At 43.4% G+C, this 144179-nt stretch overlaps 1 protein-coding gene across 4 annotated transcripts; it reads left to right on the forward strand.

Moving 5' to 3' along the window:
- Nucleotides 1–20209: 20209 nt before the first annotated feature.
- Nucleotides 20210–105099, forward strand: TLE1 (TLE family member 1, transcriptional corepressor). Of its 4 annotated transcripts, none has more exons than XM_040620211.1 (20): nucleotides 20210–20391; nucleotides 21208–21308; nucleotides 22774–22837; nucleotides 22952–22996; nucleotides 46685–46747; nucleotides 48314–48418; nucleotides 60853–61054; nucleotides 61788–61804; nucleotides 74051–74167; nucleotides 77682–77735; nucleotides 78239–78391; nucleotides 79692–79836; nucleotides 80863–81053; nucleotides 82461–82537; nucleotides 95918–96167; nucleotides 98047–98294; nucleotides 101431–101578; nucleotides 103010–103160; nucleotides 104302–104378; nucleotides 104520–105099. In XM_040620211.1, exons 1-20 carry the CDS (start codon nucleotides 20368–20370, stop codon nucleotides 104625–104627), a joined length of 2340 nt encoding a protein of 779 aa, XP_040476145.1. In that variant the 5' UTR covers nucleotides 20210–20367; the 3' UTR covers nucleotides 104628–105099. The 4 variants fall into 4 exon arrangements, with proteins under 4 accessions (XP_040476145.1, XP_040476144.1, XP_040476146.1 ...); XM_040620210.1 differs by having other exon boundaries at nucleotides 20211–20391; nucleotides 60850–61054; XM_040620212.1 differs by having other exon boundaries at nucleotides 20212–20391; nucleotides 48314–48388; nucleotides 60850–61054.
- The last annotated feature ends 39080 nt before the right edge of the window (nucleotides 105100–144179 follow it).

Here is a 144179-nt window from a genome sequence, read left to right on the forward strand (position 1 = left end):
TTGCTATATAAGTCTGTGAAGGGAATAAAAGCGTTCACAGGTTTCCAACTCTCTATTTGCATTCGCTAGATTTGTTGGCCTGACTTCCACAGTGTGAATCCGCGGCTGTTCTCAAGCTGGGGGGAGGGGGGGGCAAGAGCCAACTTCTCACTGTTTAAGATTGCCCATGTACCTGTGTGAACAGCAACTTTTCATAACCAATTTTATAAGGGCATTTGAACAACTGACGTATAGCACACGGATTTGTGCTATTTAAGCTAATAGTGCTGTAAGGTCTTGAGTAGATATTATATATTTCCAGAGCTGTCTTTATTCAGTGTACATCCAGAACTATGAAGAAATAGAACTTTTCCCAAAACTTGGAACGGGGAAATTCTCACTGGTTCATACTACCATAAACTTCTGGGCAATGGTGATGAGGTTGCCAAAAGCCAGTGAGCATTTAAAAAAACAACAGAATAAATAGTAGTAGTAATAATAACAACAACAATAATAATAATAAATAACCAAGCTATCAGACCTAGCTCAGGTCAAGAGCTGACAACACTACTGCTAGAATTAGAACTTCAGCTGAGCTTTTCAGGAATATTCCTCTTGGGTGTCAAAACTCAAGCCTCTGGGGAAAAACAAAACAGAATGAAAAACTCCAGCCGAGATATTTTCACAATACACTTTTGATGATTTGTTTGGTTGTTTTATTATTTTTATTATTTATTTTTAAGTAGGCCTCAAGCCCAACATGGGGTCTGGAACTCATGACCCTGAGATCAAGAGTTACATGTTCTGCTGACTGAGCCAGCCAGGCACCCGTTTGGCTGTTTTTAAAAGTAGTATGCATGCATCTGTTGTGGAAAATATTTTTAAAAATATTTAAAATGAAAACGAAAAAATTAAAATAGCCTTGATCATAAGACCTACATAAAGCCATATTTTGGTTTATTTCCTTCCAGGCTTTTTTGTTGGGCATATATTAAGACATGCACACACGTACCAATCCGCACAAGTAGTATCCAATACCATACTATGATATACTAATATCATACGCTACTGCATTAAGTACTTTCTTCACTTAATAATTACACATATTTCCTTGCCAATAAAAAATTTTAAGGCAAAGGTTGTAAATTGATAGCCAATGAAGAGGCTTGATTGGCTCACGCAGTGGTCAGCAAAGTGGAGCTGAGGGACAGCTAATCCCGGGAGACAGGGCCTGTGCTCTCTACTGAGGTCTCCACTACTCTGTTGTTCTCCATCTGAGACTGGCAGTTACTATTTCTAATTCCACGTGCACTCTTAAAAAAAAAAAAAAAAAAGCAATAGTATGGTTCACAGGAAAGTGAAATAATCCTTCTCTTCTTCGTGTCTCTACTTCATATCCAGACTACTTCACTCAGTTCTGTTACTGCTTGGCACCCAGGTTTGGGATCTTTTTACTAACGCGTGTTCTGTAAAAGCTTTAGAAAATACAGCAATGGGGCGCCTGGGTGGCTCAGTTGGTTAAGCGTCCGACTCTTGGTTTTGGCTCAGGTCATGATCTCAGGGTGAGACTGAGCCCCATGTCGGGCTCTGTGTTTAGTGGGGAGTCTGCTTAAGATTNNNCCGAAAATTTTTTTTTTTTTTTATAATCTTTTAAAAAAAAAAAAAAAAAAAAAAAAACCCAAAAAAGCCCCCCCCCCCCTGCCCCCCCCCCCCCCCCCCCCCCCCCCCCAAAAAAAAAAAAAAAAAAAAAAAAAAAAAAAAAAAAAAAATAAACAAAAAAAAAAAAAAAAAAAGAAAAAGAAAGAAAGAAAGAATGAAAGAAAGAAAGAAAGAAAGAAAGAAAGAAAGAAAGAAAGAAAGAAAGAAAGAAAATACAGCATTATGTGACCTCCATAATTTATTGAACCAAATCAGTGCTGTTGTATATTCAAGTTGTTTCCAGTTTGTTGATATTACCAATAATACTGGAAGGAACACCTTTTTACATAAATGTAAAAGAGAAGTTCCTAGAAGCAGAATTGATTTCGCAGGGCTGGAGTATTTTCTTTTTGATACATACTTCCAAATGCATTTCAGAAAACTTGCACCAGATGCATTCTACTAACAATGGGTGACTTTGCTTATTCCCTAGTCTCTATGCCAAAGCATTACTATACTTTTTGGTAAAAGTAGTTGCCAACTTGAGGAGTTAGAAGTGGCATTTCAGAGGGTGCCTGGGTAGCTCAGTCAGTTAAGAGTCTGCCTTCGGCTCAGGTTGTGATCTCAGGGTGCGGATCGAGCCCCGAGTTTGAGTTTGGCTCCCTGCTCAGCGGGGACTCTGCTTCTCCCTCTCCCTCTGCCCCTTCCCCTGTTCATGTGCTTGCTCTCTCTCTCAATAAAATCTTTTTAAAAAAGTGGCATTTCAGGCATTATGCTAAGTGAAATAAGTCAGAGAAAAACAAGTGCTGCATGATCTCACATGTGGAATTTTTTTAAATGGCATTTAAAAAGTAATGAAAATAAAAATGGCATTTTTAGGGGCACCTGGTTGGCTTAGTTAGAGAACATGCAACTCTTAATCTTGGGGTTGTGAGTTTGAGCCCCATGTTGGCTGTAGAGCCTACTTTATAAAAAAATATTTTTAATATATATTTCATACTCATTTTTTTCATATATAGACAACTATATTTTCTTTGGGACTCACCTATTCATGTGTTTGCTCATTTTCTACTAAATTATTCATAATTTTCTAAATGGATTACAAAAGTTCCATATATTAATGATATAATTTTACTTGGTCATATATGCTACAGGGTTTCCTCCATTCCCATTTTAATTTTGTGTGTGTGTGATTTTTTTTTTTTTTTTGGACATGCTTAAGTATTTAACATTCATGAAGTCAAACCTGGCCATGCTGTGTTTCCTTTCTTTGCTCGTATGCTTACAAAGTTTTTACCTTGTGACTGGGTAAGGTTTTATGTATATTTTCTCCTGTTGTTTTATGTTTTTTCCCTTTTACATTTATGCTTTTAGTATCCCTTTTCCCCTCTCAACAACATTGGCCAGGGCCCCATAGTGAAACTCCGCTTCTTGGCCATGGGGCCCTATATCACCCAGGGTTACCTCTTAACTTCTCATGCTTCTCTAACTCTTCTCCATCTCCCACAATAGCTCATTGCATATTCACAATCCTTTAAATATTACTTAGACTGACATATGCTTCACAAAATGATTTGGGGAATATCATAAAAACACAGTTGTTCTGCTCCCTGAGGTGGGACCTAGAAAAAATGCATTTTCACCAAGCACCTGAAAGAATTTTTTTGCAAAGTGATGAAGGAACTACTGGGCCGGCCCTTTTACCAATCTGCAATCTGTCTTTATCTATACCTCCATGTCTACACAGAACTACATCCACATCCATATCTGTGTAATACGCACTGAACACCTGTAGCTATCTCCCAGGTACCTCACACTCAATCCAAAGCACAATGCACTACCTCTCCACTCAAAACTGCTCATCCACTAACAACAAAAGGTTTCCCTGCCCCAGATCTGAATCAGTCATTTCTCCAAGGATCTCTAATATCTTTTATTGGATAATGGTATTTAGAAACTAAGATCTGGACACTGTATACCTACCATTATCTTGTCTTACTTTGAACTGTTTCCTCGGGACACAGTTCCAGCGGTGAGATTATTGGATTACAGAAGATGAAATATTTCATGGCTCTTGATTCAATATTGACAAAGGTACAACTAGTCCATTCATGGGCCCTGTTGGGACCATAGATCTTTGCCTCTCCTCCCTCAGCTGTGTCAGTTGCTAGTATTAAAGCGGTAGCATTATCTAATATTGTCCTCCTGATATTAGAAGTTCAGGGGAGAGTTCTGACATACAGCTCCTATCCCTGCCTTCTCTAGTTCCCCAGGGATCTTTGCTGATGGAGACAACAGACACACTCTGAACAAGAGCCAAATGGGGAAGAAAGAACTAGGTAGGCATGTGCACTAACCAGCTCCCACTCACGCCCCTTGTCCAAATCAGGGAGTGTCTGGTACATTTGCAGAGGAAGACGGGGCCAAGGCCAGGATGCGTAAGCAAGGCACTTGCATTTACCTCCTTAGCGTAAGCATCTTCAGAATGCACTGGGAAGACTAGCCTGAGCTTTCACGATGGCAGTGAAAAAGAGAATGATGGGCATGACTTCTGAACATTAATGAACAGTAACAACATCCACCAAAAATGTGTGGCCCAGATGAGCAAACCGAAGGGAATGGAGGATGGAGAGAAAGGTAGTCAAGAAGAGGGTAGAAAGGGGGCAGAAATGTGACTTCTCCTAGACTCCCTTTGAGTTACCATTTGCGACAAGAGGGGGATGGGATTCCCTCTCCTACAAGTGCTACCAGGCATACTCTCCAACCACGTTTACTCTTCCTTCCCTGACGTAAAGTCCACATTTGCTCACCCAAACTAAGACCAAAAGACACTTCGAGGCCCTTGGAAAGAGCAAGACTTGCTACAAGCTGTCTCGATTTCCTTAAGGGCCAGAAGTGAACAAGATGCCAGGACTATAACGCTGTATGTTAACTATACTGGAATTAAAATAAAAAGCTTAGCGGAGAAAAAAAGAAAAAGAAAAAAAAAAGAAAAGACAAAGATGCCAGGGAAGAATCAGAGGAGATATTGATCATCCTGATAAATCTTGTACTTGTCCCCAAAACATGCCACTACCATATTGCTGCTGGTGGTGAGCGCAAGAGAGATCTCCTCCTTTTATGGGTCTTCTGATGCTCCTGGGTGACAGGAACTCCTCACATCTCCAAACTGGACTGCTCTAAGTGCAGCTGCTTCAGTTAAACCCAGAGGTTAGGCCTTAGCTGAAGGGGTGGTCAGGAATCCACCCAAGAGGCAGCCAGCATCCGGACTAAGAACGCTGACTGTAAGGTGGTGAGATTTGGGGCTCAGTTTCCCATTTGTGAAACAGAGATGTGTTCCTCAGTGTTCTCTACAGTAACAGAACCAATAGGAGATATATAATGGGAGGGAGGGAGGGCGAGGATTATTACAGGAAATGGCTTGTGTGATTATGGAGGCTGAGAAGGCCACCTGCAAGCCAAAGCCAGTGGTGTCATTCGGTCGGATTCTAAAGGCCGGAGAACCAAGGGAGTTGATGGTGTAACTCTCAGTGAAAGGCCAAAGAGTGAACAGGATTGAGACCATGGTAGGGGTGGTGGGAGCGGTGATGGTGTAAATCCCAATCAGAGTCTGAGGACCAGCCGTGCTGTTAAAGGGCAGGAGAAGATGGATGTCTCAGATGAAGCGAAGAGCAAATTTGCCCTTCTACCTTTGTTGTTCTATGCAAGGCCTGAGCTGATTGGATGACATCCATTCACACTGGAGAGGGCAATCTTTTTTACTCAGTTGGCTTCAAATGCTAATCCCTTCCTGAAAGCCTGCCACAGTTACACCTAGAAATAATGCTTTACCAGCTCTCTGGGCACCCCCCTTAGCCCAGTCAAGATGACGCATAAGATTAACCCTCCAGGTGTTAACAGTGCCGACTTCTGAGTCATTGTGAGAAATAGCTGAATTCATATGTAAAGTAGTCAGAACAGTGAACTCAGGAACAAAGGTTAGAAGGTGATAATGATGATAATGGTGACTATGAAGGTGTCAAAAGGCATCTTCCCTCAACCTGCTGGTACTAAAATTGCCTCTGGCCACTGCTATAGCTTGAAAGCGGTCCCCAAACTATGCTTCAGGGGATGCTACTGTTTCAGGAGCTGGGCCAAAGTAATTTATTGCTACAACAGAGTAATGACAGTCTTCCCTGGCTCTCTCCACCAACTGCAGACCAAAGTTAAGTTAATGAATAGAATTTTTTAACTTAAATTTTCATCCCATTAGTTTTTACACCTTTAGTGCTAAGTGAGCATTCGGAAAGAATTAATGAGTAGAAAACAATTATTATTGGAAATGCTCAGAAACAGTCGCCCAGGCATAGCTTAATAGCCAGATTATTTTTCATGAAGATGTACCCAATTGTTTTTATTCTCAATTGTATAAATATGAGTTATTTTCTGCTAGTAAGAATAATTTGTATGAGAGAATGAAATACGTCAGTATTTGGTTTTGCCCTACCAAGAGGATAGTAGCGTCCAGGTTCAGGGCTAGCTGAGAGAATCTGGGTCCCCAACATGAGGTACTGAAGGCCTTCATGCCATCTCCAGGCACAGGGCTCCTCTCTCGTTCAGGGCTCACTGACCATAACACCCAGCTGACCATTAACATGTACTGTCCTACAGGGTTGGGGTTTTGTTGTTGTTGTTTTTTTTATTCATCATTTAAAGTATTAGTTTTTATTTCCCAGTTATACTTACACTCTCTGAAAGAAGAATTGACTTTTATATAGTTCCTATGTCTTCAATGTCTAGAAGAGAGCTATATTTTTAGTGTACATCTAAATAAACATATTGGTTAATAACTTGTTTCATGGAATGGACTATGCGTCAAAATTTTTAACTTCCATTACCACCCCCAAAATGAGATGTGGGGCAGCTAAGTCTTAATAGTTAAGGGACTGGAAAATGTCTGCCTACTAAAGCCCATAGTATGAGGTCTATAGCTGGAGTTTTATGAGTAGGGTATTAGCCCCTAAGAGTTGTTGCTGGGGGGGGGGGGACGACAAAAAACCCTGCTCTACCAAAGAAGTTCCATTCCCTTTAAAGGCTTGCTGGAGGCCATCACTACCAAATTGTAAATGATTTGCACTTTTCTGGGTCCTAACAAGAGGCTATTCCCCTACTGATTCCTTTTACATAGGAAAGAACTGTGGCTTTTGCTTTCTACATAGACCACTGAGCTAAACTTGGTGAAACTAAACGTAGCTTGAGATTCTTACTGGATATCTGTTGAGATTATGGAACTATACAGCAAACTATCCTATCAGGACATTTTTCAAGAAATGTGAATGACCCGGTTTACGGAAGGAAGGCTCTTTTTGCACCGGAAATAAACATTCTCAGCCTTAGCCTCTTCCACTCACAACGAACACCCCCTCCCCACCCACACCTTTCCCGACCACCATTTTGGCTGCTATACTCAACCCAAAGGGATGATGGAAATGAGAATACTTCATGCATAGAAAAGAATCTCCTACTTCCAGTCCAGTGCAGTTATGGACCTTCTAGTCCATGCTCATCTAGTCCACGCTCATACCAAAATGTATTATTTTGTCAACACACTGAGGGAAAAAGAGGGGTGTATTTCGAAGGACCTGTTTGAAGACATTGGATAACACTTGACAGACTGCAAATCCTTAACATGCCTCCCCATTTGACACTGAAGGAATTCTTATTGAGTGAAATTTAAGAAGAACTAAGTACCACCTCCTGCTTGTTAATTATTCCTTCTCCATCTCCCCTCCTCCAATCCTGGGAGCTCAGTACTGTTCACAGCATAAAGATAGGCTTTGTTCTATCTTCCCAAACAGAACTTTCCCTGAAATGGCTGCCATGGGGGAGGGAAAGCTGATAGGATTGGTGTAAATACAGATACAACAATGCTAAACATACTATGTTTTATAAATTGTAAGGTTATTTTTTTTTCAAGCCTAATTTGAGTAGCCAAGATTGTTTACCTGATGGTCTAATTTTTCCAGACTGGAAACAGCCACACCTAGAGAGAAAAATCCCTTCTTCTTTTCTTTCACTCACTCTTCTCATAAACACAGGTTTTATATTTCAATTTTTTCCATCTTTCTAAAGTAGGCCTGATTTCAAATGAAAGATTTCAAATGAAGAAAGACACATAGAAGAGGTCCTAAAGAGTCTCTTGGTAGACACAGAATTGTTGAATTTAAAGATAATTGAGTTTGACTTCTACCATATAACAGCAACCCACGGCCATTAGGATTCTTACTTAGACAGGGCTCATCAATTCTCACTAAACCTTATTCACAGATTTGAGAGACCTCGGCCATCACTAATAAAATAGATGATGTGAAAGGAAAGTCTCTGAGAGGAAAGTGGAAGTTCCCAGTTCAAAAATAATCATAGACCAGATCACACTCCTAAAAAAAAGTTCCGTCAATATCTAAATGACTTCCTAATTTCTATGTGTGTTTCTCAAGGTCTTTCCAACGCACAATTTCGTATTTGTTCAGTGAGATGGTGTAACATTCAGGAGGAGCCTAATTCCATTAAGCTCTCACTAGTTAGCTACATTTTTTTTTCCTTATTGTATTATCTAAAGGGGCAACACAGGGCATTTAGCCACCAAAAGCAACTGTTGTATGTTGTAATGAACCGTTGTTCATTATTTTTCATAGCCCTCCCGCCCCAAATTCCATTTTTACTTCCAAAAAGATATGTGTATTAGTGTTATTTCTTCTTGAGTATGAAACAGGCTGTGAGGGTATTGGGGGGGGGGTAGAGGGGGAAGGGCATTCAAGGTTAGTGGCTCCTGCCTTTCCCTGAGATCCACTTATCCTGTCCCCAGGAAATACCATGATGATGTACTTCTTGAGCCCTAGAGGACTGGGCTATGACCGGACTAGAGTTCCACAGAAAACCCCTTTGGAATCCAGGCTGCATCAGAGCAGAGGTGGTACTTTCCCAGCTAGGGTAGGGTCTTCATCAAGCTCCAGGCAAAAAAAGGGAAAGGGAACAAGGCTGTTAGGGCCAACCACTGTGTTAAAGACCTACTATTATCTCAGCTCATCTCCTTCAGTCTAGCAACCACCACGAGAAACCCAGTGCTATCATCCTGACTTTGTAAGTGAGGAGACTGGCCCAGAGAGTGGAAGTGGTATGCCCAAGCTCTTAGAGTAAGAAGCAGATAGGAATTCCATGTCAAGACCCTCTGTCTCTGACCCTGGTACTCTCTTTGTTACATGTTTGTTATGGGTTTTTTGTTTGTTTGCTTTGCTTTGTTTTGGTTTCGTTTCTTGGCGCGCGCGTGCGTGTGTGTGTGTGTGTGTGTGTGTGTGTGTGTGTGTTGGCAGGGAGGTGGATGAAGGGTACCCTAGGATGTGGGGGCTGGGATAGGGACTCGGAGAGGGAAAGGGAGGAGGCAGAAAAGGGCCAGCAGAGCAGAGAGTGACAAAAGGATATTCCCTGAAGAGCTTTGAATCCCACCGACTTGGAACTATGACTGACTTTAAGGCAGGGATTATGATTTATCGTTGTAAAAAGTGTAAAGGAAAGAAACAATCTGTCCTAATGTTATTGATTATAGTTTTGGGGTTAATGACTTCCCATAAGTCAGAGGTGTTAATCAAATTTAAAATTTCTATAGCTGTGCTGGTTCACTTTATGGCAATTTGGGCTAAGGGACAGCTCAGATAGCTGGTAAGACATTATTTCTGGGTGTGTCTGTGGGTGTGTTTCCGGAGATTAGCATTTGATTCAGTAGCCTGAGTAAAGAAGATCGTCCTCACTACTGCAAGTGGGTATCATCTAATCCATTAGGGGTCCCCCAAATAAAACAAAAAAAGGAGGAAGAACAGCAAATTCTCCTCTTTTCTTGAGCCGGGATATGAAGCTCCTAGTCCTCTTGCCTCCAGACTCCAAAACTTATACCAGTGGTCCCTCTGTTCTCAAGTCTCTATATGTGAACCGGATTATACCACTGGCTGTCTTGGTTCTCCAACTTGCCGATAGCAGATGGTGGGACTTCTCGGCCTCTGTAACTCCACAGCCCAGTTCCTAACTTCGGTTCCCTACTGGTTCTATTTCTCTAGAGAACCCTCACAGTATGACTGTGTAATTTAAAGCAGTGTTTTTAAACCAGGTGTTCCAGGTGTTGCAATGTGTGCTTGTGACCTGTATGTGTATGCGTGTGCATGTGTGAAAGACAGAGAACTAGACCGAGATTTAAAACATGTATTTCTTACTATGGTTTGTGGTCAAAGATCCTTGAAAGCCATTGATTTTAAGAGGGCTTTGGAGGCTAGAAATAAATCCATTCACATTCAACAGGCCAAATGTTTCCAGAACGTATTATCAGGGCCCTGACTACATGTCTACTGTCACCAGGACATCTCAAACCACTATTAATCACAGAACTATCTATGCCCCCCACCCAATTTTGTATTTTTATTTTTTTAAATGTTATCATTTGTAGAGCTGTACATAAGCAGTTGCCCTGCTGTCCTACTCGAGTTAAGACTCACGGTCCCCCTCATTCCTCTGCTACTGAGCCTGTCTTTATTTGCTGAACTACAATTTGGGGTATGGAATGGATGCTGCCAGAAAGCACACGTCTGAAAGTGGCTGCATTTCTCTGCTGGCGGGAACAATTCTAGAGCCCTGAGGCAGCTGTTAGCTCTGTTTGCAGGAATATAAATTCTTAAAGTATCAACCTTACCTCCAAAGTGCCAAGAGAAATCCTACCAAGCTTGTGGGCACAATACATATAAACGTCCTTCTATCCGTAGGTCAATGAGGGATGTGATTGAGTGAAAGGAGAGTGAGAAATGGTACCTAGGTACTCAGCTGTGGAAAGTGGTTCCTACTGAGCTCTTCCGAGTGCCAAGTACTGGGGTTCAAAACCAGCCCTCCCAACTGCGACTCTGGGAAAGTACTGGGCTTCAGGTTTCTTGTCAATAAAACACGGATGATAGTGGTACTTGCCTAATAGAAATGACGTGAGGGTCAAATGAGGTGATACAAACAAATAAAGCACTTAGAAGAATGTCTGACACATAGTAAGTCCTCAATAAACAAGGGTATGCACAAATTTAGGAAATGAATAGGATGAGAATCCACTGTTAAACTGATGAATGACCAAAGAAAGGAATCCTATTGACTCAAAGAGATTGGTAACATACACATAACATAAAATGTATCATCATAACCATTTTTAAATTAAACTTTTAAAAAAATTAAGTAGGCGCCACACCCAGCATGGAGCCCAACATGTGGCTCGAACTCACAAGCTGAGATCAAGACCTAAGCTAAGATCAGGAGTTGGATGCTTAACCAACTGAGCCACCCAGGCACCCCTTCACCCTTTTTAAGCACAGTTCAGTGGCATTAAGTACGTTCACATGGTTGTGGTGCCATCACCAGCATCCATCCAGAGGACGTCTTGCAAGACTGAGACATTGTACTTATTAGGCAGTAACTCCCCATTCCTTCCCCTCACCAGCCCCTGCCAACTGGACTTCCTGTTCACGAATTTGCTTACTTTGAGTGCCTCCTATAAGTGGAATCATACAGTATTTGTCTTTGTGACTGGCTTATTCCACTGAGCATAATGTCCTACAGGTTGGTCCACGTTGTAGCACGTGTCAGAATTTCCTTCCTTTTTAAGGCCCGTTGACTTTTTAACCTATCAATTGCTTTTTCCGAGTTTTCAGAACTTAAAGATGTAAATATGACGACACCCTCTCTCTCCAACAAAGGCAAATAACTTCTTGAAACACTCCCCAGAGTTACCTGGAGATACCTGTCTCCACAGAAATGCTAATTGGAAAACCAGTTTTCCTAAGAAAGGTATGATTCCTTGAGGCAGGCTGTTTACATTAATCAACATTCCTCTAATACTTGTCAGTGTTTTGTAACACTTTTTCAAGTGCCAATTGTAGCTTGCCAGTTCTTCTGAAGTGTGGAGGCTGTGAATGGGGAAACCAGAATGGTAACTCTGTCCCCTGGGGGCTTGTTCTGCTAGGGGGAAGCTGTAATTTTTATCATTTTCATTTTACACAATCATTGCTTAGGTGGACGGTGGCCAGAAATATTAGATGGACGGATTAGTCAGTGCGTGAAAAGTCTCGGTTTCCCTGTATCTTCCTATTTGCATCCCTGTGAGGTACTCAACTTTTTCGCTGAAAGTTGTGGATTTAATCTGTTCACACACCAACCAGAATCTGCTCACCACTGTCACAGAAATTTTTCCTTTCAATAAACATAATGGTGATAGGAAAAACAAAAACACGCGCAACAGCTACGATGGAAGAAAAAGAAAGGATAGATGGGACCTTCCAACTGTCAACTCTTAGATTATTCCTTGCCACTTTTCACGACTTTTGGGGAAATTATTTATTTATTAGCACATCGTAAATATGTGCCTCTGCGATTCTAGATGAACATAACATCAATGTCCGAGATTTAGTGCTGTTTTCATTTCTTTCCAGATTAATATTCCAAGCTTAGTACACAGAGGAATCATCTGATTCAGTATTGTAGTTCAAACTATTAAGGAGACTCCAAAATCAAACCAACAATTTTTAAATTTCGCTGCAAGTCTCAAGCAATGGAAAAGCCAGGGGAACCACTGTTTATAAGGGGAATTAAGGAATTAAAATACAATTTATTTGCCACTACCTCATTTTTAATATATAAAGTTTTCTTTTTTGTTTTATAGATTTTCTGGTGATTCCGAGCTTGATGGCCCACAAAATGATGCATCAGAGGATTGCTAATGTAATGTGTTAATTTATTTAAAGATTTCCATTTTATATTAATTGATAACTAAGGGTCATTCGAGACTGCAGGGAAAACAAACAAAAATAACAAATAACAAAAGAACTAAAAGATCAAGAGCAGAGTGGGTAAGCCTCTGGTTATTAGTGTGACAGCTTTTCCATGATCGGAGAAAAAAAACAAACACAACACCATTTTTTTCACACTTTTTAAAACTTGAAACATCATGAATCAATCTTTTAACTACAAAGGAAATTTCCATTTTGGCACACGAAGAAAAAAGATGTAACCCTAACCCTGAAATGGTTTTCCCACTTTTTATCATGAAAGATTTCAAACATACAGAAAAGTTGAAATACTAAAGGAGTAGTGACAGATTCTATCCCTAAATTCTGTGACCATAGACCCTTCAGCAAATTTGCTTTCTCTTTCTGCACACACACTTCTTATTTGCGGTTGCAGACATCATTTGAAGTTGCAGGCTTTACCAAGAATCTTCTCAGAACAACATCCTCCTACACAACCACGATTTTCTCACATCAAGAAAATTAACCATGATTCCATATTACCTAATATCTCGTCCACATTCAAATTGCCCAAGAAAGTCTTTCATAGTTGCTGGGGTTTTTTGTTTGTTTTTGTTTTTGTTTTAACAAGGAGCCAATAAAGATTTACATATTACATTTCCACCATGTGTCTTTGTTTTTAGGGAATAGTCCTCCCCATTCCCTTCCCCACACCCATAACTCTGGCTTTTTATTTTCATTTATTTGTTTGTTTATTTTAAAGTAGGCTCCACACTTAACTTGGGGCTTGAACTCACGACTCTGAGATTGAGAGTCCTATGCTCTAATGACAAAGTCAGCCAGTTGGAGTCACCCCTAACACTGACTTTTTAAAGAGCCCAGGCCAGTTGTTTTGTGAAATGTCCCAACATTCTGTATTTATGTCTTTTAACTTGTTCATCTAGGCCTAGAATTTCCATTCTAGAGATTGCAAAGACATCTGGAATACTGCTTAGCGTTCTAGCTCCTTATCTATTCCCAGAGCTCACCTGCCTTCAACCATGAGGAACACCAAGAGATCACAGATTAGCTGAACTCTAGCTTCAATTCTTCAAAGCAATTGCTAGTTTCAAGAAGAAAGGGTACTTAAACGATACTGCCAAAGCAAAAGCTCTTAAGGTCAAAGGAGAGGTGTCCTGGTTTAATGTTGACCTAGTAAGTCCTGGGTCATCACAGACAGCATTCAGGGGTCAAGGTCAGCTCTTGTTTTAGGTGAACATGTAGGAAGGATCAGCAAAGGTGCTTCCTTTAACTTCCTTTTGCCTACCAAATGACTCTTTGGCTTCTGTTAGGCTAAAGGTTAAACTGAAAAATTTTTTAAAAAGTGTATTATCTCAACTTTTATCTGACTTTAGAATGGGTTAGGGGTACCTGGGTGGCTCAGTTGGTTGGGCATCTGCCTTCGGCTCAGGTCATGATCTCGGGGTCCTGGGATCAAGCCCCATGTCGGGCTCCCTGCTTGGCAGACAGCCTGCTTCTCCCTCTCCCTCTGCCTGCCACTCCCCCTGCCTGTACTTTCTCTCTCCCTCTATCTGTAAAAAAAAAGAAAAAAGAAAAAAAGAAAAAAAAATCTGTAGAATAGGTTTAAAAAAGGTGGGGGCTTGCTAACTTCACTGAGACACATTGGCATGTTATGCTCTGAGCTCCAGGAAATATCTGATCTTGCCCCAAAATACTCTTTGCTTTTCAAGGGCAGCTCCCCAAGGACTTGGAGAGCTCTGACAGCAAGTCCCTCTGCTTGAACAATTTCAAGGAAAACTAATCATGACTCTATGTGAACACATAGGAGTGTGTCATCCATGTGTATGAGATGTAAACAGGCCTAGAAGGGGGCATTAATACGTGGGAGAAAATGATCCAGTGGCATTTGTGGCTGCACTTCTGTGATGGCTTATGGACACAGGCTGTTTTGGACTGGTACCTCTCTAGAAATACAGACTTAAATAAACAAAAGTTCAGCCTCCACCAAGGTGGTGTTTTTCTAGAGGCCAAGTGTTTTTAAAAAACTGTGATTGGCCAGCTAAGAAGTATCTCAGCCTGGTGCCTCAAATTCTCAAACAGTTTATTTGAATACCATGTGAATGGCTAATCTTCTACAAGTTTCGGGGCTTTAACAAGATAAACAAACGAGTGGCTGTGAAAGTAAACACTGCATTTCCTCCCAGGCTCATCCTTGGCTCCAAAATTCCACTCCCTCCATCCCTTTCACTAGCCCCAGCCTTCCCCTTCCCAAGCTTGGTCTCTTGTACCCCGTAGAAGTACTGAAATTGCAAAGGAGACATTTTTAATTATAAGTACTACAGTAATGAATTCAAGTACACTCGTTTATCATAAAGGGCTTTCCCATCTGTCTCTAAAGTATACTTAAAAAGGCTGTGTATTTGATAACATTAGCACCAAGCATCTTCCACATTACTGGTTTAGCATTTTAGACGTTCGCTTCCCGCCCCCCACCCCCCACCCCAAGACAACATACTGGTGGTTCCAAAAAAGGCACATTTATCTCTGTGTTTGGGAGTGCCTGTGTGGTCTCTTCCTAATTTATTTGCACTCTAATCCTCAGGGAGCGCATCCCAATCCCCGTAGGCAAAGGGAGATTAGGGAATGGGGCTGTCTGCTTCTCCCCACCCTGACAGAGAAGGGAAAACAACTTCCTCAAGTCCCTCAAGTTCATCTGGCCACTGTACAAATTGTTCTTGAGCATGGAGGGTTTCCAAAAGCCCTAATTAGCAACTCACAGCAAACATTTCTTTGCATTAGCTAATGATCCGGCTACACTTGTAAGCAAACAGAACCAACATATCTAATCAATGCTGAAAAACCAACCAAATGCCTATTAAACATCTGGATGTAATTTTCTAGTTAGAACAAAATGAAAACATATGCAGGTTCCTTTGATCTGCATCTTAACAAAGAAATTGTTGATAAAAAAGCATACTGGTCAGTCAATGTGTCATTTTCATAAACTCTACTCGTTTCTCTTCAAATGCTCCCAGTTTAATTTAGTTGGTTTCCTGCAATCTCTAATTTTACCATATTGTGTGAAACCGCAAGAGATTCTTTGGATGTGATTTTATTTGAGGTTTTACTGCTGCATGGATCTGCTACTGATTTTTTTTTCTTTCTTTCTTTGCTTTCTCTCCTCCATGCCCCACGCCCATCCTGCTCTTTTCTTTGGTAAAAGGCTGGGGGGAAAGGTTATAAAGCAATGCTGGGAAAATTCTTCAGGACCCTGCATTCTCGGGTTTAAGAAAACTGTTAGTTAAAAAAAAAAGTCAGATAAGAAAATGTATAAGCAATAACTCACAGCTAAAAGGAAGAGAAAATAACAAGTGATCTTCAGAAATTGACATACTCATTTCATAAAAAAGTATTAGATTTAAAAGATGCATAATTTCTATGACCAGCATCCACAGCTTTTTCTTTTCTTTCTTTTTTTTTTTTTTAAGATTTTATTTATTTATGTGACAGAGAGACAGCCAGTGAGAGAGGGAACACAGCAGGGGAGCGGGAGAGGAAGAAGCAGGCTCCCAGCGGAGGAGCCTGATGTGGGGCTCGATCCCAGAATGCCGGATCACGCCCTGAGCCGAAGGCAGATGCCCAATGACTGCGCCACTCAGGCGCCCCATCCACAGCTTTTTCTATCACGTCTAGAACCTACACAATATATAACATCTAGTTTTTCTGGTGACTTATGTCACTGGTTGAGTTGAAAATTCGATAGTCAGCAACAAACGAATGGAAATATACCCATACATGCATCAACGATAAACGATCTGGCAATCTTCTTGTTTCTTTGCAGAGGATAAAAAGGGGATTGTTTTTTTCAGAGATAATTTTCTATGGAAGCGGAGTACTTAATATAATTTCATGTAAAAACATCATCAACATATGAATATGTTAAAGGTAAAAAAGATTATGGTTAACAGACTTTAAATAGAAGATAGATTTCATGAGTAGGATTATTTTCTTTTAAACAGGCTGTAGACAATCTGCACATATATTATTTATTTAAAACATAAGATTAAAGCGACTTGATTGTTTAAACATCATCATTTGTAATGCAGTTTGATGAGAGTTTTGTAGCATAATTATTACAGGATGACAATCACAGAGAAAATATGACCTTGAAAAGGGGCCCAGCCTTCTTTCTCCCTTTGTCAAGGAGGATGGGATGCACTCGAAAACCAACCATATTTATGCACACAATTAAAGGTCTTCCAATTTAAAAATCATTACTCTTTCTTTTCTCCAGATACTACATTATAAGAAATTCAGAAGTTTCCTGTCTCAAAATATACCGTTTTAATTTCTCTGTTTAAACCCAATTACCAGTGTGTGCCAGTAAATCAAAGTAAAGCTTGGGTAAGCCAGGAAGAAGTGTCAGTTGCCTCAGCTGGCCCAGCACGCATAGGCATATTTGTGGCATTCAAGTTCCTTCTACACAGTCCTGGAGCTGATTATGGGATGAACTGACCACAGACTGACATACGGGGCCCAGTCACTAGATGAAGATTTCAAGGAACACAGGTTGCCAAAGGACAAAGCTTAGTTGCCCATGAATCATATTATTTCAAAAAGTCCCATATGTGGAACAAGCCCGCTCCAGTCATTATTCAATTTAACTTAGGAAAGAGGGACAGTGCTTGCTTCCTTTTCATTCTTCATGTTAGCAAAATGAATACTATAACCCCCCTTCCCAGCCCCACTTAATGAGAACACTGCAAAACCACATGCCGAACTTGTTTAAGAATTTACTGTGGCCTTGTACAGGCTGGCTAAAATTGCTCCTTTAATTTTTCATTTATAATTGATATTTGGGATTGATGCAATTATAGACAAATCAATATCATGCATATTTTAAAACAACTCCAACAGTGAGATGTATTACCTAAAATGATTCTTTTAATATTTCAAGAAAAAGGTCTCTGAGAAAGCAAATCTTCAAATAAAATGTATTTCTCTTTAAATAAATGCCTTTCCATAAGTCCCTTGAAAGTAAAATAATGAGACGTGGGGGTTATTAATACCCAAAACTTGTTAAGTATATTCCAATAGGATGAATGCTTGTCAAAGATGTGTCATTCTTACGTTAGAACTCACCACCATTTGGTTACAACAGCATTATTCACTCACGAATCGTGTGGAAATAGCTCAACCTAACTGCTCTTTAAACAGAAGTATAAATGCGGCAATACTGAAGGTTTGCTGCTGTGTGGTGTATTTGGAGAAATGGACAAAAACTGGAGATTTACACAGTATGCCCCATATTTGAAAACTCAAAATATCTTTTAGGACAAGCTCCACTCACAAGAATTTTAGCCAGATCATGTACCCAACGCTTCCCATTTAGCTCCTTACGCAGCTCAATCCCGAAGTATGGGGGGTAAGGGCGGGCAAGACAGGTTTTCAAGTCTCGAAGCTGTTTATCCCATTGTCTCCCTTTGTTTTTAGTAATTGGAAACAGAGTCCTAGTCATGTTGCTGAGAGGCCCCTAAAACTCTCAGCGGTCCCCTACCCCAAGACAGCGAAGTCGAAGACAAGGGCAGACCAGAGATTTCGCGCCGCCGGCAAAAGCCTCGCGACTGGGACGCGCGTGCCTTACCCTGGGCGCATCTTAGGGTATCCTTCCCGCCAAACGAAGGCAGGCCGACCTTTTGCAAAGTCCTTTGAAATACTCCAATAAAAGCCAATCCCTACCACCTTGGGTGCAAAGGGGGGCGTGAACATTAAAAGCCTAGTCTTAGACGGCGGTGTACGTACGCCAGCCAATGCGCTGCCGCATTTTCCACCAAATGCACAGTCCACTCCTTCTCACGAAAAGGCAGCTCAAGGAAAAACAATCCTCAGAGAAATTTTTGAATGTGACCTTACTTTCAAAACAGGAGCATCAAACAAGGGGCAAGCACTGAAAGACGCATTTGGCTCGAACTACCAACCCCCCGCCCCCATAAGAAACTACGCGGTTAGTCTCTGAGTTACTTTCACTGAGATCTGAGGATTTCCATTAAAGGGAAAAGTGAACAAGTGGCAGGATTTTTGCAAACTCGAGCCCCCAGCTTCCGCGGCAGCACGCTCGCCGGTCCCTCCCGCTCGCGCGCGCCCGCGCGCACCCTCTCCAGCCCCACGTTACTTTGATTGACAGCCCGGCTCCGCCGCTCTCCTTCCCACCGACCTTCCCATCCTCGGTGCCAATCTCCGCGTCTCGCCTCTTCCCATTGGCTGGTTTCGGCGTCCCGCGGCTCCTCCAGGAACAGTTCCTCACCGAGCCCGGGAGGACGCGGCTGGCGGAGGAGGGGTGGGGGGGTGGGAGGGGAGACCGGGGAGACAGCGGAGATGGAAGCTAGTAGGGTGGGAGAGGAGGGGGAAGACGGCCCGTCCAGTGCTGCGCTGCCATAGGCTTCGGGCAGGCGTCGCGTCAGCACCCCACGTTGGGCGTGGCGCACGCGATTGGCTGGCGCACGCTTCCTGTTTCCTCTCCCCCGCTACCGCCCGGACTCACGTCCCCCGCCGGCTCTGCGTTCCCGCCCCCCGCCCGCGCTGGGCTGGGCGGGGCCGGCGCTGGTTAGCTCCGGAGTGTGAAACCGCGTGTTAATGTAACCGGCGCGAGAGGCGCGGGCGGCGGCGGCGGGAGCGGCGGCTGCAGGAGCAGCAGCAGCGGCGAGTACCCTGTGCCCCGCGTCCCCGAAGCAGCCGACTGCGCCACCCCCACCCTCTCACGGCCGGGCGGGACCCGTGCCACCAGCCCGGACCTCAGCCGGCCCGCGCCGACTTAATCCTCCCGCGACTACTCCGGACGCGTCCGCGGAGTTTGCCGGCCGGAGAGGGAGGCCGAGCGGCGGAGCGCACTCCTGCTTTAGCCCCCGCCCACCATCTCGTGGATGTCGACCCCCGGGTCGTGAGAGAACTTTGCAGCGGGCTGGAGCGCCCTTTGCGGAGAGGCAGACGAAGGGAAGGAAAGAAAGAGGGCCCAGGAAGGGGCTTGGAGGAAGAGTCCGGAGCGGCCGGGCGGGCCGTGCGGGGCGAGTGCGCGCGGGGCGCGGCGCCCGGATGCGCCCCGGGCTCGAGGAGCAGCGGGCGACTGCGGGACTGCGCTCCGCGGTGTAGCCCCGCCGGGCCAGGAGGGTTTGTGCAACCGCGGAGAACACCGAGTGTTGGTCGTACGGGGCGTGCCGAGCCGCCTCCCGGCGCGCCCTCCGCACTTTCCCCGCTTCGTCGTCATCCCGCGCTCCTCCGCCCCGGCTGGGGCTGCGGAGCGCCAGGCGCGGAACCTCCGCCGCCCGGACCTCGCTCCTCACCGCCTCCGGGGAACCGACGAGCGCCCGGCTGAAGGCGCTGCCCTGACCCGCAGCGGTTGGTCCCGAACGTCGTCAGGTTTGTTCGTGTGGGGTTAGCCGGGGGCGCCGGGCCACCTGCACCTCGCCCGCGGCCGGTGCCGCGGGGAAAACCCGGAGAGGAGGCGGACCGGGAGAAGAGCGAAGAAAAGCAGCCCGCCTGGATTTGTTTGCTCGGGACGGGTGCCGCGTACGGGGATCGCCGAGGGGAGCGCGGCCGGAGTTACCGCGCCCCCACCTCCCCGCCCGGGCAGCGGAGGCCCGCGGGTTGGATCATAGCCCCCGCGCCCTCTTCTCGGGCGCCGGCGTCACCGCGCAGGTTCTTGGTACAGCCGGGCCCCCGGTGCCCCGCGATGTGGCCCTGAGCGAGGGAACCCGCACCGGCGGGAGCAGGAGCAGCTGGGCGCCGAGTGGCCGGTGCGCCCCGCCGAGCGCGCCTGCGTGCGTTGCCAGCGCGCTCCTCGCGCTCCCGGTTTCTGCCTGGCTTCTCGGCTTAATTTTCCTCGGCGGGATTAAAGTTGGAAATTGAGCGGAGAATTGAGTTGCCCGGAAACAGAGCTACGGCCGCCGCCAGAGCGATGTTCCCGCAGAGCCGGCACCCGGTGAGGCGCGGCAGGATGCTGGGTGGAGGGCCAAAGCATTGGGTTGGGGGTGGGGTGGGGATCGGCGCTCTTCCTATGTTGTAAGGAGACTGGTGTCTGCTACATTCTGGACGACCCCCCCCCCCCACCCCAGCCTCTAGGAGTGCAAGGCTGGGGCGGGTCCGGACCCTCCCCTCCTGGTGTGGGGAGTGAGCTGAAACTCTCAATTTTTTCCCTTTACTCCGGGCCCCCTCCGAGTTGACGTCTAGACAGGGCGGGCGGGGGCACCCGGCGGGGCTGGGGTTTCTTTCCCGTAGCGACAGCTCCCCTACCACCTCCCCCGAGATGGGTAGGGCGCCCCCCCCTTTGTTTCTCGTCTCGCCTATTTACATGTCAATGCAGCCCCCGTTCCAGTGCGCCTGGAGGTGGCCCCGGCGACTCTGGGAACGAGGAGCGTTAGGGAGTTGTTTTTCTCCTCTGATCCCCGGGGTCATTATCGCCCCTGTGGGGAGAGGTTGGTGGCTACGACGACAATTTGGCCTGGTCTTCCCCGGCCGCCGGGGAGCCCCTGTCCCTCCAGCCGGTGACCCGGGCGCACGTACCACGACCCGCCCTGGAGCACGGAAGAGGCTCGGAATCTGGTGGCTCCAGACCGGGCGAGGGTCCACTTTCTCCCCGCATAAAGTGCAGCGCAAACTCGAGTTCAGGGCTCCGTTTTCCGCCACTTTTAACTTTATTTTTTGTTTATGTCCCACCCACTTCTCCGTCCTCTGACTTACTGCTTTATTTATCTACCCGCATCCCTGTCCCGCGGTTCCCCTCGCCGGTCGCCCCCAGACGCCGCACCAGGCTGCAGGCCAGCCCTTCAAGTTCACTATCCCGGAGTCCCTGGACCGGATTAAAGAGGAATTCCAGTTCCTGCAGGCCCAGTATCACAGGTGCGTGTCCGGCCGCGCCGGGCGAGTGGTAGCCTGGGGGCAGCCCCAGCCCCTCCTCGCCCAGCCTGGTGGCTGTGGCAGCTGTACTTAGTACTTGCGTCCAGGCGGTGGCGTGTGGAGTCGCAGTTAAGACCTGTCATTCAAGTTACCCCCTTTCTAGGTTCTTCCCGGGCCGCCTCTTCTCTAGTCTCCTCCTCCTACCATTGTTTCCCTTTTGCCCGTTTGCTGCTGTTCCAGGGAGCCTTTTTTTTTTTTTTTTTTTTGAGTATTTAGGAGTTGCATGAGAACCGTCAATATTTGCACTTCGTTTATTTATTTTGCAACAGGCTGAGCTGAAACCTTGGTTCAATCGATGCCCCAGCCCCGGAGTGCAGGTTTGGGGAGGCAGAGCCCGTGTTGAAATCGCTCTTTGCCATACTAGAGGATTGTGTTGTCTGAGGCAAAGTCCATTGTGGAAGGCTAGATGCTGTTAGCTGTGCCCAACGTTGGTGATGAAGAGGGAGGTGGATACGTGCAGGGAAAGCTCCCCTGCTTTGTCGTCATTCTGGGTTGGTTTGGGCAGGACAGGGGACTGGAGTCTCATTTATATATATCCCAGCTTAGTCTCTTCATCTAATGAGACCTACTTCAAAAGATTTGTAAATGAAAAGTGATTGGAAAGCATCCTGTCCATAGTGGATTTTCCAGAAATGGTAGTTTCTTCCCTTGTTCCTATGAAGTCTTCGCTGATTAGAGCTAAGAAATAACTGTGTAATGACAGTTTTTATTTTTGTCATGCTTGAGAAAAAGCACACATGCTTGGGTGTGAATTTTCTTATTTTGTTAGAGGTTTTTCTGATTATTGACCTTTTGTCTGCTCGAAGATCATAATCTCTGGAACTTGAGGCATACCTGCCCACACTGTGTTTACCAAGCAGGGAGGACTTCAATCCACTTTATTGCAGTAGCTGCTTCACATATTTTGGCAGGGATTTAAAAACCGAAGATTTTAAAAGGGACCAACAATTGTGGCAGTAACTTTACAAGTACAGTTTTCAAACCTAGAGACTATTTGAGCTGGCAGAGATGGGACAGCCTATGTCTGACGCTGAACATTGTGCAAAGGCCAGATATTAGTGGAGTCCAATGGAGCAAACTGGTGCGGGGAAGTAGGAGTGAACAGATGAGTAGGAGGGGAAATCAGTCTTCTGGGGTAGATCAGAGGTTTTGACAGATTTTTCATTCTTGGCATCTGACCAGGTATGCACCAAGAAGAAAAAGAATAGTAGCTGAGTGGAGACCCTGTGCTGTTCACCTTACCCCTTTTCCCTATAAAATGCAAGGACAAAGCTTTTGCATGTTTACCTAGATAGTTTATGGCTTTTCCAAATTGGTCTGTGTTTTTACTTGAAGTGCAAATATGTGAGGCAGATGTTAAAACAAGTGACATAATGTTTACATTAAGTTCCCTGTTTTGTTTTTGTAGCCTTAAATTGGAATGTGAGAAACTGGCAAGTGAAAAGACAGAAATGCAGAGGCACTATGTGATGGTAGGTATCAGAGATTAGACTTTTCTCCTTTTCATGTAAGATTAGCAAATATGTGTTCCTAGCATTGCAAAACGTGAGTTAACGAAATGCTTGATTTGTTTTTTATTTTTGCAGTATTATGAAATGTCATATGGATTAAACATAGAAATGCATAAACAGGTAAGCTTTAGTTAAATCTCCAGTTGAAATGAGAAATCAGTCATTATGATTCTATAAAACTGGCTTTGTCCTCAGTGGTGGGGGGATTTGTATGCCATTTTCTTGCCTTGGTTTCCCTTCCTGTGAGTTGGTGGTAGTATTTTGCAGAAGGGTGGCTTCTTGACGATTATGGAATCTTTAAATGACTAGGTGAGAGGTGCTTTGGAAATGTGAACCAACCTGTTTCTAGGCTGATAGAAATTGAGTCTCTTAGTTGACTTTTCCACCTGGGTAGATTCTCCTCTTGAAAGATCTGGATATCCCGTAGAGTTCTGAAATTCAGAATAGCTTGTTTTTTTTGCCGGTTTGGACAGCAGTGTGGTCCTGCAGGGGAAAGAAGGATATTCAGGAGTTCCTTAAGCAAGTTAAACATGCTGGTATACGACTAACTGTGGGGATCTCTTCATGCTTTGGGTTGCATAAAGTGACATGATTAGTGGGTTATTAGCAGACATCTTTTTGAAAAATTTCTCAATTGATGCAGATTTGGAGGTGAAAAAGCATTCTTTTATGGCCACAGCATATGTTGGGAGTTGCTTCAGTCCTAGTGGTTTTAAAAGCATGAAAAGATTAGTGACTGGAAAGCTCTAGCTATGACTATGAGTTTGCAAGTTCCCATAAAATTCACACTTATGGCTACTATAATGGTGTATAAAAAGAGTATTGAGCTGGAACAAGGCACTAAGGACCTCATAAGAGAAGAAAAGCTAAATGATTGCTCAGCCCAAAGGACCCTCGATTGAGTAGTCATTGTCTGCCAAAGAAAGCATTAATGGCAGGGTGTAAGTATTCTGGAGATATGCTGACATTCACTTTTTCATCAAGACGCTGGTACAATAAGTCTTTTAGAAATCGATTGCCTCTTAAAAAATTATCATCAGATGAAGTTGCACAGTTGGACACATTTCAAAGTGCAACAATACAATTCTTACTTGATGTATATGTGCTATTTCATCTCAAACCCTTGTTTCATTAAATTAAAGAGCATGGCTGACCGGCTGGGGCACAGTGGAGAAATTGATTAGTTCAGCCTTCAGATCTTCCTTATATTCAAAGACTTTCATTAAGCAAGTGTGTTTCAGAGTTGAATTCTGCTTTTGTAACTCCACACTCTTTGATTTTTAATTCATCATAGATTTCATAATGTTAAGTCGTGTACATTAGATCTGTTCTCAGATATGTGTTTGGAAAGGGATAGTTAGGTTCAAGGCCTTTCATTAATAATATAATTGGGTCTTTAAAATGCTGATTTTATTCTGATTTGCAAAATTGGTAGCCTAGATTACGTTGGGCTTGTGCCTTTGTTTTTTGTGTGTTTTAATGGCTAGTGCCTGATTGAGGCAGTTGTAACTTGTTGATAGTAATTGGGCCAGAAGATCTATGGTCATTTACATGAATTATGCAAATAAACTGGGTGAAGGAGTTGTAACCTGCCACTTTTTTTTTTTAAGTTACCCCAAAGGCACATTTTTTTGCTAACAAAAATTCTAGAAGGGTAAGAGAAGACTGCGCTTTTTCTTAAACTTCTAAACTCAAAGGATTTAATAACTTCACCAACTCTTTTACAAGGAAACACCACCTCTGTGTGATGCTGTATGCTGGTACAGGATTTATTAGGGAGGTAAAGGAAGTGTGTAATTCTTCTGGGTTCCTGTAGGTTACATGGTTACATGACCTCTTCTTTATCGAGTAGGAAGAAGGAAGAAGGGGCGAAGAGGGTCAGGAGCCCCATGGTGTGAAAATAGGTTTCTAATGAGTTTCTATACACTATTGGGCATTTGTGGGTAATATTGTCCATCCAGGAGCCAGTATGCATTAATAATATGCTGTGTATAATTGGCTCGGTAATTTGAAAAATGTGAAAAGCTGAGAGATGCCATGTTCTTCATAGTAGGGTATTAAGCCCCCTGAAATTTAGTTTATATTGTAAATGCTGACAGACCCTTAACTAGAGTGGTGTGCAAAGCAGTGCTGTAATTCAGTTTAAAGTGGCCTTACATTTGAAAAACATCCTTCTGAATGTCACACATTAATAATAAGTTCTGAGGAGGCATTTGGTGCAGCTAGTAATCATAATTCTTATTAAAACTGGTGACGTCTGGCCCCCAGGGTGTAGCCAGGCTCAAATTGATGCTTTTTGCCGCCTGATCACCAGCACGGCCTAAGTGCTCATTATATTGTAGAGAGGGTCTTTGGAGCTCTCATTAGATTTGACAGGAATTCTCTCTGGGGGGAAACTGGGCATTAGCGAGACTCCTGACAGGCTGAAATTAGTCCTGCTTTATGGCTTATAACCAAATGCTAGCAAGGCATCATCAGGGGACACAAAAAATTGTCATTTCTGACAACATCTTTGTTACTGAAAAAAATGCAGCGATGGGGAAACTTTCCACGGAGAGAGCTTTAATGTTGTTAAGATTTGTCTGCAGTGTGACGACCGCTCCCTCTCCCCACCTTTCAGCGGGTTTGTCGAAGGAGTGAGTTTTAGAGATTTCAGTGTCAATCTCACCACTGACTTTTCCGTCTGGAAGTTTTAAAGTGGAAGCGGGTCCAAATCGAGAATGGTATAATTGTGGTTTCCTTACTTGGTTTGGTGCCCACAGTCCATGTTTATGTTGTGTCAACACTTCCTGATAAGCCTTCCCCTCACTTTTTCTGCTCCCATATGTGGCTAGTTACTGAAAAGTCAGTGCACTAAGGATGGTAACGGGTACTTAATTTTTTTTTACGGTAGCATTAAGACAGTTTTTTTTTTTCCTTTTTCCTTTTTTTTTTTTTCTTTTTTCTTTTTTGAGGGGTGCCTAGGTGGCTCAGTCGGTTAAGCATCCGACTCTTGATTTTGGCTCCTGTCATGATATCAGGATTCTGGGATTGAGCTCCTGTCTTGTTCCTTGCTCAGTGGGGAGTCTACTTGAGGTTCCCTCTCCCTCTCCCAGTGCCCCTCCCCCTCACACGGGTGTTTTCTCTCTCTCTCTCAAAATAAAAATCTTTTAAAAAAAGACAGTTATTTTTTGTTGTTGTTTTTGTTTGTGTCTTTTATAGATCTCTGCCTGTCTATCTCTCTCCAGGTAGATTGTAAACTCTAGGTATATCTATCCAGGAGAGGTAGACACATCTCCTGAAACCTCGAGGCAATTCTGCGGCCACCAGGGCGTTAGGGTGTGTTAGGAAACAGCAGGTGAACGTGAGTCTGGTTGTTTTGAGGGCTGTGCCTGGTGTGTTTGGCAGTGTGATCGTTCAAGTTTTGTTTTCTGTCATGTGCTGTGGTATGACCTCGTGTGATATTTTTGGAACAAGATGCACTGTAAATACATACCTAAGCCTTACTTATTCCACTAGTGTATCTCTTCAGGCTGCTGATGAAGCCATGCCCTAAGTTGTCTTTGGTGGCGTGCGTTTGTACAGCACATAACAGTCTTCAGAAGGGATTTGCCTCTTCCTGTGAGGTAGGCTGGGGAGGTGTTTTGCTCTGCCTGCGGCTTTGGGCATGTGTTCAGAGTCCAGGATTTGTCAAGGCCAGGTTTCTGCTGAAGCTGGAGTGTGGGTCACCTGGTCCCTAGAATTCAGTGCCACTCTACTTTCCCCAGCCCCCTGCCATTGGGGGACGAGGCCAGTGGTGGACCCTGCTTTGAGCCCATGTGTGGTGATCCAGTCAGCCTGGCTGCATGTCTCTCCTGTTCTTGCTCTTTGTGCTGGCAAGTTCGCGGTGCACAATCACGTCCGGGCTAGATGCATGTTCGAAGAATTCACGAAAATCAGCAGTACTAACTGGCCTATGGAGGTCACAGCCATGGGTAGGTAGAGAGTCGTAGCCAACCGAGCACTACTATCTGCAGGTTAAAAAATGTCTAAGAACAAAAGAGAATTGTAAAGTGTTGTCAGGACTCCTGGTTGAGGCCCAGGGCATAGCGAGTGTGATCAGTCACTTTGTCTCTCTGTGCCTCTATTCTTCTGAAGAGCGGGCAGAGTGAGCGCTCGGGGCTCTCCAGGGCGGCCAAGAATTTAAAAATAAATGAAAGGACTCGCTCGGGAAGAAAAGACACATTCTGCAGTGCTGGTTGTGGGGTGGGGAAGGAGAGGAGAAAGAGAAACAGAGGAGAGCTTAACATACCCAAGTGCCATGTGATGTTTCAGCCAGCACGGTATCTCAGACCACGTAAATTTCGGAGTGAAACCGCTTTCACAGTTTTGATGTGTGCTTTTTAAGTTTCTCTTAAAAAATAAATTGTTCTCTGGTAGCGTTTTTAAAGTGCCTAGGTGGAACCGTTAGGGGTTCACCTGCAGGTTAATCCCTTAGATGTGACCCTTACTATTTGTCTGCAAGTCTTACCTTTCTTCCTGCTTTTTAACCACGTGTGTTTTCCATCTACAGTTTCTCACTTTGAGATTTTTTTTTTCCCCCTAAGTCCAAGTCTCAGAATGGGAAAAAAACTATCTGGAGTACTTGCACTTAGAGTTAAGCTCCACCAGGTGTTAATTACCTTGTAATACAAAGGGACTATGCTGTCATCAGGATTGGAGTGGTCCCCAACTTCACTTCATTAGCAAGGCCTGCCCTTCACAAGCTTCAGTGGAAAGAGATAAAGCTCCCTGTGTGTTTAGAATCCAGATTTTGAGGCACGAGATTAGCCTTTGTTTTTTATCAGCAAGCAGGGGGCTTCCTCCCTACTTTCTATCACCCTACTCAACCCCTTCAACAGTTGGCTAGTTCGTGGTTACTATCCAGAGGTGAGGTGAGGGATGCATTGTCTCGGGCACAGAATTTAAGGCAGGGGTCAAAAAAGCATAGTTCTTCAGATAAAAAGTATTTTTAAAATTCAAAATTAATGCCAGAAGACACTATGAGGCACAAAATATGTGATCTTTAGGATGGGCCTTGGTATAAAATATAGCTCATTGAGGTCCCTTATTTAGGGGACTTTGATTAGTGACTAGGTGAGTCATTGACTAGTTGCCCGGGCATCAGTTTCCCTCCTTGTAAAATGAGGGGTTAGACTAGGCAGGTTCTCAGTATGGCTCCTCTTAGGTGAAGAGAGTTGTGCCTCTAACCACCCCCCCCCCCAGTGTTCAAAACCCGGTGCCTGCCTGTGTCTGTTGAGTGCAGTCTTTGGCCAGAGGGCTTAAGCTGTTCCTCCAAATAGTGTTTATTAAGAAACACAGAAAGAATCTGCTCCTTTAGCAAATATTTAAATAAATCATCTTGTGTGGTAGTGATACTAGCGATATATTCAGTTACTGGCTTATGGAACCATTTTAGGTTTCCATAGATCTGAGTGTTTGCTCTTCTATTATTAAATATTTGTGGTCTTCAGGAGTGGATTACATTGGAAGAAACTAAGAAACTGACTGGGTTTCTCATAGGCTTCGATTGGCTCAATTGTCCCTATGCCCCCCCTGCCGTCTCTGTTGCTTACTGTTACTTCAGATTTTGAAAAATTTAGATTTTCAGAACTAGTACCTTTAATGTCAAATATTTCGTATAATGGTTTTTAATTGAATTTTAGGCAGTTGTTTTTCTAGGTAGACTTATTTGACAAGAGTAGGCATTTACAGATTGAGAGCAGCTCTCACCAATGAGGTTGGTGAGTTTTGTAATATGAAACGTGCCATAGGATTGTTCTGTGGCTGTGGTTTGGTGTTTTAAGTTAGAGCGTATGTGGGTGTAGGTGTGGGCACTCAGGTGTGGGAGAGATTTTCTCATTTTTTTCTGAGGCATGGTTTGATCTGAAAAGAGAAAAAAAATTACAATGAAATTTTAACAAATTGAGATATTCATGTGTTGTTATTCACTTGGGCTCAGCAAAAAGTGGTTTCTGAAATTGTTCGCAAAACTATTATGTTTACAGAATCATTTAGAGACCACCGGTTTGCCATGCATTTTATGAAACTTCAAGAAGTGTTGGCACACGTTTTATCAAGTAACCTGTGATTTTGCACAAACCTGTATTTCATTATTTCACATTTCAGTTTTTAATAATTACTAAGTTTAATTCTGTTTGCCTGCTTTGAAGCAACATGAAAGCAATTGTGAGCCCAGTGTGTAGGCCCTTCCCCCACCTGTTCTCACAGTAGGCATAACAAACAAATCTTTTAGTTTTTCTAGAAGTTTTATTTGCTTCTTAGTCATTCTTGGACCACAAATCGTTAGCCAGAAGAGGGTAGGGTGAAGGTCGTTTGGGGTATAAGGAGAAGACTGGGAGGGAAAAACAAGCCCTGAAGATTCCATCCATTGAATTTATTTCTTCATCTGCCAGATAGAGAAAAGTGCTGTTAAGTGTGGTCTGTATATATCCCTGCACACGCCGAAGGGGTAGAGGTGTATGTACAACTATGTCCAGTGTACTGGAGGATACTCACTAGATTTTCATTATTCACTTGACAAAGTGGAATCAGTTTTTGAGAATGTAAGTGTATTTGAACTTGCACGTCCAAATCATGCCATTTGTGGAACTGTTGAAGTACATGCGGTACTCTACTGGGTTTGCTGCTCCTGGGCACCATTATTGGTGTAACTAGATTATTAGTTAGCCCGTGGGATTTTGTGAAACCTGTCAGTGAAAAGCTTGAAAATATATCACCAGACATGTTTGCTTACAAACTTATAAGTTATAAAAGCATTATATTTTCATTTGTAAGAAACGGAAATTATAAGCAGAGGGGTTAAAATAAAAGTTCTCACATCCTCCGTGCACCCTATTGACATGTCCCGTGCAGCCGCTAGGGTACACGCACTCTAGACACAAGAAACCTACACCCAAACGCTGGGAACTCCAGCCCCAGGATGGGAGCATCTTTCAAAAGGGTGAATGCAAAACCCCTTTTGGGACTTGGGTCTTTGGGTATGTTGGTCTGTCTGTTCTTTCTGATTTTGGCTTCCCACTCCAGTAGTGGCCCCTGTGCCCATCACTCACAGCCTTGCGTGTCTGCCCCTGATTACTGTCCCTGCTAGTCTTACTTGGTCACCTTTGTCCTCCTCCCACCAAGTCCTTTAATCCAGCCAGTGGGTCTCTTCTTCCTGCCTGAAATATACTGTGCATTTTTCTGTGCATTTTTCAGTTTTCTTTATAAAAAGCCCAGGTCTTTTTTGTCCAGCTTCATATGGCCTTCCTCAGTATCCTTCAAGGTCCAGTTCAAATAACAACACTCCCTGTTTACGTTAAGGCCTTCCATGACCTCTCCAAAAGGAGCCTGTCCCATCACTGTTTTTTGCGCCAATTTCTGTAATAATGTTTTTTCACGTGTGTCTTTTGTTGTTCCGACTAGGCTGCCGTCTGCTCGAAGCTTGCATTTGAGACTTACTGTATACCCTTCCCAATGGGTTGGACGGAGTGGACACTAATTGTTAGGTAGCGTTGAGCATGCTTCTTAAGAAAGTGATAGTTGTAATCATTTTGGATCCTGAACCCGTGTGAAAATCAGGTGGAAGTTGCTGGGCAAAAAAATCCCCCATGTTTTTATACACAAGATAGCTTTGCCCAACAATTTTGGCTGTTTTGGGTCGTCTTAAGATCCTTCAGTAAATCTATGGAATCCAGATTAAAAACTTGAGCCGATAGTACCCGGCCGGGTTCTGGTGCTGAAATTAAGAATGAAATCTGTTTGATTTCGTTAGATATTTTATAGGACCTCAGTTCTCGTATAACCACTTCTGCTAAGTTCTTCTTTTGAACGAGTGACTTATAGTCCGAATATCCGCGGAGGCTTCTTCATGGGGAATTTAATTACAGTGATGTATTTGGGTTTGTGCTGGAGAGAGCGAGAACAGAAGTAGCGTGTTGTTGAGGCCTGAGTTTCTGTGCACAGAATGGGCACGCATCACTGGCCCTGGGGCCGCTGCTGGTCCCCTCAAGACCACCACAGCCCTGAAACGGAGTTGAGGATAAGTAGCTCGTAGTGCGTCAAGTATAAAGACATTTAACGTGACTGAGTTGCCAGATACCTTAATAATCATGATCATACCCCTTGATTGTTTACTTTTGGTCTTTACATAGTTCCTTCACCCCACCAAGCATGTCATTGGGAAGAATTTCAAATACATGGAAAAGAAGGAGCTAAACAGCGAACACCCATGCTGTTCTCACCTGTATGATCCCAGGATGTGCCTGTCACATAAATCTTAACATAGAGCTTTTGCTCCCCTCCCCCCAGTAAATAAGGGAGAAAATAATTCTGGAAAACTTGGGCCAGGCCTTTTCTTAGCTCCCAACCCCGTTTTAGACTGACATGTGAAGGAGGGCTTTTCTGCAAGTGGGTTTTAAGAATTCCATCTCAACAGGTGTTTACATTTTATAGCACTTTCCTCCTAGACATTGCCCTTTGTGTTTTGGCATGGTTGTATTATATGGTGTTCGGGTGCTTGCTTTTTCAGCTGTCACCTAAAAGCAGAGACTTGCACTTAACAGAAAAGCCAGGCCCCCCCACCCCCCCACCAAGCCTTCCTACTTTTTGGTCCTTCATAATGTACCTTTTAGATGCCATCAGCATATTCTCTGAGGGGGGCATAGTTTTAATGTTGTTAGGTAGGAAACCAGGAAAAAATTGTGCTAAAGGACTCTGATTTGGAACTTCAGATGGATGGAAACTGTCCTATTAAGGAGTTTAAGTTGGCCTCAGAGGCTGTGGGTGGTACAAGGATGTGAAGTGCTAGAAAACAAAACCTCTTTGAGGACCCCAGCGTGAGGAGGAGGCTCTCGAATGCTGGGCCCTCCAGGAGCAACAGCCTTTGTCTCTCCTAGGCGCCCTCTTGATGCCTTGAGCAAACAGCTGGTCAGAGCCTCTTACAAGTAAGGTGACCAGCCAGTGTATTGACACGCACAGACACAATAGAAAACTGCATTAGGAGGCGAGCCGTTGGGATTTGCAGTAAATATATTACAGAACACAAGTGACTTGCCGATACTGCTTGTTTAGCAGTTTGCAAGGGCAATGGCAGTATGGATTTTTGAATTAGAAGGGAAGGCTGTTCTTTCTCTGTGCGGGAACATCTAGTTGATGGCTGGGGAGAAAATTGATTTAGAGAACAAAATGCAGCCGCCTTTATTTGTGCCATTTGAAAGGCTTCTATGGATTAGTGAGTGAAAATAAAAAGGTCACATTTGGTTTAGGAAAGGAGGTCTTAACATTGATCTGCATCTTGGTCTGGAATGGAGAGAATAAAGGATGGGCCAGTGGGGCAGAGGAAGGGTACCCGGTCTCTGAGCAGCCTGCAGCCACAGGTGCCCGCTCCGTTCCCCGGCGGCCCCGGTGTCTTTTCCAGCTTTTCGGATTTCAAAAGTCAGCTCCTTGGGCTGATTATTGTAGAGTAAGCTGATTTGGGACATCAGAGTGAGCAGTCAGCTCCCATCCATTGAGTTCCCGTGTGCCCTAGGAGCTGTCTGTAAATCCTTCCAGCCTCCTTTTGTGTGATATTAATTATTCCTCCTCACCGAAGAGAAAACAGGCTAGTAGGTTAAGGGATGGCAACAGCACCTACTCCATACAGGGTAGTTATCAGGAGTGAGTTTTTGACACAGGAGTGGTTACATTGGTGCCTGGCACTGGGGCACCCCGAGGGAAGGATACGTGTTCTTGAAATTGATAATCTAAAGCTATTATTGCTCCCTTTAAAACTGTACCCTGCTGTTGGAATTCTAGGCCAGGCTCCCATCTTGTTTTTCCAAGCCCAGAAGCTTCCTTCCTCCCTACATCTGCATTATTCACTTCTCATTATTTCCCCTCAATTACAAAGGTATTTATTTGTTTCCTTCTAAGATCTGAAGCATTTATCTTTAGGATCAAAATGAAACTTTCACTTTTTTTTTTTTTTTTTTAAATCACCTATTGGCAGCCTCTGTTGTCTAAGGAATCTAGCAGAATTAAAATGCCTTATTTAGGCCAAACAGCAAAATGTGCCCTTGGCAGGCAACAGCCTTAAGTAGTTAATACAACTACCAGTGAGGACAGAGTTACGGTGAGTTCTTTCATTTAAGAGGATGGAGAAGCAACAAAGAAGATTTGGTTCATTTTGTGGAAGTGAGTTTTGGCAGAATGAAAGGACGAGAGGAGCATTTTTATTTTTTATTTTATTATTTTTTAATATAATGTGGAAAATCCAACTCTTAATTGGAAGAGAGGCTTTGTCATCCTGAAAAAAGCGAGGTGAGAATTGCCGGGTGAAGCTGTTGCTGGCTTAGAGAAGGAAGATGTCTCCAGCCTCCGTGAGGTATACACACAGACCATTTCCTTAGCTGTGGAGATCTGCTAAATGCTATGTAGAAGTTTGAGTAGATCCTTGTGTTATGTTCCCCATGTACTGCACGGGCTTGAGATCTTTGTGGATAGTCCAGTCACAGCTGCTGCTTATGTGCTGAATCCTGGGGAAACAAGAAAAAAAATGCACAGGGGAGAAAAGCAGGGGCCACTGGGATTAGACACACTGGAAGTTTAAGCTTTTGGCTCTTACCGTCATGCATAATGCCGTAGATGCCGTGGAAACTTCTTGGATGTCATGGTAAGCATTTGGGAGGAAGGAGGGCACCGCTCAAATTGTGTTCAGACAAATTGTGCCAGTACCTGCTCTCACACTTGCTTAAAGGCTCGGCAGCCTGCTGACATCTGTGTGCTGAGAAGCCCCACGTTGCTGTCTCTTTGTGTTGAGCTTGAGAAGCGGTCCTGAAGTCCCAAGTATCTGCAGGGGAAGCACGAGGTTCTTGACAACCCATCCAGCCTGCCAGTTGGCCGGGGTTCTAGAGCCTTTTCCATTTGTGAGCCGCTGGCTCTGCTGCAGTGCCCGGGCTGTGAGATCCCGCCTGCAGAGCCAGTCTCCTTGCACAGCTACTGAGAAGATTGGAATTGGACCATGGAAATGTATCCAACTTCTGTACTTTTTAGCTGACCAAGGGCCAGAAGCATACCACTAACTCAAGAGGGAAATTGCTGACTTTTGAATCTTCTAAGAAATCTGTATTCCATAATTGACTTCCCCTAGATGCTGTGATATTCGTACATTCAATGAAGTACAAAGAGGTATCACATTTTGGCGACGTGGCTTTCTCTTAGGGAACGGAGATTTTTGAGCTAGTTGTTAAATCTTGTATTCATTCTTATTTCTTGACGAATGCATCAACTATGGCTTTCCCACCCAAAGAACCCAGACAGATCAATGTCGGTGCACTAGTATAATCTTACATAGCCATGGCTTTGGTCATTATTTTATTGCAAGGTCAAATACCCCCAAAGCTGTGATTTTTATTTTCTTTTTTCTGATTAGCACCCTTGTCGGTTTCCCTCAAAGTACTGGAATTGCTCAGGGTTTGTATGGAATGAGTACCAATTGTTGCTTCTCAAATTAAAACAGTATAAAAGGGAAGGAGCTTTTGAGTAGGCTTTGCACCGTGAGAATATTGGTATTGACACCATTTATAATTTGGAGTATAGTTTGAAGACCAGATTCTACTGTTTGTCGCATACTGGTTAATATGGCTGTAAAGAGGAGATGAATGTGGCTACTTTTCCAAGTCTATTACTCAGGAGGACTGTAAATTTGATTGGCTGTTACAATTCTAGCAGAATCATTCGATTTGAGAGCAATAGAAAGATAAGATATCCAATTACCCAAATGATTTGCAGGGTTAGCCAACGTTGTCATGGAGACACGAGTTGGAACAAATTAAATTTTAAGCAATAAAATAATCTTAAAGCCCGTCTGGGAACAAGAAAATTTGGCAGTGGCACTTACCTGAATTGAATCTTAGCTTGACACGATGTTGTTTGACATTGATATACTGTGGGGGCCTAAACTTATATATGGTGCAACATTACCTTAAAAAAAAGTAGCTCGGCCAAACCAGTGAAGGGGAGTATTAGTATAAAGTCGGGATGTTAACATTTATTCCACAGCTTAAATGATAATTAGGCTCCGGGTTCCCAGGAATATTTTGTATTTAAGGATTGAAATGCCTTAATAATGATTAAGCAGCATTAATTGGACACTTAAAAAAAAAGATTTATTTCGTAGCAGCATGCAGTTTCTGGAACTGCTGCTGTTCCCCTTTGTGTGTGTGCTAGCAGATGTAATGGAAATCGTGTGGCTGTCTTTTGGTGGGGGGTGGAGGTGTAAGTATGCATATATTTGCATGTACAAACAAGGAGATTTTGGCACATGCCCCTGCACTGCAGATGATTTCTCTGTATTCGTTAAAATTTCTACTTTGCAGCACTGCTTGCAGACTGGAAAATTGCGTTCCAAACTTTAGCCGATGGCCTAAAACCTGAGTAAGCGTCAGTCTGGGGCTTAGAAGGTTATTTCCCCTCATTAATGTATTGTTTAACTGGTTCCTGGCTTGTGCCGCGGATTTGGAAACAGCCGAGTGGCCCAGAAGGAGGGAGGGGAGGGCCTTTTATCCACATGTCTATTAGACAGATGGAGATGAAAATTGGTCTGAGGTCAGGCCATTTGCAGCGTTCTCGCAGACTTCGATTTTCCTCTCATCCTCACCACAGATCATCTCAAATGATTCAGTAATGACCAAAAGTGCAACATTGACCTTTATTCCCTGGTGGATTACTGTGTTTCACAGTCCAAATGGCAGGAAGTCTATTCTGTTCTTCCAGAAGGAGCTCAGCATTATCGAGCCAGCCCAGCCCAGTGGGAACCAGTGTAACAGAATACAGGGTTCAGTTTGGTTTCTGCTGCTCTGGGAAACGAGAATTGACATGTCCCAAACCCACATAATTAATGAAAGGGTATCTGGGATGCTTTCTAAACACACACAGGAGCACATAAATTGATTTGTCCGCTTGTAAAAGAACTGTTGAGTTATAGGAGCAGTAACTTCTGGGGGCCCGTGGCTTATAACTCGTTCTCACATTCATGAGCCTAGCTGTTCCCCCTTCTATGTAATGTTTCCCCAGTATAGCTTAGACAGCACAGTAACCTCGTAACGCTGGATCATTTTCAAATTATAAGTTGGCATGACTGGGTAGAAGAGGACTCCGGGCTTTTCTTTGACATGCTTTTAATTACATATACTTTTGGTCCATCCATGTAACCCTGAATAAATTACCTCTCCTGCAGCACACTTTTTTTTCTTTTTCCCCTGAAAGTAGCTTGATTGTTATCTTGAAGAATTGGTAATTATTTTTCTGTTGCTTCAATTTCTCTGTGGATTGTATTGTAATGCAATGATCAGAATTGTGTTTTGTTTTGTTTTTTGGATTTTTTTAGTAATTTAATTTGTATTTAAAATGAGATTCCTGTTTGCCTCTGCCTGCATAGCTGAGTAAATACTCTGTGAATCTTTAATACACCAGTGAAGTCTGTCATCGAGAATCCTTGTACTTACCGTCTTCTAAATATTTAAAAGCTTTTGCAAAAGGAGTATGCATTGAAAATTTTCCCTAGCATCCACATTTCATTTTAATCATGATCTAAGACGCTTTCAAGAAAATAATTTTTTTGGGGCGCCTGGGTGGCACTGCGATTAAGCGTCTGCCTTCGGCTCAGGGCGTGATCCCGGCGTCATGGGATCGAGCCCCACATCAGGCTCCTCCACTATGAGCCTGCTTCTTCCTCTCCCACTCCCCCTGCTTGTGTTCCCTCTCTCGCTGGCTGTCTCTGTCTCTGTCGAGTAAAACAAAAAAACAGCACAGTGCCTTTTAAAAAAAAAAAAAAAAAAAAAAAAAAAGAAAATAATTTTTTTTCCTTACTGTTGATTTTGCTGTGCAGAAGTTCTTTTCCTACCTCAGTGGCTCCCAGCCTGTGATGCCCCGTGTTTGCTGCATTCTGAGCTTGGGGGGCTTCTTGGCACAAGATGCGGACTGAAAAGAGAATCCGAGGTTCCAGCTGGGAAGGCCAGGCTTCTTATCTTCCTTCCCCAAGGAAGCTCAGCCTGGAGGGGTTAGTGCTTTGAGATTGAGCCTGAGTTTGGGGCTCTGAAGGCTTTGCCTTGGGCTCTCACCATGACAATCGTGTATCTAACCTGTGGTGGCCATTCTGCTGCCATGACATGTGGCACTGGTGGCATAGGCCTCCTGGTAGAGTAGCTGCTTTGCCGAAGAAGTTGCTTTAGAAGAAGAGTAGCAGCTGTCACGTATGTACATGGGTGATTCAGCTGCGGCATGCTTTTAAAATTAGGGAACCCTTGGGGTGCCTGGGTGGTTCAGTCGGGTGAGCGTCCAACTCTTGATTTAGGCTCAGGTCACCATCTCAGGGTTGTGAGATTGAACCCTGTGTCAGGCTGCATGCCTAGCATGGAGCCCGCTTAAGATTCTCTCTCCCTCTGCCCCTCCCCCCATCTCCTTGTGTGCACATGCATGCACTCTTGCGCTCTCAAAAATGAAGTGAAATCAAATAAAATAAGGGAACCCCTGGCTCATGGTCACCCCAGGAAGGAATTTCCTCTCCCACTGTATGGATTGGCTAAAGACTCCAACCTGTTAAGGAAATACTCATACCCAGCTGTTTATCCAGTAATCTCCAAACAAGATGCGGGGAGCAAGGCAATGGTTAATGTTAAAGCTAATGATAACTAGTGCTTTATAGGTCGTGTGCACTGGTTGTTTGCTTTGTCATGATGGAAGATGTGGAGATAGTGATTGTAGACAGAAGTCGGTACCAGCCGAAGGCCAGTTACTCAGGCCTAAAAGGTAGCTACAGTGAAAAAGACAATGTTAAAATTTTATTGAGAGGAAAATAATGTTACGAATCTTGAAAAGGAACAGTCTCGTAAACCCAGTTTTCAGGGGTAACTGGATTTTTGCATATTCCCATGCAGCCTTTGTCTTTACATGGGCATATTTTATTTTCGTGATTGTAATTTTAGCCTTCATGCCAGCATGATGTAGTCTGCTTTTCCTCCCACTAATCCTGCTATTGTATGATATTATCTAATTTCTCATGAGCTCCCTAATGACTAAGACCTGTGAAGAGGGTGAAAGGTGTAGGCTTGCTCTGGGTGTGTTCCAGGAGACGCTTGTTCTCTTTCCATTCTGAGAACAATAGGTGGTGACTTCATGGTTTTGCTCTGTGATTCACCCCACAGAGTGTGTCTTGAAAACCTGTGGCGTAGCAGTGCATTTTCCTTTAGGCCACGAAAAGCTGTCTTTTTCCATCGTGGGACAAGTCAGTAGGATTTCATGTGAACAGCACTTGCTAAACTCCATAACAAGGGTTTCTGAATAATGGAAATGTGCTATTTGGGCCCTGAAACAGCTGCGATGCTTTTGTCAAGGATGCATCTTTACCAAAATGACAAATTAAAGCCCAAATGCTCTGCTTGGCAACAGTTGGGTCAAAACATTTAAGTCATTAATTAGAAGGAACTGAAGGGGGAAAATTTTACACAAATACACAGCGTTGCAGACTCAACTTCATCTTGGAAAATGCAACTGAATTCTTAAAAAAAAAAAAAAAATGAGGGCAGCCCTCAAGTGGGGCCTGCCAAGCTTGTCATTTGCAAATAAATCAAAAGACCATCATTGCAGGACAGAGAACCAATGAATAGAGTTGCTTTGTCATTCTTTGATGGGCCCCACACTCAAGCCTGCTATTAAAAATGAATGCATTCAAGAGGCTCTGCATTAAGAACATAAACAATTAAGGGCACTTGAGTTGCTCTGCTGAGAGCTGCCGCGAAGTAAGATACGAGAGCTTTCTCCGGAGATGCAGGCCCCTGCAATCTGCCTTGTGAGGAGCCAGAGAATGGGAGCAATTAGTGTTGCTATCTCCGCCCCGGCAGCCTTCAGCAGGGTTGTTGTGTTTTTTTTTTTTTCTCTTCCCCTTCTTCCTTTTAACCCCTCCCTGTTTTCAGAGAAGCCGCGAGTGTAAAAGATGAGCAGGGAAAGGATGGAGTATGTGCCCAGTTGGAAAGGGCTCAGGTTTAGAACACGGTAGGAGCTGCCAAATGAGAGGGAGGTAGGACATAAAAGTTATTATCTGCCAGTAATTGGTGACTTCTGTTCTGATTAATTGAGCCACTAAAGGGTTTCTGTCATCTGGTACTCTTTGTTTTGTTTTAATCATAGGGTTTAAGAAGGGGCGAGGCTACATTGCCAGGGATGGAATCATTTAAATGAATATTGTTTGAGGTTTCCCACAGTAGGCAAATGTGTTCTTGCACCCCTGGGTTGTGTTCCTGCCATGGTCTTGTTTTAGAAAACCTGGGCGGAGAAGGCGCCATGGCGTGTGGCCAAAGCTCTAGAGGAGAGGCAGGTCTGACCCCCCCGGGCCGCTTGTTTCTGACCCCAGGCGGGTTTTGCTAACCTTTCAGACCCTTCCCACTGGGCACCTGTGCTGTTCACGAGGTGTAAGAGGACCTGGTATGTATGCTAAACAGTAGACGCTGCTGCTGTCTTGGCAGAACCTCTGGTTCTCAAAGTGGGGTCCCCGGTTCAAAAGCTGCAAATCACCTGGGAACTTGTTAGCAATGCAGATGCTTGGGCTGCAGACCCCTTGACTCCAAAACTCTGGGAGCAGGGCCCAGCCATCTGTGTTTTAACAAGGCTTTCATGTAATCCTGCTGCACCCTTAAGTTGGAAAACCATTGACAACCTCTTAAACCATTAAAACCTCAGGGAGACGCCAAGCCCTTTTCATTTGGATTTCCCCAAAATGTGGGTAGTCCTTTATCGACATAATTATATTTTAAACAGAAGGCTACTCTGATGCATTAGAATTTAAGATAAAATTACCTTTTTGTGAGCGTGCTGGTGAAGCAAGGCGCCATCATGGGAGACGGGCTGGTGAAAAGCCGACCTTCTGAAGAAAGTCTCCAGGCAGGGAACCTTTCCCCTCCTATAAAGGGCAGGGGAGAACATTGAGAAATTATTTACAGTGCTTTGCATGTATCATTTTAGGTAGGCAGTTTTTATTCGAACATCCTGGATTTTTCTTAGGTATATCCGACGTCATCTTTAGGATCTAGAGATGTATTTATGGATGTGTTTTTGTGGATTTTGCTTTCCTGGGGTGCTGGATGGTTTGATGTTGGGGCTGACGCACTAATTCTCTCTGCCTGTGAAGGGGACGATGAAAGTGCAGTTAGTTGGGAAGCTGCTCTTTATTTGTTTGCAATTTATAACCGAGGTCCCTTACAAAATTCCTCCTCCGCCTTACAGAGCACCTTCTGCCTGTCACCGACAGACGGGGGCCACTTCTTGGGGTACTGTTATCAGCCAAGGGATGACACGCTCTGGCCTCTGTACAGTCCTGCTTGGACTGTACCGCTCTGCAGACAAGGCTGAGAGTTCATCAGCTTTGTTTTGGGTTTTGAGCTTGTCGCCATTTTCCACTTCTACTTCCTAGAGAAAGGAAAAGGCAGAGGATGTGGTTTCTAATCTTGCTTTATGATCCTGGGCAAATCATTTCCTTTCGGCATCGGTTTCTCCACGTGTGATGAGAGGATTGTAAGAGGGCTGAGCACCCAAAGGGTTTCAGGCTTTGCCAGCATTGTTGTGACTCACTGCCACCATCAATCACAGGCATAGTGGGCCCGACTGCCCTTCTCTCCCTTCCCTGTGTCATCATACATTTAAACAGTCAATCATGGGTGCTGTTCCCAAGGTCACTGGAGGGGAAAAAAAGTTACAGATAACCCTGCCACCCCAGCATAATCACTGTTTTTATTTTGGGTGTCAAATTACAGTGCTTGGCCACGTGCATATGTTAAAAAAAAAAATAGGCACACTAACACCATATCTTTGTTCTTGCCCTCCTGCTTCATCTAGTAAATGTGTTGGCCATTTAAGCATCATTATCCATAAAAATCACCTTAATGGTTACTGGCCATGCCTTTGGGTTGATGTAGTGTATTTAACCATTCTCCTAGTATTAGACAGCTGATTTATCAGGAGGGCAAATGTTAAGTTTTTCAAAAACTCTGCAGATGGATGTGATGTGTGGAGCTGCTGTTAACGTCTTTACCTGGCTTTTTCTCTTTTGCTTTGAAACGAGTGCTGCAGTGAACAGCTTCATGCATGGAATGCTTTTCATCTGAACTATTTCCTTAGGATACATTCTTAGCTGTGGGAAGCCTTACCAAAGGGTTTGAATAATTTCATGCTCTCGAAACACATTGCCCAGTTCTTTCCAAGACGACTGTACCAATTTACTCTGTCATCGGTAATGTATGATTGTTCCAGCTTCCCAGAGGACTCATCATTGTTGGATTTTATTAATTTTTTTCTTTTTTTTTATAAACTAACTTAACTGGTGCGGAATGACCCTCCTTACATACAACAAAATTTGCATTTTATTTGGTTGTCGGTGAGGTTGAACTTTTTTTTTTTTTTCTCTATTTCAGGCTATCATTTCACAGACTCAGAAACTTCTACTCAGAAGGGATCTAGAGATTATTTCCTTTTTTTGTATGCTTTGTTTTCATGTTCTTGCTCGTTTATCTGTTGCCAGACACTCCTTACCAACACTCCACTGTGTTTTTCTCTTGGCTTCCCGCTTGGTTCAAGGAAACCAAAAGATCAGTTTGCCAGGCCTCAGCACAAGCAGCATTTTTTATGATCCATCAATTTGCAATTTAATGGTGGCGGAGTTTCCCCTCCCTAAGCTGACTTTGGGCAAGGTGCCATTGGATTGCTTTGAGACCCATGGGCAATTACTCTTGAGTAGTCTTCGCCCTGTTTTGAGCTTCAGACAACACTCATTATATATTACTCTGTGTGTAGTGGCAAAGTGGGCAGACGTCGGGGAGTGGGCTCTTCAGTCTAGTAATTAGACAAGGTGTAAGGAGTATGAAAAGGTGGAGAGCCAAGCTTTTAGGAATCATAAAGTCCTAAAACTTTAAGTTCAGATGCCCAGAAGAACGTGTGTTCCGTGTAAGAGCCCTGTAAAATACTCCAGGATTTGTGTCCTTGCTGGCCTCAGAGGTATTGGCCCATATTGAACTCAGTTAAAATATACATGTACATGAATCTCATACCTCCTAAGATTGTATTTCTTCCTGTAAACAGAGCCTTATTCAGACACTGTTTAGAAACAGTTTATCTGGTTGCATATTGGTCATTGAGTTCAGGGTGTGTGGGGATTCCGTCTTAGTTCAGTGAAGCATTCCTTTGAAAGTGTGTTGAATGTGTACCATGCGGTCAGTGTTAGTGGGGCAGGTCTGGTGAGGAGCTGTGTCCGCGTTCAGGAGTCTTGCTCTCATGCTTCCCATCTTGCGTGGAGAAGACTTTAAAAGCTGTTAGGAAACCGTACAGAAGCTTTATATAAACGTGATTTTATTTATTTATTTTTAAAGATTTTATCTATTTGTCAGAGAGAGAGCACGTATGAACACAAGCAGGCTACCCATTGAGCAAGGAGCCTGATATGGGTCTCAGTCCCAGGATGCTGGGATCATGACCTGAGCCCAAGGCAGATGCTTATCGACTGAGCCACCCAGGCGTCCCTGTGTATAAAGCGTGATTTTAAATATATAGGCTTTGTTTGCTAAATGACAGTAAAAGCTACAGAGGATCATGAAGGGCCTAGAGAAGGGGCAGTTTCTAAGTGGATGTGAGGAAGGCCTCGGAGGGTCAGGGTAAGAGTATAGCACTTTGTGATAGTGTAGATACAGTTGACATAGTTGCTCACTTGATTCTGACAAAACTCTGCAGTCGATTGGCAGAGACCTGCGGCCCAGCAGTTGAAGTGACTTCCCTGAGGACATCTGGTACCCATCTGCTGAGAGGCAAACCCAAGTTTTTGGATTATCAGGGCTAACTCTGTTATCAGAAGCAAATCAGGGTGGGGAGTTGGTGTTGACAAGGAGAATAGCAGATCGTCCTGGATGGGTCATTGGGATTCCTGCTTCCTGCTCCCTCAGTGTGTGGTGGCCTGTCCATGAAGTAAGGCTTGATGCTGGGGCCTTTCACCTGCTGGTTACGTTTCTGGGCACGTAGTTGCCTTGCAGATCCGCTTTGGGGAAAGCTCTTGAACGCCTTAATGTTGTCGCTTTATGTGGTGTCCTAAATACAGGCGCAGGGAAAATTTATTTGTAAGCGTTATGACCGTTAGCAGGTACCGAATATATCTGCAGCTTTGGGCAGGAGATTGAGTTCCAGGTGGAAAATACGGTTCACCTTGGGTTTTTTTGTTTTTTTTTTCCCACTGGAATTGTCCAGCCTTCAGGGCCAGGTAGAAGGCAGTCTTAAAAGAGTCACAGAACTTTCTTCATACCTGCTTAAGCTGGGTCAGATGTCCAGTGTAACCTGCTTGCAAACTCTGTGGTCAGGAGTAGAAGGCCAGGTAGCAAACTGCTGCTTGTTAATTTGTGCTGAATTAAAGCTCTTATCAGAATATCCTTGCACTGAGGCAAGAGATATACTAAAGAATTATTGTCAGTTTTTATGCCGCCATCCACACTATTATAAGGGCTGGGGAAAATGTTTATGAAACCCTCCCGGGGTGGCGGTGATGTTTTAGAGCTCACAAGGCACTGTCAGGGAAACAAGTCGCATTCTCATGCTGCCAGGACGGGAGGTATACACTCGTGAGGGAGAACCACAGCTTGAAGAATTTCAGGGTAAACCAGAGGTGAGATCTGAATTTAGCTTTGTGGCCCCAAATCAAGTGCACTTGTCGGAGGCTAGTTTAAGATGAGGGCTTAGAGACCTGGCAGAGCGGGGAGACAGCTGGGATAACAGCCTCCTATGTCGCTCTTATTTCCATTCTTTCTCCAGACCATTTATTGAGAATTCCCAGGACAGATGGTACGGCTTTTAATGTCTCTTCATCGGTTTGAGCTTTGATCTTTAACCTTCTTCTTCTGTTTCAGTCTTACCTACTCTCACCTAATTTATATGGCCTATGCTTTAATCTGTACTTCTTCTATTTTGTTTTTAGTAACTTTGATGGTACTAAAGGTTTATGAGTTCATTCCATTCAGTCTTAACTGTCCCCTGATAGTGAAGTTCAGTTCTACCTTGAAGCCATTCTATGTAATAACACATACAATTATTATTACTAATTAAAGAGATCATCTTTCCTTCTTAAACCAAAATAAATTCCATTAGCAACACTAGGGAGAAAATTAAGAATGGTTTCTACGATTTTGGGGTGTTCTAACCCTGAGCCGAAAGCCAGGAGCATAGGAAAATTTTTCTCTAGTAAGTGACCACATAAAAATTTAAAGTTACTTCTGGCAACAAATCCATAGTAAGCAAGTTTGAAGGACAAGTGGCAAGCTGAAAAAACTATGGAAAGGGTTGGTATTTGTCATATGGCGAGAACTCCTACAAAAAGACAGTGATGAATAAATACCAAAGGAAAAATAAAGGAAGGAAAATAGTGGACTGATAAATATGTGGAAAGATGTTTAGTTAGCTTCGGGAAGAATCTAAGTAATGCAAATAAAAATGAGGTCATTGTTTTAATCTATTAGGTGGATAGAGATTAAAAAAAGGTCAACAAAACCCAATATTGACATTGGGTAGGAGAGCAAGTCCGCTCATAGACGGGTGATACTGTAAATTGGTAACCTTCTCTGCTGGGCAGTTGATCAGCATGCATTACAGTGTAAAACATGTATACCCTTTGACCTTAGCAGTTGCACTTCTAGCGATTCCTTTTAGAGATCTGTGTAGAGGGTTATTCGACACAGAGTCTGTAACTGTGGAAAATTAGATGAAGCATAAATATTCACAGATACCGGGAGTGCTTCACCACCGATATGCTTGTATACCGGAATGATGTTCTTACTCATCTTTGTACTTACAGAGTGGTAGGGTATCCATAATACATTTTTGGGTGGAAATAACATACTATAGAAAAGCCATTTATGTAATGGGATGCCTTGCTGTAGGAAGTATATCTTTCCACTCTGGGCTTGTGCACACATAATGCATTGAGAGCTTGGAGTGATCCTTTCCAGAATCACCAAAATCTTAATCGTGGTTATCCCTGGATGGTAGACTTAAGGTTCTTTTGACTTTCTTTTATGTTTCTGTATATATAACTCATTGTGTACCTGTGTATGTTCAAAGTGAGCATATATCCTCTTTAAAAGTGGACCCTAAGTGTGAATTTTGGAGAAGGGGAAAGTACAGAATGCTGTTGGAATGTACGGTAGGTAGGGAGTAGGGAATAAGGACCTACAAGTCTGCAAAGGGCATCCCTACTCCTCCTTGTGCACCCAAATACACAGTGCAGAACCCTGTTGCAAAGGAAGGGGAAGCCTGCCCACACTTTCGAGGAGAGCTATGACCTTAAGTTAGCTTGAGTGTATGGCTATGATCAAATGAGCTGGGTGGGGCTGACACAGTTCTGTTTTTGCACCTGGTACAGCTGCACCCTTTTTGCATAGATCTGTTGCCCCGCTGGTTAAAGCAAGGTCATGGCTTTGCTCTCTATACCAGTCATTTCCCCCTTTCTTCCAAGGCGAGGTCTGTAACCCTATCTCACTGGTGGTCAGGGAGAATGAAGTTGGTTTGGCCTAAATCCCATTCTGTAAAACCAAAGGCCTTGTTGCTCAGTTAACTGGAATCATCTTGGAGGACAAAGGCAGCTCTTTTTAAAGGACTTGATTATCCAGTTTCTGAGTTTTCTACTTCATCTTATTCCGTTCTCCGTTTCTCAAGGGCATGGTCTGTATGCTTCATAATTTTCTTCTCCTCATGTTCCTTTTCATTGCCTAATTCGGTAATAGAGGTGGCATTAGTAAGCATTGACAGAAAATGATGAAATAAATAAGGTCAAGGATAGGACTCTTTTCAGATGCCTTTTTTTTTTTCTTTTTTTCTTTTTTTTTTTTTTTTTAAAGCAGAGCAGTTTCTTCAGAGGCAAAGGAAAGCAGAGCTGCTTTGCATTGCTGGAGGAGGTTGGAGGCCAGTGGGCAGGTGGATTCTACCCTAGGCTGGAAACAGAGTGCTCCTTATTGCCTCCCTTGGCCAGTTTGTCCCTTGTAGCAGAGGGCCTGCTGTGGATTTGGAACTGAGCAGGGACTTCTACTTTCTTTACAAAAGCCTGTGCCAGAGGCTGTCAGGACATATTTTGTGATGTTCAGCTGACCCATGGGGCTCTCTCAGCAAGGTGCTTGCATTCGATGCCACATTGTGGTGAAACTTGACAGATATCCAGCACATCTTGACTTGACCCTCATGCTGGATGTGGTTCTGTTTCAACAGTGTTTCTTGGCCTGTTTGAAATAGTGAGACTCAGTGAAGGCTACTAACGTTAAAGACCGTTTGAGTTGTGTAAGAGGACAGGCCGGAAGCAGTTCCGTGCGCTCCTTTCTTCTGCTCTCTCACTGTCCACCTTGAAGGCTAGACCAAGTTTGTCGGTCCCCCTGCCCCACTGGCTTCTGACACCAGTTGGAATGAACTTGCTGTAACGACATAAAAATGTGGTAGTACGCCATAATTAAATAAGCATACGAGGGGGTTTGCACTCACCAGGTTAAAGGATCATATAGCCTTAAACCATGTAGATTTCCTGACTCAATTAAACTACCCATTATCTTTTCTTTAAGTGACCAATAAAGTGTGTGATTATGTCTTACTTTGCAAGTGGGATTAATATCTCTTGTTTATCTCAAAATAAATATTAGTAACACAGCTTGGGAGAGCGATTTTATGCCCTCAAGAGTGAGGTAGTGGAGGACTAAAGTGTTGGGTATGAAGTTTTATCTTTCTGAACTGATTATGAAGTATACTAAACATTATATGGCTTTGTCTTTATAGACTGAAATCGCCAAGAGATTGAATACAATTTGTGCACAAGTCATCCCATTTCTGTCTCAGGAAGTAAGTAAAACTGTTCAGCTGTTAAAGTGCAATTATGTTGCTTCTCTGTTTGCAAATTAGCTAGTTTTAAGATGTTAATTTTATCACAAGGAACAAGTGTCAAGAGCATCTGCTGCAGCTGAAGTGTGTAAACCCCCTGCCATCCCATCGAACAGCGCTCAGGGCACACTGTAAACGTGGTGACAATAGCTCAGCCTCAAATTAATTTTTTTCCCCCCGTGGAAGACTGCAAAATGACGATCCAACGTAAAGCTTTTCTTTTCTTTGAAGACTAGTGTAAGCTTGGTAAGCTACCGATGATTCAAGTGTCCTTCTAGAGAGCTTTTCCTTTACTGCGTTTTAAAAATGATTCCATCAGGGTTGACTTGCCCATGGAAGCAGGTATTTCATTTGTCCTTGTACATGAAGTCAGGTTCACGTAATGCTGTCCATGGAGGAAGCAGATGCTAATACTCTTAAGGATAAAATGAATGTTCATGTTACCATAACTTAACAGAGTCAGGTACATATGTAAGCCATTTTATTAAGTTACAAAGTCACAGAGGTTGAACTTTTCCTATTTTAAGAGGGAAAAGCTCTTAATATGAGTAATCTATGAAATAGACTCAAAACCAATATATTTTAGTTTTGCCTTCAAGTTTACTTTTGGGTACAAGCTAATAAATGATAAACTGTGTGTTTAGTGTGCACGGGATGCATGTATCTTGAGATGGTGAAAAGCTTACTGGACCCACAGCTGGAATACTGGGTGTCTGTTCCCGTTGGCATCTCCTGCTTCAAAGTGGATAGCCTGTCTCCTCTCTGCCTTTTCCCATGTGACATCTATTCAATGATACGGTTTAGATTTGTTGGCCTTTGGAATGGTGTTATTAGACTTTAGTAATCCTGGTTTCTCCTAGAGTCTCATGCCTCCCAGAGCAAAGATGTGGCTGTGTTTTTGTTTGTGAGTGAAGTTGGGGGACATGCAGAGTGTTCCCAGCCTGTGAACTAAGAGTTAGGGGGGAACCCTTCCTTTTCCCCTCAGGAGGATGATAGATCTTAAGGCTAAAGAAGGAGAGGAATCCCCAGGGTTTCCAAAAACTGCTGGTGGGTTGAGATTCGTTGACCAGAGAAGTAATAAAGATTTAATGTTTAAATTTTAAGTGTAGAAATGGGGGTTTTAAACTGGCTGTAAACTTGACCTGCTCAAACTTAACAGCAAACCCCTTTTACAAACCTGGGTGATCTTCCGAATCCCCAATACCAATGATTTTCTAAGGTTTCCGGTTACCAGTTTTGACGTCTTCCTTGACTTTTCTATCATTCTAACCCCAAAATTCCCATCTGAAGTTAAGTGGGGACGTTGTTTAGAAATAAGGGAAGCCCCTTCCTCTGTTTTCCTTTTCCTGCTCTACGTGTGTTCTGTGAAACAGTCAACAGTCTTTGAGAAACTTTGCATTTAAATCCATATTCTGCTTGAATCTGCATTGCATATGCTCTTATATTTTTGTTGTTGTTGTTGTTGGAAGGTACAGTGAAGTTCTTTGGCTGCCTTGCTAACACTTTTTCTTCTCCTTGTTTTCAAAGCATCAACAACAGGTGGCCCAGGCTGTCGAGCGTGCCAAACAGGTGACCATGGCAGAGTTGAATGCCATCATCGGGGTACGTGGCCTACCAGGTCTACCTCCTACAGTGTGTATAACCAGCTTTCATTTCTTATTAATTTGATGGCTTAATCTATTTATATAAATAACGTCATGTAGGCTTAACGTGGGCCTGTTGGAAAGGGTGGGGGAGGTGGGCTCAGGTATGCGTGGGGAAGACAGATGAGCATAAGGAAGTTGATAGAAATATGTTTAGGAAAATTTAGAGATTTTAGAAAAATAGATCTACTGTTTAGTGGGAAAATAGATGCAGTTTATACCCTGACACTTAAACCACCCTTGCTCTCTTAGTCAAGTAAAAAGCTCCAGGTTAGAGTTTTAAGTACTTTCCTTACTTCGGGCTTGTAACTTTGGATCACAGGGAGGTCAAGACAGGTCTCAGAGTGATTCTTTCCTTTAGCCATCTTTGCTTTTGCCTTTTGCTTTCTGGGGTGTTAGACCCTAGATAACTGATCTTTCTCTTCCTTGTGCCTCTTGCATGAATTTTTAAGTGGCACCCCAGTGAAAAGAGCGCTCTCTCGCCGTTGAAGAAGTGATAATTGTCTGCCCCAGTGCTCTCTAGCCTTTCACCAGGTTTCTGCTCTCCTACATTGAGTTCAGTTAGCACTCCACGCTGGCGACTGGTTGTCAATCACAGGTCATTTGCTCTGCATTAATGAGCCTGGTGAACCGTGCGGTGTGTCCCATCTCCCCCACCCCCATCCCCAACTTCCCCTGAGTTCGTCCTTGCCTCAGCAGGCCTGGGGACCCTGGGATGGTTCTCATGTTTTCTGCCCTTCCAGACTAAGCCAAAGAAGTAGCTGAAACAAGGGACGATCCTTTCTGATTTTATTCATATGTGAGTGCCTTGAGCGGATTCAAATCACTCATTTATCAATTTATGTTAATTGCTTGTGAGAAGATGCCCTGCTGGTCTTTATAGTTCCCTCAGACACTTTGTAATGATAATTAGACATGCTGCTGTACGGATTAAGAGTGCCATAGTCCAATGATGGCCACAGACAATGGAACCAGTTAATCCATCAGGGTTTAAAATTACATCCCAACTGGAGATGGAGAAAAAACATAAGAGCCAAGGAGGATTAAAGAATGAGCCTCAGCTTGAAAACTCTCCTTTCATCAGTTTCTCAATTGCCGATCTGCAGTCGGGTTGCCTGTGGTAAGCTATTGGCAGTCAATTAGGTGAAATAAAGTGGGAGGGTGACCTTCATTTCCTTTTAATAGCTTTTTCCTCCCTGAAATGGGGAGCTTCAGTGGATTTTCAGCTTAAATTTTATTCAAGCTGCTTTATTACACTTGACAGCTTAGCTCTGCATAAACAATTCTCCCCTCCCCCTCTCCCCCCCAGACCCAGGCTCTGCCTTTCTCCCCCCCTCTTTAGATCACATTTTTGACTGTTACTTAGTGGGCTCTCTAATCACATTCAACAAAAAACACAATTACATCTGCATTTGTCGGCTGCCTCCTGTACCCTTTTCTTGTGTAATGAATTGCTTTATTTCAGAGATCAAATCAAATATTCACTGGTACTTTTGCATGTACCGTGTTTGATTAGCAAAGACTAATAGCAAATTGTACTTGTAGCTCGAGCACAGAAATTTTTTAACCCAAATGAATGAGGATGGAAAAGCCTGTTTTGATTAAAGAGAAACATATGCAAAGCAGTTCTCAAGTACCCAGTTACAGTTTGTGGAACATGTTTGTTTTCTGATAGTCTCTAAATTTTTACATATCATTTCTCGATGGGGAACCTCGTACCTGTAAATTCTCCAAGGCCCTGCCCTGTCCCACACGTGAGAAAGGAGGAAATTGTATTAACCAGATGTTGATAGGTAAGACTCCTCTTGAATTGAATCAGAAAATGAAAATGGCAGGTCGCTAGAGAAGGGCAGATGAATCACTAATTTTATGAATGGCTTTCATCCAGGAAACATGTTGTTGAGATTATAAAGGCAGATTAGCTCTGATAGCTAGTGACAATAACCCGAATCAGGGAATCGGGCCCCAAGCACGAGACTTAGCGCCAATTCCATGTCTACAGCCTACCAGCCTGTGTGGTTTTTCTAATTGTAAATTTTTGGCTCAGTCTATTAATTTATGTCAGAAGGCTCTTTGAAAGTTTGTGGTGATCAATAATTATCCTGCACCGTAAGTTTCATGCTCTGGCATATGCTTGATTTTTGCTTGAAAGGAATTGTGCGCGTCCTGGAAAATTGAAGTAGCATAAAATTGGGTTGACAATTCAGTGGACCTTTGCACTCCTTCATTGAACATGCAGTGTGTCAACCTGTCTCCCCAGAGGGGAGGAGGCTCCGGGAGGCTGTCTGTTCCTACAAGCAGCAGCTGCGCACAGGGTAAATGCAGCCCCGGTTTGATAGCAGCTGTCAGTATTGTTCAGGGACCGGCTCAGGATGAAGAACAATGGGAGAGGCCACGCTCTTCGTCTGCATCGACTTTCAGGCTAAGAAAAGAAATAGTAATTTAACGGTTTAGACATCTATTACAAGTGTGAAAGATCATGAAAGAGTAGCCTTTAAAATGCAAATGAGCCGAAACATTCTCATTCCCTTTAAGGTACAATCAAGGGGCTTACTGCTTGCTTGGCAGGGCTGAAGACATTTCTCTTTAGCAGACCTGGAAAAAGTGAAATCTTCTCAAGGACACCAGAGCTGCTCAGGTGGGCTCAGCTTGTGTCCTGGGACTGTGGATGGTCTTGGAGGAGGAAGAGAGAGTTCCCTCCGCCCCCGTCCATGTTGAGTGAATTAATGATGCCCATTTCTCACCAGCATGGAAAACTTGGTTCCCCTACCTGACAGAAAATACTGAATTTTAAACCTTTTTCACTCCAGACGACACCTGCCTTCGACTTACATAGTAGATTACTGGTATTTCAGGAAGATAAGCTTCTTAGATACTTGATATTTGGAGAAACTATTGAAATACTTACTTTTCATGTGATACTTTTTTTAAACAGTTGTGACCGATAGCAAATTTGATAATTGGCAGAATAACTGCAACCCTACTTTTTGAATTTTGTTTTTTAGTAGCTGCTTTGCTATTAAACGTGTATGTTCTTGTAGCAGTAGAAAGAGTATTTAATAATGCAGAGATCTTAATAGGTATAGGGTTTATTTGGTGTCACACACAGCTCACTTGTGCTTTAGAAAACAGGTTCACGTGGGAAGGGAATTTACTGGAGACCTTGATTTTTTTTTTAATTAATAAATTTATTCTTTACATCAGTACAGTCTCCGTGATGTAAGCAGACTTCCTCAAAGTTTTTCCCCCCCCAATTTGGAATTCTGTTAATGCTCAAAACAAAATAGATTTTTAGATGACAACCATTGTGGAATGGTTGATGTCTTCCTGAAGGCAGGGAAAATGATTGAACTTCAAGATCACTTTCCCCGGTATTATTTGGGGGAGTTTGGAACTAAGAACTTTTTAGTGGGTTTATATCACATGTAATTAATACAGATCATATAGATACAGATACATATGTATTTGTACACACAGCCTTTTTTTTAAAAATTGAGGTATTATTTATATGTTGTGAATTGCACCAATCTTAAATATAACCAATCTTAAATATGTAGTATGACCCCTTTGGCATGTGCACACACCCCGTAACCCACACTACTTTCGGGGTGCAGATTCTCTCCTTCACCCCAGAAGTTCCCTTGTACTTTTTCTCAGCCAGTGTTTCTCCACCCCCAAGGAAAGATGGTTGCTTTTTGATTGAAAAGTAAAAAATGATTGGCTGAGTGTAATTTTTTAAAAAAATTGCATAATCGTATGTCCACTTGCATCCAAGTACCGGCTGCCCAACTTTACGGTGCTTTGTGCTTACCTTTCTAAGAGCGTTTGCCTTATGTTACCATGAACAAAGCGTGGGTCTAGGATCAGATGGACTGTTGAGTAGGAACAATTGGTGCTGGTACTTTGTAGCTTTGTGACCTCGTACAGTTAACCTCCTTGAGTGTCCCCATCTACAGATGGACAATACCATCTACCCTGAGTGGCTTTTGTGAGGATAAGACCGTGGCTGGCACCGTTTCCCCAGCATGGTCCTGACTTCTTGAACCGTGGTCCTGTCTGCCTTGTTTCTCTAAGTGCCTGTAGTAGATCTTTGGGTCCAGTTGGCCAAGTCTCTGTGAGGAGTAGTGGCGCCGAGCAGCGGGTCACTTCCCCTCTAGTCTTTTCTAGTGGTTACATGGATGTCAGTGTTTGAGATTAGACCCACCCAGATGCTCTGCTCCTGCCTTCAGTTGTCATGCATGAATGACTTTTACTAAGGTTGCAGCAGTGAGGAAGTATTGGCTGTTTAACTTTTGATGAACAGACTTCAGGTTCAAAACAGAGTGGTGGGGAGTTAAGATTTGGGAGCAGATGGAGAGAAAATTGAGAAGCAGAAGGAAGATAAGACATCATTGGCTTCCTTACTTAAGAGAAAGGGGAACAAGGCCTTTGCTGGCCCTGAGGGGTTGAATAGATCATCCATCACCATTCCAGGTGATGGAATTGGAAGGAGAGAGAGAAGAGATGGCCAGGTGACCAGTGGGGACTGTCCTTCCCATCCCAGAATGCCTGATTTTTGACAGCTGTCCCAGTGCTGACTGTTGGATGTAAGAAAATTTGAGCAGTTTCTCATAGCAATGCCTGTGAGCTTCGGGAACTGAGAACATTTGGGGTTAGTGTTGGCCACCTTGTTTTTCCTTTCTCATTTAGTTGGACCTAGTCTGACTTAATTTTCTGTGAATAGAAGAACTTCTGTCAGGGCCTTTGGGGCTCCAGTTACTGGTCAGATGTTTATATCCCTGCTTCATAGGTGAACTTAAAATTCTCTATACTTTAAAACAATTTAGTGTGAAATAAAAGAAGTCTAGGGGCTTTTGTGATGTCTGTCTATGTTTATGTAGGGGATGGCGATGAATACAAACTCCTGATGTGCCTGTAGAAGGCGGCTTCCTGTCCTTAAGAGATTGAGTTGTAGACCTGAGGGCTCCCCATTGTTGCATGAGATGATTGGTTTAAGGATTAGCAGAATGTTGGATTATTTTTCTCTCCGGCTGTAGCTGTCAGCTATCTATAGGATTGTAGCGTGTGAAGTTTAAGAGGATGAGGTTAGTCTCTTATTCTTATGAGTATGCAGTTAATCCCTGGAAAGCCCATCAATAACCCAGCTGTAAGTTTCTTTATAAAACAAATTCACCCTCAGAGAATAATGCCTAGCCTGCTACCAAGTGCAGAAAATGACAGGACTACAGCTAGCATTGATATTCTGGCTCTAGTACTAACTTACATTTAGTGATCTACCCTCCACTTCAATTCCAGTAGTCCAGCCCTTCTGTTAATTTTCCAAGGAGAAGGAGCAATATTGCAAAGTCTGGTATGTAGCCTACTTCTCCTTGCGTTCAAGTTAAATTTTTTACTGAGAGTACAGGTGGGTATCTCTGACAGACGCAGGGCTTGGCTTCAATGTCTGGGTTCTTCTGAATAGTCAGTGTGCTTTTTAGTTGCTAGAAAACTTGTTGAGGCATTGTTCACTTTTTAATTTCCCTGCATATATTCATATGATTTGTGCTCGATTCCTTGGAAGGAGGCATTATCCTATTTTCTCTCTTTTCAGAGTAGAAAGTAGAGCACCCCATTTTAAGAATTAGACCTATGCATTTTTTTTAATTGATGTATAATTTACATACCATAAAATTCACCCTTTCAAAGCATTACGCATCATTGGGTTTTGGTATATTCAAAAACTTGTACAACCATCACCATGAATTTTAAAACATTTTTATCACACTCCCAAAAGAAACCCCCTAAGCATTAACAGTTACCCCTCCCTTGGCCCCCACACCCCCTTGTCCCTGCAACCACCGATCTTTCTGTCTCTGGGTTTGCCTATTCTGAACATTCTGTGTAAAAGGAATCCGCTAATGTGGCCTTCTGTGGCTGGGTTCTTTCACTTCCCATATAGTTCTCAAGGTTTAGTCATGTAGCATGTACTTCAGTCCTTCTAATTGATGAATAATGTTGCATTGTATCAGTACACCACCTTTATTAATCTAGTCCCCGGCTGATGGACATTGAGGTTGTTTCCAGACCTTTTGCTGTTTATGAATAACGCTGCAGTGAACGTTGTGTGCATGTTGTGTGGACCTATTTTCTCTCGGAACCTATGCGTGCCATCGCTGGGTCACATGATAACTCTGTTTAACTTTTTGAGCAGCTCCCAGACTGTTTTCCAAAGTAAGGGATGAGAATTCCACTTTCTCAGCATCTTCTCCAGCACATGTTATTGTCCATCTTTTTGAGTCTAGCCGTTGCAGCGGGTGTGACGTGGTATCTTGTTCGTGGTTTAGATTTGCAGATTTCCCTGCTGGCTAATGATATTGAGCATCTTTTCATCAAAACTTTCCATGGCTTTAGAAGTGGAGCTACTTAAATAAACGTGGCTTTTTAAAACTTCATCTAATTCAGGCCCTTTAGTCCACCGTTCTGATCATTGTCACAGCTGTCACCGTCATCCGGGGCAGCTAGGACGAGCAAGCCCATCAGTGATGATGCAGGATGAGTTGGCCTTTGCGAATTCGCTGCAATGCAGAAAGAATGAAGATGAGTTCAGTTCCTTTGTAGAGTTTTAGGCCTTCATCCTGGTGCCTGGTTCCATACAGGCCATCAGTTTTGTCTCTGTGTTGTCATTTTCTGTACACTCCTGCATGGAGATGGGGTCTTTCAGTGGATTGTTGTTGTTTTTTTAAACTGTGTTCAAGTGGCTTGAGAATTCTTGGCCCCGGTAAGCAGTTTCTGCCTGTTTATCACCCTTGCCCCTCTTCATGAGAGAGGCCATTCACATAATGGGAGGTTTTCAGATGACTCCTATAGTAGGGTCCTTGATGTTTCTGCTCCCATACGGCTCTTGCCCACTTTCCCGCTTGTTTACTGTAGCATGCCAATTTTCTCCTTCTGCAGTCTCCCAAGATAAGAGCAGAGTGTTTTAAAGAACAGGGAGATAGCAGAAATCGAGGAAGAGTGATTTGGAAAGAACTGTCAACAAATGCTACTTTTCACGTTTTTTTCCCCTTTTAAAAGTGTTTAAATACTGAATGCTGTAAATGCCACTCACTGGCACACTGTTAGCATGAGAGATGCTATTTTGGGTTCATGGTTTCAGTTCTGGTTGGGTTCCCTTTGTGATCTGTGTGACATGGTTTTCCCTTAGGTTATAAAGCGGGGTAGATTTCCAAAAATTCAAGTCGATTCTGTGGTCGGTGATAAAGAGCTTAGCATCTCGAGAGGTTGAGGTGGGCGTTGGCCTTCGTGCTCCTTCTGGGTGTCCTTTCCGGTTGTATAGGCAGCCCTTCGGCGATCGAGCACGTGCTCCTGCTGCTTTAGAAACAAGACTGTGGAAACCACGACACCATTACATTAAAGCTCTGAATGTAAACAGCAGAGTCAGTTTCATGATAGTAACATCATTGACCCAGGCTGCACGAGGTAAAGCGCAAATTAAAATTCTGAATGCGTGGCTGTTGTTTGACATGGATGAGGTGACTTTATTCGTTGTGGGTTTTCATTATCATTAACTCAGGGTTTGGTGTTTGTTTTCCTTGTCTCACTCCCAGCCTGTCCACATTGTTTGGGTAAGAGCAAGTGCATGTCTCTCCTTCTGTCAACAGCGAAACCTTTCTGCAGCCACCTTTGAGGCACAGAACACCGATACGCGGGCGTTTCCGGTGTCGCTTTTTCAAAGTCCTTTGACAGAATGTGAACTTTTTGTTGTTGTTTGTTTTATTTTAAAATTGTCAGTGGAGTCCGCTCTGGGAAGCAGATGCTTGTTTTTTGAGTTGTGACAAGGTACTTGATGGCGATGAAGGGACAGCGAACAATTGAGTGTTGAAAAGCATTTTTATTTTTTAAGCAACAATTTGTCAGGTCGCTTGCTGTATAAGAACATGAATTCTGATGTAATGGGACAGAATCCCAGCTTAGATCTAGGCTAAAGATGTTCAGCCTCAGGACTGTTGGCCGTTTGGGGCTTGTTAATTCTCTGTGATGGGGGCTGTCCTGTGCATTGTAGGACGTTTAACAGCACTCTCCCACACCCCCCATCCCCCCAGGTGTGACAACCGTAAATGTCTCTAGACATTGCCAGATTTCCCCAGGGTAGAGGAAGGGGGGGTGTCAAAATCCCTGTTTGAGAACCACTGGCCCTCTGAGAGGCCACCTGCATTGCCAAATAATGCATCGTTGCTCACCATTGCTCATCAAAAATGACTTTTCTGATAGCTTTACAAACTGTTCTGCTTGTGTGCCCTGTGCAATATAAATCTGCAAGCATTCACTTAAAAAAAGTTTACTAACTAATTAGTGTCAGGTAACGAGGAAGTAGAAGGTTCGGATTTTCCCGCCCTCGCTGTGCTGTTGAGAAATATCTCCGTTGCCCCATTGATCTGTGCAGGTTATGTCTGTGGCGGACCAATGCATGTAGATGCTGCAATTGGTAGAGCCCTTGGGTTTTTTATTTTGAGGGTTTGCTGGCTGTATAGGGATGTCAGTATCTCTTTTGTTCTAAAATACATTTTTAAAGTAGCGTTCATGGTTTTTTTTCCTTTTTGGGGAAGGTGCCAGGCATCGGATTGTCTCAGGTAGGCCTTGTTGGGTAGAAAATGTCCTTCCAAACACACATGGGACAGATGGGCTGCCTGTTTGGAGTTGTTTCCTCTCCCGGATGCAGGTCCTTTATTCGTTGCCGTGTGTGTATGTGTGTGTGTGTGTTTGTGTGTGTGTGTGTGTGTGTGTGTGTGTGTTATCTCAGATACGACACTTTTTATTTGTTAAGCATCTTCTTCTGAGAGTGTAGCCATGGCTGTCACTGTTTGGGCTTGATTCTTCTTCACATGCTTCCTTGGAAGAGAGCTGAAAACTAAAGAGATCCTTCTTTTTTGGATGTAGGGACTCAGGATATTGGGAAGTGGGGACTAGAGAGCTGGGACTCAGGAGGCACAAACCTAAGAACAAATTTCCATCTTAATTTCCATCATTACCGTTAAGGCTGCATGGTAAAGATGGGTTTATCTCTGGGGAGGGTGGATTGTCTCAGCATGTGTGGCATTCTGCGCCCTCAAGGCCTCCCAACGAGGTCTTCGTTGGAGAAGGAGATTGCCCTCTCCCTTTCCAGTGCTTGGGAACGCTCAGTCTAACTCCTTGTGAACGTGACTGGGCTACTGGGGTCACAGGAGGAAAGCTGTTGTAGGGAATAAAAGGTCTGCAGTCCTCGTTCTGGCTCTGAGCCCCGTGGCAAGCCATTTTCTCCTCTGTGAAATGGGATCCACGATGCCCACCCTGCCTGCCTTGGGTGTGTTCCGAGCAGAGGCCGGGAAGTGGGCAGGGGATATCTCGGAGCCCTGCATGTCAGGGTAAGAAGTAGAACACGAGGCTGCAGTCTCTGTGTTCCTGGATCTCCAGCATCTTTAGAAGTTGCAAGCCATCCTCTCACTGCTTAGTAATCTTTGTAGGATTTTGCTTTAAATAAAAAAAAAGAAAGAAAGTTTGGGGTGCCTGGGTAGCTCAGTTGGTTAAGCGTCCCACTCTTGATTTTGACTCTCAGGATTGTGAGATCGAACCCCGAGTGGGGCTCCCCACTGGGCATGGAGCCTGCTTAAGATTCTTTCTCCCTCTCCCTCTGCCCCCCTACCCCATGCTCTCTCAAAAAAAAATAAATAAATAAAATAAAACAATAAAAATAAAAAGAAGCTGTAGTAGCAGCTTTCAAAATGGCCAAGCAAGGGATGGAGAAACTTGGTTTCCTCCAATAACGACAGTGAGCTTTCTTCAAGGATCCTGGAAACCCACAGCTGGGTAGAGGTGGGAGTTGCCCGGGGCCCGTGAAGGCTGTTGCACATCCCTGCTGATGGTTCTTAGCCTAAATGTGGGGTTTAATCACGTGGGTCTACTTCACAGCTGTGGCGAAGCCCCTTTATGACAGAAGCTAGTTTTTGTCTTCAATAATATATCATAGAACGCTTTCTAGTTCATCTTTCTAAAAACCAACTTGGGTCTGGCAGAAAAGCTCTACTTTCTTCTCGTGTATCCAGACATTTGCCTGAGTATGCCTTTGCTGTGACATAAAATCACAGCTCTGGAAATGTCTTTCGGTGACTCCCTTCTGGATTTTTGGGAGAGCGGGGTGTGCAGGGAGGGGTGAAGGGGTGGTGTCCCCCACCCAGTAGTTAAATCCCTTCCCCTCTGCTTGGCTTCTCTCGTCTTGTAATCCGTGCCGTGCTTAATTACCCCGTTGCACTTGCTTGTGTATGCATCATTGCATTTCCCCCCCAGAAGCCGGACAGAGCTCTTATTCTCTAAGTAATGATAGCAATTGCTGGTAGGGCAGACCTGTTCCTCATCCTTCTCCGAGCACATTTCTTATGGCAGGTGTCTAGTTCCTAATTAAGTGCTAATGAGCATGCCTAGTGGACCATGATGCTGCTGCCAGTTCCTCCGGTTTTATGTCTTGCTATTGCCAAGTTCTTAAAAGGTGACAGAGCAAGAATTAGTGTCTCTGGGATGACAGGAAGGTGATTTTACGCGTAAAGAAATTGTTATTATGATCTCAAATGGTGAGTGAGGAGTTTATAAATACTTTCCAAGAATACTACTGATGCTGGCCTCTCCGACCTCTCTCTCCCCCTTTCCACTTCTCTGATGAGCACTGTGCTCCTCTTTGGAAAGAAGGGGAATTTCAAGACAAGGTTGGCTCCTGAAGATTTTTTAGAAGATGCTAGGAGTGGTTGAAAATTTTCCGTAAACTGACTGTAGACACCAATTTCTGGCTTTAAGATGCTGTTTTCTCTCACTCTGGAGGGCGGGAAGCATGTTTAGGATTCAATTAAAGATCAGTGGTCTGGGTAGAAATTACCAAAGATCTGGCGTGAAGATTTAATATATTCAGTACACGCAAGGGGGTAATAAATAAACGAGTAATTGAGTCCCAGGGAAGTGAGCACAAATCAGAATCTTAAGAATTTTCTAACATTACACCTTAGAAATTGAGCTTTAATCGTTTTTACTGTCTCATCAAAAACTAGTTTTATGTTGGACAGCTGAAATGTGGCCTGATTTATGGCTCAGGGGCCATTTCTTTGGATACTTTTTCATTTACTATAACACGCTCTTCAATATAATATATGAGAGCAATGGTACTTTTTAGTGTGAGCACATTTCTGACTTCTGGAATGGGTTAAGGGATAGAGGCAAAGGCATTTGGGAGTGGGGACCTGGGTGACTGTGGGGACAGTCCCACACCACCATGACAGTTCCTCGTCATGGCTTCTCTGGGTCTCATCCCTCTGTGACATTGAGGGGGGGGTGAGTTTGGGGTGTGGGGCTCCGGAGAAAGGGAGTGATAAGCAGTTTCATGCTATGGTCTTCCACCTGTGGTTTCTTCAGGCTGTCACAGCGTGGCCCCCAGGGCCTCCCTCTGTGTGTGGTGGGACGGTGACCCAAGTGTTGTCATGGGGATCGTTCCTACATGACCCCACCCCCCTCCCGCCTGGTGGGAGAACCTCGGCAGGTTCCTTACCGCCCTGCGCCTTGGTTCCTTCTGTGACACGGGAATATCAGTGCTTCTTCCTAGCTCTGTGAGGGCTCAGTGAAATAAGGACACAGGGCTACTTGGGAGGGGGAGGTGCGTGCCTACGAGAGGCTAGATATTTCTTCAGCCTTCCATTAATTTATGGTAGTATTTTGGTTACGCCTCATCATACCATTGTGGTAAATTAGCACAAGAATATTGGGGAAACAGAGTCACCTCATAACTGGTGACTAGTGGAGAGCAGAGTTTCTGGTTTGCAGGGTGCACATCTGCACCTCCCCCATCTTAACCTTCCTGAAATCAGGAAGAGTCTCGCCTTCGGTGATTTCATCCCTGGAGGCGCTTCGAGATGGATCTAACACGGGAGTGCTAGCCTGGCCTACTGCTCATGACAGCCGCACTCTGCGGGCAGGACTCAGACCAGAAGGAGGCAGTGTAGATAGATCTTGGATGATATTTTGGGAAGATGGGGAAAGATAACTGTATAGATGGAAACTTTTGATGAACTGAAAATGCTAATCACATTCCCCCCCCTCCCTTTCCTCCCTTTGTCTCTTTGGTCCCTGCATGTGTTTGTTGAACCTCCTGTTGTGTTTCCTCCATTCTCCTCTGGATGTTGCTGCCACCTTCACCTCATCCTCTGCTCCTTCCTCTCTCACCTCCTCCCCTTCCTCTCTCACCTCCTCCCCTTCCTCTCTCACCTCCTCCCCTTCTTCCTCTCCTTCCTCCTCCACCCCTTCCTCTCACCTCTTCCTCCTTCCCTTCCTCTCTCCCCTCTTCCTCTCCCTCTTCCCTGTCCTCTCATCTCTTCCTCCCCTCCCCACCTGTACCTCCTCTTCCCCTTCTTCTTTCACCACCACCAACAGCAGCAGCAGTTGCAAGCTCAGCATCTTTCTCACGGCCACGGACCCCCAGTGCCCCTAACGCCTCACCCTTCGGGACTTCAGCCTCCTGGAATGCCGCCCCTCGGGGGCAGTGCTGGCCTCCTGGCGCTGTCTAGTGCTCTGAGTGGGCAGTCTCACTTGGCAATAAAAGATGACAAGAAGCACCACGAGGCAGAACACCACAGAGGTGAGAGGCCGGGCAAGCCAGATTAGGACTTGGTCCTGATACTCAGACAGTGCTGCAAAGTTGTGTGCACCGCTCAAGAGAGCCCCACCCCATACAGAGAGCAAACAATGAGCTAAGAGGAACTGTCGCAAAGCTTGGCCACTGAAACACAGTTCTCCCTGGAGGTTTTCAGGGTTTACCGTGGGCATCTGTAGATTCCTCGATCTCTTTAGATGGCAGGCATCTTGACATCTTGGCAACTGCCTAGTTAATGCCAGTGGCCTGTACCATATTATGGAAAACTGTTAACTGCTTAATTGGGTAATTTTCAAAGAAAGTAATGTTGTTAAATGGGGCGAAATAAGAAGTTAAATTTGAAAGTGAATGTGTTCAAATGAAAGGTTTGATAATTGCATCTGTTACTACTTAGTTTCATAGGCTTTAATTCTAGTATGCATTAAATATTGGGCAAAATTGCACTTGACTAATTTTTTGAAGAAAAGTAATTTATTCTGTCAAGAAATAAAAAAATAGGCTTTGTGTATGGTTAAACTGTAAATCTTATGTTTACAAAATACTGTAATTTTCAGGAAATCACTGTATTAGGAATGTGCAATGACTTATATAAATAAAAGCCATTTTTAAAACTGTTTGGGGCTTGTGTTCTAATTATTCCCCCCTTTTTTTTATTTCTGTTCTTGCCTCTGTGTCTGAACGGGCATGTCTGTGCGTTTCTTGGTAACCTCGGGAGCAGACAGAGAACCGGGCACAGTAAGTACTCAAACGCGTGCTGTACAGAAACACATTGCCCTTCCTGCAATGTACCCCAAGCTGCCTTTGTTAAAACACAGCCACACAGACGCATATGCTCCCTGTCTCTCTCAGTGACCTGGTTCCTTTCTTTCTTTCTTTCTTTCTTTCTTTCTTTCTTTCTTTCTTTCTTTCTTTCTTTCCTTCCTTCCTTCCTTCCTTCCTTCCTTCCTTCCTTTCTTTCTCTCTCTCTCTTTCTTTCTTTCTTTCTTTCTTTCTTTCTTTCTTTCTTCTATATGACTGTCCACCCCCCTCCCCCACCTTTGTCTTTTTTTTTTTTTTTTTCATTTTTAATAAAACCTGTGAGATGAGAGGGACATGATTTGGAGGCAGAGTTGTCTGCTTTGATTACTTACTTGGAAATACACTTTGATCAGTCTGTGCCCCAGACCCACGTTAAAAAATATGTTTATCATTGCATTCCGACTCCAGGTTGCCTGTAGTTTTAAAAGAGTATTCGTTTTTATCTTAAATCAGTTTTACAGGCAAGAGGTCACAATCCATATGTGAAATTGGTTAGTAATGTGTTATTTCTACCTAAACCTTATTCATTATCCTCTACAAATGCATCTTAGTTGCTAGGTTTCCATATCTAGTTTTCTTTTCGTAATTGTCCTTGGAGGGTGAACTTGAACTTAAATTTATTTTTGACCAAAGAACAGAGCGTCTGAGTAAGCTCTTAAAAACAAGGAAACTCAGTGGACGGAGGCTCTGGGCTTATAAGGGTTCATTTTTTTCACCGGCCTAAATCTTACCCATTTTACATACTGCACGTTCAGTCTGTACGTGTATCTGCCAATAAGCTGTGGGGAGAGCGAATCTGAAATGCATCTCTCAAATGTTGTGGAGTAAATGGAGTGAGAAATTGGCCCCTTTTCAGCGAGGATAACCTACAGTTTTTGCCTCCTTTCTTCCGCCTTTCTTTTCCTTCTGAACATGGCAGTATTTTGACCAGGTTAAATCTAAATATTGTAGCAGAATTGAGATACTGAACTTTTAAATCATTCTGATCCTTTTTTTAGCAGTTTGGGGTGGGGGCGGTGGGTAAAGCATTTGTGCACAGAAAGTTTTTTCCCTCTTCTGTGTAGAATAGGGGCTACTTTAAAAATTCTCTTTGAGACCCGATCTTGGTGTTACTTTGTTTTGTTTTTTGTGTGTGTGTTTTGTTTTGTTTTGTTTTGAGAGGGAGAGAGATGGGGGGTAGGGCCAGAGGGACAGGGGGAGAGAGAATCTCAAGCAGGCTCCACGCCCAGTGCGGAGCCCTGTGCGAAGTTCGATCTCATGACCCTGAGATCATGACCTGAGCCGAAATCAAAAGTTGGTTGTGTACTTTACATATCAGGATGCGTTGGGGGCAATAGATAAGGTGAAAGGATGGGGTGGCTAGTTTTAAGGGAAAGAGGGGAGGAAAAATTCCAGCTAGGGAATAAAATATCCTACTCCCAAAGTGCAAACCTAAGTAAACTGACTTTGATGGAGGTGACCTTTATGTTTGTGGCTGTCTCAGTGTCGCTGTAGATTGTCCTCTTCTGTGCCATGTTCACTCAATAGAATGTCAAATTAAAAACCCTAATCCTGGACCGAAGAACAGAGATGGCAGAAGATGTCGAGAAAGCTGCTGTCCTGTCGTCTGCTGCAGGTTTTCATTCATTGAACTGATTCTCGGTTTGGAACTGTATTTCTAAATTAGCTTTCTGTTCTCAGTACTGTCTCATTGCCAGTCACCGTGTGTTTGCCGAGTGCTTGCGAGATGTAAGGCAACGCAGGAAATGTAGCTATAGTCAGGGGTATGTAGGCACACATATTACAAGCACTTTCTCAAAGCACTGAGGAAAGGTGACAGAAATATCGGAGGATCTCAGATTGTAGAGAGTTTCAGCAAGAGTTCTAGACAGTTGTGGAAGGGGGACCATAGTATGTATTTCTGCGAGATGCTGTGGCAGGAGTGATAGCTGAGGTGTGCGGGCTGAACCCATTTTTCCATAGCTCTGCGTGTGTGTCTGCGTATATCAAATAACCTGTTTGTGGTGCTGGCTGGCAAATGCAAGAACTTAATGCACTGGGGAGGTGACGGTGGGGCTGGAGGAAGGCTGAGAGTTGTACCCTCCAAGTGCAAAACAGCCCTTGAATTTCAGTTGTTTGTAGGTCCTCACGTTGAGTTCACCGCCAATGAACTTTGAAGTCAAAGTATGTGGAGGCATGGCATAAACCACTCTGTATAATAACATGAAGTCAGTGGTTACTTAACGTGCTATCTGCATGTCTCTTTCACATCCAGTGTTTCACAAGTCTTAATGATAATTTTAGTGGGCATTTTCAGAATAAATGTGTTTTCCGCCTAATTATTATAGACCTCTCTTGGTGATGATGATATAAAATGGGAAAACTACATTAATTTGTAACCTAAACATTTAATTCCATCTGTAGAGAGGAATGAAACTGTTCGCTGTCCACATAAGTGGGGTTTTGCTGCAGTTATAGAAAATGACGTAGCTCTTTAAACTTGTGTAGAACTGAATATGAGAAGCAGTGGGTAATGAGATGATGTGTACTGCTAGGGACCAAAATATTGTAGTGCTTCTCTGTTTAATAAAGTGATTTGAATCATGAAGTCAAATTTCACTTGGCAGAAAAAGTCAGTTGATTACTCTGTATTGCTGCCGTTTTAACCATTGAGGGGTTAAGGGCAGTTGCAACAGGGCCGTGGTTTTCAAACCTTATGGTCTCAGGATCTTTACATCTTAAAGTAAAATTACTGATGACCCCAGAGAATTTTTCTCTGTGTGGATTATATATTTTGAAGTTTTTCTGGACTACGAAATAAAACAAAACAAAACAAAACAAAATCACTTGAACTGGTAAAGAGCTACTTAATTTGTGTTAGCATAAGTAACATTATTAATGAAAATTAAATATTTTCCAAAACAAAAAAATACAGCGGGAAGAGTGGCTTTGTTCTGCTCGTTTGCACATTATCTTCGGTGCCTGAAGAGAGGATAGATGTATTCTCATCAGTTTTTGCGTCCTGTCTGTTGCAGTACATTGGTTTGGTTGAGGTGTAGAAGGAAGATCTGCCCCCGTAGAGATTTGTAATGGTCTCCGGGAACCTCAAGGGTCCTTGGACCAAACGGAGAACCTCTGTCGTAAATAAGACTAAAGAGTTCTGAAACATTCCACGCTACTATATAGTTGTATTTTTTCCTGCTGTTCTTTCTGTATTGAACAAACATGATAATTATATGTATCAAGTGCAGCAGTCAGGGACTTTTGTAGACCCAGAGGGAGCGTGAGTGTGTATGGATTTTCATCTGCGAGTCTAAACCTGGTTTGTAGATAGTTTATATTTGTTTATTTTAAGATTATTTGGTAGGAAAACAAAGAGCCTTACTGTAGCCTGTTTTAATGTAAACCCCCCCCCCACCAAATGAAGGTACTAAGGACAGTGAAAATATGGACACTATTTTTTAACTCTCTTCTTTTTGAAGGGGATGAATGACGAAGGGAATAACTTTTAAGAGGGCTATTTGGCTGTTGATTTTAAATTAAGATCTGACTATTGTTTTTACTAATTTGCAAAACTTGTTTGCTTTTTTTTTTTTAAACATAAGGCTACTTGTCAGAGTTCTACAGTTGAGCAAAGAAATAGGGCATGACCTAACAAAAAGGACTTTATTTCTTATGTAGTAATAAAAACTGCAGATATTTCAATGAATGTAAAGATGAACTGTGTTCAGTTTTGGCTGAAGGCAATCTTCCAATATATCTGCTTGAAAGACCTGGAATCAGAGAATTGGCAAAGCATTGCATGGGGGCTAAAAAACATGAGTAAGACCCTGTGTTTTGATACTATTTGTTTAAGGACTATTTAACGAGCCTGTACTGTGTGCTGAGCACTGTGTGAGACACTGTGTGTAGAGTTGACCCTTTAACAACACGGGTTTGAACTGTGCAGGTCCACTTATGTGTGGATTTTTGTTGATAAACACAGGACAGCACCATAAGTGTGTTTTCTCTTATGATTTTCTTAACATTCTCTTCTCTAGCTTACTTTTAAGAGCGCAGTATAGAGTACATATACAAAATATGTGTTAATCAACGGTGTTATCGGTAAGGCTTCCGGTCCACAGTAGACTACTAGCTCTTAAGTTTGGGGGGAGTCAAAAGCTAGGTATGGATTTTTGACTGAGATGGGGGGGCGTGCCCCTGCTCCCTAAGTTGTTCAAAGGTCAGTTGTACTTGCTGCCATTTTGCAGTGATATCTTTTAATGTCACAGCCACATATTTGTTAAATGAAAAACATTGGAATGTGATCACTATTTGGAACATTTGGAAGAGGGATGAGATGATGGGGATAGGTGTCTGGGAGAGACTCCCGAGCACAGGGTCTGTGGACTTAGGCAGAGTCCATGCGTGGGCTTCAGGAGGTCCTTGAACCCCTCTAAAACTGTGTGCTTAGTGCTCTGGGTTGGTGTTCTTTTCTGTAGTTGGGGAGAGAGATGATAACTTTCATCAAATTCTCAAAAGGGGTCCCTGGCCCCAACAAGTGTAAGCCCTGTTAATGTATTTAGAGGTCACGATGGTGCAACACCATCATCTTACCGGTAAGACACCAAGCTCAAGGAGGCTAGGTACTTCTAATCATACAGTTAATTAATGGAGGTAGAGATTTAGATTATGTCTTTCTGAGGGACTGGGTTGTCACTCCCAAACTGACTTTATAGAATTACCGAGTTCAACTTTAGAACTTAGTTAAAAAATAGTGATGACAGCCATCACTTTACTTAATATGAGGTAGTGTCTTTGTGTTTCTTCTGTAGCTGTTCTTTCTAACTAGTTAATTGGTAGGACCAAATCCTACTAGATCCTACTAAGGACCACCCTTAGTCTTTTTTCCTCAAATCATGTGAACTCAGCGCTATAGAGTGCAAGGAGAATGTAAGACATGAGTCTCTTTGGAGAATACTTTACTGTTGTCCTTTTTCTGAAATTTTACGTTTGTGAATATCACATTAGCTCCCAGTAGCCCTGGGGCATGGGGTGATAAAAAGAACACCGGTTTTGGACAGAGGCAGACGTCAGTGGTATTCTGGCATGGACCAGGTGTTTCATCCTTTGGAACTTTCCCCTGGCCTCATCTATAAATTGGTGATGGGGGCTGCCTCACGGGGGTGAGGGGTTTTAGGGACCACAAGCGGGAAGACATCAGACATAGCACAGCAAGCCTTTAGGAATGTCCTCCCCATCCTCTTTACCTACGGGGTAGCAAGACAGCCATAAATGCATTATTAGTCACACTCAGTGTAGTTACTGGTGGTTTCTTTTCCTGTTTTCAAATGTGTGAGGCAGTTGTGGAGAAGCGGACAGTGACTGATGTTTCTCGGTGTGGAGAGCAGGAGACTGCCCCAGCCCGTGTTGAACTCGGTTGGGCTCCTGATAACTTCGCCAAAGGAGGAAATGTTTCTGCCTAACTGTTTATGAATTTATCTCCTGACTTATTTCAAGGAATTGCCTGGAAGTGAAGGATAAAACTGAGATGAGTCACCTAAAATTTCAATATTTAGGCACAGTGGAAAACACTAAGTTTTCTTCAGCAGTTGTCTCGGCAGATTTCCTTTTTGGCAAAATTGAAAACTACGTGCTTAAAAAACAGATCCTCTGGGAAAACTGCTCACTGCATCACTGCTGTGAGAAGGGTAAACCCTGGAAGAAAGGAAAATGACAGTGGTTTCTAGATGGTCGGGAGTGGTCTGTGTACCAGGTGGAGGTGTGTTTTTACTGTGGATGCTGTAACTTGCCGGGTGGATATTGGGGCCCAAGTGTAACTGGAGAAATGTTTGGGTTTTATCTCACTGTGCTCGCAGTGAAAATGGGGCATCGGTCATCTTGACTCTAAAAAACCAGAAAGCCGATAGAAAATATTACGTTACTTTGCGAGTGACGCCGGGGGTATCTATCTCGTGTTCTAGTCCCTCTCTCGGCTCACGTATTTGCTGGGTCTGTATGCCTTCTACATGGCTACCTTCCTTTCTGGGAGTTCTCCTGACTGAACCACTCATCTGCATCTGACAGTGCCGAGTTCCTAGATCGAGGTGCAAGAACACGCAGGTTCCTTCCCCTATTTTGCATTCAAACTATATGAAAAGTCGATGTGTACCCTTCAGACCCACTTCACAAGCAGGGCTCCTGAGATGTGATGCGGTTGCCAAGTGGACACATTTCCACACATCTTCATTTTCTTAACCCTTCTCCCTGTTGACAAGTGGGGATCCCGTTAGTTTTAGGGGTTAAAAATGCATTTGTTGAGATGTCAGGCAGAATCTGTGAATGACCCCGTTGGACTGCCGTGAAAAGTACAGCGCAGGGTGACGGCTTAATTGGTACCAGGTGTAGATGGAGAAGGCACACAGATGTGATGGGGGTGCGTCACTACCTAATTGTTTTAATGTTCGCCGGGAAGTTAATTGTCAGTGTAGAGTGTGCTAGCAAATTAGGTTCCCACTGCCTTAGTGTAACTGAGGATAAATGAGGTGTCATGAGTTTCCAGTCTGTACCTCTGACACAAACACTTTTCCTGCGGGGAGGAGAAAGTTCCCAAGGGGAATCAGCATGGCAGCTCAAGACATCCATTTGAATAATGTGCATTATTTTCACATTAGGGAAACCTGTCTAGCTTTTGCTGTCTCCATGAGCAGCTTTTCCTTTCAGATTTGCTGCTGGTGGCTTCAAGGTTTAGACATGGTTGGCAGAAGAGTTGCTTTGAGGTCTCAGAATCCATGAAGGAAACATGAAGGCTCTGTAACGAATGTTCTGGTAACACTGACAGGGTAACATTCCATTAAACCTGTTTCTTTCATATTTCCTGGAGTTTACCTCCCAGAATATCTCCGTTTACATGAACAGCCATTACTGTTAAATTGCTAAAGAAAAGTGGAAGTCTTGGAACCAAGGGTGTAAAGACGGGCTTTTATCCGTATTGAAGCATCTGGGTCTCCCTGCCTCAATCTTGGGTGGGTATTCAGAGCATGAAATAGAAACATCATTGTCCAAAACAGTGAGAATAAAGGTAACACAGAGTCCAGATGATGATGTTTTCTTTTGATTCAACTGAATGTTCTCTCAAGTGCAACAGACTGATGCTTTACCATTGGAAGTTCTTATATGAAGGTATGGTTTAAGGATTGCATTTGGATGTTTGTTTTTGCTTTGAGAGAAGAATTGTGCACTTCTGCCCACTAGGTTCAAACACTCTGCCAACTCTCTAGTTACCTTGCACCCAGAGGACTACAGCAGAGGCTAGTCGTGGTATGTGTGTTTACGAAACATGGTTCACCCAGTTAGGATGACGTGATCTGGATTTGGCAACTCGAGGTAGCATACACCAGTTGTAACGTGAGAAGTTCTGCTACTTTTCCTTTTCTTCTCTGAGTAGCTCTTTTGGTCTTGTAGCTTATCACACCACTGTGAGCGAGAGAAATGACCCTCAGGAAGCATGTAGTAGTGGTAGCCAGCAGTTGGCCTGTGGTCAGTGAAGGCGCACACTGAGATTTTCTGTGCTCCAGATTTTTTAAGAAGGAGAGTTCCCTTGGGGTGCATGTTTTCTCTTTTTTTGCCCCTCATCTCCTCATTTCATGTGTAGTTTCCACCTATAAATGGAGGGAAAGGCATGCCCGTGGGGCTAACGGGTCTTGTGGACTCCCTTTCTGACTCCGGTACTCAGTGCTCCAGGGGGGATCTTTTTTCTCCAGAGGCCTGTCAGATATACCTCTCCCTTTATCGTTTTACTTGGCTCCATTCCCATAAGTGTGTGCAACATGTAAAGTACAGAAACTCATCATGGTTTTAGAATTTTAGTTTGTTTTGAAGTGATAGTGTGTTTTCCGGCCTTGATTTGCTCAGATTTGTAATCTCCCCTGTGGGCTGTATAAATGTCCAATTTTGAGCTCTCGTGGAAGACACACAGTAAATAAGATGATTTTGTTTAGTTAAAACAATTTTAAAACAAAGGGAAACTTTATATATACAGTCTTGAAAATCCCAGACCTTGGGACATTTGTAATAGAAATCTGCCCAGTAATTATCGTTTTTGAAAAATTCTGGCAGACACTTAAATTTTACCAGCTGCAAGGTGAATAAAACATTGAGTTTCTTGGCTAGAATGAGAGTATATCAGTCAGTGTGGTAACACTAGTTCTCATGCTGATCAAAAAAAAAAAAACAACAAAAAAACCCACTGATTCACAATTAAATATTTATTTGGCAGATTAAATGTTTGAAAATGAACTTTACTTGATGAATGCTGTTTGGTAGATTAAAGTCTTTCAAAACATGGACACTGGTAGAAGTCTGGTGGCAGCTCGGTCTTCAGAGCTGCTGGCGGCCACGAGTGACGTCGCGTGAAGCGGCACTGTGTGTCTCCGGACTGCTTTGTTGCTCTCTGCTGAGGCCTGTTTTAGCGCACATCTTGGGTTATAAATGGCAGGATTCATGAGTGGAAAGGCAGGAATTTGGGGCTGTTTTCAGGTCATTTTAATGTAGAATGTACTTTTTTGTAGTATGTTTGCGGTTTTTGTATGGTGGCATAAAACCGTGTGTGCGTGTGTGTGTGTGTGTGTGTGTGTGTGAGAGAGAGAGAGAGAGACAGACAGACAGACAGACTGTGGTTTGCGGAGGGTGGTCAGAGAAAGCATGCAGGGTGCATTAGGCATTATTATGTCACGTTAGAATGTTAAATGGTTAAATGTTAATGGCTAAAGAGCCAGTGTGACTCTTCAGTGATAAGTATGTGGGGGCAAGGATTTTATGTACATAATTTAAGAATCACTCCTCTGGGAGTAGAGATGCCTTGACTTAATGGGAAGAGCTTGGTGACTTTAGATAAATCGCCTCCCCTCTCTGGTCAGCCTCCAGATAAAAGGAGGGGGATGAAGAAGATGAATAAGTCTTTAAAGGTTGCTTTGGCCTCTTCAAAGGTGGGATTCTAATTACCTTCTGTGTTTCCAATGCACAAGTTTTGAAAAAAAAAAAAAGACTTAAAGTCAAGCAACCTCAGTTTCATTCTTTTGCAAATGGCTTCTTCTTAAATGTTGATTAAATGCTAAACATTAATGTTAAATGTGATCCTATCTTATTCTAGTCCAGATCTAACAAATCAAGATAGAATCAAGATAGATTTTGAAAGATCCAAATGATATTCGTTCAATACCCAGGTATAATCTCTTTATTCTTAAAATGTGTGTAAAATGGATCTTTTTTTTTTAAGATTTTATTTATTTATTTGACAGAGATAGAGACAGCCAGCAAGAGAGGGAACACAAGCAGGGGGAGTGGGAGAGGAAGAAGCAGGCTCATAGCGGAGGAGCCTGATGTGGGGCTCGATCCCATAACGCCAGGATCACTCCCTGAGCCGAAGGCAGATGCTTAACGACTGGGCTACCCAGGCGCCCCTAAAATGGCTCTTAATGACCATCAGTATGGTGGTTACTCCACCCTGGGTCATGAAGAGCATAAGCTGGTGTGTGAGGAAAACAGAGAGCATGAGGGGGGAAAAAAAAAGAAAACAACACAAAACTTCTGGTATCATGAGACATCCAGTAACACCTGTGAAGTCACTTTTGGGTTTCTGGGGAACACACGAGGGAACCATGAAGATTAGGGTCACCTAGGCAGTCATTAACCAAAACAGCTATTGTTACTGACAGTGAAGTTCATTAGGCTGGAACCATTTGCTTAAATCAGGAACAACAATGAAAGCAGTGTCAGGGCTGGAAGATGTCGGGGACAATTACACAAAGAAGACCGGGTTCATGGGAACAGGGGTAAAAGGAAGTCCATTTTTGGCGGGGCTGCCGTGTGAATCAGCTCCCCCCCAGCTCCTGACTGTGGCTCCCCCAGGCCTTCCCAGCCCACAGTCTTTGCTGCCTTGTTTTGAATCCATTTTACAGCATCAAAGGTACGATGAGACACTGTGTTTTGCAACTTGTCTGAGTCTGCCATTTTGAATGGAGCCAATTTTCACATAAGTAGCGGTGCTAATTACTAGCCCTGTCCAAATTTAGAGGAACTTCCAGAGCTTTTCAAAACCTATTCAGATTATAGGCCTCATTTAAGCCGTTCAAGCAAGAATTACAGTAGTAACTTCTAACACATAGAAGCAGAGTCCTCAAAGCTTGACAGGCTTCGGGGTTCTAACTATAGAAATGTTACTGTTTCTAACAGAAATTGCATTGTTGCTAACAGGAGCATAGTTTACTTTTATGTTTACAGTACCACTTGACACCATTAAAAATAAATAAGATCATTAAAAAGCTATCTTTGAATGGCTGAGCGGTTTGGATGCCCGGCGCTGGTTATAGCAGGAAGGCCATGAAGGCGACCCTGTGGAGAGAGACTTAACTTTAAAGTTGCCAGCGGACACCGAGTCTGTGTCACATTCTGGGCACTGGGGCAGATGCAAAGTTGAGTGCTGTATAGTGCTGCCCTCAGTGCCTCTGGTCAGAGTCTGGACGAGGAGACCTTTGAGAGCCGATAAAATCTAGAACACAGGCAGGTGTATTGGGACGCTGTTTATATCTGAGCTCAAGCTGCTACTCCCTTCCCGTGCTCAGCTTTTTGGAGTGCACGTTAGCACTTCAGGAGTTTGGTTAAGTGTCCCGTGTCCTATCAGCCAGTGGATCTGGGTCGGAGGGGTTAGTGTTTAGCAGACATTTACCACGGTCATTAGTGGAGGGATCCAGCCAGTTCACCTTTCAGCCCCACACACTGTGCTGAAGACATTACTCTGAGCTACTCTGTATTGAATTGCACCAGTCCCTCCTTCCGCTTTTATGTAAGCCTCTGCATTTGTGTAGCCTGAACGGTCTTGAATCAAAGCTCTGCTGGCTTCAGCGTCAGCCCCTGCAGTGGGCAGAGCGGCTTCATATGGCCTCCCGGTCCCTAGTTTTGATTTCCTCCTGTGTGTGGTTGAGCTGGGAATGCTCCTGTGGTGGGGTCCACAGTTTTCTTGAGGTAGCTTTGAGACCCAGCCACCTGGCTGATCACCTTGGGCTGGTTAGGAGCAAAGACACACCTTCTCCCTTACCCCCCCACCCCCGTTTTTAAAATTCGCTTCTCGTGCATGCCATTGCATTAGAGGTGGTCTGACTTAAAGGTTTCCCCCAGCCCCTTCTATTTAAAATTGTGGCAGAGAAAGGTAACATAATTGTCTGTTGCCCCTGGACATCCCCGTAATAGTTCTCCAGCGTCTTGCAGAAATTGGGGTTATCTGGGCTTTGTGCGGGAGATTTTTGCACAGCTCCTTCAGCATTGTTCGAAGCAGTAACACACCACTGAACAAATTGCCCCCTTGCATATGCTAATCCTGTACTTAAAAGAACTCATTGTAACATGTTCTGATGCTTTAGCCTGAGGGGAGGTGGGAATTGAAGGGATGTCAGATCTTGTCATGTGACCCCCAAATATCTAAAATGCCTGTTTTCTTTGGGTCAACAGTTCGTACTCAGCACATGGGAATGAAAGTATCCTGTGTGGTTGGTTGAAAAGATTAGTCCTTGTTCCTCCTTTTGCATGGGGGAGCAGGCCTCGCTGTTGAAGATTCGCTGGCTGAAACATTCGCTTTAGGTCTTGAATTTCAGTGCTGTTGGCGAAGAACACCAAATCTTATTTTCAACAGTAAATTAAAAGAATTCAAAAGAGTTCCTTCATTGTTGCTGTGTAAAATGTGATTTGCCTTTTAGGAAGCCATGCTGTTAATCCCACCTGCTCTCTCTGTGTCTTTTTCGAGGGCTACACACTGTTACAGTCACAGAATACGCCTGATAGAATAATCTCAAGGTTCCACTCCTAGGCCATTTCTATTCCTGACCAGGAAATCGCAGTGGGAAAGAATAAAAACATCCACATGTAAACAGCAAGCTCCCATCTCTCTAACCGTAAAAAGAGAATGGAAGAGCATTTTAAGTGAGTAGGGCCTGAAGGACCCACCAGGCTCTGGATGGTTTTGTTGCATAGTCAGGGTCTCCGTTTTAAATGCTTAAACCTCTATAAATGTTTGCCATCAAAGTCTTCAGACGAGATGAACTACATGGAATGAAAGGAAGTGCAGGTATCACCTTTCTAAAATAGCTGTCCCATCCAGGTTGGGTTTTCATGTGTTCAAAGAGACCTGGGAAGAAATCTTTGATTTTTTTTTTTTTTTTTTTTGTCTTGCAGAGTAATTCCCTCTTGGTCCCAGACAGTCTAAGGGGCACAGATAAACGCAGAAACGGGCCTGAATTTTCCAATGACATCAAAAAAAGAAAGGTGGATGATAAGGACTCCAGCCACTATGTAAGTAAATAAAGGACTTGAAACAGTATTTGTTTACTTACTTGCTTACCTTCTAAGTGAGCATATAAGCATACTCTTTAAGATCTTAGTGATAATTCCACATCCTTTGAAATAATACTATCAGGGGGATAGATTCTTTTAAGCATACTATTTCCCTTTACAGCTGTAAACTCTGCTCTGTCAGGCTCCTGATTACATTTTAGGCTTTCTGCCTAAGTTCCTCATGAGAGGGGATACCAGCATGCAGGGGCACACTTCAGCTGGTGCATTTGCATGGGGCTCTGCTCTTAAAGGGACCTTGCCCTTGGTTTGATGCTCTGTTCTCACCATCTTCAAATTCTCAGTTTTTGAACCAGGGCCTGCATTTTCAGCTGTCCTGCCCCCTGCAAATTTGGTAGTCCGTCCTGCTAAGATAATTGGGGTAAAAATGTCGGTGTCCCAAAATACCTTTTTGAATGCTATTCTGTTGACTTACTGAGGCTCATATTCGGTCTTGAGGCAGAGTTCATCCTCTTGAACAGCGAGCAGTTGGGCCACGTAAGTCCATCGTAAAAATGGAAAAAAACCTCGCAGGCATCTAGGTCAGACCCCGCAGACTGAGAACGCATGACTGCGGAGGGAGGGCTCTTGACTTCCATCGAGCTGGAACCATGTTTCACAAGGAGAGCAAACCAAGTCAAATGGCAGTTGGCTCAAGTCTGAGGGTCATAAACATTGCTGCTGATAGATGACTTGGAGTTTTCTTGTGTATCCCCAAGTGTGTCTATTTCAAGATGGACACATTGTCGGGAACAGTATGAGAGTAGAAAGTGGGATTCGTTCACTTCCCATTGCTTATGGAAGAAGCCTCCAGCTACGGTTGGCAGGCGTCTTGGCAGGATGGGGCTACCAAATTTACTAGACCTCTCTGCCTCCTGCTGGCTGGTTCAAGCCGATAGGTGGCCAGTGGCTAGTATTTCTAGTATTTCCTGAGCAACAGCTCATTCCTGCCATGTACCTCATGCTTTTACATGGATTGTTTCATTTGACTTTTTTAAAACAATTCTGTGAGTTCAGTACCATCGCCTCCAGTGTAGATGAGGAAACTGCAGCATAGAGCTTGTAAGTGATTTGCCCAGGTTCAGAGTTAATGGTGAAGCCTGGAGGCGGTCTAACTCCAGAATCCATGCTCTTCATCACAATGCCAGGATCCCCAAGCTGAGGGCCTGGGAAAGGATGTTTTGCCAGAGGTCCTTGTATTGGTCCACACTGTGCACTATAATAACGTTCTAAGAACTTGGAGTTGTAGGTTTTCCCCATCCCAGTCCAAGCCTTTGTAGCACATAATGTTGCCCCTCACCTTTGCCCACACCTGGTGTCCCCTGCAGGTACTTTTATATATGCCGTCAACTGTTCCTAAGCTACTCAGAAGGTGTGTGACATGCAGAAATCTGGAAGTTGCCAGTAATACAATTTTGAGTTGTTGTGCATGAGGCTCGTGTAGATATTTAGTGATCTAGGATCCATAGCTCTACATTACTGTTTTATCACCTGCTCATATTAAGGATGTCCAGATGTGTAAGTAGTTGAGATGATGTTGGAGAATCTGGGGTGAAGTCCTCTGACCTTAGCTCCTGATGACCGGTCCACACTGTACTGTGAAGGTTCACATTTGCAGAAGGGTCCAAAACAAAGCTAAGATTGAAATTACAGACTACTCAAAGACTCACTTCACAGTCCCATTGTAACAAATGAGTTGTTTGCTACTTTTTGCCAGTTTCTACACTAGGTGAGCCTTTTCTATAAATTTTTTTTAAGAGGGAAAACCTTTTGGCTTATGTTTTTTTCATCACCACCATCTTTTTTTTTCCCCCAAGATTTTATTTACTTGTCAGAGAGGAAGAGAGAGTAAGCACAAGCAGGGGGAGCGGCAGGCAGAGGGAGAAGCAGGCTCCCCGCTGAGCAAGGAGCCCAAGGCAGGACTCAATCCCAAGACTAGAATCATGACCTGAGCCAAAAGCAGACACTTAACCGACTGAGCCACCCAGGCGTGCCATTTTTCTTTAGATATTTATTTTATTGAAGTAATCCCTTACCCCCAATGTGGGGCTCGAACTCACAACCCTGAATTCAAGAATAACACACTCTTCTGACTGAGCCAGCCAGGCGCCCCCCCTCCCCCACACCCTGTCTTTGTGTTCTTAATACCTGAAAATATTTGTGCTTTTCTGTGGTCTTTACTAACAGAAAAAGCAAATGTTCTTTAGTTTTAATTTTTTCTTTTATTACATGAAGATATTTCTTTCAGCAGGCTGTTATTTTGAGTTACCCAGGCTTCCTCATCTTATGTTGTTATAGTGAATTGCATGGTGCCTTAACAACAGTGATTAAAGTAAATCTGGTAACACACTATTGAAGAAAGTAAACTGGGTCTTCCACATGTAAAACTCTAGGTACAATTAGAAAAAAACACGTAGAAGATACGAATTTACAGTTGAGGGTAACTTTCTAGCTGGACTTGGAGGCCCCGCAGAAAGCCAACGTGGCAAATACTTGCACTTGTACTTATTAGTACAAATTTTCAAACTTTCATGTATTTGTAACTGACAGTGACTCAGTAAAAGGATTGTGTAGATCGTAAACTAGTGACCTGCTCCTTTTTGAGAATTAGGGCCCACTGTGAGATCTTCCTTCTTTCATAGCTCATTGTATCACTGTATGGCTCCATCTAAAGGACAGGAGGCCTTTTGGCTAAGAAAGTAGATCTTTTCAGTCTGCCCTCAACTTGACGTAGGAGTGATCACATAGCTGAATAGCTTTTGCAAGTTGTACAGCTTTATGAAGAGGGAATAAACGTCCTACTGCAGGATGCCAGTGTCTTCCAGATTTTACCATCCTGTGTTCTTCCATCTCTCCTAAAATATTCCATTATGATTGCAAATTTTTTATTCTTAACATGAGGTTAGATCTTGGTCCGTTATCCCAGCCAAGTAGATAGCTTTTTTGTTTTAGTTTTTAGTGTTCCTTTTTTCCCTTTCAGTAATTAGTAACCCCATGGGAACATGGTTGAAGTTTGCCTTTATAATAACAAATTGGCTGTGAACACTAGATTTGTTGGCTGTCTTCAAGATGATACACACAAAGAAGGGCGTGAAATCGTGTTCTTCATTTGACCTCCAGTGGGAAAAGAGCCCTGATAGAAGGCTGTGGGCGGATTTCAGATTATAAGAGAGATGGAGCTGTTGCAAACAGTTATTGAGCTCTTCCTGTGCACTCAGTGTTTGCAACTTGCCCTCAGCCGTATGGTCTCCAGCAGGTATGCTAGTGTAACAATTCCTGCCTGGGGCTTTGGGTAGCCCCATGTCAGATAAAGGGGGGGGGGCGGAGGCAGTATTAATGACTAGGCCTGGCAATCCGGAAGGGATCCTGTAGGCATGTCCTGGGCCATTTTTCAGTCTGTCTGTTACCAAGAACTATAGACATCGAACTGGGCCTCCAACCCTTTAATAAACGGCATTAACATCTCTTTTTCCAGGACAGCGATGGTGACAAAAGCGATGACAACTTAGTCGTGGATGTGTCTAATGAGGTAACTACTCATTTTCTCAAACTATTTTCAGAGTGACTTTGGAGAAACAGAAAGTGGAGCCATGGTATTTTGGTTTCTCACAAGTTTACACATTAAAAACTTAGTGGTTGTTCACAGATGGAGCCATAGTGGTCTGACAAGAACTTTTGTTTCCTTTTAAAAAAAAAAAATCTGTTTTCCCAGTCATTTCAGATTCCTAAGTTGGGTGCCTGGTGCTCCTTTCCTTCCTGTGCCCTCTGGGCAATGTATTTGAGCTTGAGGACGCATAGGATTGTTCCTGGATACCTTTTCCTCTGTGCTATCTTCATGGGTGTGTTTGCAAACATCATCCTGTTAATCATAACAACATTGCTAGTCAGGGTGCACACTCCCAGGTCCCCCAGATCTGAAGGTCTTAGAACGTCCTCCTTTAATTTAGAGAATTAGTGTGGAAATACAGTCCGTAAGGGCAAGGTCTGTCCGTTATAAGTGAAATCACACAAGCTTTGCTTATACTTGTCGAGGACCCTTCTTCTCCGCGAGCAAGCCCTGCCCATTCACCCAGGGAAAATGGGATCGACAAAAACCGCCTGCTGAAGAAAGATGCTTCCAGCAGCCCAGCATCCACGGCCTCTTCGGGAAGCTCCACTTCTTTGAAATCCAAAGAAATGAGCTTGGTAGGTCTCATGAGCCGTCACTTTGCCTATGTAGCAGTGTATTTTTCTTTGCGGTTCAGAGGACCCTAAAGTATTTGAAATGTGGGCTTTTACTGAGTGAAAGGTATATTTTTAAGTGTTTAAAAGTGAGACGACTCCTCCTGCTCTTTGTCCCACACGATGTTTCCTTTCTCCCTCTTGGTAGTGTCTTTTGGGTCGTGATGAGAGAGAGACAACAAGCTTCCTTGTGCATTGCTTTCTTATTTGGGGGATGTACAACCTTGTAGGAAGTTAGAGTCCTGTGTTTACCTTATTTTAGACTGACCCACTGCGTCAGGGCATGTTGGGATTGGGTGTGGAGTCAGAATGGGAATGTACTCAAGCAGCGTCCAGAGAAGCCTGGAGCAGGTGCAGGGTTCCTGCTTTCAGCCATTCGACAAATAATGTGGAGCATGTCATCTGTTAACTTATAGAAACTGAGCCATAACAGTCCTGCATTTGATTCTTATATGGCCTTCCTAGGCCTTATCCCATTTCACCGATGGGGAGGAAGGCCTAAGGAACTTGCCAAGTTTATGCTACCTGTCAGATCCAAGGCCAGAGGGAGCTGCGGTCTCTCCCTAGCCCATGCATGCTGTTTGCTGCTCCGCAGCGCTCCTCATTCTGGGATTTAAGAGTGAAAGGTTGAGATGCAGAGGATGATGGCCCGGGACCCTGTTACTGTCACACTCCTGAAGGCCTCTGTGCTGGTGAGTCCACATCTGTTACATAGGCAAGTGAGTGGCGGTGTTTACCTCCACACACATCTCTCAAACAGATGGGACTCCTTCTAGGGCTTTTGCCTTTGAGATGCTGATTTGTTTCTCATCAAATCCAGGGCCCTGCTGCCTCTCACTGTTAGTCTCAATCCCACTGCCACTAAAAGGCAAGATTAGAAAAGGGATCCTCCCTCTGACATTCTTGGTGACCCGGCCATTTGTTTCTGAGTGACTGGGAATTTTTTGCTGGGTGGTCATCGTTCTAAGTTGGCCTGGATCCAAAGTCCACACGCCTGATGGAAAAATACTTTTTAAAATAAAATCTGCGGAGGAAGAAGTGTGATCATGTTCTGTGTCTCTAGCTAGAGTTTTAATTCTGGCAGGAAGAGGAAAGGTCAACATTTCTCGCTCACAAGTTAATGCTGTCAACATTGTGTGGATTTATGAAAATTGGCTGAGGGAGTAGCTAGAAGGTGCCCAGTGTCCCAGCTGCTGTTGTGATAAATTGTGTAATATGGCTTGGATTAAAAATAATACTCATTTAATTTGTTTAATGATACCAGCATGAAAAAGCCAGCACGCCTGTTCTGAAATCCAGCACACCGACGCCTCGGAGCGACATGCCAACGCCGGGCACCAGTGCCACTCCAGGACTCCGTCCAGGCCTCGGCAAGCCTCCAGCCATGGACCCCCTCATTAACCAAGCGGGTAGAGCCTCGCCTCTTGTGCTTTGTTTTGTTTTTCCCTTTCCCGGCCTGATTCGTCGTCTGTGCACTCCTGACGCCATTTCCCCATGAATATGAAACACACTCAACTGCCTGTCTCCTTCCTATCCCTGAAAAGCCACGATAAGAAACAGATGTCGTCCTTAGGTTCAGCAGCTGCACACTGTTTGGTCTCCGACTGTTTACATTTGGCTTTCTTTTCTCCCCACCCCTGCACCCCCAAATAATCTAAATCCTAGGGACTTCAACAATGTTTCCGATAATTATTCTGCATGCAAGCTCCTTACCAGACTATCCCCGCGTGTCTGAGTTCGCAAATACTGACTGAAACAGCTGGCCCAAGTGTGCTGCTTGCTTTCTTGAGTTGGCTGGTTTTCTCCTGGGGTCTGTCCCTCAGGAATCTGTGGTCTCCCTGTCAGTAGAAATTGGGAGGGTTTCACTGAGGCTCCAGCCTGTGAATCTAACTTTATCTTTCTTAACACCTTGGGCCCAGAGGAAAATAGGCCCCAGAATATTCCTCCTAAACCCAGTCTTTGGTTTAGGTAATAAACCCAGGGTCAGGTTTTCATTTGGGATTGGTAGCAGGCCATGGAAAGTTTAGACTGAAGGAGAAATCTTGGATTTTATCAAAACCTTCTTTTGAGAGTAAGTCCGGTAAACAGGTAAGTGCCCTGTGCCTTGGTTTGCCTTCTGCGAATTGTGTACAATACTGCTGTTTAATTTTAATTAACAGTTTCCCAGTGCTGCCAAGCCAAGGACGAACTGCGTGGCAGTGCTTCCCCTGGGGTCTGTTCTTCCCTGGAGATGAATTCAGCTGAGTTGGTGGTGATGAAACCACCCACCCACGCACCCACTCACCCAGCCACACACACACGCACGTACCCTTCCCAAGCTTTCCTCCTTGACCTCACCCCGCATGAATGGCACCAGAAGTGACTCTCGAACTGACGGTCAGGCTGGACCACAGCAGTCGTCTGAGTCATATCACGTGGCTTGTGCTTCCTTTCAGCGGCCGGCCTGAGGACGCCGCTGGCGGTGCCCGGCCCATACCCCGCCCCGTTCGGGATGGTGCCCCACGCCGGCATGAACGGCGAGCTGACCAGCCCCGGCGCTGCGTACGCCAGCCTGCACAACATGTCCCCACAGATGAGCGCGGCCGCCGCTGCCGCTGCCGTGGTGGCCTACGGGCGCTCCCCGATGGTAGGTGCCGCGGGCGCGCAGGTGCCGCGGGCGCGCAGGTGCCGCGGGCGGGCCAGGGTAGGAACCCACGCCTGCGGCACAGAGCCCCAGTGTCCCCCGCCCCACCCGCCGCCAACAGCTTGCAGCTTCATGAGGTTAGGGCGCGGCGCTTCTTGGTTTACTGTGTGGATGAAACAAGGCAGTGTTTAGGAGCTACTTTGGCGGTTCAGGGGACATCTGGTTTTCTTCCCCCAGGTAGTTTTTTTTTTTTTTTTTTTTTTTTTTTTGGAAGGCAATGGAATGACTCAAGTAGCTCACAGAAGCCTTTTCATTCATTTACTTGAGGGGTTTTTTTTCCCCCTCTTTAATTCTTAGGAAAAAATATTTGAGAAGCTGTAACTTTTTCTTTCCATGCCTATATTATTCTTTAAACCCAACAGAGTGACTCAGGTGTAAGCAGTGATCTTAGGGCAACAGGGAGAAGACAGAGGTGACTGAACCCTGCAGCAGGCCCATCTTGCCCAGCCTTTTACAACTATGTAAATAGCCTCCTTTTTGACCGACAAGATACAAAACTGTATGCAAATGGCAAAATTGACTGTAATCCTCGATTGCATCAGGGAAAGGAAACAGATGATAACCTGTAGCAAATAGAAGTCCCTATGTATTTCTCTTGGCTGTTGAGAATAGCTCATGTTCAGTTTTCTCCTCTTCGGATGGCATGACCGTTTGGGCAGTTTGGGCCGATAGTGAAGTTTGTGGGTTTTTCCCCTTAAGTTGCCCTAGTAAGAAAGGCTGTGCATTGGTGGGTAAGATAGTTTAAAGCAAAGTAGGCAGCTAAGGGACTAGATACGTTCATTAGGGTGCACAAAGTAGGGAATCCATGAATGTTTAGACCAGTGGTATGAAACTGGGGGCGATTTTGCCCCCCAGGGACATTTGGCAATATGTGGAGATACTTTTGATTGTCAGAAGTGGGGAGGGCTATTGGTATGTAGAGTTTAGAAGCCAGGGGTGGTGCTAAATATCCCAAGACAACAACCCCAAACAAGTCTCTGGCTCAAAACATTGGTAGTGCCAAGGTTGTGAAATCCTGACTCAGACAACATGCTGCCCTCTGTACTTTCTTGGGCAAGGCAGGACATCCTAAGTCCACAGGAAGTATTTACTATTGGAAGCTGGTTCTCGATGTACAAATAGACCACACTCCAACTGACTCTCCAGAAAGAAGCGTGGCCTGTTGTATTTATAGGTGGTTATATTACTTCTTGCGTTGCAGTTTTTCTTTTGAAAAATGTTAGCACATGTACTGTTCCTGTTTATGTTGCTTTGGAGATACAGGAGTTTCTAGTGAAAAGTGTTTATAGATGTTCTCAGAGTGCCTACTCTGCATAAACTGAGTCTTCAGTGTCTTATTTTTGTTTCCAGGTTGGGTTTGATCCCCCCCCTCACATGCGCGTACCTACCATCCCTCCAAACCTGGCAGGAATCCCTGGGGGGAAACCGTAAGTACCTGTAACTCTTCAGTTTTGTTTTAAGGCAATTACTTAGTCATGGCTATTAGCAGACTAGAATTCCAAAGGGAGCACAGGCTTGGACGTTTCCAAGGAGATTTCTAGTGTCTTTTCCTGAGGAGTGTTAACACTTTCTATAAATAGGCACCTTGTAGGTGTCATGCCTCCGTCTTCTCACTATGGGTGATCTCATGCATTTAGTTATTTCTGGAGAGAAACTGTTGTAAACGGGGGCCAGGAGGGAGGCAAGAACTGGGGGTGGTTGGCCCTCCCTGCTTGACCCTTCAGAAAGCCGTTCTGCTTTGCCTTTGGTCAGAGGGTAGTTGCTGGAGGTTTTCAACAGGACTGTGCTGTGGGCAGTAGTAAGCTGTCACGAGCTCTTGAAATCTCCGAAATTTGAAACATGTCGTCCCTTTACCCGGCTCAGTGCTACCTTTTCCTTATTTTGGTGGAAACTAGAGTGTACAGAGGGTAGTTGTGGCATCTGTTGGATCCCAGCATTGGAGGTGCCCCCCTCCCCCAATAAAGTTTGGTGTGTGCCTTACTCTGAGAGGTCCAGAATTACAAAACGCAGAGTGGCTTTGTGGGAAAGCATGAAAAATAGATTAAAGGGGCAAAAGAGCATGCAGAATTGGAGAAACCTCGTTGGTTATTCTTCCAGGGTGACTTAAAATCACTTGCTTTCCGTATGTTAGTAATTAGAAATGAGATTTTGAAGAATTCCTAAAGTCCTTAATTTTCATACAAAGTAAAATTGAAATATGGAGGGGGGTCTGTCTAACTTCGCAACACATACTCTGCTCTTCCATAGGACCTTTTACAATTTTGATTTTTGCACATAGCACTTGTCATAGGCCTTCAGTTTATTTTTCTTAGGCTCTCTACCTTTGCGTGGTTGCTCTTAGGTGTTAGTTACGCACCTGCTACGTGTGGCATATTACATCATGCTAAGTGGTCCATTCAACTACCTGGTCATCTTTGTGTGATTTGGATTGGGGCCTTTCTTCAAGTAAACCAGCAGCATGAGGAAAAGTGGAATTCCTTACTCCATTACCTGCTTTTTGGAAAGCAGAGTCCCATGGCTCTGCTTTACGTGCATTATAATATCTGTTTCATGGTAATTTGATTCATGATGAAATGAAACTTTTTCTAGACTGAGAACTGGTAGAGATGTTAAGAATTTGCAGTGACAGCTAGACTCAGGCAAGAGCAGGATTAAGGGGTGGGACAGTGGTGCAAATGCTTGCTTACCTGGCAGATCCCTTCTGATGGAATAACCATGAACTGCTATGTTGCGTATTTTCTTGGGTCTGCCCCTCTGCATCCAGCCTGGGATTCCCCCGGGCACTTAGTGGGTATTTCTTATCTGTGGTCTCTGGCAGTGTAGCTCTTGTGTGTCCTACAGACTGGTGAGTGGATAAAGGGCAAATGAGTAATGTGATGAGAGGAGATAATTAATAGTAACTGATGAATCTTCAAGGAAATAATAAGCAAATAATGCCAAGCTCAACTGACCATTAGGGAAAGCCAGTTTCAAGAGTCGGAGGTGTGGGTGTGTGTCTGGCAGCCAAGACCCCACCCTGAATGTGAGGCCGATGGGGTAGGGTGGGAAGAGCTATGAGCTCTTCTGATGGTCTTGAAGGTTAGTGTGCAGAGGACCATTAGCTCAGACCTAGCTCCTTACAGGTGTGTGTGTGTGTGTGTGTGTGTGTGTGTGTGTGTGAATAATGCAGTTAGACACAAAGTTGAAGCCTTCTCTGAGTGATAGCACTGGTGTCATGCTTATTAGTGCCAAAATATTCATGCCCTTGGCTTGTGATCACCTTGGATTTCTTTGGGTTCACAGCTACGTTAAGCTAGAACACGACGTGCTCAGGGACAATGACAGTGGGCGGGGCAGCAAAGTTGTGAGAGTCACTTATGAGGGTGAGTCTCTGGATCAGAGTGGTTACTGCTCTCCAAAACAATGAAAATATATTTTTTAGGATTCTCTTTTTTATTTTTTTATTTTTATTTTTTTTAAAGATTTTATTTATTTATTTGACAGAGATAGAGACAGCCAGCGAGAGAGGGAACACAAGCAGGGGGAGCGGGAGAGGAAGAAGCAGGCTCATAGCAGAGGAGCCTGATGTGGGGCTCGATCCCATAACGCCGGGATCACGCCCTGAGCCGAAGGCAGATGCTTAAACGCTGTGCCACCCAGGCGCCCCAGGATTCTCTTTTAAGTTTGAGGGGAGCCATGTAATGTGAGAAGGATCGAGTTGATATCAGAGGGGAAAAATGGAGTTCACCATTGTCTCTGGGATCTGGGCTATACATCTTACTCCCTTTGTTTTACTCCATTCATTAGTAGGAGGGGGCTTCCTGTCCTCATTGTTGAGTAAAGTAATACTCCCTGGGGCAGTGCTTCTCAAAGCTTCTATGATGACCAGTTTTTTTCCAACATAACCAAGACTGGTACTCTTAGACAAATACAGATGAATAGGGGAAGAAGGATACCCAATATAAGTGCCACTTTGTTTTTTTTTAAAGATTTTATGTATTTATTTGAGAGAGAGAGCAGAGTGAGAGATGAGTGGGGGGTGGGGGGTAACGGGAGAGGGAGAAGCGGACCACCCACTGTGCAGGGAGCCTGACTAGGGCCTCCGATCCCAGGACCCTGAGATCATGACCTGAGCCAAAGCACACACTTAGCCAACTGAGCTACCCAGGCTCCCCAGTCCCAGTTTTTTATTACAAGAGTCAGCCGTCATGCGTTGACTCTGCCGAGTTGCTGTATAACCGTTTCCAACACTTCCTTTCCCTGAGCGAGCTGATCTCCGTGCAGATGGTAGCAAATGTTTGCAGACCACACTTTGAACAGCTTTGGTCTGAGGCACTTAAGAGAAATGGTGACAAACCAACAGGGCCAGGGTAAGGGTGAGCGAGGTGTGGCGAAGGTTTGCGAATGTCATCCTCTAACAAATACCAATCAAAATAATATTTGGGTAGGGCGATGGGTGGTTACTCACGGACATGTGGGCGAGAACTGTGTGTCAGGCTTTGTGCTAGATGCTGGGCAAGCTCCGGGAACGAGGATGTTCATCTTCCCCGTCCTTAGGGGCCTGCTGATGTGGAAACGTTAGAGGGACAAGTGCCGCGGTACGTTGGTGAGGTGCTGTGAAGGCAGAGCAGTGGGTGCTAGGCAAACATGTAAAGAGTGATGATGGTGAGGATGGGAAGGGCTTCCTCGGGGTGAGGAGGAGACCCCGAAAGCTAAGCATGTACAAGAGGAACAAGCCCACAGAGCAGAGTGGGCAGAAAAGATGCACCATTGCAGGTAGAGGGGACAGTGTGCCACATGGTCCGAGCACATGGGAGCTTGAGGGATTCCTGTGCAGATGGGTGAGTTCCTCCGAGCGGCAGAGCCAGGAGAGTTCCAGTGGGGCTGGGGGGGCCTTGAAAGTGCCTCTCCTATAAATGCTCGTCTGTGGTTCTAGTCTCCCGTGATTGTCTCACCACGTGGCTGTGTGCCTCTGCCTGAGCATGTCTGGTGACGGGGCCTTGCTGGTGCCTGGAGCAAGCCGCTTTCCCTGGCTGTGTGAAAACTGTTCCAGCCCCCGAGCTGAGGTCTGTCTCCCTGGTACCTTTATCCATCAATCCTGGTTCTTTCCTACCCCTTGAGACCACACAGCGCACCATTCATCCATCATCCCCATGACAGCTCTTCAGATATTTGGAGACTGCCGCCTCGCCACGAGGCTCTTCTTCTGGCTGAATATGTTCATTGCTCAGCCCTGTCTTGTGGGATGTGATTTCAGGTTCCCACACCATCTGCTCAGTGAAATCTAACGGTCACCTCCCTCTTGCCCTCTCCCACTGATTTCATTGAAACCTGCTGCGTAGGCATAGGGGACCCTATTGGAAGCTCTCAGCCTAGTGATGGAGAGACCACATTAATCACATAATCACAAAATTGAATGCATAGTTATAATCAAGAGAAGGGCTATGACCAAGAGAAACGCTATTCTGTAAAAGCATGTGACAGGCTTCAAGGAATAAGTGTTTTCTGAGCTGCTTTAATCCCATAGGGGAAGAAGAAAGAGCATGTGCAAGGGCCCTGTGGCCTTACATTGTTGGGGTTTTTTTGTTTTTGTCAAAGTGGAATAGAGAAGATGACTATTGTTGCCACTATTCTGTACTTGGTGTTAAAGTGACGTAAGATCTCAGGAGGGTTTCCCAACCAACCTGGTCGTTTTCCTTGTCTCCACCCCCCCCCCACACCTGTCTCTCTTAACTTCTCTATATTTGTTAAAGGCATCATCCTCATTCTCTCTGACATCTGGGCGTGAACTTTAGCCTGTGATTTTTCCTTGTTTAAGTCACATTCTACCAGTCTTCTTCATTGTTAAAATCCTCACTTAATTCCTACTCACTTTTGTCAGTAAGGTCTTAGGTAAGTTTTCCCCTTTATAAAGTGCTTACCTGATTAGGTTCCTTTCTTGCTCAGAGATCTTCAGCACTTGCACATAAACTCGTGATGGGGCATTCAAGGCCCCTCTGGTACTGTTACCCCTGCCTGCTTTTCTAGCCCTATGTCATGTGTTCTTTGCATCTTGTGCATGGGCTGAAAGAGAACCTTCCATTTGCTGAAAGCCTTTCCTCCGCCTATCTGGAGCAATGTCCCTTCTCACCAGTCTTACCTCTTTCTGTGGGAATACTTTCTGTCCTTCAAAGACCACTTCCATTGCCGCCTTAACATTAAGCCTTCACTGATGCCTTGCCAAATGTGATCCCTCCCCAGGGGCACCCTGTAACATCTTGTGACACTTTGCACGCTTTGGCCTTGAGTTACCATCATGTGTGCATGTCATATTCCTACTGCTTCTTCCCTACAAGAATTGAAACTCCTGAAGTCCCCCTGTCCCCTTGAGCACAGACACCCAGTAGACAAATACGTGGTGCATTGAGTAGGTGGGAGACGAGTCCGGGATTGCGTAAGACTGTGACTCATCCTTTCCAAAGGAGACTCGCAGTTTGCATTTTAGAGTGCAACACTGCTGATTTATAAGAGGTGACCCCGACTGTGTTTTCAACCCTCGAGGCGAGATTTAATTCGTATTGTTTGGTCAGCTTCACTTGAACTCACTTTCAGTTTTAGGAAATGTGTTCCCCTGATTTTCATGGAGATCCCCGGTAAAAGAAATTCTGAAGTTTAGTTAGGTCAACATCTCTTTGCTGTGCTTCTCACTGCCCTTCCCCAAGACCGCGTTCTGGCCCCGAAGTATCACTTTCCCTTCCATCCATGCCTGGCGGCTGTGCCCTACCTGCCTCGTGTAGTAGCACCTAGAGGTCAGTAATAACTCAGACTAATAATAGTTTGGCTTAAGATCCTGCTTCGTTCCAGGTTCCTTCACCCTGTGTTTTAACGCTAGACATGTAATTGAGAAATCTTACACCCACTCGTTTAGTGTTTAAATAAATCTTTAAAGTACCTTTTTGGAGTTGGAGCCTAAAGAGAAAAGAAAATCTTAACTACGTATGGGGTAAAATTGCCTCTTAGGAAAACATGTTATGCAGCAGTGAAGAGAGGCCATCCTGGCTTCCAGCCGAGGAGACGTTTCCATGGCCAGCCCCCTCCCCCTCCCCCACCCCATTTCCAGTCCTGATCTTGCTTCTGGTTCCTCTGTTGACCATGCCTAGAATCCACAGCTGGCTTATTTAGTGGATTTGAAAATTAATTCAGCCCTCTTTTCACTGGTTATGATATTTCAGTGTTTTTTGGTCTATTAAATGCCAAAAGTAACATGCTTGTTTTATGCCTCATTATCACATTTGGGTTTGGGTTTAATTTCTGTTTTTCTACTCTTTGATCTTCTGGGAATGTGTAGCTAATTTCTCCAGATTATATTGACATGGGAGTCCCTTTCTTTTGATGGGGGTTATGTGTCACTACTAGGGAGTTGGCCTCCCCGCACATCTTTCTCTCCCTCTTCCCCTTCTCAGAAATGCCTTTCAGTTTATTAGATGTGAAGTGTGTTTTGTTTCTTTCTTGCTCACATAACGCTTGTTTGCCTGTAGTGGTTGTTTCCTTTGCTAGAATTTTCAAGTTGAGCTTTGAAAAGGCTGTATTTTAAACTTTTCTTTGTCTTACTTTTCATCCAGGAATCTCTTGGTTTGAATCTTTGTCCTGCATGGGAGCCTTGTTGCTGCCCAGCACATTTACAAGTTTTCAGACTTTTTTTTTTTTTAAGATTTTATTTTGATTTCTTTTAAAGATTTTTTTTTAAGGATCTTATTTATTTATTTGACAGAGAAAGAGAGGGTACAAGCAGGGGGAGCGGCAGGGAGAGGGAGAAGCAGGCTCCCCACTGAGCAGAGAGCCCGATGTGGGGCTCGATCCCAGCACCCTGGGATCATGACCTGAGCGGAAGACAAATGCTTAACTGACTGAGCCACCCAGGCGTCCACACGTTTTCAAACATTTAGTTGGTAGAGGAAGTAGGGCCTGGAGTTCAGAATCATAAATGCTAACTTCGCTAGAGAACCTCCTAGATTTTCAACTAGACCATCTTCCGTTTTCTCTGGAGACTTTCCTGGGGTAATTTTCTTTTTCAAGTCCATTTTAAGAGGTTCTGCATTTGCCTTTTCAAAAAATGAGAATAGTTGTACGTTAAAGTCATAAATAAGGAAACACACAGAGTCTCCCCATCTTAATGCTTTAAGTTCTCACCTTATAATTTAATTGTTACTAAAGCCCTCTATTCATGTAGATATGCTGTCTTCCAAATAGGGTAGCAATTGTGCCCTGACCTGCATATTTGCTGTTTGGGAGGATGTCGGGATGCCAAACTGGAAAAGTCCTGTGTTTAATAGATGCTGTGGGTTAGATATGCAGACCTTAAGAAATGTTAAAGGTAAAGCTTGTTATATCGGGAGTGAAGGAGATTTTACCATAAAAAGATGAATTGTATTCCCAAGGCCCTATTTTCTTTTCCAGAAATCTTAGAAATAATATGGCTCTGATTCCCTTGTGACTTCACATCGCAGTCCCCCTGCCACCACCTTCATTATACTAGTTCTTGAGGCTAAGAGTATCATCCACAATCATAAATTACATTATTCTCATCTACCTTCGGATGACCCAGATGCCCCAGCCCTCAAATCCTCCGGGGCCAGGACTGTGTAATGAAGTGCCCTGATGACATTGACAGGAAGGTTTCTCTTGTGTAGGTCACATGTCTCCATCCCGACGGGCACGCGTTATCCCTCTCGAGGGGCTAATGTCCAAGGTAGTGCCAGTGTGAAGCTAGGGTGAAGATTAAGAGCTCTCCTTTTGTGGCGGGCCTACCCAGGATGCTCTGAACTTGAATCATGGCCCTTCCACTTACTAGCCCGGTGGGCCAGTGACCCTCTCCTGTGCTGCTGCTTCTCCTCTCCAAGTAATAAGGGATAGTGAGCTACGTCCCGTGACACTAGAACTAGAGGTCGGATCTCTGTTGGGCATCATGCTTTTCTTCCTATGCAACTTCATTTACACCACTCCTCATCAGTCATGTTTATTGGGTAAGTTTTCTCAGGGCATGTTGTAAATATAGGGAAACGAGGCACAAGTAAGGTACATATGGCCCCCACAGCTTATTAGTGATTAGCTGAACCTCTAATCTGTGTCTCCTCCTTTTTTTTTTTTTTTTTACTCTATGGTATGCTTTTCAGCTGCCAGGCACAGGATTGTGTTTTTTGCCTGTGACCTGTGGCAGCTTCTGGAAGGGTCTCGCATCCACTGGGCTCTGCTGACTTGGGGAAGGGCCATGGATTTCCTTCCATCACTGTGGTTGCTTTCACTGCCTTTTGTTTTGTCCACATCGGCTCTCTAGAGACCACTTTCCCCCCTCGGGAATGTTGGTACCGTCTCTTAGTGACATTTGGTAAGACGACTGGAAATTTCTCAGGGAAAGTTGGCCGGCAAGACCCAGGTGGTTGGAGGACCCTCCACTTTCTTGTAGCTTACTCTCCTTGCCAGAGTGACCTTTGTGCCTCAATTTATAAGTGAGTAGGGTAGTGATGAATGAATTGGGGTGTTGAGATAGAGCGCCAGCTGTATGCTGACTAGTGAAGTCAGCCCACCTGTCCCTGAAGAACTCTGGAGTGGGGACAACAACGAACGAGAAGTGTAAACACATGCCGCAGACCACAGTGTGATATGTGCCGTAGCCGAGATTTGCAGGAAGAGCCAGGACCCTGGAAAAGAATCCTCCCGCCTGGGGAGGTTGTGGCAGACTGAGGAGGAGAGCAAGTGACGAGCACTGAGGAGGGAGGCGGTGCTATTCTCGGCCGGAGGGAACAGTTTGTGCACAACTCGGAGACGTGACAGCGTGCGGTATTTTAGGGGACTGGCCCGTCGTCCCACGTGGCAGGGAGTTTCGGATACAGGACGGTCACACGAACTGAGGCCCAGCCACAATACATCGTGAAGGGCTTGGCGAGCTCCGAACAGCGCGTGAGGGTTTCTGACATGATTGGATTTTTGATACCTGTTAAGACAGCACGAGATTCCCCGTCGAGAGTGCCAAGTCCACAGGCCACGGGGTCTTGGCCACAGCCATTATCTCCGGGGACCGTGGTTCTTCATCACTGTTTACTGGATCCTGCCGCTGCCCTTCCCATCTATTTCCAGCAAACCAATGACTCTGTAAACACCTGTTTTCCTTTGGCCGCAGAACACAGCATAGTTTTATTAGCAGCAGTCGGTCTGCTCGGAAAAAAACACCTTGCTTCTCCAAAGTGCAGTCTTGTTTTCCAGCCTGCCACTGTCCCTGAGAGGCTTCCCGGTGGGGACTCCTTCCTTCAGGTTCCTTCAGCTCTGCTGTGTGCCCAATAACGGAAGCGGCCTCAGCTCCGAACGAGTTTGACTTCATTCTGTTTTTACATCTGTGCTGTCCAGGGGGCTTTATTCTTTTCAATTCTCCAACCAGATTTCGGAATTAGGTCCTGATCAGCAGGTGCTTGTGCGGAAAGCTGGGTTCGGGTGGGAGCTCAGTTCTCTGAGGCTTTCTTGGGCACAGGTGGGGTGGCTGGCGTGGTGTAGCCCCTAGTGAGTGTGCCAGGAACTCATTCTTTCTGCCTCACGGTGTGCCACGGTCCTAGCTACACGTCCTCTTCTCTTTGCCAAGCGCTCTCTCTCCACTCTCGTCCTTCAGGATCTTTGGATTTCCTGATTTTCTTTGCCTCATCATTGCCATGTGCTTTCCTGACTCCCACCCCACATCTTCCTCCCTTCCTGCATTCCTGGCCCTTATGTTGTCCACTGGTTGATAAAAGAGCCCTTGCTTGAGCATACCCTCACTCTCCTCTTTTTGTTTTTTTGTTTTTTTTTTAAGATTTTATTTATTTATTTGACAGAGACAGCCAGCGAGAGAGGGAACACAAGCAGGGGGAGTGGGAGAGGTAGAAGCAGGCTTCCAGTGGAGGACCCTGATGCGGGGCTCAATCCCAGAACACCAGGATCACGCCCCGAGCCGAAGGCAGACGCTTAACGACTGCGCCACCCAGGCACCCCGCACTCTCCTCTTCTTAAGCCATGGGTGTTTGATAATGATGCTCCCGTTTTCTGAAGGCCCTGCAGGTGTGGAGCACGGTGTTCAATGGTTTTGCAGCTCTTTTCACCCTTAGAGCAACCCCTGCATCCCTTCTGCTTGGTTATATTTCTATCTTATGGATCAAGAACAGACACATTATAGGCTGCAGGTAGTCAGACCAGGAAGGATGGGCCCAGTAAGGCCAGCGAGCCAGGCATCTCCTGTACATTTAACTCGAGTCTGGGCTCTCGACTTGGCTGTGGACAAACAAATAAATCTCAGCTTTTAAAATTGAGATAGACACACAGAAAAGTACATGAATCATGTGTGTGTAGCTAAGTGACTTCACCAAGAGCACTGAAGAAGCCCCTCTTGTGTCCTCTCCAGTAGCTGAGGGGAACCACCCCTCTGGCTTAACATCGCGGGTGAATTCTGCCCGTGTTTGAAATTCTATAAATCTAATCATTCCATATGCATTCCTTGGTGGCTGGCCTCTTTCTGAATTCAGGCTTGGGAGATATTTATAAATCCTCACTATGTGTTTATAAATTCCCCTTCCTGGTTGATTTTACTTTTCCTGGCTCTTCAATAAGTAGAGAATCGAAGTTTCCTTCTGGGATGTCTTTAACGTCGTCATGATATGCCATCAGCGCGGCCTTTTCTCAACGATACACTTGTGCTTCCTGTAGGTGGGTAACTAATTCCAGACTCTCTTATGCTCCCCTGGTTTTTCCTTGCAGTTGATCCCTCTTTGAAACCCATCCGCCCTTTGTGTCGTTCTGGTTTGTTCATTTGATTAGGCTCTCCAGCCCCGCGGGCGGCACCAGCTTCCTGTGAGGCCCCTTGTGACTGATGTATTAACATCCATGTGCGTTTCCCCTGGGACCCAGAAATGTTCCCAGCTCTGGCAGCAGTTCACTGCTCTGTGAATCAATTTTAAATTGCCTCAGTGTGATGATCACAGACCTCCTGTGTGGTTTAAAGAAGAAGACACCTGGGAGAGAAGTGGGTGTCTTCCAAAAATGCGTGTACAGCTCTTTGTTTGCGCTTTGTGCTTCTGGTTTAATCTGGAACATCTAACTCCGTAACAAGAGGGGTTCCTGTTGAAGCAAGGTAAAATTTTCTTCCCCTAAAAATCCAGAATTGCTGAAAGGGTGCTTGATAGAAAGCTTGCCTCCCTGGAGGCGGCAGGCTTGACTATGGCAGACAGAGAAACGAGCCGTCACGTGCGCCATTATTCTCAAAGCACAGGAAGCTTTAAGAGGCAAGTTCTGTCCCCATGTCAACCACTGTTCTAACCAAATATGTTCCGTTTGATCGTTTCATCAAAACACTCTGGTCAATTCCCCAGCTTTACCTTGTTCGTTTGGCCTTTTCAGACCCAGCTCAGGGTGCCCGATACCTGGGTCACATGATTGCTACTGGACCTTGGAGAATTCTTCTGGAACATGAATAGAGTTAGACTGCAGTTCTTGTGGTCCCATCTTCAAGGGCAACACAATGCTGTTTGAGTCCAACTCCAAATACCCCATAATAAATGGCACAGGTTCCATTAACTCCAATGCGAATGTATTAGAATAATCATGTGGGCTTGATGTGTTACCAAGGACACAAAAGGATTAAAAATAGGGGAGTTAGTGGCTTGTTTGATGTAAGGGCTTTGAGCTATATTTGTTTTGTATATTTATTTTCTAACACACTCTGTAGGGTTCCCATTATGTGTGCTCAACTACTCAAATTAAGAGTAATGTTAAGGATTTGGTCCAGCTGTATTAGTTATTGGAACCAGTTTGTCAGGAAATAACATACATCTAAGATCGGGTCATTTGGTTGAGAGAAGGGGAAGTTCTTTCTCAAGCCTTCATGTATTTGATATTTTGCTTCCATAGAGTGAAAATAATAGCGTATATTTTCTTCTCAAGTTTAGGGAAGTACGTGGGGTTTATGTGCGAGCAGGTTGGAAACCTGATGCCCTGTATCAGTTTTCAATTTTGTGCATGCTAAGTTATTTTGCAAAATTTGAGTTAGCATTGGAATGAAAATTTGAGTTCTGTGTTAATACCCATGGTCTTTAGATCTGTAAATGGCCTGCAAGGTGCCAATGACAACTTCCAGAAAGGGCCCAGATTTATCCCAGAGGGTCACGGAAAGGAGGAAACTCTACATCCTTCATTTGTTATGTATGCAGGCCTATAGAAAAGGCTTCATATTGAGCTTCTAGAATGCCTAGTGATGTTTCAGATAAGAAGAAAGTGAAAGCAGTCGTCTTCAAAGTCCCCTGTGCATAATTCATCCTTTTGGATCTTGGGGGTGGATATTAGCACTTGTATCTTCCACCCTCTAAAGTATCTTTTCTTTGTGCATGTTTTATAATGTTTGTGATCTATTAGTGCTTGGAGTTTAAGTCATTAGATCATAAAGCGTAAAATAGGCTTTAAGATTTTGGGGTGGAAGCAAGAATGTCCTAGGATTAGGTTTGTTCTTACTGAACAGGGGAGGAAAACAATAGCTTAAAGCAACATTAAAAGTTTATTTCTCTCTCCCATAAAAGATACCTGCTGTCAGCAGCCCAGGGCAGGTATCACAGCCCCGTAGTGTCATCCTATCTTTGTATTCTGCTTCCTTCAGCAAGTGATTTCCATCTTCAGAGTCACCTTGTGGCCCCCACAGGCTGGTGCAGCTCTCGTCACCTTGCTCATAGTTAAGGCAGTAGGAAGGAGTAAGAAAAGAGGGCAGGCAGGAACCCTGATGCTCCCCCCTTTTAAAATTCCTTTTTTTTTTTTTTTTTAAGATTTTATTTATTTATTTGACAGAGACAGCCAGCGAGAGAGGGAACACAAGCAGGGGGAGTGGGAGAGGAAGAAGCAGGCTCATAGCGGAGGAGCCTGATGCGGGGATCGATCCCAGAATGCCGGGATCACGTCCTGAGCCGAAGGCAGATGCTTAACGACTGCGCCACCCAGGCGCCCCTAAAATTCCTTTTCTTTTAATAAATAAACTTTATTTTTTAGAGCAGTTGGAGGTTCATAGCAAAATTGAGCCAAAAGTACAGAGACCTTCTGTATCCCCCGGGGCCCCTTTCTCTGAAGTTATGAGCTTAGTGCCACCCAGCAGCACATGTATGTTGAGCCGTGTACATCTCAGTGGTGAGACGTGGCGAAGCTGGGGAGAGTAGCCAGGAGTAGCTTTGCTGCCTTAGGTAAAACTGGGGTTCGCGGCCAAGGGAGACAGGGAGATTGTCGAGGGGAAAACTTGAAATCCATCATCAAGCTATTTGATGTAAGAGGATCTTTTATTATTGTCTCTTGATTATGCAAAAGAGTAAATTCAAGCCTGGAACTGGTGCATTTAGAAAACTGTTTTTGTTTGTCAGTGTTGAAATACACTGTTTACTGTGTGAAATTATTACGAGTTCTTAAGGGCTTCATCTGAAGCATAAAAAAATAATCATTTAAAATTATGCTAAGAAATCATACAATTATACAAGGTACATGGAAGGAGGTATTTTATGTTAATTTGGAAGCACAGTTAGCATTTTATATGGGATTTGAAGAATACTTTATGGAATGGTTAGGCACAATTGAAAAATCGTTAAATATTTAAAAAATATAGTTCAATATACCTGTCTTTTGGTACACCCTAGACTTCCGTTATTACGTATTTTAAATTTGCTCCTTCGGTAAATACTTGAGCTTCTGCCAATTTCAAGAGAATCCTAAAGAGACTCGTCCCTTCTTTGTCTTCCTCACGGATGCTGTTGAGGTGATGACCAACTGCTTTATGATAAGTGTTTTCTCTGTCTCCTCTCCAAAAGTGCATACTCCTTCCACGTTACTGCAGACGGTCAGATGCAGCCTGTCCCTTTCCCCCCCGACGCCCTCATCGGACCCGGAATCCCCCGGCACGCGCGCCAGATCAACACCCTGAACCACGGGGAGGTGGTGTGCGCCGTGACCATCAGCAACCCCACGAGACACGTGTACACGGGCGGGAAGGGCTGCGTCAAGGTCTGGGACATCAGCCACCCCGGCAACAAGAGCCCCGTCTCTCAGCTCGACTGTCTGGTGAGCGAACGTGAACTGGCACACGAGGGTAACGTCTCCCTGGAGACTCAACGAGGAAATGGCTGTTTGGGCCTGGGTTTTATTCCCATTATGAGGAAATGGAAGCCCTTTCTGTTTCCTGTGTTAGCTATTTAGCTCCCCCACCCCTCTCCCTGAAATGCGAAGGTTTCATTTGTTGCTCTTTCGGTGGTTAAATCCCAGAGTTGATGGATTTCTTTTAAAAAATATTCTACAGTAGTTTACAGAAGCTGTCCTTGTTTGAATGTGTATTCAAAAGGGGGTTTCCCATTTAATGGATGAAAGCACAGCGAGGCCTGGACTCTGAGCCCTGCAATCCACTCAACTTTTAATTTCCCTGCAGCCTTCGGATAAATATTGAATAGTAAACATTTGATAATGTGGCATAAAAAAGTATTCTGAACAGGGTCTGTGTTTTCAGGGAGAACCTGGGAGGGCTGGCTGGGTTTTATTACCTTGACTTCAGGGAAGGTTAATGGATCACACTGCAAGAACACGGGGCGGCCGCCAACGGAACAGGAATGGTGAGAACGCTTTCCCGGAGCACCCTAATCCCGGGCTCCCGGAGTAGGAGAATACCGGTTTGCATTTTTCAGGATCATAGAACGTGTTGGGACATGTTCCGATCTCTATAAACTGTGACCCCGGAATTTACAGCCCACATACCACTGGCCTTAAGCAGAATCAGGGCCACCCTGCCCCTGATACGGGGCCTGCCTGCACTTTGCCGTGGTGGGTGGTGCGGCTTACCCACCGCCTGCCTAGCCGCCACCGAGGATTCCGGAGCCAGAGGTTTCAAAAAGAACAGCAGTGTTTTTGAGATACAAAAGCCTTTTTTTGAGTAGTTATTGATTTACTTTTTAATCAGATAACTTAAAAAAATCTCCATTAATGAAATTTCAACATGTTCCAGCATAGGCTGACATTCTTTACTTGTAGGAGTATTTTGTGATAATAGCCCATGGTCAAAGCATAGCGAAAACTTCAGTGCTATCTATTTGGGTTGAAGGATAGCAGTTATTTTTTTCAGGGAAGGGAGGGTCATTTTAGATCCCACCTTCCTTCTTTTTTTTTTTTTTTTAAGAGGTGGAGGTAGGGGCAGAGGGTGAGGGAAGGGGAGAGAGAACATCTTCAGCAGGCTCCACACCCAGCACGGGGCCTGATGCAGGGCTCGATCCCAGGACCCTGATCTCACGACCTGAGCAGAAATCAAGAGTCGGACACTTAACTGACTGAGCCACCAAGGTGCCCCTCCCACCTTCCTTTTTTAGTATGTGCTGGTTTTGATAGGTGCCCTCTTTTACCAGTGTCTTTGGACTGAGAGGATTGAACATGGCAGCAGCCGTGTTCCCCCTCAAGGGAGCAGCTCCGTTAAAGTCCTGATAAGGATCCACGTGGCTAATGAAGAGTCAGCACAAGCCTTAGGTAGAGATTTAAGAGTAGTGAAAACCAGAACATGGGCAGCAGGTCTGCACTTTCCAAACAGTAAATAAGGGAGGGGTAATGAGGTCAGAGATGTGTAAACTAGCTTTGAAAAGTGGTTTCTTCACAGAGAAGTACTTGTGCACCTTCCTCGCATCCACTGATCACCTGGGTTCTCTCTACTCATCCGGAAACTGGATGTCAGGAAAAGTTCCATCGAAGTGTTTGCACGTGCCCAAGCGGGGCTCTGTTTGTTTTGTTGACTATTTCCAAGGGGAAAGTTACAGTTGGATCCCAGTCTTCGCTACAGATCTCTTGCTTTGCTGGTGTCCACGATATACCACTGTTTCAAGTCAAAAACCGAGATCGCAGTGAGAGAGTATGGTATTGTTTCTGCTTGGTCATGCATCGTAGCAATTGAATTATGTTTATTTCACAGAACAGGGATAACTACATCCGTTCCTGCAAATTGCTCCCTGATGGTTGTACCCTCATTGTGGGAGGAGAGGCCAGTACTCTGTCCATCTGGGACCTGGCGGCTCCGACCCCACGCATCAAGGCAGAGCTGACGTCCTCGGCCCCCGCCTGCTACGCCCTGGCCATCAGCCCCGACTCCAAGGTCTGCTTCTCGTGCTGCAGTGACGGTAACATCGCCGTCTGGGACCTGCACAACCAGACGCTGGTGAGGTGAGCAGATGTGGTTTTCTGGGGTGGGGGTTCCCTCCTTGGGTACCTGGGCCTGAAGGCCTCCTGTCCCCTCTGCTTCTCGGGCTGCACCCAGGCTGTCAGCCCATGTGAAGAGCCTCCTGTGTGCTGGCTTGGAGCTCTAGGTGTTGGGAGTGTGAAGACAAAACTGTGACAGTGCCCTCTGGGGAGCTCACAGCCTTGCTGCCATGCTCGGTGTCCCCACACTTTCTGTTTACCTCCCCAACATCCCCATTCTTCAGCCACTTACAGATGCCAGACTTGTTCAAAAAATATTCCTGACTTTTGCCAAGGGGCAGCATACATACCACGGATTACATGGCGGTACAGAGGGTCCTTAATACTAGGTGTTTTTGGCTTTGGCTAGAACCTTGTTTGTGCAAACAGGAGCCAAGTGATAAAGGATAACAGAAAATTAACAAAAGGACATCAGAAGAGTAGATTCCACAGGCTCCTGGGTGGCTCAGCTGGCTAAGCATCTGCTTTCGGCTCAGGTCATGATCCCAGGTCCTAGGATTGAGCCCCCATGGTGGGCTCCCTGCTCACTGGGGAGTCTGCTTCTCCCTCTGCCTGTACCTGCTGCTCACCCTGCTTGGGAGCACGCACTCTCTCTCTGTCAAATAAATAAATATTAAAAAAAGAGAGAGAGAGAGATTCCATGAACTTCACCCACAAAATGATTTTAAAATATACATGTTTCTCAATTACTAAAGCAGTGCTGTCCAGGGGTCATTCCACCCAGGAATCTGTCCTCTTAACTGTGGTGACAGCTGCAATCCTGCCACCTCTGCGTCTCTCCTTGGGTCTGGCCAGCTCCTTCCCTCCACTGAAGTCCGGGTTCACACCAGAGATGTTACAGAAAAGTCTTTACAAAGGGAAGCACTAGTTAGACATTCCAGGTAAACCTGGCATGTGTTCCGCTTTTTTGTTCCATATTTTCTCTTTGCTCAGAAATGCTCTTTGTTTATGGCATGGTGTTGGACTGGTGGATTATTTAGCAGGGCTCCTCTGATGCTTTGGGTCCATGTGCCAGAGCGAAGGGATGGACTTTAGAAGTCATGATAGCAGCTTAGTCTCCCTCCAAACCTCCTCCATAGGAATCCGGTGTCACCGAGCCGCGCTCTGTTCCTGCGTGTAAGTGACGTTGTGGCTGTTATTTTTCTCTTGCCATGCGCTGGGCAGCTCAGAATGAGTAGAATGGACACACGTAGCTGGAGCTGACAGCCCCTTCAAATTTTTAGCCTAGCTAGTGTTTGCTGTTTTATTTTTTTGATTTCTTCTTTAAAAACTCAATAAATAGCACTTTCAAACTTTTAATGCTAAGGCTTTTCAAATAGTAATCCATTTAATCCTTATAACATCTGCACTGCTATTATCCCAATTTTCCAGGCAAGGAACCTGAGGCACAGAAAGGTTAAGTCTGCTTGCCTGGCTCACACAGTCGGGTGTGGGGGAGAGAAGATGGGGTGCAGGCATGCTGTTCTCATGTCTGTGCTCTGAACCCCTGCTCTGTGTCGGCCCCCGGGAGTAAACACCTGCTGGATATAATGGGGTCATGCTTTATGGATGTCTTGCTCGGTTTGAGTTGGCCACATGAGTCTAATGGCTACTCTGTGTGAGAGGGTGGCCTGGAGTCCGCTGAGTCTCTTAGTGTCTGCCGAGACCCAGCACGGTCTGAAGCTGCCTTCTGGGAGCCTGAGAGTAGCACCAAGATTTGTGGGCGGAGGGTTGGAGGAGCACCCACTAGGCGCCTGAGGTCCGTGGAGAAAGGCGTTTGTAGTCAAGGAGTAAAAGTATTTCCTGAGTTCTAGAGAAGGCAGAGGGTGAAATGCAGATTGGTCTTTGGGTTTCCAGAGCAGTTTGAGGGGAGGAATAGCAGAACTTTCAGAAGATGTATCTGGGACTTCAGTGGTCCTGCATGACCTGTGGGGGTCTTGGAGGAAAGTGGGGCTGGTTGGGGTACATACGCATGGGACAGGGTGGGGACGGTCGGGTGTGCACGGAGAGAGGACTAAGCTGTTCCTTCAGAACAGCTTTTGGGGGCACGGTTTTTGAAGTGATCATTCTTATCTTGTCTCAGAATTCGTGGCAACTGGTGCTTTTGTCTTGTCTTCCACACTCTTTAAATTCTAAGCTCAGTTTATATATAAGTGGGAACAGTGAGGTGAGGGGAACCTAGAGGAAGGACAGACATAGAAACTTTGGGTGTTGAAATTCCCAAGCCACTCTGATGCATCCCACCTGGTTCACCGTAGTGATTGGGCCTGTTCTGGTCACGTCCCCGCTGGCTCCCTCTTGCATGCAAAACCGGGTCCGGATCCACAGATCACCAACCCCACGGTGGCTCACCGTGGCCTCTCCCCCAGCACACCCCCCCCACCCTTTGGCTCTGCATATCCCTGTTGGGTGATTGTTCTTGGTAGTGTTTTTTGACGGAAGCACAAGACTTCCCTTTAAGAGAACAACCTTGCACTCAGCTTCAAAGCAGAGTCCCTGCTGAGGTGCCCGTGGGTCAGGTTATCAATTAGCTTTGTCTCATGCTGGCCCCTGAGTCAGGAGGCCAGCATGACCCTTTGTCTCTGGGAGTCCAGATTTCCTAATGCAGGGCTCTTTCTAATACAGAAAGCAAGGTTGAGTAACTATGTGAGCTCATGCTTTGTTGTCATGAAGGGCATTGCTGTGAAAAAGTAAGTGCTTCTGGACCCCGAGCTCGTAATGTAGTGATGCAGGCCTACATCTTTCTTTACCGAATACACTCGGGAGTCCGTGTGTTTGTCCTTTTTTTTTTTTTTTTTTTCTTTAACACTCAAACACTTTTCCAGACCTGGGAGGAATTTTCCCTTCCAGACGGATTTGTAAGAAGAGCCATAAGAGCGTATTTAAGTTCTCCCGTGTGATGACCTAAAATGGCATTCCACGTCTTTAGTACTTGGACCTCGAAAAAAGCTAAGGAAAATCTGCAGGTGCTGCCTCCTGCTCAGGGGAGGGTTAGTGTGATGTTGCACATCGGCACTCTGAAGAGATGACACACACACACCGAGTCCAAAACCAACAACACAACAGTGTTTACCTTGAGCTCTGGCAGGAAATCAGTATTCAATCTGGTTTGTTTTATCAGGCAATTCCAGGGCCACACAGACGGGGCCAGCTGTATTGACATTTCTAACGACGGCACCAAGCTCTGGACGGGCGGCCTGGACAACACGGTCAGGTCCTGGGACCTGCGCGAGGGGCGGCAGCTGCAGCAGCACGACTTCACCTCACAGGTGACGGGCTCCCCACCCCCACCCAGGAGTCCGACGTGGTCCGTGTGTGGTGTCCTTCTCCCTCCCTCACACCCCACTGTAGTAAGAACAAGACAGACCAGCCTTAACTTTGAGACACCGATTTAAAACAAACAGAAACCCCCACGGACACACAAGCAATGTCCCCGAAATGCTTAGAGTGGCTTCTAAAACCCTGTCGGTTAAGACCTGTTAGTTTCATGTATGTACGAGTTCACCGAAGGAACTCATTCAGTAAAGAACCGACAGTCTGACCTTTTGTAACACATTCCCACCGTCCAGTGTGGGGGTGAGAGATGATTAGTTGATTCACATATAAAGAGAGCTTGAAAAACAGGCAGAGTTACCATGAGGAGTCGAGAAAAATCACAACAGCTCTGACAGTTAATTCATTTCCCTTGCATCGGGGAGCTTAAAAAATTGGGGCGGCATCTCCGCGGAAGCCCATTTTATTATTCATCCCTGGGAGAATGGACTCGTGGCTGACTCGACTGATGGAGGTTAGAAATGGTATGAAACGGCCACTCTGTGGGCTGTGGAGCTCAGTGAGACGTGGAGCCTCTGAATCCAGACTTGTTTTGGGAAAGACGGTGCCATTTTAAGTGTCTTCTGTGGGTGGAATTGTCCTTTTGATCATTCCTTGTGTACAGCTGTGCATATTACTCAATTTCATGTCCCCGTTAATCTCCTGTGGGGTTCTTTATAGTCTTCCTCAGTCCAGCCCTTTTCCCAGTACGAGTTAGGGTACTGTTTTCAAGGTCTGTCTTTAAAAAAAAAAAAAAAAAAATTCTTACGGAAAATTTCAAATACACACGAGTGCAGAGAATGTCTTAGCATATATGGACGTACAGAGGAGTGTCCACTAAACCCCACTTGCCCGTCACCCAGCTTTGCGGTTGCGAACCCACAGCTTGTCCCCTGTATCATCCCTGCCCCCGAACACTGGATTCTTTTAAGTAAATCGTATCATTTCATCACAAGCATCTCAGTTAGTATCTGCAAAAGACAAAGCCCACAATAAAACACATACACACAGATGTCGTTATTATGAAGAATAATTTCTTAGGGCACCTGGCTGGCTCAGTCAGTAGAACACGCAGCTCTTGATCTCGGGGTCATGAGTTCGAGGCCCACATTGGGGGTAGAGATGACTTAAAGAAGTAAACTTAAAAAATTATTAAGATAATGTCGTCACATGTGATGTACATATTCCAGACTTTCTGATTGTTTCCATAGAGGTGTTCAACACTCGGCTGGTCTGCATTGGGTGTCATGTCCTGTGGACTCTACTGCAGTGTGGAGTTTGCTGATGACATCCCCCTCTTCTTGCTGTTTTACCCCCGTTTCTTGTTGTCATTTCACTTCTCAGTTTATTGGGCAAAATCACTGGCGAGCCTCTCCTGCTTCTTACAGATATTCTCCCTCGGATACTGCCCGACCGGGGAGTGGCTGGCTGTGGGCATGGAGAGTAGCAATGTGGAAGTTCTTCACGTAAATAAGCCTGACAAGTACCAGCTGCACCTCCATGAGAGCTGCGTGCTATCTCTAAAATTTGCTTATTGTGGTGAGTGGAGCTGAAAGGAAACTGGAGGGCGCCAATGGCCTCAATGGAAAATACTTCCAAAAAAAAAAAAAATACAGTAGAGATCCTGTCTGGAAAAAACGTTCTCTGAGCAGCTGGATGCAGTAATTCTATTGTCTTAGTATGTCCCTCAGAGCATAGTGATGTCCGTTTCAGCCTGTTTTCCTAATGTGAGAAAAGTCAGCAGGGGATGCAGTTGCCTAATACAAGGTTTTGATACAGGTTTTTGTTTTTGTTTTTGTTTTTTTTAGCAGGTTAGTCTGGGGCAGAGGTGGAAGGCAATTAGTTACCATTCTGAAGGGGGACAGGATTTATAGAAGCTTGGGGCAGCCACATTTTAAATCCTTACGGACTGAGCAGGATAGGACTCAGCTTGCCCCACACTGTTACACTCTGCGGTGAAGACGAAGAGAGAGGAAGTTCACGTGGAGTCAAATACTTATTCTCGGGACGGATGGAGGGATGAGTAGCTGTTAGTCACTGAGCACATTCTGTGTCCCATAGTTCATGTCTGGCATTTTACTTAAGTTCATCATGTAATCCTTCCTAGTCTTATTTCATCATGAGGAAACAGGCTAAGAGGACAGCAGCTTCATCGATTCACTATTTGAGGACCCGCTGTGTGCTGGTGTGATGCTGTCCGAAGTGTATACGGTGGCTCGTGGGGCTGACACGGTCCCTGCCACTGCTTAAACAAAACCCAAGACCACAGATGGTTCACAGTGGAGCCCTGATTTAAAACCTGCTCTCTCTACTCCCATCCTAGCCCAAGCTCTTGGCCATGATAGTTCATGATTAGAAATGCTCTGGGGGCGCCTGGGTGGCTCAGATGGTTGAGCGTCTGCCTTCGGCTCAGGTCATGATCTCCAGGTCCTGGGATCGAGCCCCATGTCGGGCGCCCAGCTCAGCAGGGAGCCTGGTTCTCCCTCTCCCTCTCCCTCTCCACCTGCTTGTGCTCTCTCTGTCTCTGTCTCTCTCTCAAATGAGTAAATAAAATCTTTAAAAAAAAAAAAAGAAAAGAAAAGAAATGCGCTGAGTATGATGAAGTCCAGGTTGCCAGGTTGCTTACAGTATAGGAGGAATTTTAATCTTGTTCACCTCCATGTTCCTTTGCTAACTCTAGGTAAATGGTTTGTGAGTACTGGCAAAGACAACCTCCTCAATGCTTGGCGGACCCCCTATGGAGCCAGTATATTCCAGGTAAGTCAGTGTCCTTCCCTAGAATGACCGTTTGATCGGGGCATTCACCATGACTCCAGAAGTGGAGGTGCCTCCGGAAGGAGCAGGGCCCCTGAGCATCTCCGTTCACATTAAACCTGCGCCCATTGTTTTCTCTTCCAGTCCAAAGAGTCCTCGTCTGTGCTCAGCTGTGACATCTCTGTGGATGATAAGTACATAGTCACTGGCTCAGGGGACAAGAAGGCTACGGTCTATGAAGTCATCTACTGAAAGCATGATGTGGTTTAACGTTTATAGTTGAATCGGGCCAAAATGTTTTGAATCTGTAGAAATAGAAAAATTGTAACTTTAAAAGGAAAAAAAAAAACCAAACATGAAAACCTGTTTCCAAACCTTGACACAAAACTACTTTGAGTCTACAAAGAGGAGGCGACGAGTCCCATCAGCTGAAGGTCACCTATCTACCTAGACCAAACGGAGCACCGAGGCAGAGTGGACAGAGGGGCCGAGGGGTGAGGCAGAGCCTGTTCTTTCCTGTCTGTGTGATCTGCCAAGATTACCTTCCTGTTCCTTGCAGTCCCCCTCACGTTCTGTGCTTGGTAGGGCAGTGGTGTCTCCAATGAACTTGTTTCCTGGTTTTGCATCTTGTGAAATGTTTTTTTGTATTTTTGTTGAAGGTTAAACATTTGTATAAATTGTAAATATATTTGGTTTATTACAGTAAAGGCTTTAGTACCAATAAGTGGTTTTCCTTTTCCTTCTTTGTTGTTTTTATCAAAGCTTTGGGATCGTTTGTGTGGGTTTTATAAGCAAAGTCCACACATTTGCAGAGGAAGTTTAAACATGCACTTTTGAATTTGCAGATAGATTTGGTTGTGGACTCGCACTGCACTAGAACCTAGTCCACACTTCTGAGTTACTGCGGACTCAAGACTAGGAATAGTCAGAACTCGAAGGTTTATTAAGGACACTCTTATTTGGGAAGCTAAAGTAACTTCATGAAGATTCATGTTTTTTTAAAGATACTCTTGTGATTGGAGGTCCCAAATTGAAGCTCTGCTTTTTCTTGGTGACTCGCTGGGAGACAGACCATTCTCTTCTCGAAGATAGTCCAGCATCTTCAAATCATTATTGTCTCCCTTGGCAAGCATCACATCTCAAGACATGTGGGTGACTTGTGTTTAGTGTTAAGACTGATGATGTTCACAAAGCTGTGGGATTCATTAACCTGTAAAGGAAAGGTGGGCTGCCAGCTGGTTTTGTCTCGTTAATATTTAATCTGTCATATGGGTCGACCTGAACCAGTCACGCCCAGCACTGAGGCCCGTTCTTCTCATTAAGGCTTTCCCTGCAGCTTCTAGCCATTGCGATCTCTCATTAGTCTGGTCTTCCTCTTGGTGGACCAGCTTTTATTAATTTGATTAGATGAAACCCGTAACCCTAGGCTTTAATAAGTTGACCGTGCATGTTTCCTCCTGAAAAGACTATACGACTCATTTCTTTGTATATCTATTATTTACTGTTATATTTTAGAAAAGAATGGTTAATATTTTTAAACCAGGTTTCCTGGCTATTTAAAAATAGCACCTAAGGAATTTTTAATATTCTTGTTTTCTTAGGATCCAGCAAGTTGTTGGCAGTTTGTCTTAATATTTTTCATTTGTTATCCAGACCTTCTCGTTTTTATACATTTAACATTATTTTGTTTGCTTTTTGCCAAAATAATATTTGTTTATGCAGAGAGTTTGTTAAATATTTTCTCTTCTCATTAAGTGAACAGCAAAGCCCTAATTACTAAGGCTGATTTCTCTCTCATCCCTTGTATAATGAAGTACGTTTCTATACTACAGACTCTGATGGCTTATTAATGCACTATTTATCTTTTCCATTGCCTCTTCTTTCCTGCCTGCCTCCCTTATTTTCTTTAATAGAAGGGAAGAAGTTACATTTCTACAACAGAGACCGACCAGTACAGTGGCTTAGAGACAACGGGTTTGTGTCTCCCCTTAGAGACCCAGGCCAGCAGTGTAGCTCCGTGTTTTTGTGCTTGCTTCCCTTGCCCCCACTTCCAGCCAGCAGTGGGGAAATGGAAAGTCCAAGGAAACAGATGTCCTTGCAAGCAGGACTAAAGAATCTGGTCATTATTTCTATTGGTTGGGACTTAATCACGTGGGAGACTGGGAAGTGGGGTCTCTTGCTTTCTGTGCAGCTGTGTGCCCATCAAGGAGAAGGGGGCACATTTGAAAGGACTCTGGGTTAAAGAAATACTCCTGCGGTCTGTTGGTGCATTTTTTCCTTCCATGCTTTCTTGTTTCCCAAGCTTCTGACATTCTTTCTCTAATGAGATTTTCTGAGGGTCTAGACCAGCTCATCAACTATCTTGAATCTGATGAAACCACTTCATTTACTAGTGTGATGTTGGAAGAGACATTCTAGAGCTAGTCCTAGTCCTCTCCTCAGGGTGTTTGGAATCGTGGGGAATTGCCGAGACAATTGCTTCCCTACTCATAAAATGGGAATGATACCATAGTCCTGCCTGCTTCTCCCAGTCCTGGGAATCAGAAGCAGGTATGTGGGGGCGCCTGGGTGGCTCAGTCGTTAAGCATCTGCCTTCGGCTCAGGGCGTGATCCCAGAGTCCTAGGATCGAGCTCTGCATCGGGCTCCCTGCTCCGCTGGGAGCCTGCTTCTTCCTCTCCCACTCCCCCTGCTTGTGTTCCCTCTCTCGCTGGCTGTCTCTCTCTCTGTCAAATAAATAAATAAAATCTTAAAAAAAAAAAAAAAAAAGAAGCAGCAGGTATGTGAAGCAGGACAGAGTGGCAACTGTCTCCCAATTGGAGGGTAGGAGTGGGAAAGCGATTTCTTCCTAAACTGTGAAATTAGGGGTCACACTCCTGTCCCCACGCTCATGTCTGCCTGGAATCACGGGTTGTTGAAATCCTGGTAAGCCAGATGTTGGTATACCCCATGCCTTGAATATAGATTACAATTCAGGTTCAGTAAATTCAGATTCAACTAGACATCGATCGCCTGTATGTGCCAAGAGCCGTGCTAGGCAGTTTCATCTATAAAAATGCTAGGAGATTGTCATCATCCCTGGATGTATTTAATCTTGGTTTTTTGTCACTCCCAGTCTTTGCACCTTGAATGCAGAGTTTCTGCCCTGTAGCTCTTCCATGGAACTGAAGTTTGCTGGGTAAAAATTGAAACCCTAGTCAGATTAGGTTTGGAATGCCATTTTGTAACTAGAGGTTTCTAGCACTTAGAGTAAGGAGAAGATATTTCATCAATATGATAATTAACTTTTTTTTTTTTTTTTTAAGTTTGTGCTGTTTGCCAGGTGGTAGGGAAGTGTTTGACATAAATTACAATCTTCACAGTGGTTGAGAGATGGGATTTTGATGGCCTAATTTTTTTTTTTTTTTTTTTAAGATTTCATGACCGGTAAGTAGCATCTGGTTTTAAAGCCATCGAGCATTCATACAGGGATTTTAAAAATGGCACTTGTGCTAATGGCACACAGAGGTTGTGACTTTCCCAAATGAGTTTTCCAACAAATCGGAGAGATCCGATTCTTAACCTCAGCATGCTGTTTCATGCCATCAGGAGACTGCTGCCTCCGTCATCAACTTGAAATTGAGGGATGACATTCCAAACCCTCCACTCTGCTCTAGTTCCACGGACTTTTTCTTCTCAGTTATCTTCTTTTCACTCTTCGCTCAGCAATGAAATTGTCAGATCACCACAGTTTCGGGCTTCCCTGAGCAAGATGAAGCTTAGGTAAGGGTTATTTTCTGCCCTGGGGAATTTACTCTCCAGACAACCAAAGCTTTGGCTTCATATTTTGTCCTGGAACGTGAACAGTTAAATGCTTGTTAGCTGGGTTCACATTTCTAGAAAAGCTGTTCTCAAACTTTAGTCTGCATCAGAATCACCAGGAGGAACAGATTCGGATTTCTGGGTCTCCATCTCTGTGTTTTGGAGTCAGTAGGTCAGGGTGGGACCTAAGAATTTGTATTTCTCCGCCTTCCCAGTTGATCGTGAGGCTGCTGTCGTGGAGACCACACTTCGAGAATTGCTGATTTAGAACAGTTGTCTTCACAATGGAGCTATCAGTGTTTCCAAAAACTATCAGGGTATATTCATACTCTCTTAAGACTGGAACTCTCCCATCTTTTAAGCTTTGGGGTAAGGATTAGAATTAAAATGACAATAAAATGCAAGACACACTGTTTTGAAGTGGCTGTGCTTGCATTAGTCTTTGCTCCCAAAACTAAAGCTGAAGCTGAATATTATAATACAACTAAACGCAACTTCAGTACTTTAAAAAGTTGCTTTTTTCACCTCGTCATAATTTAATCTGAGTTTCATGAGTCTTCTATCAGGGTTAGAAAACCTACTATAAGGACCTAATGTAGTGGAATCCTTAACGCTTAATTGGAGTGGCGATGCATAATTAAAAATTTAAAATAATTTTAAAAATAATTAAAAATTGTTCTTTGAAAATTGGAATACTTTGTGTAAAACAATAAACTGCTGACTTTATAGAATGTTTTTATTCTTCAGATTATCATATTAGATTCAGTCAATCCACCAGCATTTATTGAGGATGTGACCTCGGCCTTTGGCAAGGCGGCTACCAGGCTGGTGGCTGAGGTGAAATGATTCCAGTGTGAGCCGTCTGGGGAAGAATCGGCTGATGGTGATGGAGGGGGATATGGGTGAGGCACTGTCCTAAGGAAGCCCAACAGTAAAGGATTGACAGGCAGCTCTCAACAGTCGTGGATGTAAATTACTCATTTGGCATCAGCTGTCTGGGACAACCCATTGTGCCATTCCAGCAGGCGTTTGGAAGAACTGTTGTGTGCTGGGCACTGGGCCAGGGGCTTCCAGATGTTCCCGCATGATAACTTTTTTTTATTCATAAAAGTATCATATACCTCTGATTTCAATTTGGAAAATATAGCAAGGTAAGAAGAAGAAAATAAACCCCATAATGGTGCCCCTTCGAAACAATACTTTCATACCAAATATGTTCAGTATAATATAGGTGATTAATAATAATGAACATTTGTTGAGTAGTTCCCAAATACCAAATATTCAAGGACATTTGAACACTTTGTATTCTCTCACTTAATCTTCAAGAACTAAGGTAGTTATTGGGTTCAAGATGATTTAACAGATAAGGAAACAGGCACAGAGAGACAGTAACTAGCTGGATATCACAGAGCTAATTGTTGGTTGGAGTCAGATTGTAACCGAGGCAGCCAGACTGCGAAGCCTAGTGTCTTAATTCTGTTCTATCGCCTTGTCCGTGTGGTTTTATAATGTGTTTCTCACTTTCTTTTTCTTTTCTTGTTTTCAGCTTGAGGTGTGATTGAAAAAAGAAGTGTTAGATGTTTAAAGTGTGCAGCTAATGATTTGATACAAGCATATATTGTGAAAGGACTCCCCCCATCAAGCTAATTAACGTATCCATTGCCTCGAATATTTATTTTGGGGGGAGTAGTGAGAACACAAGTTCTATTCTCTCAGCAAATTTCAGTTACACACTACAGTGTTATCATCAGACCTTGTTCGTCTTAAAACAGAAAGTTTGTACCGTTTTACCAACCTCTCCCTTCGCCCCTCCCTACTTCCCAGCCCCTGGCAATCACCCCTGTACGGTTTCTATGAGTTCAACATTCTTTTTTTTAATTGTACATATAGGTGATACCGCACAGTATCTTTCTCTGACTTCTTTTTTTTAGCATAGTGACCTCTAGGTTCATCCATCTTGTTGCAAATAGCAGCATTTCCTTCTTTTTAAAGGCTCAATAATCGTGTGTGTGTGTGTGTGTGTGTCTCACATTTCCTTTATCCATTCATCCACTGATGAACCCTTAAGTTGTTTCTATACTTTGGCTATTGTGAACAATGCTGCATCGATCATGAGAGTGCAGGTACCTCTTTGAGATAGTCATTTCATTTCCTTTAAATATAAACCCAGAATTGGAATGGCTGGATCACATGATAGTTGTATTTTAAAATTTTTGAGGAACCTCCATACTGTTTTCCATCGTGGCTGCACCGTGAACGTTCCTACCAACAACGCACCAGCAGTTCCCTTTTCTCCACATACTTGCTAGCATTTGTCTTTTTGATAATAGACGTCCTAACAGGTGTAAGGTGATATCACCTTGTGTTTTGATTTCTATTTCTCTTAATAGTGATGCTAAGCACCTTTTTATGTATCTGTTGGCCATTTGTATGTCTTTTATGGAAAAATATCTATTCATGTCCTTTGCCCATTTTTTAGTCGGGTTATTTGGAGGGTTTTTTTGCAAGTCAGTTGACTTCATTTTTCTTTATTCAAATTTATTCACAAACAACTCACAATGTTGGATTTACTATAATTTGCTCATTTCTCATTTGTTAGGTATGTAGGCTATTTCAAACATTGAGATATTGTTATAATCCTTGTAAAGAAAATGTTCATATATAATTTTCTCTCATTTCTGTTCCTTTCCTTAAAATTAATCCTGAGAAATGGAATTACTGCATCAGAAGATAAAATGTTATTTCAGATCTTTGATATACACTGCCAAATTGCTTTCTAGAAATCCTGGGCCTATTTATACTACTCCCAGCAGAGCATGGTAATGCTAGCTTGCCTCAGGTCAACCACATTGTTCTTACTCTAAAAAATATTTGCTAATGATTGGGCAATAAGCAATACCTCATTTTCCCATTTAGTTTTGCTTGAGCTTAGATTCATTCTTTGAAAGGATCCTGACGAGGTCAGCTCATTGACCATCCGATCCCCATACTTAAGAGATCTGTCCCATTAGCGGATCTAGGAAACCTTTCATAGAGCCTGGATAGCTTCTTTTACAGACCTGAAGTGGATGTCTAATTCTCTCAGGATAGGTTTCTGTTACATAAGCTTGTGTGTTCTATTTTCAATATTAAGAAAGTGTGTTCATTATTTTCCACCATTATCCTTTGCTTGCTTCGAAGAGGTAATTTACAAACCCCAGTGATGGTAAACCTTAGTAGTGAGTTAAAAGTAGGGAACTATCACCTACCTCTATATCGTTTTTGTTGTTTAAAACCAAAGGTTCTTTTGTAGTTGTAGGTATGATGCTTTACGTGTAATGAGAATGTGAACCGGAAATAGCCCACTGCACACTGATGTGTTGGAAGGACACCAAGTTTGGAATCAGTCACAGATCCCAGGTGTGATATGGATTTATCATTGGATATCGCCTTGGGCAACTCCCTTAGTCCCTCTCAGGACTTTTCTTCAACTACAAAATTGAAATAAAAATACCTACCTTACAGGGCTGTTGAAGGGATTAAACAAGTACCATTTTCTGATAACAGTTTTAACAAATTTGAGAATTTCTAAAAAATGTTAAAGAATTTTCATCTTTTTTTTTTTTCTTTTGAGACTTTGTTTTGAGAATCTAACACAGCACTGGTCGTGCTTCTCTTTTATTTGCTATTGGAGATCAAGTTTAGCTGACCATTGACTTCATCAGCTGGCTTTTAATTGTGAATGTCTTGGGCATTGAGTTGATAGTCTCAGGGCAGACTTTAACAAAAGCTTGCCCATTAGTAACTGGGACAGTCCCCGGTAACTCCAGTTCAGTCTGTTCAAGCATATCTGTGTATCTTGTAAAGTCAAGCCTCTGTGTCCAGGACCCTCTGCACTGGCATCTTTCCCCAGAAATAACCATACTCAAATATCACCTTCTGAAAAGGCAATTTGTTAAGAAACTTGGAATTGCATGTTCAGATGGGAGGGGTGCAGCCGTCCTGGCACCGTCTGCTGACAACTTGTGTCTGTTCGCTCTGGGCTCTGGGAAAACGCTGGCTGTGCCAGTGAGTGGACTTTAACTTAATAGGTTCGTTCGGGAGGGTTCCCTTCATTTCTTAGAACACTAATCATTCGGACCATCCTGTCCAAGAGGAAAATGTGTGTTTCAGTATCCTTTAGAGTTCGGGGGGTATGCATCTCTTGCCATTTTAAAGGCTATATTACGCATTTCACCCAAAAGGAGTGAACTCTAAGGCTTGCAGAATTTCCACCTACTCCATTAATTGTTAGGGTGTCAGCAATTTTTTTTTTAAATATTTATTTATTTGACAGAGAGAGCACAAGTGGGAAGAGCAGGAGGAAGGAGAGAGAATCTCACCCAGACTCTGCGCTAAGTGCAGAGCCTGACACGGGGCTCGATCTCAGGACCCCGAGATCACCACCTAAGCTGAAACCCAGTCGGACATTTAACTGACTGCACCACCCAAGTGCCCAGGGTGTCAGCAATTTTTTGATGTACATGGCCATTGCCCTTGCTGCGAGCAAGCATGCTATTATTTCTCTGTTTCTCTATTATCCTCACTCTGTGTCTAGTTAGTGAAGTAACCAGTCTAACAACCCAGCTTTACTATATGCTATGCAATAAGCAACAGCCAACGTGCAAAGCCACTTGTAAAAGTGAGGCAGGAAGGATCCAAAAATCAAATTATTGCCATTTATATATATAAAATTGAAGGAAGGGGCCACAAAACATTTAAAAAACCCAAAACATCTCCATCCTAGTATTTCTATTTTTGATGTATTTCCCATGCATTCATTCATTCATACATGAGCACAGCACTCGTTCCATTTTGCATTCTTCTCTTCTCATTAAGCTATCAGGAGTCTGTTCTTTCCCCATATTTCTGGACAGTCTTCAGCTCTTTTTATTGGCTCCACTGTTTATTAGACTACTTCTGCAATGTTGCGTGACTATTTTGACCACATTTCAGCTCTACTAACTACTGCTGCATTAAACATCTCCACATATAGAACTGCTTTCTTCTTCCTTTGAACTATTTCCTTGGAATTATCTCAGGACTAGGATTGCTAGATCATAGGGTGTGAACTATTTTTCATTTCTGTAGTTGGCTTTCTTGTTTGCACAAAAGCAAAATCTCAAACCAAGAGTTTTACTTTTATCAAGTGTTTTGGCTATAATATTTCATGGGAATGTTTTATATGCAAAATTAAAGAAAGGCACACACTGTTTCCCTTTCCATAATACAAACCATCAGCATTCAGATAAGGTCTACGTGCTGAAACCTGTGCCCTCCTGTGCCTTTTCTTTCTGATACTGTATGAAGTGACCCATATCCTACTTGTGCGTAAAAGACAGTTGATGAGAAAGACAAAGCTCTTGTTCTTTGGGTGAGTGATTCATTGGTTGATTGCCTGGAGTTTTCCACTTGGGAGCAAATTCCTTCTGTGGTTTCCAGAGCTTGAAGAGACATTAGTTTGCTTTTCAATTTACACGGCCATTCTACTGAATCCACCACGCAGCACTCTACGATTGTAATAGCCCCGATACATAACTTCATATTGGGAATGTAAAGTGCAACCATTCTTAATAGTTCAGCTTAATGGCCACTCTTTCCTTTCCCCTATGGTTTCTTGTGTATTATTATTATTTTTTAAGCAGACCAGCCATTTTAGTGCTACCAGATTCTTCACTGAACATACCCCTCTGCGGTGAAAATCCTTTCAAGAACAACTTATAGTCCCTTGGAAAGCAAACCACTTAGGATGAGAAAACATTGATCAACAGGGAGAGATGACCCAATGAGTCCTTGTCTGGAATTTTCCTTTCCCATTTTTTCCCCTTTAAGAAAAGCGAGCATGACATATATATGAGAATGCATGAGCAGGCTGTCTGCGCTATGGTGAGAGGAATTGTGTGGACCAGTGGGGTTTAGGTAGTTACCTCGTGTGATGGCAGTTTTTAAAATTGGTGGCAGGCTACCACCTGGATATTTGCTTTACTTGAATGACTAGATCCTGAATTAAAGAAAACCTTGTATATATTTTTTAAAACCTTAGGAAGTTTCAGGTGCCTTCCAGTTCCTTTTCTTCCTTGTATACCTCTTGGCCGATCCCAGGAATCATAGCTTTGTGGGCTCTCCCCTTCAGTGCTGTCTTCTGAGATCAGCAAAGAAAGAGTTCCTGCTCTCAGCTCTTAGGGGGGTGGCATCCCTGATTCTGTTACCAGGGAAACCAGTTTCAGATGGGTGCAAAGAAGGCAAAAGGTTCAAACATCTTATTTGAAATAATGAAATAAGAATGCAACCTATAACTCCCCCTCTCCCCACCTATCTAATGTCAATTTCCATGGCAACAAGATCAGAAAGGCCGCTGACAGCCAGCCACTGACAGTAAACTCACGTGTCTCTCTAGGTGGCAGGCATCCTTTTGATAACCGCAAATGCCAATTTGTTCAATCCCATGACATATCATTGGGCTGGAAAGACTCTTATTTGAAGAGTGAATAAAAGAGACTCTACCTAGCCAAGATGTCTGTCCTTCTAACTTCTATCAAACAAATAATTCAGGAATATGGTTCAGGTGATTTCTATTGCTTTCCATGATAGCCACTTTGTCGATGTGCAAACCTCCTTGTCTACCGTGTTTGTCTTTCTGATTTCTGAACTAATACTTCACAGCATGATGACCACCTCCTCTGGGCTGTAATTTACTATATCAGATATTTTGACACTGGAATGTGTGGACTTCTGAATTTTCAGTGCATAGAATGTAAATGTTAGTGTTGATTTTAACCTCTGTAGTAGTGCCTAAACATTTGGTCACATTGTTATACTAATTTATATCCATTTTAGATGTTCTGCATTCTAGAAGACATGGACTCTAAGGATGAAATAGTTGGAAATCTTTTTTTTTTTTTAATATTTTATTTATTTATTTGACAGAGAGAGTGAGAGCACAAGCAGGGGGAGTGGCAGGCAGAGGGAGAGGGAGAAGCAGGCACCCCGTGAATCAGGGAGCCCAACGTGGGGCTCGATCCCAGGACCCCAAGATCATGACCTGGGCCAAAGGCAGACGTTCAACTGACTGAGCCACCCAGGCACCCCGAAATAGTTGGAAATCTTAACGTACACATCTAAATAGTTAAAAAGCTCTACGTGGTCCCTAGAGCTGAATCCCCTACTGGTAAGCGATATACTGTTAAAACTGCTTTGTCACGATGGAATATTACTCAGCTATCAGAAAGAACGAGTTGTCAACATTTGCTGCAACATGGATGGCACTGGAGGAGATAATGCTAAGTGAAATAAGTCAAGCAGAGAAAGACAACTATCATATGATTTCTCTCATCTATGGAACATAAGAACTAGGATGATCGGTAGGGGAAGAAAGGGATAAAGAAAGGGGGGTAATCAGAAGGGGGAATGAAACATGAGAGACTATGGACTCTGAGAAACAAACTGAGGGCCTCAGAGGGGAGGGGGTGGGGGAATGGGATAGGCCGGTGATGGGTAGTAAGGAGGGCACGTATTGCATGGTGCACTGGGTGTTATACGCAACTAATGAGTCATCGAGCCTTACATCGAAAACCGGGGATGTACTGTATGGTGACTAACATAATATAATAAAAAATCATTAAAAATAAATAAATAATTAAAAAATTTAAAAAAAAACTGCTTTGTCATGGCCATATCCAACTGAACATTTCAACACGGATGCCCATTTCCTAGTAACATGGACACATTAGCAGCAGAAGGGACTCTTCAAAAGGAACGGAGGGCTTCAAAAGGATTTCAGCCCTTACCGTTGTGTAGAGACGCTAGGTCACTTAGATTATGACTTTTTTACCTTTTCAGCCGGCTTTCGTTAAAATAAAAAAACAATTCAGTCTACCATCTTCTCTGGGCTCTTCTACTGACATTAGGCTTAAATTATTCAGATGATATCGACTAAGTTTTTAATCAATGGATTATTTGCACTTAGTAAATATCAGTTGCTACCTGTTAATGGTGGTATGAAATATATGAAATCTGAAATTTTTTAGCACATACCTGCCTGATAAAACTCCTCTATGGAGCAGTATTCACACATGATGAGCTCAGCCCTGAGTCCATGCTGCCCTTGTTAGCTACGTTCCTCTTAGCATTCATAGCTGAGGGAAGCTTTCCCACTAGCCACAACTCAACACGTTTTCTGGGGGCGAGGTGATGGAGAATTAGTTGAGTTGGTTCAATGACCCACACAGAAAAAGCGCTGACGTGGATTTTTGTGCTGGCCTTTCTTCCCCCTCATGGGGGCAGAAAAACGTTAAGATACCAGTTTTAGCTAATACTTCCACAAGCTAAAAAACATTAAACTTACCACTTTCTCTGTTCCTCTTTCTCTATCTTTCTTCACATTGAAGGTGCAGTGGGCGAGGCTGACATCCCCCCCACCCCCGGGCTTGACAAAAGCCCTTGATGCACATGTGATTTCTTTGAGTTAGGTTGAGAGATACAGAAACACGTATAAACAAGAAATGTGTGTTTGATTTGAACAGAAATTTCATTGTACGTAATGCGTGGTTCCTTGTGTCGGCGATTGACAGCTGTTCAAAAGCAGGTTATTAAACAGCTTGCCTTGCGCAATTGTGAGAACTTTCGGAATTACTTCTTGGCATAGTCACAAAAATATCAGTAAGTATCCTGTTGGAGAGTCAGTGTTTCTCCTGGCATTTCCATAGACTGTTTCACAAGGTTCTCTTGTCATCGTTATTCATATTCTGAGCTACTTTAGTTTATGGCTATTTCGACATGAGGAATTGTAATTCTGTAATTTGCCAGAATCTCCTAAGTCATTTGGATCAACATTTCAGTGACTCTAGGATGTGAGGAAAATCCTAGAAGAAATACATGCTGATCAAGTAAAACTAGAGTTGATAAACACAGGAGAGCAAACCCTAAAGTCACTACTGAGTTACCCTTTAGTTTTTGAACTTGAAATAGAAAATAAGCACAGTGACATGTATCCACGTGTAAGGGACGCTGCCTGGTGCACTTTTTTTTACTGAATCATAATGTTATTTTAATCACCAGTAGAATCCCAGAGCAAGTGCATAGCTGCACTGCGCTCCATAACAAGAAAGGCAAAGGAAACCAGATTTTTTTCCAGCCTGAATAGAAAATATTTTCTTTTTCCCATCCAGGACTCAGTGGAAGCATTTACTACCTACAAGCAGTAGATTTGATTTCCAACTTTTGAAATGTTAGAGGTAAATGTACAAACATGGACAGGCCCAAAACACCAAATCTACTCAGCCGACAAAACAGATAATAGCATGCTTTTAAAAGACATGAAAGTTTAGAGGATACTTCAATTGTGTAGAAAGCCATACTTCATTCAGCAAGCATTTACTATGTTCAGGTAACTCTGGAAGGTGCTATTTGAGGGACAGAATAATACTATGGCTAACGTTTATTGAGCATTTACTATATGTCTGCTACTTTACTAACTACTGTATTTGCCAAATTTCCTTTGAGAATAATAATATGACGTGGTTTCCGTCCTAAAGGAGCCATGTTCAGGGCCAGGACTAGGCTAGATGAGGAAGGACCGTTCTTGGGCTCCAAGTTAGGGTGCCACCAAAAAACTCAGTGATCAAGATAAATGTTTTACTGAAATTCTTAAAATGTCAAAAATTAGTGCAAAAATCTGTGATGAAATGAAGCAAAAAGAATTCACATTCATTGCTGGTGGGAGTACAAAATGGTACAGTCACTTTGGAGGACAGTTTGTCAGTTTCTTAGAAAACTAAACATACTTTTACCATACAATCTAGCAGTCAGTGCTCCTTGGTATTTATCTAAAGGAGTTGAAAACTAACATCCATACAAAAACCTCCATATAGATGTTTATAGCTGCTTCCTCCAGAATTGTCAAAACTTGGAAGCAGCCGTGATGTCCTTTGGTAGGTGGGTGGATATGATGGTTAAGTGTATGTGTCATCTTGATTGGTCCCCAGTGTGCACAGATATTTGCTAAAACGTTATTCTGACGTGGTGTGTGTGTGTGTGTGTGTTTGTGTTTCTGGATCAGATTAATGTTTGAATTGGTAGACTGAATGAAGCAGATTGCCCTCCCCTATATGGGTGGGCTTCATGCAATAGTTGAAGGCCCAAATAAAACAAAAAGACTAAAGACAGAATTCATTCTTTGGCTGTGTTCAGACTGGGACAGTCTTTGCCTGCTTTTAGCCTCTGACTTGGATTGGCACTACACCATTGGCTCCCCTGGGGCTCCAGCTTGCTGACTGCAGATCCTGAGACTTCTCAGTCTCCATAATCTCATGGGCTTATTCCATAAAATAAATTTCTTTCTCTGTGTCCATATATGTGTGTGTGTATATATATATGTATATATTGCCTATTGGTTCTGTTTCTTGAAAAACCTAGGCCTATATAATAGATTAAAAAAAAAAAAAACTGTGGCATATCCAGGCAAAGGAATAGTACTGAGCACTAAAAAAAGACGAACTGTCAGGCCATGAAAAGTCATGGGGGAAACTTGAGTGGATATTACTAAGTGAAAGAAACCAATCTGAAAAGGGTGCATACTTGGGGTGCCTGGGTGGCGCAGTCATTAAGCGTCTGCCTTCGGCTCAGGGCGTGATCCCGGCGTTCTGGGATCGAGCCCCACGTCAGGCTCCTCCGCTGAGAGCCTGCTTCTTCCTCTCCCACCCCCCATGCTTGTGTTCCTTCTCTCCCTGGCTGTCTCTGTCTCTGTCAAATAAATAAATAAAATCTTAAAAAAAAAAAAAAGAAAGAAAGAAAAGGGTGCATACCGTATGATTCCAACTCTGTGACATTCTGGAAAAGGCAAAACCACAAAGAGAATAAAAAGAACAGTGTTTGCTGGGGGGGTGGGTAGAGGGGAGGGAGGGATGAATAAGTGGAGCACAATTTTTAAGGCAGTGAAAATTTTCTGTCAGGAACTAAAATGGTGGACACACATCATTACACGTCTGTCAAAATTCACAGAATGTACACCTCTAAGAGTGAACCCTAATGGAAACTTTGAGTGAGAACGATGTGCCAGTGGAGGTTCCTCAGTTGTACCAAATGAACCACTTGGGTGTGGGATGGTGATAGTGGGGAGGCTGCGTTTGCATGGGGGCAGCGCGTATATGGGAACTCTGTACGTCCACTGAATTTCACCGTGAACCTAAAACTTCTAAAAAATAAAGTTGATTTTTAAAAATCTGTCATAAACACAATATAAACACAATATGAATATTTTAAGTAAAGGCATATCTAACCCTGTCCTTGCACACTGCTGCCCCCCTCACCTCACCCTAATTTTGATCCTGTTTGATCCTGGCTTTACTTAAAATTTTGACACTGTGTTCATCATGGATTTTTTTTGCCTCAGATTTTTTTTTTTTTTTATATTTATTTTGATTACAGAGTTTTCTGGCACCCCTTTAAATTTTGTGCCCATAGTGAATGCCTCTCACCCCACTTTCAGCCTTGAGTATGACAGATGACGTACACACAGTTAATTATAAAATAAGGTAACAAATGATACTTTCCATTAAGGTAATTGTTAGAGTCGCCAAAGAGAGGTGTGAAAGATATTCCATTAGAAGCATGGGAAGAAAATATAGCTTTAATCTATAAACATAGATTTACTATTTATATACATACATGCCTGTGTATATAAATATTACTACTTCAGTATTTATATATTTATATGTAGATATAAGTTGACATATTTATAAAATAGTAAAATAAGCCTTACTAATATTTAAAAGCAGGTGTAATCCCTGCTGAGTCCGTATGCCGACCACCACGTGCCCCACTCCGTTCACAAGGTGCCTCAAGGAATGGCAGGGGCAGTGGAGTGGGGGTTGACAGTGGTGTCCTGAGAGCGAATTGTCACACGTTGCAAATTCCATGTGCGGGTGAAGTAGATTTCTGTATTAATCTAATTTTAACCAACTACCTTAACCACTTGTAGAGGTGACTTAAAAACCTTCCAGCAGTGGAGCTGGAGGCTGAAAATAATGCTGAGGACACAAACATACACAACGAAAAACGCCCGTGCTGATCCTTGTCCTACTTGGAATATTTGGAACTCTTCGTCAGATAAATTATGAGAAAAAAGAGGCGGGAGAGAAGAGGGCTTCATTAGATCTCACAAGAAGTTTTTCCAGAAGGAAAGTTCAGAATTATCAAGAAGACCATTTGAAAAAAGAGGTTTACATTTACTCTGGTTAAGGATGCACTTGAACTTCACGTGCTGGGTTTTTATGTTAAACGATCAGAGGTGGGAGTATGTGAGAGTTCTTTGTATCCCGCCCCTGCCCCACCTCACTACCAAGGGGGGAGTAGATCGCTATAATAATGGCCTCAGGCATTATTCCTCCCTGTGGCCACGCCTCTGTGCCCTGTGATGTTGCTGCTAGCCCCATCAAGTGTCGGGATCTATTTTTCTGCCTCCTTGAATTCGAGATAGTCTTAGGACTCCCTTTGACCAACAGCAGAGGACGGAAGACATATTGGGTTATTTTCTCTAACCTAAAAGGAGGCCTTTTAGCTTCCACTCACACTTGGAGAATCCCGAGGTCATCATCTATGAAGAATTCTAGTGTAGCCTCCTGGGGGCTCAGTGTTCAAATGGTGGATGAGGGGCCCCACCAACAGCACCAATGGCCTCAGTCAAACCATCAGATGACCATACTTGAATGATGCGACCAGAAGAACAATGACCCAGACTGCCAACCAACAGAATTTTGAAAATGAATAAATCACTGCTTCAAGCCACTAAATTTGGGGTGGCCCATCACACAGCAACGGGTGACTGAAGCAGCAGTCTATTAAAAATGGAAGCTGGCCTCCAATAGAATGTGCCCACTTTTGTAGGAAAACAGGTTCAAAAACATGACACAACCTTTCCTCTAGGCTTAAGCAGTCCCTGTACTCTGTCCTCATGGGTGTTCTGAACAGCATCCTGCATGAAAGGGTCAGCAAGTCTTCTAGTTGAATTAGGCAACAAGTCCTTGCAGGACCACAAGGCATTTTAGAAGTGGAGAGGTTCTGAAGTTATTCTGCAGGCTTACTGCCTTGTTCCTGCAGGATGGTGGTACATGTATATAATTATAAGCCTGAATATACTTATTTTTCCAATGAAAAACTTAAACCTAACATCCCTATGCTAATTAAGGAAACTTGGCACTGATTTAGATATTATTTTTCAGAATCCGGAGTATGGACTCTTGATTAGGGTTCTTCACTTCCTGGAGCCCTTGGAGTCGGGATTCCTGAGTAGGGTTCATGCTACTTCTCAGCTACCAGGGAGATTGCCATTGACCTACGTGCACGTGTGGATCACTGATTTTATCAGTCTCTTCCCTCACCTCTTTCTCCAGGTAGCAACCCCAAACTTGAGTATTCTGTCCTGTACAAGGCTGTTGACCTGAAAGAGGATAGAACTCTCCACGGGAGAAGGGCAGGGCAGACAATGGAAGTTGGAGGGGTGAGGGGGAGGGACACCGAGGGACCCGTCCAGGAGGAGTTAGGATAAAAGCAAGAAGGCCTGGTCTGACCTTTGACTCCCATTCAGTGTTTTTAAGTATTTCCTAACGTCCTTCAGGTTGTGGCACATAGAGAACAGGAAAATATTAATAAGCTACAATGGCGGAACAGAGTCTGCTGATGGTGAGTATCACAACCACAGAGGGGACTGTGTTTTCCAGGGACAAAACCAAAATACCTCCTTTATGGCATGTATATATAATTAAAGCAAATAAAGTTTGACTATTTCAATAATCAGTAGGAAAATTCTCACTACCCCTTGAGATCACTGGAGATTTCTTAGGCTGGGTATGCCTGGGGCGGTGAATCTGCACCCAGCCACATTTAGTCACGAGAACGCAGTAGGAATAAGCCAAAGAGTGTAAGAAAAGAGACAAGTCTAAATTTAAAATTGCATACTGTAGAAAAAAGATTCCTTTATTACTTCCATAAACTCAGCAAATTAGACACTAAAATCTCAATAGCTACTTATGGGTTAAATGAGAAGAGCTACCAGAAGAGCAACCATTCTCAATTAAATTAGGAATAAAAATGTCCCAAGTTGCCAAATTAGCTGTCTCAAATTAGTTGGGTCTAAATAAAACCCAGTCACAAGGGTAAGGATGGAAAGTGCATATACTGAGTGACTGCTGTGTTCCAGAGACTTCCATATCTTACTTTCAGCCCACGACGGAGGGGTAACCTACTCAAAGTTCAAAACCCAAACGTGAAGCCCGAAGTCAAAAGAGCTTGCTGAACTCCATGCCCCTGAGGGACTGCTAATTTGTCTTCTCTGTGTCACATCCGTTCTTCTCAGAGTAATCCCGTACCAGTTCCTTCCCTTTCTTCACATCCAGCCTTGGTTTAACACACTCAAGCTTCTAATCCCAACCACACCATGAAAACTGCTTTTGACAAGGTCTCCAATGCTCTTGTTGCCAAACCCATTGACCAACGTTTTATGTGTTTCTTGTTCAGAGTCTCAGCAGCTTTTAAAATAGTTGATGACTCTTTCCTTTTAGAAATTCTCTTTTCTTGGCTTTGGAGAAAGTAGGGGTCATGCCTTTCTGGACGCTGGCCTCTCCTCACTGGCACTCCCTGTTTCTTTACTACCCTTTAGACATACTCGCCTTTCTTTCTGTTTCTGAAACATGCCAAGCTTGTTCAGGTTTCTCTAGCGCCTTTGCATAAACTGTTCCTTCCGTCTTGTTGCCACATGGAGGTTCCTTCTCATCATTCACCCAACTATCTTTACCTCAGAGAGTCCCCTGACTTCATTATCTACAGTCACTGTCTCATCTGTCTCCTGTTATTTTTTTATGCATGTACTTGTTTTAAATCCTTATTTGTGGACTTGCTTACTATTTTTCTTCCTCCCTAAAACTGTGAACTCCTTGAGAACAAACTTGCTATCTGTAGCAACCAGAGGATATACACTATAATAGCTAGCCTCCAAGATGGCCGCCAGTATCCTATTCAGGCCTTGTGTAATCTCTTCCTACATTGAGTCAGGAAGATGTGACCAATAGAATACTAAGAAAGTGACAGCATAGCATTTTCTGCCTTGGTCTTTTGGGTGACTTCCTTTGGGGGAAACCAGCTGCAATGTTGTGATGTCACTCAAGCAGCCCTGTGGAGGGGAACTGAGGGCTCTGCTAACAACCAGCACCAATTTGCTGACCATGTGAGTGAGCCATCTTCAAAGCAGATTCTTAAAGCCCAGCCAAGCCTTTGGTGGACTTCAGCCCATCCATATCTCACTGCAACTTCATCAGAGACCCCAAACCAAGCTAGGTCTGCTCAGCCATGCCCACCCTAAATTCCTGATTCACAGAAACCATGAGAGATAGTAAATCAGTATGATTATTTTAAGCCATTTAAGGTATTCTTGTGGTTTGTTATACAAGGTTAGATAATTAATACAAATACCTATATTTTATCCACTTGAAGAGAATGCTCATACCAGCAACTGAATTCCTGCCCCTCACTTAGTCACATTTGGCTTCAGTGTGAATCCACATTATGTCATCAGCCAAGTATTTATTGATCACATGGTATATGGGAAACGCAGACCTGAACAAGGTATGGTCCCTGTTCTCAAGTAGCTCTTGATGCAGCTTGGAAGATAAGGTAATAGCTGTTGATATAATGTGGGAGACAAATAAGGGCATGTGAAAAGTTAATGGCATAAAATAGAAATGTAGGGATAATGCTCACGAAGAGAAGTTTTCATGGTAGAGATGGGCATGAATGTACATGATAAAGTGGTCCAGATCTAGAATATTTGTGGTTCTCAGATTTCAGAGTGCATTGGAATCACCTGGAGAGCTCGTTAAAACTCAGATTTCTATACCCTATATCCAGAGTTTCTGATTCAGTCTGTTGGAGTGTGGTCCAATAATTTGCATGTCTAACAAGTTCCCAGATGATGCTGATGCTGCTGGTCCAGGGAGAACACATCATGAAGGCTGCAACTCAAGTTGCAGCGTGTTAGGAGTGTAGATTCTCGGGCCCCACCCCATACCTACTGATTCAGAATCCGCATGTTAACAAGATCCCCAGGTAACTCGTGGGCATGATTAAGTTTGAGAAGCACTGCTACGGAGGAAAGAGGTCATGCTCTCTTCCGTAAGCTGGGCAAGTGCTGGATTTGCTAAGCACGTCTGAGGTCAGGCATGGCCTGTGTGTATGAGAGTATTCTTCTCTATGGTCAGCTCATTTTGGTTTCATTGATTTTCTCAGGCAGATCATTTTTTTTCACTCATTGATGTTTGCTGCAGCTTGAGCCTCCCTCATCAGCTCTCTGCAGGTAATTTCAATTCGTTTTGATTCATTTCCTCACCAGCTTGGCATTTCTGCCCTGGCACCAGATGATGCTACTAATTGTGCTTGCCTGTGAGTGTCTAGATATGACACAATCGTGGAAAACTGCAAAAGGTCAAGGGGATACTGCTCTCTGCAAAAGCAGAGAGGCCTAGATGCCTTCTGGAAAGCTAGAGAATTTGAACCAGGGCCAGGCTTTGGGGGTCCAGTGATGTTCATGCTGTTTGCTGAGTGAGAAGCAGGTGACAAAATGAACATATCTGTGGCAGTGCTTTGAACACAACTGAAAAATTCTATGCTAACTCGAGGAGGAATGGGCTGTTTTCCACTGGTGATTATAAGATAGATGTGGTGACATCAGCTTCTCTAATGTTCAGCCCAGGAAATTTTATCTTGAGCCTTTTGTGCTCACATGGAGGCCAAGCCACTCCCATGAACAGAAGGGGCTTTTGTGTCCGTGTTGTCTTGTCAAGACATAGGGAAAGAAAAGCCTGCCATTCATATCTGGTGGTCCCAAATTTTCCTTCCTTCCTTTCTTCTCTTTTTTGTGGGTTTTCATATTTTATCCCATTGACTGAAATCACACCTTAGCTACCTTCTTCTGGGAATAACAAGTTCCCTCTTTCAAAAAGACATGTTTTTTGGTGGTGATGGCTTCAGAGAGGTATACTTATCTCCAAATTCATCAAGTTGTGCACATTAAATGCATATAGTTTTTGGTCTGTCAATCATACCTTGATAAAAGTGGTTTTAAAAATAAGTAAACGAAAAGGCATTCCCTCCCCCCCTTCTTTCAATAGTCATTTAGCACGCATTCCTTGTCTCTGGGCAAAGATGAGACAATCCATTTCCTTAAGGAAAAAGACACATTTATTTTCAAAAACTGCAAAAGAGTGTGGTATGTGTTATATAAATACTGCTGCATTTATATAATTATTCAGTTCTCTTAGGCAGAGGTTCCCAATTTGTTCATGGCATCCTGTAATGTTTTCATGGTACCCCAGGCCAAAAGAAGTATCTAACAGTTCTGCTTATTAAGTAGTTATATCCAAACAAGTTAATAATACTTGGGTCCTATAAACTTAGTAGCCATTTAAACACACATAAATTGAAGGAAAGAATGCTTTTTTTTTTTAGATGACCACAGTTACTCATGGATGTGTACACCAGTTGGGAACTAAACAATTTGTCAAATTTTAGAATCAGATTGAACCAGCACCCCTCGTTTCCTGATCCGTACTGATTTTTTTTGATATAATGTTAAAACTGTAAACTAGCTCAAGCTAATCATTTATACAAATCATTCCTCTGGCAGTTGTTAAGTACATCTGTGTGTCCCTTGAAAAGTTAAGATATTGGGGCACCTGGGTGGCTCAGTTGGTTAAGCATTGGACTTTTGAATTTGGCTCAGGTCTTGATCTCAGAGTCGTGAGTTCAGGCCCCACATTGGGCTTCACGCTGGGCGTGGAGTTTACTTGAAAAAGAGAAAGAAAGAAAGAAAGAAAGAAAGAAAGAAAGAAAGAAAGAAAGAAAGAAAGAAAGAAAGAAAAGAAAATGTAAAATATCTCTTGGTATCCCTGTGAGTAGAAAAGAAAATATAAAATATTTCATGGTGTCCCTGTGAGTTTGCTGGGGTGCCCCAGGGGGCCATGGCCATGAAGTCTTATGGAAATGTTAAAGACATAGGCAACTCACAAAATCCTGGGGCCCCATATTGCCCACTCTCCTCATGGACTCAAATTTAAGGAAGCATATTCCAGTTAAGAAATATGATTAAAAATGTGAGTTCATTTTTTTTCTGAATGTGTTCTTGAAATGCTTTATCCCAAATAATTCAAATGTTTACACATTTCAAGGTCTCTAATATTGCAAAGTAATTAATTTTGTTGGTTCAGCATTTTTTTGGTCATAAATTCATTTATTGTGTTATACATACAGTAAAATAAACCTATCAAATGTCAGCTGCTGAATTTTTACATAGATGAACACTATTGACATTTGGGCTGGAAAATTTGTTGTTGTGGGAGCTGCTCTGTGCAATGGAGGATGCGTAGCAGCATCCCTGGCCTCTACTCTCCAGGTGTCAGTAGCATGCCCACCCGTTACGACAACCAAAGATGTCTCCAGATGTCGACAAATGTCCACAGGGGTAAAACCACCCCAAATTGAGAAGCACTGGTTTATACCCATGTAACCACCATTCTCGGTTTGCCAGATTTAGCAAACACAAGAAACTCGGTCGAATTTGAATTTCAGATAAACAATAATTTTTAAAAACTTGTCCTTGATTTTATCTGGCAAGCTTCACAGCCCAGATCGCGTGGAAAAGCTTCCCGAACCACAGGCCCCTTCTTTGCGCCCCCTGTCGGTCAATAACCCCAAGGCAAGCACGGTTTTGGAGGACGGAGGTCTTTACGTTCTCGCGAGATCTGCAACAGTATTTAACGACACCTTCCTCGGTGGTGCAGTTTTCCGCTCCCCTGAGTGGTCTGAAAGCCTCATACTGGCTCCCCTGAAGAATTTCTTAGAACCCAACCCTTGTACCTTTTCAGTGTCCGACCCCGTCCTCACTGTCCGTGACCTGTGACGGCTTGTCCCACTTGGTGCCCTGCACGTCCCTCTGCGCGGGGAAGCGGCTCCGAGGACTCATCCACCGGCGGACAGCGTGCCGCATTCCTGTCGCCTCTCACGCCCTACTTGCTGCCCTTTTTCTGCCTTCTGTGTCACCACAAGACGAGAGCTAGGCTGGCAAGGACAGACCTCTGTGTAGGTAACGGGTTTGGAGGGCGTGTTTGGGAGGAGCGGAAGACAGGCCACCCTCACCTGTCACGTGGTGGCTTATGGGGGCGGACATTTTTTCTGGAATCTGAGTGGCTTCCCCACCTCAGTTGCCCCCCGCCTGTCCTCTTGCATCTAACTGTGGGGTGAAACTCAGGGGCACGGCCTCGGTGTCCTGCGTTCTGGAAGCGGGAACCAGCTACAAGCTGCCTCCTTGTGTGGGCTCCCGTCTACCACACACTCATTTTTTGCCATTTGTTCACACACTGGATTATTTTGTTTTTCTGTTCTTAATACACAGGTGTCCCGCCACTCACATGTTATAGGTAGTCATTGGAACAATTTGGGTATGCTCGAATTTGCAGAAATCCACTGAATGTTGCTGGGAGTTGCTGTCATGACCTAGGTTCAGGTTTTGACACCAATGAGTAGCCCTGCGACCTTTGCTATTGGATGCGAGTCAAGGAAGTTTCCAGAGAAGGTGATGTTTGAACTAAGATTTTGAACTCAGATTTTGCTAGATGGTTGTGACTGAGGAAGCGTGTTCTAAATCAAGTTGTGAAAGTTCAGAGGAAAAGTAAATATTTCAGTATGTTTCTTTGATGGGAAGAGGGAGGAATAAGGTTTGAGTCCTGGGCAAAATGGTGGGTATTTGGGTAGAGCCGGGAAGCAGATGGGCTGAGGGTAGGGCCTTAAACATTTTCTGTGGGTCACAGGGAAACTTCAGAACCTCGTCAGTTTTTCATTTTAGACAGATCACCCTGGTAGCTCTGCGAAGGTGGGCTAGAGGGAAAGGTCAGTTAGCAGACTTGCAATTTTGGCCAAAGGGGTTAGTCATTCACCTCTTAGTATGAATTTATGTATACCCAGTGCTTCCCTCCAAAACTCTAGCTGAGATTAGCAGTAAAGACATGGGAGTTTTATTGAGGTACTGAGATGACAGCAGGGCATTTTGAGACAGTGGATACTACTAGGGAGTTCAGGCTTGGGGGAGGGGTATATCTCACTGCACAGAGTTGGCCTCTGATAGCTTTTAGCCATTGAACACATGAAGTTGGGGCAGGGAGGCAAGCATGGAATTAAAGACAGTGAAAGGGACAAAGATGATCCATATCATGAGTCAGCCTGGTGTTGGTATCAGCTGCATTGATGGGTATACCAGTATGGGATTGTTGAGTATTCTGAGAATCTGGAGTTACAAAGGTGTGACATCTCCTGAACATTTGTTCTTGTATTTATCAATATGTCCAGGAATGAGTCTGAGATTAAGAGAACAAATAGTTTGGAGATTAAGTAATCAAGCATTCAGCTGTGGCAGTCCCTGTGGTGCCTTGTTTGATCAGTTTAGTAGAAGCAAGAGACAGTAGTTTACAATCACAAAGCACAACACTGCTGTCCCAGAAAGGACTGAGATCCGGGTAGGGGAAAAATGAGCTAGCAGGCTGGAAAGATCATGAAGGGAAGTTAACCCATAGCATGGAAAACTGAAAAATGACTTGTTACATCCCTTGTCATGGGTCTAATTTGTTTAAAATCAAATCCATCTGCTCATTTCACACCCTTTGTTCCACTTCCTTGCTGCAATCCACAGTGGATTACTCCATTACTTTAAAAACTGGCTGAACTTACAATAAGCTAATAACTTATTTTGTGGTTAATGGCGTCAAGGTATTCTGGAACATGACCAACATTTATTCTCCCTCCTCTCTCTCTCTCTTTTTCCCTCTCTCTCTCTCCTTCTCTTTCCCTCTCTCTCTCAAGAATGAACTTCTTAGTGCAGCACATTGACCGTGAAAATCCTTTAAGTCTCCTTCACAAAACATACTGTTTACAGTCTCTGAAGTGACACAGGTAGGGGAAAAGGTTTCTGTCATTCCACTAGGCCTTCCTTTTACTCCCCACATAACCTGCAAATGCTCATTTCCCTCCCATGCACCATACATTACAAAAGACTTCTTGGCTCAATTGATTCTGTTTATGATCTCCAAATCTTAATTTCAAATGAAGCTTGCTCTTTTTCAGGAAAGAATTATCTTCTATGCAATGAACCAGAGTCCCCTGAGGCATTCATTTGAGATGCATCAATTCCCTTAAGGTCTCCTAACCCATTAAAATATGTACAGTATTTCTGGTTAACTAATGGATCATTGGAAAAATGGAATTGCTTGCAAGATATAATTCAAAGAAATGCATTTGGGGTTGTTGGCCAATCCATTCATAGGAACATTTGCTGATTGGGAAAATATTTTATATTTTTGGCTTAATCCTTTGCCAGATCACACAAACTAGTAAAGGTTGTCATTTTTGATTCGTTGGACCTAATTCTGAAGACAGAGCAGCAATGGAATTTGTGATTTTGTCACTGCTCTTGATTAAGAAATGAGTGGCTGGAATTTGAACTCGGTTGGATCTGTACAATCTGTGGATATTACCATTTTTTTCCCTTGTTGAGTACAAGTTATTGCTAGATGTTATCTTATATTCACTCCTGTCTTTTGAAGGGCCAGACATTTTAGAAATATAATATTTATGAAATTAGATATTCAAATGGCAAGTGGTTTAAAGCTGAGGAATGGGTGTTGAAAGATCCCAGCACATGCACTCACAGTAATTTTACATTTTTCATTACTGAGGTAATTAAAAAATTCCTTAGGGCTGAATTATAGTAAAATTTTATGTATCTTTCTACTAAGCATAAACTAATTTTCTTTCCCACTGGACAGTGTTAATTTAAGTAGGAAATATTTTTAATTCTGTCTCATTTATTCATATTATAAAAAATTGCAAGCTTTACTAATTTTATTCAACATTATTTCTAAGTATTCTTAAATTCAGTAACTGATGGGCATTTAGTCTTAAAGATTAAGCAGAAATGAAAGATGTAATTTTTTTGTCTCAACAGTGACCTTTCCTAGTTCATTCCTAATTCTTAGATGCCCCCATGACAGTCATAGAGCCTGAACCCTTTATATCTAAGTCCATGAAGGTCAAAATATGCCCATAAGTTTTTCTTTTAATTTTGACATTGAGGAATATATGAAGTACTGTGTGATCTTGGACGGGTCCTTAACTTGTCTTTATCTATGAAGGAATTATAATGAGCTAAATTTTCTCCCTCATGTAATTCTTCAAGTAACAAGTAAAACACTCAACAAAGCCCTTTGATTCTTTCAGGCCACAGGGTGCCATTTTGTGTCATATGGTTCCAGTGGTATTAAGTTTGGGGCTCACTTTTCTGATACTTATGGAAAGAGAAAAGTGAGCACAGCATCTAAGAAGTGGTGCAGAATCTGATTAAAAACCATTATGTCTAGAAATGGCAAGAAGGAACTGAGAGCATCCATTCTGGTGTAATAATACTCTATAATGGCTCATGCATTTCAAAGTTATGCCCAAGAGAATGCAATGGCAGAGAAAGGGAAGGAGGGAGGGTGGAGAGAGAACACTGTACCCAGTGCTTGCACTGAATCCATATGGATCCTTGAGAAACTGGAGGGGTTTTGCATTTCATGTTGTCAGGGCTGGCTTAGGCCGGGGAGGAGTGTACATCCACTGTTGACCTGGGGGAAGGAGAAGGATGAAAAGGAGGAGAAGAAGAAAGGAGAGGGGGAGGATGATGAGGAAGAGGAGGGGGAGAGGAAGAGAGAAGAGCTGTCATTTACTGTCAGCCTCCTCTGTGCAAGGTGCTCTGCCAGTCCTGGCCATAATGGGGTGAGCTTCACAAGTATTACCTCCTGCGACCCTTATAACCACCCACACTATAGTAGATAAGGAAATGAAGTGTTCTGACTAAGTCACTTGGCTAAGTTCCCATAGCTCATAAGATTTAAAGTGTGTTTCGAATGGAGGGCCCATTCACATGCTTTTTCCACAGTGTGTCATCATGTCCTTAGAGGTTCCTTCTGGGTGTACTTTGATGTCTATTCCACCCCTCTCACCCCATACCTGTCCCAGTTGTTTTTTCAATCAGCGAGGCAGGAGGGTCAAACATGCAGATGCCAGGCCTTTGCCCAGATTATTCAACTAGAACTTAGATAGTGACTGGTTTATACCAGAGGGTATTTGCATTTTAATATAGGGACTCTTGATTCTATTCAGTTCAGCCAGTCATTGTATACCAAGGACAGGAACAAATATGGACGATGAAGTTTCGGATTTCATAAGTAGCAAGTGGAAGAGATCATTTAGAACAAAAAATCTTACTGGAATCCTTCGCATTTCTCCTACTTGAGTGAACCTCCGCTGCCTGCCCTCAACACCTGTGAGCCAGGATGATCTGCTGAAACCAACCCCACAAATCCCAAGGTTTAATATTGCCACATCAAAACTTTTCCTTTTCCAGCTCTGAGGTGATCCTTTTTGTTTTCTTCTACACATACCTGGTGTGATAGCTGAAAAAGACAGCATCATAACACTACTTTTTATGGAGATACCAACAAATACAGCAGAGACTAAACAGTTCTGCCAGTGGCCACATGTTCTAGCCCAGAGAAACGAGAGGTGTTTCTGCTTCAGTTTTACTCATCTGTGAAGAACAGTTTGTTTTAAATGTCCCAGACTTCTCTGAGTTCTTGGAGTTACGTATCATTTAGAAATGAAGCTCATGAGATTAGGTATGAATTCTGCATTTTTCTCTGACACATACTCTGCTTAACACCCTGTCCTGTGCAGACCCTGGTAACCCTAAGGCTCCTTCCAGCCTTCTTACACCAGGGTGAGGGTGGAATTATGTAATATTACCCAACTATTAGTACAGTCATTACAGCATAGATCATGTTGTCCAAAACATTACTGTTCATGTGCTTTTCAAGTGATGGTCTCTAGATGCAAATAATGAGAGTGCTTTGGTTACTATTTCCACATTGATCTTTTCAAATAGAACCACTTTAAGGAAAGAGCTGAGTCTGTATCTCTGCCGTTTATTTATCTGCACTATTTAACTCCATCTGAGCTGTTCTGCTTTCCCCCTCAATTTACTTTTGCAGGTAGTCTGTTCCCCCTTTCTTCACCGTTAGCATTCAGATCCCGGGGCACAATGTCTTACAACGCGTCTGTTTGCATGCCTGTCTCCTCCACTAGACTGAAATCCCTAGCAGCAGGAACCTGTCTTAGTCATTTTTGTGCAGCACCTGACACAGAGTAGTACTCTTGTAAATTAATTGAAAAAAAAAATCCTTGAGTTGATAAAACGGCTAGGTGTTTTTGTAATCAGACTTTTTTTTTTCCCCTTCTCTTATCTTTTGTAAATCTTTCAGGTTGAATATGTGTTACTTATATAATGTGGAAGAATATTTCAGTAAAATAAGGGTGCTTCTTCCGGATCCTATGAAAGCATTTCCAGTGTTGTATTAAACTGTTAACTACTTAAAAACAAACTAGGCGGAGCATAAATTAGTGTCAGGAGCATATTTTGCAAATGTTTATATTATTTTTTGAAATGCATTCGACTGTACACAAGCACACGGACCCGTTAGCTAGAAGAAATAACTTCTGTGCTGGCCAAAGGGCTGCAACCTGTTGCACAGCATCTTCTTCTTTCCTTTTTGGCTCTTCTTTCCAACCTTCCCATCCCATCACTTGAAAATCACCAGCTTAGCCCTAACTCCATAAACAGAAATTATTGAATGCTAATAATTTCTGGTAAGCAATTTAGGAGACATTTAAGTCCCTAATATATATGTGATCCCCTTTTTTTTACTGCAATTTCCAGGGAAAGTGCTACAAAGTGATATGTGGCAATAACAAAGTCAGAAGGAAGGGAATATGAAATTCAGCGAGCAGCGTGAATGATTTGCTGTTAGCATGGGGCCCAATAACACTACAAAGCTATAAACTCTGTCGATCTAGATTGCCCAGTTAGGTGGCAGAGATGCAATTTGTCTTTTCTGAAGCCGCCTGCTGCTTGCTAGCTCCATCTCCTGTCACAGCCTATTAGCTCCCCAAGAAAATTGGTAGGAAATTGCCTGCAGATTGTAGGAAATTGCATCTCCAGGCCCTGGAAAAAATGTAGGATAGCACAACACTGACCCTCCCAGAGCAGCTATTAATACAGCAAAAAGTGACCTTTGACTTGCTGGGAAACGACTTTGCTATTTGCTGAATAAAGACTGTATTATGTGTGGCTGAAGGAAGGTGCAAATGATTATCCTAGCGAGGCTCGAAGCCAACCTGCTTTTGAAAGCCTAAATATTAGTTAGAAGAATTTTTTTTTTTTTTTTTGTTTATTTGTTTGTTTTAGGTGCAGAGGGTTTGAGTGTTGTGGCTCTGCAGGGAGAAAACGGTCCAGTTGGCTTGTTTTTGAAAGCACCTTTTCCTGAAGGTAAAAAGAAGAAGTAAATTGTCCCAAGGAAATGCTCACAAATCTCTCAGGCAAAAATTCAGGAAGTAAATCTTTCAAAGATGAGATTAAAAAACAAAGATGAGCACATTGGAACATTGTTTTGTTTCCCTCTCAGTTCGGCTGCCGATGCATCTGGGGCTTCCCCACCCCCCTCCCTAATTGCATTTTACAATACAGGCTATGTCGACTCACTTCTGAATTATTTTCTTTATAGACCATCCCCGAAGTTCAGACATCAAGATAATTCAGTGTTCCACAGGGGTACATATTGTGCATATTTTAAGCATCATTAACTTTATGTTACAAAAAAAAAATCAAGATCCTGACATGGTATTTACAGGCTTGCATTTCCACCTAGAAGGATCTTAGCTCCCATTTACAAGCGATTTTTTTTCGGAGAGGGAGAACAGCATTTTAGCTGCTCCAGACTAAATAAGATGCCTTAATTGCCTTTGAATCCTAAACATTGTCCCCTATTCCTACCCTGTCCCCTAGTACTGGATCATTCACTTTCAGTGCCCCGGGGAGCAAATCCAAAATGAGAGGGTGGGATGCAGATACACCAGCTTTTCTCTTCCTTTGTAAAGGACAGTGTTACCTCGTTTATTACTTGCACTTATTAAAACATAGCTAGATGAGACTCCTTTCAGCTTTCCCAGAGTTGAGAGGTTTTCTTTAGATTTGCTGCTTTCTTACACTTGGTGCTTGTTTCTAAAGAAAAGTACTAGACACCATGTCATATCTGAGAACACTGAATTTTGCCCATGAATTTCTGAGCTTTTATATGAGCTCTGATACTCTCTGCCTATGTGATCTTTTTTTAAGCTTGTAGTGCCTCAGTTTCATTATGTAAAAAACTGGATGTTCTCTAAGAACCTTTGAGATGTTAAATTTTGTGATAAAGTGTAAAAAGGTTGGGGGATAGGATTGAAGGCTGAGCTGCCACCCTGCTTTCTGCCTGTTTCTTGGGCTTCTTGACTGACTGTCCTTGGAGAATGGGTTCTGTTTGGCAAAGGATGTGTTTTGGAGTCTGCAGGCACCCAACATGCAACCACCTAATTTACAATCGTTATACATCAAGACTTGCTATGTCTATAGAAGAGCCCAAAGAACTTCTTAAAACATGCCCCTGGGGGCATACTGATTACCAGGGCAAGAGGATGTTGTGTGGTAGAAGGTCCATTTCAGGAATGCCGCTAGGCATTAGAACTTAGTTGATATTTATAGCCCCATGTTATAGACTATGGGAAGGAATATCAAAAGAGGTCCAGTTAAATTTGAAAATATTATGTTAAGTAAAAAAAAAACAGACACAAAAATTCACATATTATATGATTTCATTTACAGAAAGTATTCAGAAACAGGGAAATCCATAGAGACAGAAAGCAGATGAGTGGTTGCCGGATGCTAGGGGGTGTGGGGGATGGGGTAATGGGGAGTGACTGTTTAATGGGTATGGGCTTTCCTTTTAGGGAGATGAGAATATTTTGGAACTAGATAGAGGTAATGATTGAACAACCTTGTGAATGTACTAAATGCCACTGAATCGTATGCTTTAAAATGTTTGATTTTATGTTATGTGAACTTTACCTCAATAAAAGAAAGACATCTAGTTAAATTGATGAATAAAGGGACAAATGCAAGAACATAGAATTACTTAAAATTTAAAATGGAGATTTTAGCCCAGGCATACAAAGCACCCTGTAACTTTTTTTATCTGCCTTTGTTTCCACTCTGATCTTTGACGGATGATGATTTGAGAAATGACTGGACGTTCTGATGTCTGCAGTTCCAAAAGCCAATGCCAGGGCTGATTTTGAGATGACTTATGAATACCATTTTCCTGCAGGTGCCTTCAAAATCAAATTAAGGTACCAGGTCTTTTCTGAAAGGTTTCCAGTCCTTCCAGTTGAAAGAGATCTCTGCCTTCTCTGAATGAATGATATTTATCTACCTTTTTAAGAGCTTTACTCGCTCCCTATCTTGGATTATGGTTGTTTATTTTTCAGACATGCCTTACCTCCCCTACTTGAGGCCAGAATCACATCCTTCTCACCTCTCTGTCCTCCCAGACACCAGGGCAGTGTGTACTCAGTAAACATTTGAGCTTTTGCTCTTGTTTTCTTCTCTACCTGAAATGTCCTTTGTAGGAGAATTCCACAGCAATTCTTTCCCTCCTTCTGTTTAAGCTGCTGGATTTTTAGGGATCTACCCATTCCCCATTTGCAGTGTCCAAAATTCAGGTTGGGTGGAATGCCTCCCCAAAGGTATGCCACCCCTCCAACCATCTTCATTAGCATGTTCCAGATTTGAGACTCTTTCCATAGAGATTGCAGATTTGGGCCCATGTAAAGAAACCCGGAGCTGAAGATGACCATTGGCTATGGCATGGGAAGAGCTTGCCTGGGAATAAAGCCAACATGAAGAAAAGCAAAGCTGAGCAGTGGAGAGAGTCTGGTTCTGAGAATATTGTTTGGATACTAGTGTTCTGCCAGTCTGGGGCCAAATTTGTCCCTGGTCTTCTCAGTTTCACGAGCCAACTGTTTCCTCTTTTTTGATGAAGCCAATTTGAGTTTGTCATTTGTCATTGAAAGACTCCGGTCTGATGCATTCTTGTTATCTCTTTACCGTGTTCAAAACATCCTTTAAGGCTTGGGTAAGATCAGATATTCCCTGGGAAGTCCTCACATCTCTTCTTTTATTTTTATTTCATTTGCCTGGTTATTTACTATTCTACTTTCAACAGAGATTTATTGAGCATTAGAACAAAAGCAGATATATAAAAGAATAAGATTGCTTTTGGTTTGAGGGAATGATATTTACAGAAAGCCTTAAATTTAGGCAATTTTGTATAATTTTATCTCCTTTAATCCTTACAGTAGTCTTATGAGATGAATATTACTACCTGCATTTTATAGATGGGGAAACTGAGAATCAGAGAGGATCAGAGGTTATAAAATTATTCAGACAAATGATCTCACAGTTTGACCATCCTGGACTCTAATTTGAGCATCTTCTTCCTTTGTTCTTCCAATGCAGTCTGCCTTGCATTATTATTATTATTATTATTATTATTATTATTATTATTATTATTTTTCTTTCTTACTAGATTCTAGATCCCTTAAGGGCAGGAACTGTGGCTTACTTATTCTTCTGTCAACTACAACCTTTAGCATAGTCTCTTGATGACAGAATTCCATAAGTATTTTTTGGGTGGCTTGATAGATGAGTGAACCACAGTTGAGGGAATCATTTGTGTCCTCTGAAATCCAAATCAGAATTCACATCTCCAGATTCGAATGAGGTAGAAATGCCAAAATGCTATTTCTGAAGCTCAGAATATTATACACTGTATAGCCATTTACTTCCTCTGAGGCATTACCCCCATCATGGGAGCATGTGTGGAGCCCTCAGGACTCAGAGTCAGTAAAGATTTACCATTAAGTGAATGATGTTTCAAGTCAGGGCCACTCACTTGCAAGATCATATGTATAAAATTTGTAAAAGTAAAACATTTGAAACACGTTAAGATCATGGTCTCTTTCTTACATCTCAGGCTGAATTCATGAGTGTTCAGAATGGTTTGATATATATCCAGCTAAATTCAAGGGACCAGATGAAACGAGGTCCCCTACTCTTCTGCCATCTTGCCTCCCTCCAAGATCATGGTCTCTTTCCATTCCAACTTTCTTCCCACTATTCTTTCTCTTGCATGGGGTGGTGTTATAATGGCCATATGTGTTGCGAATCTACTACCTAAGAGGAAATTGAGCTGGGGATACGTGTAGTTTGGGTTTGGTGAGATGTATTTACATGCTTCATAGTCACTTTTAGAAGTACATAGAGAGTGTTTATTTAAAATGAGAGTTAGGCTAGGTGTCCTGCTATGGGAATGGCTTCCCGGAATGTTCCTTTTGCCCATTGTGCCAACTGGTGTTGTGCCATGAAGACGTGAGGAAGGAGTGGTCTTGCACTATGAGTGTGTTTCATAGTCCAGCACTGTAAGGGTATGAGTAGTGGAGGAAAGACAAAATTTGAAATGTACAGAGACAGAAACTAATAGGGAAAATTTGTCCAATCCTCGGTTCTTAGTAGAAAATTTGGTTCTCATTGAAGCCTAGTAAATGAAAGTTCTTTCCTCTCAGGAATATAGTCTGATAATGTAACATACACAGTTATAAAAACACTGTAATTTTTTTTGTCTTCTGTGGTGGGAATTGAAGAAAATACAAAATTGGTATAGGGCCTTGCAAGGGACCCATGGGAATGAGGGGCCCTGAAGCTGAAGCTTCGTCTGCTTCATGGTAAATCTGCCTCTGAAAATGCTTTTCGGAATTGCTGTTGTGTGAAGAGATAGATGGTCAAGAATGAAGACAAAAAGTTGTAGGGAAAGTATTAGGGCAGTGCATCAGGAAGTTACAAATGTCAGTTTTTTATACATCTTGTGACTTTTGTGATATTTTCCATTAAAAATATTATTATGTGGGACGCCTGGGTGGCACAGCGGTTAAGCGCCTGCCTTCGGCTCAGGGCATGATCCCGGCGTTCTGGGATCGAGCCCCACATCAGGCTCCTCTGCTGGGAGTCTGCTCTTCCTCTCCCACTCCCCCTGCTTGTGTTCCCTCTCTCGCTGGCTGTCTCTATCTCTGTCAAATAAATAAATAAAAAATCTTTTAAAAAAATATTATTATGTGTTGTGACTTTTTTCATTCTGAAGAAATACTCAGTAAGTATTCCCTTTATTAAAGAGCTCCTCGCTCTCTCTGACAAAAATGTAAAAGCCTCCAGGCCTGCAAAATCTGGATTTGCCCCTGCTGAGAGTAACTATCAAATGACTTTGGTTTGGTCATTTCCCTAAACACTTGTGAAATTCATCTCACAGTATTTCACATCCTTCTGGAGAAGTATTCACTTTCAGTTTTGTTTAGGCACAGGGGACATGGCATGTTTGTAATCTCTGTGCTTGCAAATTCCAAAGTGATAAGATTCCTCTTGCTTTCTAACTGTGCAGTAATTTCTTTGCATTCTATGTAATAACCTCTGCTTCAGGATCTGGGAGATTTTTTGCCAATGAAAAGTACACAAGACAAGACTTTTTGGCTTAGCATTAAAATATTGAAATTGTGTATTGTAGTGGGGTACTATTAGCTACAATTTATGCACAAAAAGGCCAAGGCCCAGGGAAAAAATTGCTTTACCCAAGTTCACGGCATAATGAATATCAGAGCTGCAATTACAATTTTCCAACTCCCCAACTGTACATGCAATTTGCAGGTTTACAATCCTATACAAAAAAACTGACAGAGAACACAGATGGGCTTCTAACCCCTGCTAATGAGAGCATCACTCTTCATTGCTGGGATAATTAAGCAAATATTTAGTGGTCAGAAACCCACCCAGACTTTAAATAAAATCAATCAAACTCCAGTCCCTTGGGAGATGTTGATTTTGGAATTTTTTTTTTCTTAACTCTGTGTAACTTTGTGTGTGTGTGTGTGTGTGTGTGTGAGAGAGAGAGAGTGTGTGTGTGTGTGTGCGTGTAGTTCTCATTTTTACGATTTAAAGCAGAAGAGCGTTAGTTCAGTTGCACTATGCCCACAAGAAAAGCCACATTCCCCAGAAAGACCATGCTTCTGACACTCAAAAGGCACCAGGTCAGGAGAGCATTTTCTCTTTGTTGATTGCTCTTTTTTTTCCTCAGAATTTTCCTTTTTCCTTATGGAATTAGACCCTTTAAGTAAATTGCAAACAGTTCCCCCTGTGTGAAGCAATGTCTAGCCTAACACACTACCTGACACAATCATTGACATTTCTTGTGTAAATAACAGCAGCTGGATTCAGCCCTTTCAAGAACGAGTTGAAAAAATAATGAACTGTTTTTTTTTTTTCCTAAGATGAAACACACTATATGTTCCAGAAATTAGAAGTGTCTGAGGTAAAAAGAAGAGCAAATTAATACACAATTATTGTTTATTTTTGTTATAACCCATCCATTCAACCTTCCACTCCAAATTCTCCTTACTCAGCTATACCTTTTTTTCCACAGAATTTATCACCTAGGAATAAACTATAGGATGTATTTATTTATTGAGACTATAGTTTATTATTTGTCTCTGCCTGCTAGAAGGTAAGATCTAAGGGGACAAGAATTTTTATCTGGGTGTATCCCAAGCACCTAAAGCAGCACCTGGCATACAATAGGAACTCAAGAAATAGTTGCTGAATGACTATGTGCTATGTTTCAGCACTTGGAGAGCAAAAAGTGAATATAATACTGCACTTTCCTCTGAGAAGCTTTATTTTTCCAAGGATTGAAATTCCAGAATTTTGGCATTAAACATTTATACCATTTTTCATATCTTTCCTATTTAGAACCTTGATTTTTTTGAGGTAGCAAAATGTCTAGTGAAAATGGCCCATTGTCTAGCCTTTCCTGCAGCTTTTCCTTCAATTCTGGTCAGCAGGACCGAAGTTGAATTCTATTAGGGATATCTAGGAAAGTTTTGCTTTCTTTTCTTTTTTTTTTTTTTTAAAGATTTTATTTATTTATTCGACAGAGATAGAGACAGCCAGCGAGAGAGGGAACACAAGCAGGGGGAGTGGGAGAGGAAGAAGCAGGCTCATAGCGGAGGAGCCTGATGTGGGGCTCGATCCCATAACGCCGGGACCACGCCCCGAGCCGAAGGCAGATGCCTAACCACTGTGCCACCCAGGCGCCCCTTGCTTTCTTGATATAGACATTTCATTTTCCTCTTTGTCACTTGTTTCTTCTGTGTGTCTGAAATGTGCCTGCAGGTAAAGCTGCCATATTGAGACCATGAGGATGAAAGCAAAGTGCTAAAGATGGCCATGTGAAAAAATAGAAATAGAGAGGATGGCCTACTCTTCCACTTGTTACAAGAGAAAGATAAAGCCCTATTTGGTTAAGCTTTTTTATGTGGATCTACGTTACATTGAGCCCCAGAACAATCCTACAAAATACACTCATGTCAACTTGTGACTTAACTAAATATCTTTAATATTTTTCATAATTCCAGTCTTTCAGAGAGTTAAGGCCATTGGGTAAATTCTGCATTTTGGTGTCTTCCTATCCTGGGCCCAGGGAGTTCCAGAAATAAAGGGGAAAGGAAGAAGCCAAGTGAGGGTGATTGCTGTATGACCTGCTATAAGGAAAACACTTAACAGATAGCTCTACGTTTGTTAAAAAGCTAGATGACAAAATGTCTTCTCTTTAGCAGCAGTCACTTGTTTGCAAAGGTGTTTTGTTTGTTTTCCTCTTGTCTTGTGGCACTAGATTATTGTAGATTTATTGCTGTCCATGTTCAGGGACTAAGTAGCGATACTGAGAATTCAGATTATAGGGCTGAATCATTTGGAGATCTCTTGTGCTGATATAAATGGTTGTTGCAACTCAGCAAAAGTATACGATACAGGTGTATGTTTGAGTGTGCAAGAGAATGTGAGACTGTCCTCTTTGTTTCCTGAAACTAGCCCATAACAGTTTTCTCTTTAACTTAGCCAGAATAATCATTCTCACTAGTTACTGCTATTTTGATATTTGCCCAACAGCAAGTGTTATTTATTTATTTATTTATTTTTGGTTGATTACTTGGAGGCACAACATAATAAAATATCCCCCTTATAACTTAGAAATTGCACCTCCCTGTGTTGTGGATTTTCAGATTTGGTGTTGTGATTTTGTTTGTTTGTTTTGGATATAAAGCTAATCCTATAGAGAGAAACTTAAACTTCTCTTCTGCAAAGAACATTTAGTAACATTAGTTGTGGATTTGCTAGTTTTTTTTTTTTTTTTTTAAGTTTTATTTATTTGACAGAAGAGAGAACGAGAGCGCCCAAGCAGGGGGAGCAGCAGGCAGAGGGAGAGGGAGAAGCAGGCTTCCCGCTGAGCGGGGTGCCCGGTAACAGGGCTCACAGGACCCTGGGATTCTGACCTGAGCTGAAGGCAGGAAGGCAAACGCTTAACAGACTGAGCCACTCAGGCATCCCACTGTTTTTTGTTTTGTTTTGTTTTAAAGATGCTATCTTAACATGGAAAACCTCTCTTTTTAAACCTTTTCAAAATTTAAGATGGCAGATTCCTATGCTTCATTCATCCAAAAGAAACCATTCAGTTATTTCCCTGTTTTTCTACCTCTGCAAGGGGGCTTTGGCACTATGCTCTTTTGAGGAAATTTGTGTTATGAGGGGAAAAATGAAAGGAAAGAGATAAGAAACAATGAAGCTGCTTCAGTTCTGATCAGTTTCATCTATTCTAGAAACTTCCACGTTCCCCCCAGAAAAAGAACTCCAATTGCAGCTTATTATGGCTTGTTCTTGTATTCTTCTTCCCCTTTTCTTATTAAAAAATTGATTCCCAATTTCAAATATATTTTTAATCTTATTATATTTTTTAATGAAAATGTAAAGACAAACAAAATTGATTTACTCCACAATAAAACTCAAAAATACTATCACTAACCAGAAAGATGTCTGAGGAGCAAGTATTACCTTAATTCTCTCTTGGAGGTCATCTCAGTATTTGGCGCTAAAGACAGAGCTTATTCCCACTCCCCACACCCCAGTATTCATTCTTCCACTTCTCTTTATCAATAGAATCCTGGAACCCAGAATAAAGATGGCATATGCAGCTAGGTAAGGTCATATGAGTAAATTGTGGCCAGAATTGGTGTGTACAACTTCTGGGAAGTAGAAGTGGTATGTCTTTCTCCTTTTCTTCTCTTTCATTCATGGCTTGTGAATGTGATGGCTGGACCACATAAAGGAATTTTTTTTCCCTATGTAATTTCTTGGGAGTCACACAGACAGAAGGAATTCTTCTCTCATACCGAAATAAATGGGGTTTCTGGTTAGAAATTCTCATGGTATAATTTTTTTCTACTTCATCTAAATCCAAAGCCAAATATTAGTGAGGCATATATGCCCAGCATCTCTCTCTGTAAAGCGTATGGATGTTTTTTTTCCTCTGCCCTCTGAGAGTCTATGTATTTGGGTGGGCGGGGGAGGGTGGTGTGTGGAGGGGGTACTTTATGCCAAAGCTTTTCAATCTGACCTGTTCTTATAGGAGAGCTGGAATACAGCCCAGGGCAAAATGAGTCATAGGCCTGGCCTTTTTTTTTTTTTAAGATTTTATTTATTTATTTTAGAGAGAGAGAGCACATGAGTGGTGGGGAGGGGCAGAGGGAGAAGGAGAGAAAGAATCCTAAGCAGACTCCGTGCTGAGTGTGGAGCCTGATGTGGGACTTGATCTCATGACCCTGAGATCATGACCTGAGCAGAAATCGAGAGCTGGATGCTTAACTGCCTGCGCTACCCAGGCACCCCTGAGTTATAAGCCTTTTGAAGATTTTTGGATAGTGCTAAGACAAGTTCTTTCTTTACTGCTTGCTTACCTTTCTAGATTCACACTTTTTCATCTCTGGCCTCCAGTCCACCCTTATATTTTCCTGCTAGCCAAGCCATGCATTCAAATGACATTTTAAATATTTTATTCAGAATTTCAGCTCTGCCTGGAGGGATGAGACTGCTATGTTGCTGGAAATAGATTCTAAATTCTGTTTGTTTCATCTTAAAAAAATAATGCTTACTTGATTACTTTATATTCATCTACATTACTTCTTTTATTATCCCCTCATTCCTTATGTTAGACACAGAGATATGGGTTTCCCTTCATTTCCTGCTTTCCTTTCTTTTATTCCTTTAATCTTTTATTTTGTTTTCTTTCCTCCTCTCCCATTCTTTCCTCCTTCTTCTCTTCCCTCTCCCTCTCCCTCTCCTTCTCCTTCTCTTTTTTCTTTCTCAGTCTTTCTCCTTTTTTAAAGGAATCCATGGCGTCAGAGCCCAAAGTAGCAATGGATTTTAAGGAAGAAGTAAAAGAATCACTATTTACTTCCACATTTATTGATTGCCTACTGTGTGTCAGATACTATGCTCGGAACTGATGCTGTGTGGATGAGTAAGGTCCTGCCCTTAAATAGCCAGTTATGTGGGATGATGGTGCAGTCTGGACTGCTGTTGTGGGAGAAGTATACTGTGCTAAGTGAACACAGAGTATGTGAAAGGTTTTCTATAGGAGGCAATCATTAAGGGTAATCTGTATATAGGAGTTCGTCTCTGAGAGACCCCCCCCCCCACAGAGCTAATACTATAGGCCAGGAGTGAGTGACCAAAGTACTCCAGTCCCTGGAATTGGGAAACAAACACTATGTTATTATCACTTATGTTATATATGTATGAGACTTTTTTTTTTTTTTTTAGCCTCGAAATTATCACAAAACATTTTTCCTGTAGCATCGAAGTTAAGCAATCACATCCAGGAAGAACAGGAGGAATATTCTGCTTTTGAATGGCAGGATAAAATGATCAGGGAACTCCAAATTCAAGAAACAGACCCCCAGTGAGTCAGAACACAGACATCAATCTCAAAGGGTAAAAGAACTGCCCATGGATTCTTTACAGTCACAGCTTGGTGACCTCAAGTAATCCTTTGCAAAAG

The sequence above is a fragment of the Ursus maritimus genome, unplaced genomic scaffold (genome assembly GCF_017311325.1).
Source record: "Ursus maritimus isolate PB19 unplaced genomic scaffold, ASM1731132v1 scaffold_34, whole genome shotgun sequence".
NCBI lineage: Eukaryota > Metazoa > Chordata > Mammalia > Carnivora > Ursidae > Ursus > Ursus maritimus.

Bases quoted from the DNA above. Each gene is read 5' to 3' on its own strand.
- TLE1 (XM_040620210.1), top strand. From the start codon at position 20,368: ATGTTCCCGCAGAGCCGGCACCCG. The intron at 79,837-80,862 runs GTAGAGCCTCGC...GCTTCCTTTCAG, and splicing joins CCCCCTCATTAACCAAGCGG to CGGCCGGCCTGAGGACGCCG. The intron at 101,579-103,009 runs GTGACGGGCTCC...TGCTTCTTACAG, and splicing joins AGCACGACTTCACCTCACAG to ATATTCTCCCTCGGATACTG.